The 144,179-nt window shown below is 43.7% G+C and overlaps 1 protein-coding gene across 1 annotated transcript; it reads right to left on the bottom strand.

The window, feature by feature from the left end:
- Window positions 1-51,546: 51,546 nt before the first annotated feature.
- Window positions 51,547-124,592, bottom strand: LOC149274900 (telomerase reverse transcriptase-like). The gene is made up of 10 exons (XM_089505130.1): window positions 124,528-124,592; window positions 116,472-116,598; window positions 116,287-116,348; window positions 83,935-84,059; window positions 61,823-61,960; window positions 59,255-59,259; window positions 57,456-57,530; window positions 53,413-53,500; window positions 52,885-52,889; window positions 51,547-51,669 (listed from the first exon to the last, which is right to left on the bottom strand). The coding sequence occupies exons 1-10, from the start codon at window positions 124,590-124,592 to the stop codon at window positions 51,547-51,549; spliced, it is 813 nt and encodes a 270-aa protein (XP_089361256.1).
- Window positions 124,593-144,179: the final 19,587 nt, after the last annotated feature.

Raw genomic sequence — 144,179 nt, 5'->3', positions numbered from 1 at the left:
GAAGCGAACTGGCATCGAAGAGACACTGGCACCACCACCAGCAGCAGCAGCAGAATTGGGAAAGGCGAATGAGTGGGCAATTGGCGACCCACTCACCTGTTTCACCCCAGGGCAAAGCACCCAAACACTGTCAGTCTTAGACGTTTGGCAGCAGACTTCCAGAGCTCAGACACAAGGCCCTAGCGTAAGCTGGCCACTCCGGCGGAGGTAGCAGGCGTTGCCACACCGCAAACAGAGGCAGCCAGGGGGGAGAAACTGCCCTTACCATTAGGGACATTTGATTCATGACACTAGCCAGGAAGCGAACTGGCATCGAAGAGACACTGGCACCACCACCAGCAGCAGCAGCAGAATTGGGAAAGGCGAATGAGTGGGCAATTGGCGACCCACTCACCTGTTTCACCCCAGGGCAAAGCACCCAAACACTGTCAGTCTTAGACGTTTGGCAGCAGACTTCCAGAGCTCAGACACAAGGCCCTAGCGTAAGCTGGCCACTCCGGCGGAGGTAGCAGGCGTTGCCACACCGCAAACAGACGCAGCCAGAGGGGAGAAACTGCCCTTACCACTAGGGACATTTTGGGCATGACTCTAGCCAGGAAGCGAACTGGCAGAGAAGAGATGCTGGCACCACCACCACCACCAGCAGCAGCATTGAAAAATGGGAAAGGCGAATGAGTGGGCAATTGGCGACCCACTCACCTGTTTCACCCCAGGGCAAAGCACCCAAACACTGTCAGTCTTAGACGTTTGGCAGCAGACTTCCAGAGCTCAGACACTAGGCCCTAGCGTAAGCTGGCCACTCCGGCGGAGGTAGCAGGCGTTGCCACACCGCAGACAGAGGCAGCCAGGGGGGAGAAACTGCCCTTACCATTAGGGACATTTGATTCATGACACTAGCCAGGAAGCGAACTGGCATCGAAGAGACACTGGCACCACCACCAGCAGCAGCAGCAGAATTGGGAAAGGCGAATGAGTGGGCAATTGGCGACCCACTCACCTGTTTCACCCCAGAGCAAAGCATCCAAACACTGTCAGTCCTTGGCGTTTGGGAGCAGACCTACAGAACTCAGACACAAGGCCCTAGCGTAAGCTGGCTACACCGGCGGAGGTAGCAGGCGTTGCCACACCGCAGCAAGTGCAACCAGGGGGGAGAAACTACCCTTACCATCAGGGACATTCGAGGCATGACACTAGCCAGGAAGCGAACTGGCATTGAAGAGAGACACTGGCACCACCACCAGCAGCAGCAGAATTGGGAAAGGCGAATGAGTGGGCAATTGACGACCCGCTCACCTGTTTCACCCCAGGGCAAAGCATCCAAGCACTGTCAGTCCTTGGCGTTTGGGAGCAGACCTACAGAACTCAGACACAAGGCCCTAGCATAAGCTAGCTACACCGGCGGAGGTAGCAGGCGTTGCCACACCGCAGCAAGTGCAACCAGGGGGGAGAAACTACCCTTTCCATTAGGGACATCTGAGGCATGATTTCAGCCAGGAAGCGAACTGGCAAAAGATACTGGCACCACCACCAGCAGCAGCGTTGGAAACGGAAAAAGGTGAATGAGTGGGCAATTGACGACCCACTCACCTGTTTCACCCCAGGGCAAAGCATCCAAAGACTGTCAGTCCTAGGCGTTTGGGAGCGGACTTACAGAGCTCAGACACTAGGCCCTAGCGTAAATTGGCTACACCAGCGGAGGTAGCAGGCATTGCCACACCGCAGCAAGTGCAACCAGGGGGAGAAACTACCTTAAACATTAGAGAGAAAAAATTTAACTTTCCAAGCTAAGAGCTGGGTAACCCAATTTGGGCAGATTGAATTTAAGAAAGGCAATCTGCTCCATCAGATGAGGTGCCATGCGTGAGCGCTGTGGACTCAGTATGTTTCCAGTCATAGAAAACACGCGCTCACTTTGAACAGTGGTTGGCGGACATGATAGAAGCTGCTGCGCAACCCATGAGAGTGCAGGCCACACACTCTTCTTTTCATCCCAGTAGCTAAGAGGATCAACATTAGGAGCAGAAGGAACTTCACAGAGGTAAAGTTTGACCATTTCAGCAGCACTACTCTCCTTTCTGCTGCTAGCTCTGTCAGATGGTCCAACTATACTGCCAAGTGCCTCTTCCCAAAACGCAGCTGCTCCACTCAGCTGTGTTGTGCTGCTTGTGGCACTGCTGCTGATGCTGCTGCTAGGGGTAGCAGACCACATCATCTCTTCCTCCTCCTGCACCTCACCCTCCTCGGACAGCATTCCCATTTTACGCTGCCAGTCACGCACCTTGTTGACCAATTGCTCCCGGTAGCTACTGAGAACATTGAATTTCAAAGCTAGCTTTCCCTTAATTCTTGGATCACAAAGGCACGCTAGCATCATTTCGGGACTCTCTTCCATTCGCTTGCGAAGGTGTACTTTTAGCAGATCCTTCAGCTTCCTGACTATGGCTGCTACGTCAGGATGTAGAGTGCCACCTTGAACAGCCTCACGGTTTCCAAGGAACACATCCATCTTGCTGCCTAGATGGGAGAACACTGGGATTACCTGGGCCAGACTGGCAGTGTTTGAGCTTAAATTTTCTGTGGCATCCCTGAATGGTTTAAGGACTGCCACTAGCTGGGCGATCACTGTCCAATCCTCCCTATTCAATGGAGAGGTAATCCCAATATTGTGCTCTGAGGCAAGATTATGGATTGCCCTCTGCTGCTCCAAAATCCTCTCTAGCATGTCTAACGTGGAGTTCCACCGTGTACTGACATCCTGACGTAGGCAGTGTACGGGAAGACCTGACCTCTCTTGCTCTTCCCTCAAAAGTTGGCTAGCCTTAACACTATGGTGAAAGTGCCCAGCGATCTTTCTGCAGCGGGACAGAACTACTGCTGCCACATTAGTTCCTTCTGACATTGCTGCCTTCACTACAAGATGGATGATGTGGGCTGCACAGCGCACACCAACAATATGACCATCTCGCAGCGCTTTCACCATATTGGCACCTCCGTCAGTTACCACAAAACCAACTTCAACATTGGTGCCCGCCTCTGCTCCCACCCAAAGGCTAAACATTTTCCTAATCGCATGCAGAATATTTTGGGAAGTGTGCTTTTCATCCATCACTTCTGCATGGAGAAGGAATGATCGGTAGCCTGCTGCAGCAACTTCCTTAGACACACCGGGCTGCCACCAGTGTGCTGTCAAAGAAAGAAAGGCATGCTGGCCGCTAGATGCACTCCACAAATCTGTAGTGAAATGAACACACTGACCAGCAGCCTTGGAAAGCTCCTCTTTCACTGCTGCAACACAGGACCGATACAGCGAGGGGACAATGTTCCTGCTGAAAGTGGAACGTGACGGAACTGTGTATTGTGGAGCCACAGCCGCCATCAATTGTTTGAAAGGCTCCCCTTCAATCATGGAGAAGGATGCCCCTCCAACAGCAATGAACTGACCAATAAGTCGCGTTACTTTATTGGCCTGCTGTTTGGGCATCGTTCTCTTGGAGTGGAATGCCCCAAATTCTTCCAGGGTGGGCTGGGCATGCAGTGCTCCAACCTGCCTTGGTCTCTGGCTGCCAGCACTAGTTGCTGCTGCTGCTGCTGCTGCTATTGGCTCAGAAGAAGAAGCTGTTGGGGTTTTTCCACGGCCACCAGCTATGCTGCCTGCACTAAGTTTTACCTCTGCATCTTTCCCCAATAGCACAGCGTTGTGTTGAGTGCTGAGGTGATGCTTCATGCTAGCACTGGTAAAATGGCCAGACACTTTCCCTCTGCTTATTAGCTTCCCACAATGTTTGCACTTTCCATAGCGCCCTTCTTCAACATTTTCAAAGTGCTCCCAAATTGGGGGGCGCATAGCCTTGGAGTGTGCCTTGGGTGCTGCTCTTACTGCTCGGGGTGGATGAACAGAGGCAGAACTAGTGGTGGTGGGACTGGTGGTAACAGTACTGGCCATAGTGGGACTGCTAATTGCTTTAGATTTGCTAGGTTTTGCTGCTGCTGCTGGTGGTGGTGATGGTGATGATCGTAGCGGAGAAGGTGGAGGCTCAGGGGAAAATTGTGCACTAGTCATTTGGACACTGCTCCCTGAGGAATCTGATTCCTGACCACTCATCTCCTCTACTTCCTCTGGCTCATAGTCTAGCTCTTCATTAGCCAGATCGAATGGAATTCCTGCTAGGCTGGAGCTAAGACTGATATCGTCGTGAGACTCGTGACTAGTAGTAGTGCGAGCAGGAAGAATAGACTCTGCACTTGGCCTCTCAGTCTCAGGCTCCTCTGCTACCTCGCTAGGTGGAGTTCCACTATGTGTAGCCCTCTCTCTAACTGTCTTTACAAAAATTTTGTAAGGACTTGGTGGCTTGCTAGAGGTACTAGGAGGACATGGCGTGGCGGTACCAGTGGGAACAGTAGGCGCAGCACTAGTGGTGGTAGAGGCGGGGGTGGTGGTGGTGGTGGTTTTCCCTACAAAGGAATGAGATCGCTTTGGTTTGGGACCCCTCTGAGTCTTGCTGCTAATTTGGCTCTGCTTGGTACCTTGCATGCTGCTGGTGGATGGGGAAGATGCTGCTTGGGGCAAAAGGCACTTCTTTTTAGTCACTGGGCTGGTACTACTTGTGCTACCCTTTAACTTTGAACGTGCTTCTGGTGCTTTAGGCTTTCCGTAAAAAACCATAGAGCTTGTGGGCCTAGCCGCACTACTACTGCCTGCTTTTGGTGCCTTTCCTTTACTTGATGATCCTTCAAGCAATGCTTCCCCAAATGATAAGCGAGAGCTTGGCCTACTTGGCCGACTAGACTGACGCAAAGGCTGCATCTTAGAGCTGGTGGTGGTGCTGGTGGTGGTGCTGGTGGTGGTGGTGGTGGTGGTAGATGGAGCTTGTCCCTCCTTAGTCCCAAAAGGAGGATCCATTTCAAATTTTGTGTTGTGTGTGTAGTGTAGTGTAGTGTAGTGTAGTGTTTAAAAAACTATAAAAAAAAAAATAAAAAAATAAAAATAAAAAAAAGGAAAAACGAATTAAAGACAAAAAAATTAGAGGAAGTTCTCTTCAGTGCTACTGCTTAAAAAGTAAAACTATGCACTACTGCACTGTGCTGTGTGCAATCTGCCAAAATCCTAAAGTTATTGAAATTATTAACTCAAGATTAACTATTTAATAACTAGCAGTATTTTATTTTTAATTTGAATTTACACGGGCCTAAGAGCTTAGCCTACCACTATGCTAGCCTAAAGCTATATTTCCTTACTATAAATCTACCTCTAGGCAGACGCTCTCAAACCCACTAAGCTAAAGTGAGGTTAAATCAGATTCAGTATATGATTTATTAATTAATATTAAGTTATATAATATTAATAGATTAGAACTAATTTACTTATATATTATGTATTATAGATAGAAGAATATAGATTATGAATTAGAATTTAGAATTAGAATTACTTATATTATAGATTATGAATTAGAATATTATTATTTATAATATATTATAGATTAAGATTAAAGAAGATTAGAATTATTTTAGTACTACAGCTAGTAGCTTGAAGCTTTGCTTAGTACAGCTCGTCACAGTCAATTTTTCTTGAAAAGAATTAGAAATAAAATAAAATGTCACAGCAAAACAGTTAGCTTCACTGCTGGCTGCACTCACTAGCCCAACAAGTTCACTTCACTGATGGACTGAGGTGAGCAAAACACTAAGGGTACTTTTAATAAAATTGAAATAAAATGTAAAATAAATGAGAAAATCTTTGCAAAACAGTTAACGTCACTGCTTGCTGATCAAAAAAAAACACAGCACTTATGCGGCTGCACTCACTAGCCCAACAAGTTCACTTCACTGATGGACTGAGGTGAGCAAAACAAATGAAATAAAATGAAAGATTAATTAAGAAAAATTGACTTGGTCTCTTACTGTTGCTAAAACAAAGCACAAACTATAGAGCTGCAGCACCAGTACTAATAAGATTAGCTGAACTATACGCTAGTAGTAATTAATTAATATTATTACTTTTATTTATAGCTAATTTAATTAACTATTAAGATAAGAAAGAATTAGAGAATTATTGATATTACTGATTTTAGATTAGACACTAGTAGATGTTCTGAATGTCTACAGTACACTCTACACTAGTATACTATTACTAACTATAACTGACAAATATATATATAATTTTATAATGAATTCAATTATTAATTATATTAATTAATATTACTGATTTTAAATTAGACACTAGTAGATGAATGTCTACAGTACACTCTACACTAGTATACTATAGTATATATATATATATGACTGACAAATATATATATATATATATAATATTATAATGAACTATTAAATTATAGATTCTATTAAATTGTAATTTATAAATTCTATTTAATTTATTTAAGCAGGACAGGCAATAGGCACTAGTGCCAGCCCAGGGCAAGGGCACCCCAGTGCCACTGAGGCACTGGGTGCACTGTCAACTCAACAGCACTTACACTAAAGTTGATGACAAATTAATTTTAAAAAAATTAAATTAATCAAATTATTATTATTAAATATATTAATTAAGTAGCACTGAAGTGAGGATGAAGTACACAGTGAGAAATGGCAGGCTAAGGCTTACCAGTCTCACACAGAACAGAACAATCTCTCTCTGTAACGCTCGGATGCAGCACAGCAGTGTTGCCAAAGCAGTCACAGCGAAAAATGAATCTCTCAGGCAAGCTCTGGTCTTATAAAGGCGCCTTCAGAATTCAAAAAACAGCAGCACAGGCATTGGACGAGACCCTTAGCGTTACGTCACAAGAGTGAGCTGATTGGACAGACGAGGATCAGCTCACTCCTGTTTGAAATTTTGGCGGTTGCGCGGCAAAAACGAAGACGATCACGAAGAATCTTCGATTCTTCGTGATTGTGAGTCTTCGTCTTCGCCTACGGTTTGCCGGCACTGTATTCTGTTCTACGTTCCTTCGGAACGAACAAAAAAACGGCCTCTTCGTGCTCGTTTTCATGTTCGCCCGAAGACGAATGCACAAGTCTAATGACCAGCAGTTTCGTCAGAAGATGGCAGCGCGGCCGGGTCTCCGATTTGATATGCAGGATGGCAATCTCTGGTTATTGCTTATGACGCCTGCCCGTCTGTTGCCCTTTCGTGGGGCCGCCGCTCCTTCAGGGGCGGCCGCATCCACGAAAAGAGGACTTTGTTGGTTGTATAATGAAAGCCACTGCAGGTGGTATAACTCGTGCAGGTTCCGGCACGAGTGCTCTCATTGTGGGGGATCCCACCCTGGGCTCCGCTGTTTTAAAAAGGCAAGAGGTGCCACTCCAAAGCACGGCCGGGAGGATTCCAGTAAGGGCGAGGACGCCGGTGAGCGTCCAAAAGATGCGCCCGTGGCTCGATCTGTACATTAGGAGACATGATGCCTTGTTGCTTGAGGACAGTTTTACAAGAGGTTTTTGGGTGCCGTTTATCCCTTCTGATTCCCCATCTAGTGCCGCCAATTTAAAGTCTGTGGCCTCCCAGGAAGCGGTAGTTGCAGAAAAAATTCGTAAAGAAATTGAGGCAGGTAGGATAGCAGGCCCCTTCTCTTCTCCCCCCTTTCACAATCTCAGGGTTTCCCCTCTTGGGCTCGTTCCTAAAAAGGACCCTGGTAAATTCCGTCTAATCCATCATCTCTCGTACCCTCCAGGTACATCAGTTAACGACGGGATTGACAAGCATGTAAGTCGTGTTCATTACACTTCTTTTGATAAGGCGCTAGAGTTAGTAAGGGCAGCGGGTCCGGGTTGTTTGTTAGCGAAATCAGACATTGAGTCGGCATTCCGGCTCCTGCCTATTCATCCGGACTGCTTCCATTTATTGGGTATTTTCTTTCAAGGGGATTATTATTACGACATGTGTTTGCCCATGGGCTGCTCCATCTCCTGCTACTACTTCGAGGTTTTCGCTACATTCTTAGAATGGGTTGTTTCCCGTAGGTCCGGTTTTAACTCATTGCTTCACTACCTGGATGATTTTTTATTTGTAGGTTCTGCTGGGAGTTTTGAGTGTCTCCATTTGTTACAGTGTTTTCGTGTCATGGCTCAGGATTTTGGGATACCTCTAGCTGAGGACAAGACGGAGGGTCCCTGTACGGTTTTGTCGTTTTTAGGCATAGAAATAGACACTGTGGCAATGGTTTTCCGTCTTCCTGAGGCAAAGCTTACTGCCCTGGTGCAGCTATTGGACAGGTTTTACAGGGTTAAAAAGGTTCAGTTAAAGCAGGTTCAATCTCTTTTGGGTCATTTGGTGTTTGCATGTCGTGTTATGCCCATGGGTCGGGCTTTTTGCCGCCGCTTATCTCTGAGTTTAGTGGGTGTTAGAAAGCCCACGCATTTTGTTCGGATTACCAAATCAATAAAGGACGACCTGGCGATTTGGCGCACTTTTTTGGAGCAGTATAATGGTCACACTTGCTGGCAGCAGGCTGAGTGTTACAATTCTGAGCTGGAATTGTATACTGATGCATCCGGTGCTATTGGCTTTGGTGCGTATTGTCAGGGTCAGTGGTGTGCACACGCGTGGCCTGGGTCATGGAGTGGGTCCTCTTTGCTGCGCAACCTGACTTTGTTGGAGTTATTTCCCATTGTTGTCGCTGTTGAACTGTGGGGTCCAGATCTTGCTAACCGGCGTATTGTTTTTCGCACTGACAATATGAGTGTTGTTCATGTGGTTAACCGTTCTACTTCTAGCTCCCCACCAGTGTTGTCCTTGCTGAGGCATCTCATTCTACGTTGTTTGCAGTTTAATCTATGGGTTAAGGCTAAACATATTTCTGGTGTGTCTAATGTGATCGCAGATGCCTTATCTCGTTTACAGTTCACGCGATTCCGGGAGGCGGCTCCAGGGGCAGCGGCGGATGGTCTTCCCTGTCCTCCTCACTTTTGGACCCTGGTTTCTCAGGACTCTTCAAGCTGATTGGTCAGGCGTTGGCGCCTCAGTCAGTTAAAGCATACAGCAGGGTGTGGAGATCTTGGTGGTCCTTGGCAGAACAGTCTGCAGCTTTTCGGACGGATGACGGTAGGAGATGGGCCGTTTTGTCTTATTTGGAGGAGTTGCGGCTTTCCGGTTTATCAGGTGTATCGGCAGAGAGGGATTTGTCCGCTTTGTCATTTTTGTTCCAGGCTTTGGGTTGGCACGATGTCACCAAGGAGTTTTTAATTCGTAAGATTATTAAAGGCTGGAAGAAGTCTCGTCGGCCTGATCGCCGGCGGCCGGTCTCCTTGTCGTTATTACGGTTCATTCTTGTCCAGGTACCCGTGGTTTGTTTTTCCAGCTATGAGGTTTGTTTGTTTCGGGCCGCCTTTTCGTTGGCCTTCTTTGGTGCCTTTCGCGTTGGCGAGCTTGTTTCACCTAGTAAGTCTGTTCCTGGTGGTGTTCAGTTATCTGATGTCTCATTTCGTGTTGGTCAGGTTTTTATCAAGATTACGCGATCCAAGACGGATCAGCTAGGTCGCGGTAGTTTAGTATCCCTCAGACCTATGGGTGGTGATTTCTGTCCGGTCTCATTACTGGAGGCCTTTCTTCGTATTCGTGTTTCAGTTAGTGGCCCCCTACTCATTCATTCTGACGGTTCCCCCCTTACGAGATATCAATTTAATTCTGTGTTTAAGCGTTGCTTGTCTCTGTCCGCCATTGATGTTTCCGGATTTTCTTCCCATTCCTTTCGTATTGGGGCGGCGACTGAAGCATATTGTTCTGGTTTGTCTTCTGATGTTATCCGTAAATTGGGTAGGTGGGGGTCCAATCGGTATCGTTTATACGTCCGCCCTCATTTGTTGCCTTAATGTTCCTTTTCTTTTCCTTAGGCCCTCCTGTGTTGGTGTGGATCGTCGGTCACTCCTTTATTCATTGGGCGGCGCGGAGGGCGGAGGCACGAGTCTATGGCCGTAATTTAAGTTTCCCGTATGACCAAGTTCGTATTCGTTGGCGGGGGTTTTGGGGTCTTCGCTGGGATCAGCTGCCTCGTGAGTTACATTTGTTGCGCAGGTTGGTTCCTCCTAATATAGTTTTGGTTATTCACGCCGGTGGTAACGACCTGGGTCGGGTTAGGACAATTGAGTTGATTCATAGAATTAAGAATGATTTGGCCAGGTGTTTTGCCATGTTTTCTGGCGTTTCATTGGTCTGGTCTGAAATTGTGCCTCGGCCTGTTTGGAGTCTCCAGCCCAATGGGAAGGCCTTGGAAAGGTGTCGTAGGAAGGTCAATTATTCAATTTCCAAGTTTGTTCGCAGAATTGGTGGTGTTACTGTTAGGCACAAGGATTTGGAGGGTAATAATTTGGATCTCATGCGTTCTGATGGGGTCCATCTTAATCCTATAGGGCTGGACATCTTTAATATGGGCCTTCAGTCCGGCATTGAGGAAGTGCTGGCGGCGGGGGGGGGCGCGAGCCGGGCCAGAGTAGACTCTGGTCCCGGGTCGCGTTGGCGGTCTGGGTCCCCTGGCCAGCACGGAGTTAAAGTAAGCATGGTATGTTTGCCCATAATGGGCTTGGGGAGGCACGTCCCGTGGGCGGCTTATGGCACCTACGGGGCTAGGACTCTTGGTTCATGTGGATATTATCTGCCTGTTGGGCTTAGTGCTTAACAGCTGGCAGGTCGTTTTAGGTTTGGTTGTGTGTACCGCTGGCCTGGGGAATGTTTATTCAAATGTTAATAAAGCTGTGGCCAAAAGCCCTTTTCCCACCAATGGTGTCTGTGTCTTTATTTGGGGGGATATGTTGGGGTTAGCTGGGTGTTGAGTTTCTTGACCCGGGCTATGGTCTTAAGCAGTCAAGGGGCCCCCTGGACCAGTAGGGAAGGGGGTCATGACTGCTGGCTCATGCTCAGGGCATAAGTCAGGGTCCTTGTCATTGGTGGGTAGCTGCAACATTGTTGCAGCTATTAGGGTTATATTGGGGACAAGAGGTGAATCTTACCTCTTTCTCCTTTGTCACCAGCTACCTTGCAGACGTTCCCCTCCCGCCCGCCCTCATTTTTGTTCTCAATCTGGTGTTTAATTTACGCTCATTCTGGTCTGTCCGGTTATTTATTTGTTACCTTTTTATTTCAACATGTTTTTGTTTATTGTCACAGCTGCGGTCTGGGTCCCCTGGCCAGCACGGAGTTAAAGCAAGCATGGTATGTTTGCCCATAATGGGCTTGGGGAGGCACGTCCCGTGGGCGGCTTATGGCACCTACGGGGCTAGGACTCTTGGTTCATGTGGATATTATCTGCCTGTTGGGCTTAGTGCTTAACAGCTGGCAGGTCGTTTTAGGTTTGGTTGTGTGTACCGCTGGCCTGGGGAATGTTTATTCAAATGTTAATAAAGCTGTGGCCAAAAGCCCTTTTCCCACCAATGGTGTCTGTGTCTTTATTTGGGGGGATATGTTGGGGTTAGCTGGGTGTTGAGTTTCTTGACCCGGGCTATGGGCTTAAGCAGTCAAGTATCTAACATTTGCTTCTAACGGTTTTCTGCCTATTTCCGCATAGTTTCAGGATTAACCAATTAATAAGCTTTACGTAACCTGACGTCCCTCTTTCCGGACACTATATAATCTATAATATAAACAAAATAAAGCAGAGTGATTTTGGACCTGACCCAGAGTGTGTCGTGTGTCTTATTTCTCTCTCCGTGCACATACATTTATATTCACATAATTTGGAGCAGTTCAACAATTGAAGAAAGGCTTTATTGGAAAGCATCCAAAACATGGAGCAGCAAGACAGCAGGACCAGCAGCAAGACAGCAGGACCAATTTGAGAAAACCCCAAGGCGAAGCACGTTATTGGAGGATCACGGGGGGGGGGCTATTTTTCACTTGAGTATTGAAGTTTGCATATTTTGCACATTTGGCATTACTGGCACATACTGCATCCTTTGCACACATTGCTCACTTTTGCACAGTACCATGTACTACTGGATCCATTATTTTTTCCTGCTGCTATCTATATTCACGCTGGTGTTAAATGAGAAGTGCTGTCCTCAGTCAGCACAGCGTAATCCACACCAGAGCCCAGGTGGGGGCTCTGGATTAGATCTTCACCAACAGATGGGTGTGTGATCCCAAATCACACATAGTGATTTCGATTGGAGCCAGTTACCGTATTTGCTTGATTATAAAACGAGGTTTTTTTCAGAGCAAATGCTCTGAAAAATACCCCTCGTCTTATAATCGGGGTCGTCTTATAATCAGACCTCGAATAGGTCTGACTATGAGACGACTAAGATCCAGATCCCCCGCAGCTGCAAGGGACCAGGATCCTCCTGTCTCCCCCCCCACCCCACTTATCGGTGCTTCTGAGTCCCTGGTGTGCAGCCGGGGCAGCTTGTAGATGTCTACGCGATTCGCGTAGACAACTTACGCTGCAGCCGGAAGGAGGTGTGGCTAGTAGCGGGGGTTGTCTGCGTCCATCGCGCAGACCTTCCCCGGCTGTCAGAGATCAGAGTTCTCCGCACCGGTCTGCGCGATGGAGGCAGACAACCCCCGCTACTAGCCACACCTCCTTCCGGCTGCAGCGTAAGTTGTCTTGCTCTACACGCTGCCCCGGCTACATGACAGGGGAGTCAGAAGCACCGGTTAAGTTGGGTGAGGGGGTGGGGGAGTGTTAAATGGGGGGCATAAGGCATTTCTGGAGGCAGAGGGTTCTATGAAATGCCTTTTAACCCCCTTAATGCCACTCTGCCTCCAGAAATGCCTTTTTAACGCTCTATATGCCACTCTGCCTCCTGAAATGCCTTAAACCTCCCTATATGCCACTCTGCCCCATAATATGCCTTTTAACCCCCTTAATGCCAGAGTGGCATATAGGGGTATAAGGCATTTCTGGAGGCAGAGTGGCACATAGGGGGTCAGAAGGCATATCATGGGGCACAGTGGCATATAGGGTTAAAAGGCATTTCTGGGGCAGATGTGCATAACTGGGGGGGCAGGTTGGAAAATAGAAGGAAATAAAAGCAAAATACTTTTCTCAATCATAGCTTTTATTAAAAAAATAGTTTACATGAATTAACATTTACTGGTAAAACTTTTTTCCTATAGGGTCGTCTTATATTCAGGCTTTTTCCTAAATTAATATTCAGATTTGGGGGGTGTCTTATAATCGAGCAAATACGGTATATTGGCTCCACCCATATGAGTGTTCTAGCCCATTACTTTTATTGTATTAATTTGTGTTGCACACAGCTTGCACTATTATTTGTTTCTTTTATCTTTAATGTACATCCTGGATTTTGATAAATTTTAACCCCAAAGGGGTAAGCTATATCTCTTTATTTGCTTATTCGCTCCACTCACTGTGGTGGGTTACACCACCACTATTCTCTTTTGCATTATTTTTTCATCATTATAAAATACACAATCAATTCCTATAATAGTAATTATAATTTTACAGCAAGACAGGAGGCTTCATATTTTGCATTATCCTTCTTTACTGTATAACCTCCAGCAGCAAAGGAGTTAACAATCATAATAAAAAGAACCAATCAACACAGACGGGACCCTATATCAGTCCCAACATCCAGCCACTCCTTCTCTTTCTTTGCTGCTTGACCTCTAGGTGAGCAATTTCCAATTAGTCTTTTATCTTATAATCAGATATTCATTGCTAGTTTATATTATTTCTCTTGGGTTGGCCTAGTTTCCTTTGGATCTTATCTAAACCTCCATTTATTTTCCTTTCACGTTTATCCTATTTATTCTGTCATTTTAGTGCTGGTTTTCGTTGGCTAGGCCTGTTACCCGTATTTCTTATTTTCTTATCGTTACCATTTCTTTATTTATTTATTCGTTTAAACCTACTTTCTATACCTTAGGGCGATTTCGTTTGGCTGTCCCGCGGCTCCGCTTCTCTACTGTGTAGCTCTCTGCAGCGTCTGCAGAGAGCTTCGGCAGTTTGCGCGCTTTTCTTCCTTGCCGCGGACCTCGCGGCTCTACACTTCGACGGTTCACGCGGCGGGTTCCTTCTTGGGAAGCCTGCCGCGTGTCTTTCGTTTCTCTCGCGGTGCACCGCCCGCGAATAGCTCTCGGCTGGGTGACGGCTCGCGGAGAGATCCGTTGGATTTCCCTGTGTCTCCTGCTCACGGAGCGGTGCCGTTCACCGCCCACGTGTAGCGGCCATCTGCTCCGACCTCCGTTTGCTCCCGGCCTCCATTTTGTCTACGGCTGGGCCCCGCTTACACGTTTTGTCACTGTTTGCAGGGTCCGTAGGTCGGATTTACTTGCAATTTGTTGCATTTCTATTGCAATCAACGGTGGTAAATAAGCTTCAAATAAATAAAAAAAAAAATACTTTACAATTCTTGCAGTCCTGCTCCACGAGTCCTGCTTTGAGTCACAGGGTGTATCCCTGCTTTATTTGAGGGTAACCCCCTCTGCATATATATTGAGGGTAGCCCCCTCTACATTGATTGGCCCTACCCGGGCCCCATGGTTGGTGGTTCCTGAGGGATTCCCTCTCCACCTTATAGTGCCTCTGCCTTCGTCTTGGGGTGAACCCCTGAGCTATTACATGGTGTGACTGCCTTGTGGGCGAACCCCACTATTTGTTCTATCACTGCCGCTCTCACTTTGTGTTTTCCAGAAACACAGTCCTGGAAACATGGCGGATGATAGTGAGACACCACTACCGGCTGCCCTTCAAGCCTGGCTTCGCTCAGCCCTGACTGCAGCTCTACCAACTGCCTTGGCAGAGGCACAATCAGCCCGTCAGACACATGCTGTGTCATCTTTACCAAGGGGCGAGGACTCGGACGCTGAGGACTCTCCAGCTCCTCCAGACCAGGAGGTCTCTCGCAAGCGCCCCAGGGGAGAAGCCCCCTTAACATCGGGCAAGGGCAAAGCCCCGCTCAAGAAACCTGGTGTTGCCCCATTATCTATGGGACCCGATCCTGCCGATTCTCCTACTAGGGATCCGGCGGATGATTATGAGGTTCTGGATGAATACCAGGCTGGTTCCTCCAGTTTTGATTCTCCGTTTCTTGACTTTGGGCGGGATTCGTCTCCTGACCATCCTAAGGCTTCTACCTCGGGACCGGACCAACCCTTCGAGGTATCCGACGCGCTCGGTTTCCAGCTCTTCGACCCACGGGCTCTACGTCATCCACGTTCGGCTGAGTGGACTCCATCCACCCATATTGCGGAATTCATGCGTTTCTGGCTTAGACGTCCCCTGGATAAGGAGGTCCGCCAGCGTTTACGGTCGGAGTGCCCAAGACCCACTTTGCCTGAAAAGGTGTCGAACACCCCAGAGTTCGACCAGTCGTTTATTACATTCCTCTCTGGCACCGGACGGGACCCCAGAAAGGGCATCGAGCAAGGCTTGCGGGCGGCGCAGGATAAGTTATTAGACGCTACCGGCCCAATGGCCCAGGTCTTCCAGATGGCCGACGAGGCCTTGACAGCGGGCACTCCACTAGATGCCCACCTGGTCCGTGAATGGATCCAGAGAGCGTTCTGCCTCATCGGTAACGCCAATTGTGCCATCTCTGCAGAACGGCGGAAAGCCGTTCTTTTCAAATTAGATGCAAAACTTGCTGACCTGGCTCCGAAGGAACTGGGCCCCGAAGCCAATGGCCTTCTCTTCGGGGAAAAGTTTATGAAAAATCTCAGTCAACATGTGTCTTCACTTCGCTGAATAAGGCTCGTTCATCCATGAAGCGGGTATTCCGTCAAGGAGAACGTTTTTCCTCCAGAGCTGGTCGGCAGAGGGGTCGTGCCACCAGCAGAGTTGCCTTCGGCTCTAGACCACAGTTTCCTCATGCCTCCACGACCTACCGGTCTCAAGACCGCACCCCATTTTCCCGCGGTTCCTACAGAGGCAGAGGTTCCTCCACCTACCGAGGGAAGACTTCGGCAGGTAAGAGTTTGTATGCCTTTTCCCCTTATTCCGGTAGGGGGCAGACTAGCACACTTTTCCCACGCTTGGGCGGCTCTCACATCCGACCCTTGGGTTCTAGAGACAGTAGCGGGGTTTCACTTAGAGTTTGTTTCTCCTCCTTGTCAGGTCGCCCCTCCCTTTTCCCCGCCCTTGCCGTGCAGCTCCAGAGACCTTATTCATGCGGAGCTGGCCTCCCTGCGCGTGAAGGGAGCCATAGAGCGGGCCCTCCGCCCTCCTTGTTTCATCAGCAATATCTTTCTGGTGACAAAGAAGTCCGGGGAGTTCCGCCCCGTTATCAATCTCCGTTCCCTGAACTCCCTGGTTGTTTACCGTCACTTCAAGATGGAGGGTATCCATCTTTTGCGGGATCTCCTCCACGAGAACGATTGGTTCACGCGGCTGGATTTAAAAGACGCTTATCTCACGATTCCGGTCCACTCAGAACACAGGAAGTATCTCCAGTTTCGTTGGAAGGGTCTTTTATGGCAGTTCACCTGCCTCCCGTTCGGCCTCAGCTCAGCCCCGTGGTGCTTCACAAAGCTTCTGAAGCCGGTCATGGAGTTCCTTCGTGCTCGCGGCGTTCGGTGCATCGTCTATCTGGCTCCCGACAGGGACTCGCTTCTTCGAGACACGGCCTTGGCAGTCTGGCTATTCCAGGACCTCGGTTTTATAATCAATGAGACAAAGTCGGTCCTCGTCCCTACACAGTCCATCCAGTTCCTTGGGTTCACCGTGGACTCTGTTGCGGCGATGCTCCGCTTGCCACGGGACAAGGTTCTGGCTATCAAGAAGGAGAGGAAAAATCAAGAGAAAATTCTTCGATCTCCGTCTGTCTCCCTCAGGTCGCTGGCGCGCGTTATAGGTCTTTTATCGGCCTCCATTCAGGCCATATTTCCCGGCCTTCAGAGGTTGAAGACTCGGCATCTCCGGACTTCGGGTTCTTGCGACCTCTTCGTCCCCCTTTCCGACGAGGCGCGGCTGGAGCTTCACTGGTGGCTCTCCCACATGGACGCCTGGAATGGCCGAGCCATTTTTGGCTCCAGATCTCGTCCTAGAATCGGACGCCAGCCTACTTGGCTGGGGTGCGGCGTGCGGCGACATGGCGACGGGGGGTCTTTGGTCAGACGACGACCGCGGTCTCCACATAAATTGTTTAGAACTCATAGTGGGTTCTTTTGCGTCCGCAGCTTTACCAAGGCCGTCACTCATTGTTCCCTTGTCCTCCGCATGGACAATGTGTCCGCGGTTCGGTACATCAACCGGCTGGGAGGCACGAGGTTGCGACTCCTAACGGAGCTCACCAAAGAGCTCTACCAGTATTGTCTGGACAATCACCTGTCCATTCGGGCGGAGTACCTGCCCGGCAAAGACAATTTAGTGGCGGATTGGTTTTCTCGCCACTGGAGGGATGCCAGCGACTGGCGTCTTCTTAGGGGGGTGTTTCTGTCTGTGGATCACTCCCGGGGTCCTTTTCACCTGGACCTCTTTGCCTCCAGGATGAACCGCCAGACCGAAGACTTCTTCAGCTGGCTTCTGGACCCTCTCTCCCTGGCGGCAGATGCCTTCCTCCAGACCTGGCCCCCTCTGGGCACCTATGCCTTCCCTCCATTCTCCATGATTCTGCGCACGCTCCACTACCTCTCCAGGCAGAAGGTTATGGTTCTCGTGGTCACTCTGCTTTGGAGGACTCAGCCGTGGTTCCCTTTGCTGCTGAAGTTGTCCTGCGAGGACCCTCTTCTCCTCCCCTCCTCTCCTGGACCCGGAGGGGAACCCTCATCCCCTGATTCTTCAGGATCACCTGGCGCTAGTGGCTTGGCTGGTTTCAGGGGATCTTGGAATGTGCCGGGCCTATCGGCAGCGGCTAGGGAATTGCTTTGGGGCTCCTGGGCCCCTGGAACTCGGAAGTCCTATCTCCAGGCCTGGGGTGTGTGGTGTCGCTGGTGTTTGGAACTCCATTTCGATCCCGTTACGGCTCCTATAGTAGCTGTGCTTAACTTTTTTGCGCACCTTTACTCCCAGGGTAAGTCTTACCGGTCCATTAATTTGTTCCGGTCGGCTATCACTGCCGCCCACGTTCCCGTTGCTGGTCTAGGCGTCGGTAAGGACCCCTCGGTGTGTCGCCTCCTCCGGGGGATCCGTATTTCTCGTCCCCCTTCTGCGCGTTATTCCGCTTTTTGGGATGTCTCGCGGGTACTGGACTTTCTTGAGGCATGGCCGGATAATATCCGCCTGTCTTTCCGTCAGCTTTCGGCTAAGACCGCTCTGCTGTTATGTTTGGTTTCCTTTCGTCGGGTTTCGGATGTTCGTGCGTTTGATGTAGATTCTTTTTCCTTTTCGCAGGTCGGGGTTTCCGTCTCTATTTCGCACCGGACTAAGTCCAATTCGGTCTCTGTTTCGTACCCTTACTTCCCTGATAGACCTAGACTTTGCGTACCTCAGTGTGTTAAGTCTTACCTTTACGCGTCTCGCCCCTTTCGTAGTTCCGATGTCCGCCCGTTTCGTCCTGTCTCTGCTCCGACTTTGGCCAGGTGGATTAGATGGATCCTTAGCCTGGCTGGAGTTGAGCCTTCGTTTGGGGCTCACTCAGTTCGGGGTGCTGCTGCCTCGGCAGCTTTGTCTCTCGGGAGTTCCCTGTCAGACGTCCTTTTGGCTGCGGATTGGTCCCGGGAGTCTACTTTTCGCACCTTTTATTTCCGCCCTCAGCCGCATGCTTCCTGCGCTCTGTTGCGGCGTTAAAATTGCAAAATATGAAGCCTCCTGTCTTGCTGTAAAATTAGGGATTAATCTAGCCTTGGTGCAGTATTAATCTAAATTTTAGACAGGAGGCGAGTATTTTCCCTCCCTTCTATTCCCTCCCGATTTGGTTGTGGGGGGATGTCTTGGGTTGTCCTTGTTTCAGTTGTGGTATGAGGTCATGTTTCAGGGATGTCCATTTTGTGTGCCTGGTATTGTCACTTTGCTTCTGTTTTTCAGGCCGTTCTACGACTCTCTGAGTGTTTCCGGATCCAGGGTCCTGTTTTCCTGCGGTTTTCCTGTCTGTTTTGACGGTTCTGTTCCAGTCTTCGGTTACTTGGTGACTTGCCTTTCCTGTTCGGCGTCACCACAAAGAAAGAGGAGGAGTGGCTGGATGTTGGGACTGATATAGGGTCCTGTCTGTGTTGATTGGTTCTTTTTATTATGATTGTTAACTCCTTTGCTGCTGGAGGTTATACAGTAAAGAAGGATAATGCAAAATACTCGCCTCCTGTCTTTAATACAATTTAGATTAATACTGCACCAAGGCTAGATTAATCCCTAATTAGACAGCAACCATTAATCTAGATATACATATATAATTCACCCTTGTAAATTAGAATCAGCCTAGATAAAATAAATGTTTATAAAATAGAGAAAAGTACATTAAAATTCATTAAAATAAATGAATATTAAATATATTTAACCCCTTTGTGACAATGGCTGTTTTAACTACGTTTAGCTGTAGTTTTCTTCTTTCTCATTTACTGAACCCATACAAGTTATATATTGTTTTGTTTTGATTGTATCATATCATTTACCATTAAAAATATATATTTTTCACCATATAAAATATGGTGAAAAATTGGGTTTTACTTAAAAATATTTTACTCATCTATAAAAGTAAAAAAAAAAACCTGCTAAATAGATTCTAATATTTGTCCTGAGTTTAGAAATACCCAATGTTTTTATGTTTTTCTGCACGTTATGGGGCAATAACTACAAGTAGCGTTTTGCTATTTCAAAACCATTTTTTCCAAATCTGGTAATTCTTCCCCCATGTGCCATTTTGGGTATCTTTGAAGCTGGCCAATGCAATTTACCCCATTAAACCATATATTTTTAAAACTAGACACCCCAGGGTATTTCAAATGCTGGTATTTTAACTCTTTCCATGCACTAAATATACCACCAGCCTTTGTCAAAGTTAGCAGTAGTATTTTTTTGTGTGTATTTTTCCCACACACGTTGTACTTTAGGTATGAATTTACAGGTCCTGGTATATGTCCCTGTCACACAACACCCCAATATGTGTTCAGCATGGGTTTGTTGGGTTGTTTGGGAGCTGAAAGCCACATTTGGGACGTGTGCATTTTTCAAATTGGAAATTAGACATATGGTCATCCTTCCTCCGATGTTAATTGGGACATTGTTGAACCCGGCCAATTCAATTTACCCCATCAAATCATACATTTTTTTTTAAAGTAGACACCCCATGGGCATTCAAAATGCCAATATTTTAGCACTTTCCATGCGAGAATCACTCGCAGTGGCAGATGTTGACACCCTGGGGAGGAGCCAGACATGACCCCTGATGCCGATCTCAGTGTTGCGGAATGCCTCGACATGCCCAAAATTGGACAGCATATTCAAGGTCTGGTCTTACCATTGATTTATAAAGAGGCAAAATCATATTCTTATCTCACTAATTGATGCCCACTTTTATACATGACAATAACTTACTGGCCTTAGCAACTGCTGACATTGCACATTGTTACCTAGTTTGTTGTCTATAACAGTTCCGAAATCCATTTAATTTGTTGTTATCCCTAATTCACCCCAAAGTGCATAACTTTGCATTTATCTACATTAAGTTTCATCTGCCATTAATGTGCCCAGTCCCCCAGTCTATCTAAATCCCTCTGCAGCAAAGTAATATCCTGCTCACATTGCATTATTTATTGCAAGGTCATTTATAAATATGTTGAGTAAAATTGGTCCCAGAACAGAATCCTGAGGAACACCACTTACCACTTTTGTCTAGCTTGAAAATGTACCATTTATAACAACTCTCTGTACTCTATCACTAAGCCAATGTTCAACCCAAGAGCAAGAATTTGCTTCTAGACCAACTTCTTTCAGTTTGAATACTAACCTATTGTGTGGAACCATGGCAAACGCCTTGGCAAAATCCAAGCACTAAAATTGTGCTTCAGGTATGGATTCACAGCTCTTGGTATAAGTCATTTTCAAACAAGACCCCAATATGTGTTCAGCAACATCTCCCGAGTACAGTGATATCCCCATGCATGGGTTTGTCTGGTGTTTGAGGTTAAAAGGCCACATTGTGGAAGCCCGGCTACTCCAATTTACCCCATCAAACGATTCATTTTTTTAAATTAGACACCCCTTCTGTATTTGAATTTTTTTTACTTTAACTCTTTCCATGTTAAGATTTTTGGGAAGATACAGCGCTTGCACTTGCTCATAATAATAAACTTTATTTTATTTTATTCTTTTTGGACTTTTTTACATTTTGCTGGAACTGGATGGTTCCTCTGATGCATAATTATTTTTAAATCTTACTACCTTTTTAAATATTTTACTAATCACATTGTGATTAGAAAGATGGGCTCCATGGAGTACCTGCAAGTGGAGCCAGAGTTCTCTAGAGTGTCTGGAGACCCTCTGGCGAACTTTTCTAACTTCGTTATTATGACATCAGGAGGGGGCAGATACTTGCCATTTATCTTAATCCCTTTTAGCTGGGTGAAAATTCCAACGTGTAAAGGCTGGAAAAACTGCCTATGGTCAAAAAAGCAATTTCCACAGAAAGGCTAAAACGCCAGAAAAAACTCCAGAAAAAACGCCAAAACGTTGCCCACATAGAACCTGACCAGCACCCAAATTACACACACATAGGACGTGCCATCTTTGCCCCCAAACAGCCCAGCATGAGTCAGCATTGTTCCCAAACAGCCGAGTGTACGCCATCTTTGTCCCATAAACACGCTACCTGTGCCATCTTTGTCCCATAAACACCCTGCTTATACCATCTTTGCCTTTTTGACAAATCAACTATACACCTATGATTAACACAAACACTTTTACAGTCACTCACTAATTCACACAATAATTTATTCTTTCACACAAATTATTTACACATATTCATTGATGCATTCTCACAAATTCATTAATTATCTCACTCATACACACAATTCATCCACACATTAATCCATTCATTTTTGCTCTTTCATTCTGACTCTTTATTTCAATATTCTTGCTACCCTCCTTTCTCCCTATCTACCCCTTCTCACTCCATTCTCCCTATCTACCCCCTATCCCCCCGTCTCACTCCCTTCTCCCTATCTACCCCCTCCTAACTATCTACCCTCTCCCCCCTTTGAAGTTCACTTACCTTTCAGGAGTCCTGCGGTGGGGGTGCAAGGCCTCTGTCTCCCAGCTCTGCCACTGTATGGAACAGCATAGAGTGATTGGAGTTATGATGTACTTTTGTCATGTCTGCAATACAGCAGAGGATCCTCGCTGCAGAAATTGGGAAGGCGCCTCCTGGCGGAGATGGAGGGCCCAGCAACGAAACACCAAAGTGAATCACGGACACAGGAGCGTAGCGCAGTACAAAATCCAGGAACGAAAATAATAAATAAAAAATAATAAATTCAGGGGTCAGGCAAAAGAGTAGTCGGGGTCACGAGCTGAGGTCAGGGCAGGCAGCAAACAGCAAGGTCAAAAACTAGCCGGAGTCAGAACCAATAAATAACAAAGGAATATGGAACGCTAGTGAAGGCTATTAGGCACTATCACAGGCAAAGGTGAAGTGCCTACTGAGGGTTTAAATATCCCTCTACTCACAGGATCCTCCTACCCACCTAATTAGGGGGAGGAGGAAAAAAGATAAATGTCGCTTTAAGAAGCGACATGAATATTTATGAGTTAGCCGTTCGCGCATGCGCGAACGGCACTCCTGACGTCGAGGCGCGCGCCCCGTCAGGATCCAGTGATCTCTGCGGGGACGCGCGTCTATCCGCCGGACGGACCTGGCGGCGGCTCCCGCCAACGGAACGAGCAGGGGGCTGGACGCGCGGGCTGCGTCTCAGCTCCCCTACCCGCGGGACCACGGAGGAGGTAACAACTTTAGAGCATAATTATAAAATGAAAAAGACATTGGAAATGGTACAGCATAACACCCATCACTCTCACACATTTACCAAAACACACTTACCATTCCTCAGATTCCACACATACCAATACACACTTACCAATCCACACATACCAATCCACAGATTCCACACATACCAATCCACATTTACCAATCCACATTTACCAATCCACAGATTCCACACATACCAATCCACAGATTCCACACATACCAATCCACACATTCCAATCCACACTTACCAATCCACAGATTCCACACACACCAATCCACACATACCGATCCACAGATTCCACACATACCAATCCACACATACCAATCCACTCTCACTGTCACTCTCACTGGATCCGGCTTAAAATCACTCAAGGGAGCCGGAGGTCTGTTAAAGACCTCCGATACAGCTCCCTTGCGAGCCTTCTCCTCCAGCGGCGGACTACGCTGCCTGCCCCGACCTCAGCTTTGTTATTGATTCTGAACCTGCGCTGCCTGCCCCGACCTTGGCTTTGTTATTGATTCTGAACCTGTGCTGCCTGCCCCGACCTTGGATTGTTTTTCTCTTGTGCCTCTGCCTCTGCTCCTGATTCGTCCTGTTACCATCTGCGTGTACAACGCCACTCCTGCTTAGTGGGTCCGTTATCCTGTGGTGCCTAGGCTTGCATAACAATTATATGTATGTGAAATGTGAAAACAACAAATTAAAACATGTTTACACTGTTTACAAATGTTTTTCATTACAACAAATACTGAAAAATAGATATAAGGGGGTGTAATCATGGGGAGGGACTTAATCAGGAGGTTGTGTGGTCAAAATAGGGTGTGGCTAAGGGAGGGGCATCACCACAGGGGCCCCATGGGTTTTTGTTGCCCAGGGCCCTGGATGGTCTCACTCCGTCCCTGCTTCCCAGATGCTTCTTCCAGATTATTATTATTATTATTTCAGCCGTAACCCAACCCAATTCTGGTGCTGTTCAACACAGATTGGAGGGATTCTGTGCACAGGGGAGATACCTAACCCCTAACGAATATATACGTAGGCTAAAAAACGTACTTGCCGGGACTTACGCACCTGTTCATCCTCTATCTGGGGTCTACGTTATATGTCCCGAAGATCTGCATGTTTTTGAGAAAGCGCTACGTGCTAGAGAGAAGAGGTCTCACCGCAGACGGTGAGACCACCACTCCACAACAGTTCTGTGAGCATCCGGAGGCTGCTCCATGCGGTGGGGTATGTAACATTAGACCCTTCGCAGCCTGGAATACACACAACCTTGTGCTGCTCATGTTGTTTCTGCACCACTAGTGGCCGCTGAACCACTCAGACCATCATCATGTACAGCTGCACCAAGTTACCTGATCAAGCAGTGGCGTAACTACCGGGGTCGTTAATCAGGAGGTTGTGTGGTCAAAATAGGGTGTGGCTAAGGGAGGGGCATCACCACAGGGGCCCCATGGGTTTTTGTTGCCCAGGTCCCTGGATGGTCTCACTCCGTCCCTGCTTCCCAGATGCTTCTTCCAGATTATTATTTATTGATTTATATAGCCCCATCAAATTCGGTAGCGCTGTACAATGGGATCCTCCAGCATCCCACTACACACCTCACTCCCAGGCCTCAATCGTTGTTTTACAAGGGTCATTCACCTTCCACATCCAGCACTGTACTCTCTCAAACTTCTAATGGCATAATTTTATAACCTCAGCCATGTGCTTTGCAATTCACCATCTGGTCTCTCCACAAGAACCGCAGGTGAGTCAGCGATGCAGGAGCAAATACTGTAATCCCCAGGGTGGTTATATTTAGATAGTAATTATAGCGTTATTCACATATTTTATTTTAATAACATTATTATTGTACGTTCGTTATATTTGTATGGTTTATGGGGTATTGAAGTGTTTGTACACGGTGCACTGGAAAACTGTTTTGGTGTGATTTGGATACATGGGAGTATTACTGGTTTGTTGTTCCAGCTGCTTGTGTTCTTTGGACACATTTTTTGTCTTTATATTTAGAGCTCATCAGTTTCTTTCTTTCAGCCTTGTTTTACTGTTGTATCAAACAAACCCATTAATGACAAGACAAGAAGTTTTTTACTTGTAGTCAGTGGTGGCTGGTGGGTAATTCCAAGATTCCGTACAGATTAAAATACATTTCCCTAAATTAACCCTAAAGACCCCATCAACTGTAACTGCCCCTCAATTAACCCTAAACACCCCATCAACCATAACGGCCCCTAAAGACCCCATTAACCATATTTGCCCCTAAATTAACCCTAAACACCCCATCAACTATAACTGCCCCTAAATTAACCCTAAAGACCCCATCAACCATAACTGCCCCTAAACTAACCTTAAATACCCCATTAACCATAACCGCCCCTCAGTGGCGACTCTAGAAACAATATACAGGGGGGGGCACATAAGATACCACAGTCAAAGCTGGGGGGGGGGGCTGTCATGAACCGGGTGAACAGGTCTGGTAGGAGCCCAGGTGCAGGGGATACCGTCTGTACCCCGCGATGCATCATGGCTTGGGGTTGTTACAGACAGGCACAAGAAATAAACCACAGGTAGCCCTCTTTGCAGGGCTCAAGGCAGGGACAAGTAAGGATCAGGAACCCAAATAGAAGTCAGGAACAGGTACACAGGGCCAAAGCAAAACGGTTCACTGACATTAATGCAAAGGCCCTGAATGCAGGGCTGGGCAGGCTTAAATAGACAGGCTTGATCACAGGGGCGTAACTAGAAGCCTCAGGGCCCCGGTGCGAGAATATGTTAAGGGGCCCCCCCAACCCAATCTACCCCTCACACCATCTACCCCCCCTTCTCACTATCTACATTTTTGTTTTTTGTTTTTATTTCCTTTTATGCACATCTGCCCCAGGCTTGCCACTCTGCCACTTGGTATGCCTTTTAACCCCCTAAATGCCCCTCTGCCTCCAGAAATGCCTTATACCCCTATACATCTCATGCTGTACATTCTGTGGGTTAGATACTTTGTTACAATAGTGAAATAGCCAGGCTGTGATAGCTTCATCAGACACATATGGATTATAGTGCAAACATATGGATCATACATGTGAACAGTAATAGGGATTTCCTCACCGACATACAGCAACATGAAGCGGAGTCCATTCAATCGAGGGTCATCTTTCTTTCCTCTGAGGCTCTTGTAGATGTTATGACATGCATCTATGTTCAGTAGTGTTACTACATATGTACCTTTCACTTGGTTTTGCAGGCAGTAGATGTCTTTAAGATCCAGCCCAAATGTTTTAATTAGCACCTACTCTACGACATACTTTGTTCCTTTTTCCTCCTTCTCTCTCTCAGGAACTTCAATCTTTATTTCTTAGTCTTCTGTACTTAACAGATGCAAAGTTGATAGTTGCAGGCATTTTCCCTTTCACCAAAGCAATAAATTACTTTGGTGAAAAGTACACAATCAGGGCCCAAACGCACAGTAAAGCAATAGGTTGCTGACACTGTAATGCAAAGGCAGGTACCCAGACAGAGCAAAATGGTCCACAGACTTCAATGCAAAGGCCCTGACTGCAGGGCTGGGCAGGTTTAAATAGGCAGGCTTGATCAGGTAACATGGTGCAGCTGTACATGATGGTCTGTGTGGTTCAGAGTGACAAGGGCGGAGAAACAACATGAGCAGCACAAGGTTGTGTGTATTCCAAGCTGCGAAGGGTGGAATGTTACAGAGGCATTAATAATTTCCACCATTAAATCATACCACTGAAAACAACATACACATATATATATATTCCCAAAACTATTGAATGATACTTTTGTTATTGTTGTAACATAATACTTGGTCATTCAACATTGGAAGCCTTAAGCCACAATTTAGTGGGCCTTGAAAGTTTTGTCCCCTGAAGTCACTACAAATTCAGGAGGGCGTTTTATCTCTGGATAAGTAAAAAAGAAATAGTTCCTACTGTAAATTAAGTGCCAGGAAACAGATGACCAAACACACACCAGGATAGGCTCTGCCACACCAACTACCAAATACACACACCAGGACAGGCTCGGCCACACCAACATCCAGACACACGCACCAGAAAAGGCTCTGCCACACCAACACCCAAACACACACACACACTCCAGGACAGGCTCTGCCACACCAACATCCAGACACACACAGCAGGACAGGCTCAGCCACATCGACACACACATACCAGGACAAGCTCTGCCACACCAACACCTATACACACACCAGGACAGGCTCTGCTGCACTAATAACCAAAATACATAAACAGCAGGACACAATCTATGACACACTGCATTGTTGTTTATACCCCCCTTAGTGTTTTTGCCCCTTGTGTATTGATGCCTCAGCCAGCACCCTTTTAGTATAGATGAATGTGGTGCCCCAAACCCTTGTATGATCGCCCTCCAGCCAGCACTATTTGTATTAATGCCCCCAACGAGCCCTTACCTTTTTATTGATTTATGTGATGGCCCCATCACATATATCCGTTAGACATGCATTTGTAGCTACATAATAAGTACTTATTTTGAAATCATATTTCAATTTCAAGTGATAACAGCTGAACTGGCAGTTTCTTTAATATTAGACCCTGCTGCCGATCAAATAAATACATGGAAACAGCACTGCAGGTAATGATCAACTAAATATGACATACAAACCCTGTATTTGCAGGTATACATAAATAATGTATGGAAACATAGCATAGCAGATATGGATCTACAGAATAACACAAAAACCCAGCTTTGTGGGTATAGCTCAATTGGAATTCACATAAAACACAGCATTAAAGGTATAGATAAAATCCCTAAATCCCTAAATAAAAAATTACAGGCATAGATCACAGGCTGCAAAACCCAAAGCCAACCCATCTTTATTACCCAGATATTACTCATCTTTGTCACTAAACAGCTTCCCGTAGTCATCTTTGTCAGTAAACACTGTGTTACTACCATCACATAGCTGGTGCGCCATCACCCTACCAGTTAGTATTTACAGCTCACACAATAAAACACAACAAAACAATTACACACAAAAAGCTCAGCTGGACATAAGGCAATAGATGGTTTTGTTTTAATAGCTTCATTCTGCATTATTTTATTAATCTAACTAAAAAAGTGTGAAAACCAGTGTGAAAAGGTGTGTCCAAGAGAAAATAATAAAGATATACTTTCTTTATAACCAGATACACAGCCGGATAAACCCGTAATAACACTCTCCAGGTGTTAAAATGATAATTTTTATCCACTAGGGGGCGCTTGTGTTGACCGGTTTTCAATTTGAAATGTGAACAGAAGAAAAACTATAATAGTGTAATATTTCAAACTTGGTTGTCGTATGGAAAATATCTAGATGCACCCACAATTTTAATGAGTTGATCAGGCTCCGTATACAAACCCACCGCGGTCCGTGTGTGGAATATATATGAAAAAGCAACAAACATAAAAAACCAAATGGTGTGGTAACTTAATATGTACACTTATCCGTGGTTGTATATAGTTGTTGTATATATAGACTGATCCACCAAAACACTAATGAATGAATAATAATTTATTCTGGGTACATGCCCAGCTAAATAAAAATGCACTGTGCGTGTAAGTAATTCCTGTACAGGGGTACTACAACACTACAAGTTTAAAAAGTAAACTCAATAAAGTATAGAAGTATAAAAGTTCAAAGTAAAAAAGAGCAGTGTGTCTTTAAACCATCTCTTAAATAAATATCCCCATGACAACCAGTGTGTCTTTAAACCATCACTTAAATAAATAAATAAATATTGCATCTCAAAACTAATAAATGAACATCACATACTGTAATAAATAACACAAAGACACTTATCTCCAAATTAAATAACTATTTATTGTCTCCAGAATGGATATCCACTCCAAAGGAACATATTCTCATTAACATCTACAGTTAGGGACTTATAATTAAAACTTCCCATCTGATCTTAAACTTCTTGATTATATTCGTTTTTATTATATTTCATTTCCTACTTTTTATTTTTTTCTATTATATTGGGTGTATACCCGCAAATACATCTTCTTCTTCACGGTGAATAACGTAGGGTTCTCCTCCGTTGCTTAAAACGTATATATGGTAGAAAACCTACAGATAAATATAAACATATGTTAACCCCTTAAGGACCGGGCTCATTTTTCGTTTTGTACCCTGTGGGACCGAGGCTGTTTTAATACTTTTGTGGTGCTTGTGTTCAGCTGTAATTTTCTCCTCACCCATTTAGTGTACCCACATAAGTTATATATTGTTTTTTTCAGGACAAGATGGGCTTTCTTCAGATACCATTATTTTGATCGTATCATCTTATTTACTATAAAAAAAAATAAAAAAAACATGGTGAAAAATTGAAAAAAAACACATTTTATGACTTTTATTTGAAAAATCTTTTACTCACCTAAAAAAGCAAGTAAAAAAACTAGCTAAATAGATTCTACTACTTGTCCTGAGTTTAGAAATACCCAATGTTTTTATGTTTTTTTGCTGTTTTCTTGTAAGTTATAGGGCAATAAGTACAAGCAGCGTTTTATGATTTCCAAATCTTTTTTTAACAAATCTGGTCATTCTGCCTCCATCTCCTCTTTGGAACATCTTTGAAGCCGGTTAACTCAATTTAACCAATTCAAACCATATATTTTTGAAAACTAGACACCCCAGGGTATTCCAAATGCTGTTATTTTAACCCTTTCCATGCACCAATTATACAACTACACTTTGTCAAACTTTGTAATAGTAATTTTTTTTTATTTTTTTTCACACAAATTGTACTTTAGTTATAGATATACAGGTCCTGGTATATGCCACTGTCAAACAACACCCCAATGTGTGTTCAGGAACATCTCCTGAGTGCAGTGATACCCGACATGCATGGATTTGTCGTGTTGTTTGAGATTTAAAATGCCACATTTGGGAAGTGCGCTTTTTTTGTCCATTTTGGAAAGTCTGTACCTATGCCTTATCTTTGAGCTCAGCCACTCCAATTTACCCCATCAGCCATTTTTTTTTTATATTAGACAGCCCTTGGGTATTTGAAGTGCTTTTATTTTAACTCTTTGTTGAGATTTTTGAGAAATTTTAGCACTTGCTCAAAATAATAAACTTTATTTTTTTATTTTATTTTTTTAATACTTTATTTTTTTTTTTACACATTTTGCTGGTACTGGATGGTTCATCTAGTGACATCACTGCATAATTATTTTTAAATGTTAGCACTTTTCATTTTTTCCATATTTTTTTTTTTTTTTTATATTTTACTAATCACATTGTGATTAGAAAGCTGGGCTCCATTGACTTGCATGGTTGAATGCAGTACCTGTATTCAACCTGCAAGTGGAGCCAGAGTTCTCTAGACCATCTAGCGAACTTTAAAAACTTGTTTGTTTCTTTTACAGGGCGGCCGCCCACCCAGAGGTAAGTGTTTGGTGTCGCTGGATGCCTCCTGATCGAGGCATTCCAGCCTCCTAAACGCCTTTAAAACGGGCGTCCGCCGCCATATAATGTATGGCGGCTGTTGACGCCTCGGAGACATGGCCCCCGATGCCGATCTCGGCCTTGCTGAATGCCTCGACATCGAGGCATTACAGTAACGCCGTTTAAGCGAAGAAAGTGATCGTTGATCACTTTCTAAGCTTATTTTACTTTTTGACGGTTCAGGACCGTCAAAGGTCGCGAAGGGGTTAATCCGCACACTGAAAATGTACCAGCTTTATTACCCGATCGTAACGGTACTTGTTTTCTCATCCACAGAACAGCACTCAACACGACGCTGTTCTATTGTGGAAAGATGCAGAAGTAAAACTTAGTGCAGGCAGCATAGCTATGCTGCCTGCACTAAGTTTTACTTCTGCATCTTTCCACAATAGAACAGCGTTGTGTTGAGTGCTGAGGTGATGCTTCATGCTAGCACTGGTAAAATGGCCAGACATTTTCCCTCTGCTTATTAGCTTCCCACAATGTTTGCACTTTCCATAGCGCCCTTCTTCAACATTTTCAAAGTGCTCCCAAATTGGGGCGCGCATAGCCTTGGAGTGTGCCTTGGGTGCTGCTCGTACTGCTCGGGGTGGATGAACAGAGGCAGAACTAGTGGTGGTGGGACTGGTGGTAACAGTACTGGCCATAGTGGGACTGCTAATTGCTTTAGCTTTAGATTTGCTAGGTTTTGCTGTTGCTGCTGGTGGTGGTGATGGTGATGATCATAGCGGAGAAGGTGGAGGCTCAGGGAAAAATTGTGCACTAGTCAATTTGGACACTGCTCCCTGAGGAATCTGATTCCTGACCACTCATCTCCTCTACTTCCTCTGGCTCATAGTCTAGTTCTTCATTAGCCAGATCAAATGGAATTCCTGCTAGGCTGGAGCTAAGACTGATATCGTCGTGAGACTCATGACTAGTAGTAGTGCGAGCAGGAAGAACAGACTCTGCACTTGGCCTCTCAGTCTCAGGCTCCTCTGCTACCTCGCTAGGTGGAGTTCCACTATGTGTAGCCCTCTCTCTAACTGTCTTTACAAAAATGAAGAAGAGATTACACAAAAGTTTCGAGAAAAAAACTATCCCTCCGAGAGGTTACAAAGCAGCCTTCAGCAGGTACAACAGGTAGACAGAAACCAGTTGTTAGGGGGAAAGAAACAAGATACAATTGTAAAAGATAAGAAAGATTTCAGTTTTTCTTTCTTTACAAAATATAACTCACAAGCACACAAGATAAAAAAGATAATGGGAAGCCATTGGCACATATTGAAAAATGATTGCGTCCTAGGGAAGATACTCCCAGACAAACCACAGGTAATCTACAAAAGAGCGGATACTCTGAAAACCATGTTAGCGCCGAGTATACTCCCTAAGAATATCAAACCACAAAGTAGTGGCAATTTTTTAAACACAAAACCCAAAGGTTTCTTCACATGCGGCCATTGTAAAATGTGCACACACTTACCCAAAAAAACCTACAGCTTCACAGGCAATAACACAGGTAATACATATAACATTAAACATTTCATTAACTGCAATTCCAAAAGTGTTGTATACCTTTTAGAATGCCCTTGTGGGCTACAATACGTTGGAAGGACCATCTGACCGCTAAAGGAACGTATTTTGGAACATATAGGTAATATCAGGAACCAAAACATTAAACACAGTGTACCTAAACACTGTAACTCTTGTCCACGTTTCTCTATAGAGACACTAAAAATTATGGGTATTGATTGGGTGCCTCCCAATTGGAGAGGGGGCAACAATACAGAATATTTATCCAAAAGAGAAACCGAATGGATTTTCAAATTAAAGACCTTTAAAAAGGGTGGTCTGAACTTAGAAATAGACATTTTGTCCTTTCTGTAGTAATATTCATTTTTGCTTTAAAAGACCTCACTTAAACTAAAAAGATCTCACTCACCTTGTACTAGACAGAAATATTAAATAGAAAATAAAATAAAAATAAAAATAAATAAAAATACACAAGAATATAAATATAATAAATTCACTCACCTTCTGTACAGCTCCATAGGTTAATATACAAGAAAATAAAAATAAAAATAAATAAGAATATACAAGAATAAATAATACCCACCTTCTTCTTGATGTAGACATGGAAGATCCCTCTAAAAAACATATTTGCACTTTATGGGTTTATTTGACCCGTATATATACTTCAATAATTGACTATATATTGTTCTATTTATATTTACTCTCTCTCTTTATGGGCTCCTGTCTGTAACACTTTATATATATACGTAGACATCTTTAAATGGAACCATATTCCCATGAATATTCTAATTGTTCACTTTATCCCTTTATTTTATCTTTTTATCCCTTTACTCTATCCCTCCATAAGCCTACCTTTATAAACTATTGATATATAAGGGACCGTACTTGACCCCTTTTAAATCTATAAATCCACGTTTAGTAACGATCTGCCTACATAACATGTTTATATGATTTTTATCAGCCTATTTTGACCCATATACAAATAATCCCCTTGGAATCCGTCCCCCTGAGATTCAAATAAGACAAAACGCCGTAATGTGGACATTTTTTTACTTTTATTCTGTTCCCGGGATACGTGATCCCTCATTTCACGTAGACACAAGAAAAAACACATACCCGACACATTATACGGGTGGGAATGAACGGAACATGAGGGACGACACGGAGATGAAACATACAGCACACACGCACGCGGCAGAATGAAGACGCGATGACGTGACGGCAGTAGATACACAAACAGACGGAACGAAAGAAATGCAGATGACGCATCCAGGGGAGCATAAAAGGATGAACACCATTCGGCCATGATCATACCTCCTGAGGAAGCCTTTTATCGGCGAAACACGTTGAGGATTGTTCATTTTGGACTTCAATTCGTCTTTTTATTCATCTTAGCTATTTTATATATCTGTTTTTAATACAGCTCAAGTATTGCCTTTTTTTATCACGTCCGGACAACTTTGTAAACACCTATATGGTGTAGTTGCCGACGGGTGTTTGGTAAGGGCTTAGTCCCAGATTAAATAATTTATTTATTTTATCCGGTATTTTTTTTGATCTATTTATGGCACATATTATCAGTTCATGAATTAATAAACACACACTATTTATTATACACATAAGCACTTGCACTTTATTCACATTGGAACATTGAAGAAATATTCGTGTGAAATCCAGCAAAGCCACCTCAGGAACTCCATCAAAGGATCGGCTCCACTTCAGGACAACAAACCAGATGAGCTTGATATCTCTCTACTAAATGTGAGTGCATTACTACACAGCACATATATTGATTGCAAAGGTACCACCCTATTGGATATTTCTTGTCTTGCATACACGTGGAGCCTAGGAATCAACACATATACCGAGGAGTGGTTTTGATATACGCACTAAAAGCTTATCCACACTGTAAGTGCATCGATTGAAGCTTTGTGCCGGAGTTACATTGTTTTTACTGTATCACACTATATTTTTTCTTTTTCTTTTTTCTTTTTTCTTTTCATATGAACTATTCGTGATCGCGGGTTTTTAAGCGCCCCTAGACAAAAGTCAAATTTGTATTCCCTTTTTTCAACATTCCGTGGAGAGTGTTCGTAGGGTTGCAGCTATAGACCCGATCTCAAGAAAGGAAAGTATTTCTTTTTCTTTCTCTTTCTTTATTCTCACTTTTTTTGACACTTGGTTTCATTTTTTCACGCTTTACAAAAATGTTGTAAGGACTTGGTGGCTTGCTAGAGGTAATAGGAGGACATGGCGCGGCGGTACCGGTGGGAACAGTAGGCGCAGCACTAGTGGTGGTAGAGGTGGGGGTGGGGGTGGTGGTGGTGGTGGTGGTGGTAATTCCTACAAAGGAATGAGATCGCTTTGGTTTCCTCTGAGTCTTGCTGCTAATTTGGCTCTGCTTGGTACCTTGCATGCTGCTCGTGGATGGGGAAGATGCTGCTTGGGGCAAAAGGCACTTCTTTTTACTCACTGGGGTAGTAGAAGTACTAGTTGTGCTACCCTTTAACTTTGAACGTGCTTCTGGTGCTTTAGGCTTTCCGTAAAAAACCATAGAGCTTGTGGGCCTAGCCGCACTACTACTGCCTGCTTTTGGTGCCTTTCCTTTACTTGATGATCCTTCAAGCAATGCTTCCCCAAATGATAAGCGAGAACTTGGCCTACTTGGCCGACTAGACTGACGCAAAGGCTGCATTTTAGAACTGGTTGTGGTGCTGGTGGTGGTGGTGGTGGTAGATGGAGCTTGTCCCTCCTTAGTCCCAAAAGGAGGATCCATTTCAAATTTTGTGTTGTGTGTGTAGTGTAGTGTTTAAAAAAACTTTAAAAAAAAAAAAAAATTTACACGGGCCTAAGAGCCTATCCTACTACTATGCTAAACCTAAAGCTATATTAGTATTCTAGTCTAACTCTAGGCCCACTAAGCTAAAGTGAGGTTAAGTTATATATAATATTATATTATTAATAGATTAGAATTACTTATATTAGGGATTATAGATAGACTATAGTTTATGAATTAGAAAGAATTACTTATATATATTATAGATTATGAATTAGAATTTATATTATATAATATATTATAGATTAAGAAGATTAAACATTAGAATTATTTTAGTACTACAGCTAGTAGCTTGAAGCTTTGCTTAGTACAGTTTTTGTCGTCATACAGTCAATTTGTCTTGAAAAGAAATTAGAAATAAAATAAAATGTCACAGCAAAACAGTTAGCTTCACTGCTTGCTGAAACACACAGCACTTATGCGGCTGCACTCACTAGCCCAACAAGTTCACTTCACTGATGGACTGAGGTGAGCAAAACACTAAGGGTACTTTTAATAAAATTGAAATAAAATGTAAAATAAATGAGAAAATCTTTGCAAAACAGTTAACGTCACTGCTTGCTGATCAAAAAAGAACACAGCACTTATGCGGCTGCACTCACTAGCCCAACAAGTTCACTTCACTGATGGACTGAGGTGAGCAAAACAAATGAAATAAAATCAAAGATTATTAATTAAGAAAAATTGACTTGGTCTCTTGCTGTTGCTAAAACAAAGCACAAACTATAGAGCTGCAGCACCAGTACTAATAAGATTAGCTGAACTATACGCTAGTAGTAATTAATTAATATTATTACTTTTATTTATAGCTAATTTAATTAACTATTAAGATAAGAATTATAGAATTATTAATATTAATTAATGATTTTAGATTAGACACTACTAGATGTCTTGAGTGTCTACAGTACACTCTACACTAGTATACTATTACTAACTATAGTATATATAACTGACAAATATATATATAATTTTATAATGTATTCAATTATTAATTATTAATATTACTGATTTTAGGTTAGACACTAGTAGATGTCTTGAATGTCTACAGTACACTCTACACTAGTATACTATAGTATATAATATATATATATATGACAAATATGTATATATATATAATATTATAATGTACTATTAAATTATTATATATTCTATTAAATTATTATTTCTAAATTCTATTATTTAATTTATTTAAGCAGGACAGGCAGTAGGCACTAGTGCCAGCCCAGGGCAAGGGCACCCCAGTGCCACTGAGGCACTGGGTGCACTGTCAACTCAACAGCACTATACACTACAGTTGATGACAAATTGAAAAAAAAAATTATTAAATTAATCAAATTATTATTATTAAATATATTAATTAAGTAGAACTGAAGTGAGGATGAAGTACACTGTGAGAAATGGCAGGCTAAGGCTTACCAGTCTCACACAGAACAGAACAATCTCTCACTGTAACGCTCGGATGCAGCACAGCAGTGTTGCCAAAGCAGTCACAGCGAAAAATGAATGGATCTCTCAGGCAAGCTCTGGTCTTATAAATGCGCCTTCAGAATTCAAAAAACAGCAGCACAGGCATTGGGACGAGACCCCTAGCGTGACATCACAAAAGTGAGCTGATTGGACAGACGAGGATCAGCTCACTCCTGTTTGAAATATTTGGCGGCTGCGCGGCAAAAACGAAGACGATCTTCGTCTTCTCCTACGTTTTGCCGGCACTGTATTCTCTTCGGCGTGTCTTCGGAACGAACAAAAAAACGGCCTCTTCGTGGTCGTTTTCATGTTCGCCCCAAAGACGAATGCGCAAGTCTAATAATAACTAATGGGAATGGGGCCTATATTAAGTTCAGATTCCAGCCACTCCTCTTTCTTTGATGCTTAGCCTCCAGGTGAGAACCTTCCAATTATTTTGTCTTAGCCTATGGATTGTTGATTATTATTATCTATTTTGATTATTGTTGATTATCATTGGTTATTTGTAGGGCTGCAACTAACGATTATTTTCATAATCGATTAGTTGGCCGATTATTTTTTCGATTAATCGGGTAAAAAAAATATGCAAATTTTTCGTTTATTTAAAATAAAAACTTATAATTTACAATAGCATTTCACGATTTGCCTTCTTATTTTACTGACATAATAATTCAAGCTATATTTTAACAAGAACCCCAAAAATACCAAAAAAAGCTTTACTAGTAAATATTCATGTAAACTATTTTTGCCCAGTTATGCACATCTCACCCCCAGCTTGCCTCTCTGTCCCAGAAATGGCTTATACCCCCTATATGCTACTATGCCCCTATATATGCCACTATGCCCCTATATATGCCTTATACCCTCCTATATGTCAGAGATGTCACTGTGCCCCCTTATACCTCCTATATGCCACTCTGTCCCCTGATATGCCTTATACTCCTCCTGATATGCCTTATAGCCCCCTATATGCCACTGATATGCCACTCTGTCCCCTAATATGCCTTATACCCCCTATATGCCACTGTGCCCCCTGGTATGTCTTATAGCCCCATACATGCCACAGTGCCCCGATATGCCACTGTGCCCCCTGATATGCCTTTTACCCTTGATATGCCACCATGGCCCCTGATATGCATTTTACCCTTGATATGCCACCATGCCCCCTGATACACCTTTTACCCCTATATGCCACTGAGATGCCACTGTGCCCCCTGATATGCCTTATAGCGCCTTCATGCCACTGTGCCCCCTGATACGCCTTATAGCCCCTTTATGCCACTGTCCCCCCTGATATGCCTTATAGCCCCTTTATGACACTGTGCCCCCTGATACGCCTTATAGCCCCTTTATGCCACTGTGCCCCCTGATACGCCTTATAGCCCCTTCATGCCACTGTCCCCCCTGATACCACTGTGCCCCCTGATATGTCTTATGCCCCCGATATAAGAAAAACTGCTAAACATCGCTAAAATAGTTTTTTTATATTTATATTTATTAAATATAGACAAAAAATAAATAAATACACAATACAAATATAAACACAATATAAATATATATATATATATAAATATATGGACAATATAAACAATAAATCAAATATTACAGACATAAAAAAAACACAAATGTACATAATTAATAGATCCCGCAAAAATTCTACCTGCCCCACCTGGGTTTAATATATCAACAGAAGAAATACAGGGCAAATGAGCATAAAAATAAAGATAATACTTACCCAGTGCTGCTTACTTGTCCTGTTTTTCTTCTGTTGATATATTAACCCCTGTGGGGCAGGTGGAAGTGGCAGCGAGATGAAGTGGCGAGGTTGCGCACATCGCGCACTAAAATCCAAATCCCCTGCAGGCGCTGCACGGGACCTGGATCCTCTCCGGCAGCCGGTAGGGGTCTGTGCGATGTGCGCAGACAGCCGCTTCTCCCCTCTGCTTCCGTTGGGGCTTCCATGATGGAAGCCGCACCGGAAGGTCACGTGACTCCGGGTTCAGTAATAGAACCCCCCGGCGGAAGTGGAGGGGAGAAGCGGAAGGGGAGAAGCGGAGGATGTCTGCGCGTTTTGCACAGACCCTCATCGGGTGGCAGAGAGGATCCAGGTCTCCTCCAGCTTTGCGGGGGGTCTGGATTCTACAGTTATAATCCGATCTCTATTTGAGATCGGATTATAGAAGGGAGTTTTTCAGAGCATCGTTGACAACGATTTTCATAATCTATTATCGATTTTATTGATTCATTGTTGCAGCCCTAGTTATTTGTTTTGACTACATTTGATTATATTGTCTATTTGTTTTGCTTTTATTTCTTGTATATCTCCCTTCTGCTGGTATAATTTTAGCTATGTAACTCGTATTTTGTTTTTTATTTGTTTTCTGGTTTATTCAGAGGTGTATTTCTTGGGTTGTTTTACCTTTTTTAGTTATTGGTGTGCCCCTTCTTTTATTTGTTTCTAGCCCTTTTGGGCTCCTCCAGGACCCCTCCTCTTCCTTAGCGTTGTTTCTTTTACCCTATATCTTCTCTTACCTGGTCTGTGCCTTCTCTTTCAGGCGGCCGTGTGGTGCGGGCCTTCTCCTTCTCTGTCAGTCGCACTGCAGTTCCAACTCCTTTTACCATGAGATGCAACCTTGGTCTGTTCATTCAGCGCTGTCTTTTCTGACCGCGCAATGCAGCTTCTGCTGCTCCCCTCGGCTGACTTCTCCCGCTGTGCGTTTCTTTCCATTATCAGAACCGCGCAGCGGGATTGTTCAGCGTTGGGGTTGTTTGACCGCGCGGTATGTCACGAGGGCAATTTAGAACGTATATAACATTATTTGTATGACAAGTTAGTGCATGTTTAATATTATATCATTGTTTGGTTGTGGATAAAGAAAACTATTTTGTCAGCATGATTCTTTGTTGTTCTGCAGGCTAGACAAAAGTTACATCTTTGAAAGGAATTAAGATCTCTACTAGATATATGTTGTGACCCTTCCTCATCTATTAAATAACTTTTAACTAAGCTATTTTTTAATTTTGAGTCAATTTTCAGTTTATTGAGATATGCACAATGACAATATGTATGAATGATATGACAAAGATGTACAATATGCATAATGTATATATAGCATGTATAATCTGCAGCGTTAAACTACAAAGCGAGCCATGTTATCCATACAAGCGGATTGCAAGTACACAGCATATCAGAGTCACGTGAGCTCCGGCTTAAACAGGACTGCATAGTGCAGTGTCAGGAGAAATTTGCATGGATTGTAAAGTTACAAACAATACATTCTTCAGTACATGAACAACTTAACAAAAAACAAATAAAGGAAGAACTCACTGCATAACAAAGTTACCGTACAGTAATATCATCCCAGTAGAGACAAATGTGTGAAAGTCGAGGAACAGAATGGCGCGCGACCTCTGCAAGAGTTGGAGAGAGCACCAGGAGAACAGGGTTTGTCAATTTCTAGGAGAAGTGAGAAAAGCCCAGGTCTAACAAACAAGGTGAAGTCATAAATTGCACCCACAGAAGCCACTTAAGACCATTCTTATATCCCCTCCCTTGAGATGAGGCCACCAAATCCTTCATTTGGTATATGAAATTTACCCTGGTCAACCAAGCATCGACCGGGGGGCTTGATGTTTTCCAATACCATGGGATAATTGACTTGGCTGCCTGAATTAAGTGTATGGTTAATGACCGTTTGTAGGAACCATAGGAAGCATGTGTATGGTGTAACAACAAGGACGGCGGTGAGGCTACAAACTCGGGGTCCGATACCTCGACAATCACCTTGATTACTGTCTCCCAAAAAGGACGAATAACCTGACAATCCCACCAAAGATGTAGGGAGGAGCCCGCAGCAACACCACATCTCCAGCACAAGGGAGAGATATGGGGTAAATAGTGGTGCAACTCCAGGGGAACCTTGCACCAGCGGGGCAGTAGCTTAAAAGAGCACTCCTGAACCTTGCTAGAAATAATACCTTTGTGGGTGAGTAATAAGATTGACGCAATATAATGTTTTATTTGGTGGTACAGGAAAACCAACTGAAAGGATGGGTCAAATCTTTAAGAAGTTTAAATGTATTCCCCTGAATGAGGTGACATATCCTGACGTGTGGTGAACGACGACACGGGAATAACCCAACAAGCCCCTTGTGCATGTCAGTGGAGAGCACAGGGTTATGTGTAAGAGGAAACAAAGGGTTGGGGAAGACGTCAGAAGTTTTCGTGAGGCAAGTCTCTTTAAAACTCGCAACGAGGCAGAGATCGTTGGGTGGTTATGTACCGTCAGCTGCCTGAGGCAATCCGGCAACCACGGTGTTGCGGAAATATGGTGCACAAAAAATGAGTGTTCCAAGGGTATCCACAATTTCGTATTCCACTATACCACGGAGATGTGATGCAAGCCAATACCATTTTATATTGGGGACCCCCTAACCCCCCATTTTTGATGCCTAACCAGGTGATTCAAAGAAAGTCTCTGAAAGGCTTTGTGACAAGCTTTGAAGTATGATCTAGGAAGGAAGATCGGTAAATATTGCAGCAGGTATAAAAACTAAGGAAGGATTTAGATATTTTTTAATTTTGGTGCACCCCTAAAAATTATTTTGGGTCGTGGGCCAAGGATGTCTTCTAAATACGGATAAGTTTTAAGTAAATGCCAGCATATGAGCATTACTTTCTTTACTTTTGTTCCTACAGTATAATTGAAAACCAGTGTGGTGTCTTTTAATTTAGATTTTTCATACTTATTCTTATTATTATTATTGAGCGCATGGAAGCCTGGAATGGACGCGCCATTTTCGGGTTGGTTCCGGATTATGTTCTGGATTCAGACGCCCGCCTGTATGGCTGGGGAGCGGCTCGTGGGATGTCCACTACAGGGGGTCTGTGGACTCAGGAGGAGCGCAGCCTGCACATCACGTGCCTAGAGTTGATTGCGGGGTCTTTCACAGTGCGCAGCTTTACAAAAAACCTCACGCACTGCTCGTTGGTCCTTCGCATGGACAACGTGTCCGCTGTTCGGTACATCAACCGTTTCGGAGGCTTGCGCATTCTTACTGAGCTTACCAAGGACCTCTACCAGTATTGTCTGGACAATCAATTGTCCATCCGGGCAGAATATCTACCCGGGAAGGAGAATCTGGTGGCGGACTGGTTTTCACACCATTGGAGGGACGCCAGCGTTTCCATTCAAGTGTTTTTCGCGCTATCAATCTCCGTCGGGGTCCGTTTCATCTGGACCTTTTTGCGTCCCAGTCCAACCGTCAGACTCCTGCGTTCTTCAGTCGGCTGCCGGATCCGCTCTCTTTGGCCGTGGACGCGTTTCTTCAGAGATGGCTTGAATGCATCTGCTTTCCCCCGTTCTCCTTAACCCGTCAGGGGGTATTGATCATCCTGGTGACCCCTCCTTGTAGAGCTCAGCCGTGGCTCCCGCTGCTCCTGGAGATGTTGTGTGCGGATCCCCTGGTTCTTCTGGCATCGGGGGACCTTCTGCTGGATCCGGAGGGAAATCCTCACCCCCTTATCCTACAGGATTGTCTCTTGCAGGTGGCCTGGAGTGTTTCTGGGGATCCTAGGACGTGTCGGGACTATTGGCGGTGACTCAAGATTTGCTCTGGAGATCCTGGGCTCCTGGCACCAGGAAATCTTACCTTCAGGCCTGGAAAGTCTGGAGTTGCTGGTGTGTGGAACAGCGTTGTGATCCCTTATCTTATCTTGTGATCTCATAGAACAATTAATGTTTTGGTCCGCTATCTCTGCAGCTCATGTTCCTGTGATGGGCCTTGGGGTCAGTAAGGACCCTTCGGTTTGTCGTCTCTTGCGGGGCATTCGGACTTCCAGACCTCCCTTCTGTGCGGTACACCGCGTTCTGGGACGTCTCCACAGGTCTGGTTTTTCTCAAGCAATGTCCAGACAACGACCGCATATGTCTTTGTCAATTGTATGCTAAGCTTGCTCTGTTCCTATGCTTTCCGACGTGTTTCAGATGTTCGTGCATTTGATGTCGATTCATTCTCTTTTTCCCCCGAGGGTGTTTCTATCTTTCGCGCAGGACCAAGTTTCACTCGGTCTCTGTCTCCTTCACCTATTTCCCTCACAGGCCTAAGTTATGTGTGGCGCGTTGCTTTTAATCTTATCTGACCGATATTGTTCTTCTTCTTCAGGGCCTCTCTTTGTTTCATACCTGCGCCCGTTTTAGCCTGTCTCGGTGCCATGAACCTAGTACTCGCCTCATTCCGCGCTCCCACGCTGAAACGCTGCTTCGTACGGCATCCTCCCGTCCCCTGTGGAAGTGAGCAGTGTTTCTCCAGCAGCACGCCCCCGCAGTTGCCGTCTGAGGTCAGCAGCAGGGAGGGAGCGCTCACTGACTCGTTGTCATGGCAACGCATCCCACTTGCGGACGTAATTTTAGCGCCAGATTTGAACACATTTAAGCGTACAACTCCCATCAACCCTTGCTGAAGTATCAGTTGAAGTTGTCTCCTGTACCCAAGCATTCTCTATTGTTTGACCCTTCGTTTACCAGACCCTGCTCCGTGACTTTGTCTATTGATACTCGCAGCATGCCTTGACCCTTTGCCTCATGACCTGACCTTGCTTCTGGATTTTCCCAATTGTACCTCGCCTGGATTTTTGGTGTGATTTGATTCCTGCTATTAGGAACCTACTCGCTTACCAGCTCACGCTCTAACATTACAGTATACTTCAGCCATACCACGGGTCCTGCAAGTCTTCAAGCCACACTTACGGATATGAACCAAAAGATGGAAAAGCTGGCGGAGATGATGATGGACATGCAAGCCCAGTACGGCAACTTGAGGTAGCAGATTTAAAGAACCAAGCATCTGCTCCAGTCGTTCCTCCCTCACTTCCTGCTCCCGCTGTGGCTGCACTAGAACCGGGTCCTTCATTTGAACCACATGTTCCGCTTCTATCTAAATTCTCTGGAGACCATAAGCCTTTCCGTAAGTTTATCACGAACGGTGAGCTTATGTTTTCCATTAAACCACGCACATATAATTCAGACACGGTCAAGATCCGTTCCATGATCCTTCTGATGGAGGGTGAACCTGCCAATTGGGCACATTATCTATTAGAGATGGATGATCCTACAATTCATAAAGCAAACAGTAGTGATGGTAGTGTAAGGTTTAAAAGATAGCAGCTCAAAAAACACACGTGGAATGACCCCCTATTCCACAAAGTGACAAAGTGCAAACATATATATTCTGGCACTTTCGCACCAGAAAAGTGTGGAGCTCTAAAAAATTTTATTTTTTTTTAAACTCACCCTTTTGCTGGGTGGTAACATGTAACGGAAAAAAACAGAAATACAAAAATAATAGTGCAGTATGTCTGTATATAGTATATATATCCTACAGAGCGCGTATTCACAATTTAAACGGAGCCTTTAATAAAAAGCGCTCCTGAAAATCATACGACTGTGCCCTTAAGGCGGCACTTCACCTAAACGTGAGTGTTGTGGCTTGTGCCTAATATAGGGTAGGCAGACCCTTCTTTGAAGCAGGTAGCAGCTGCAGCACACCAAATGTTTGGAAATCCCAGTATGTAGTAAAATCACATTTATTTTGTAAACTTATGATAAAATGAACCCAACAAAGTATACAAAGAAAAAAATAGTGTGTACTTTAAAAGTCCTGGTAGTCCTCCAAATACGCGTTTCACCTTTATCAATCTGGAATGGTGTGCTTACTTCCTGATTCCTCTTTTATGTCCGTTTGGCCCCTCCTATAAGTGCTTAGTTGTGCTAATAGAGCATTGATTTATGGTGCTTAAATTTAATTCATTAAATTCTAGTTTAGTGCATCAATGTGAAATTACATTTGTAAAGTAATTTTACTTTTACCTGTGCATTAAAGTATTGTACAAATAAAAAATTGCTAATAAGTGTGGGATGACTTTATTATTACTTACTAGTGCATAAATAGTATTTTGTGATATTACAATTTAAAGTGACAGTGCATTTATAAATTACATAATTTTGTGAAAAAATTAGACTACTGTGAAAGTGACATATAATTTCAACAATAAATTACATTTAAAATCAGGCATAATTTTATCAATATAAGACTTTGAAGAGACAGTAATAAGTAGTTATAAAATTATTAAAAATGACAAATCTCAAAATCAACATTTAAGCCAAAGGGCTGCAGAGTATTTAGGTAAAATATAGATTTCATTTCTTCCTGTCCCAACTTTTTAGCCTGATCCTCGCCCCTCCAATTTGATGTTACTTTCTTAATTGCAAAAAATTGCATAGGGGCGGGATTGTGGGCTTGTTTAAAATGAAGGGACACATTATGCTTTTCATATCCATTTTTTATATTACGTATGTGCTCCCTAATCCTCACATTTAATGCCCTTTTGGTACGTCCAAGTAAAATAAATTACATGGACAAATGATAACATAAATTACGTTGGTTGAAAGACAGGTGATAAAATCATCTATATTATGTTCTTTACCAGTTTTATGTGGATCTTGGAATTTTGTTATATGTTTCTTCTTGTTATTTGTACTCTTACACCCGTAAAACCCCCTGTTTTGAGTGATGGTAGTTGATTTCTTCTCTTTATAACAGCTATTAACCAATTGATTTTTTAAATTAGGAACTCCCCTATATATTATCTGGGGGGTTTCTGGGAGAAGTTGGAAAAATTGCGGGTCGTTCCTTAAGATTGGCCAGTGTTTCAAAATAATTATTTTAATTTGTGAGATATTGCTATTAATACCACATATAAAGGGGATTCCACTTCCAAAGGTCTCCTTATTCTTCACTTTATAATTAAGGAGTGTTTTCCGGTCTATATCCTTTACTTCCCTAAGGGTCTCGTTCAGTTCTTTTTCCTTATAACCTTTTCCCATAAAGTTCTTTTTCATATTTAGAACATCTATGTTCTATGGGAATCTACTACTGAGATTTTTAAATCTAAAAAATGTACTTCTAAAGTAATATGGGATGTTTCAAGTTTAACTCCCCAGTTATTTGAATTCAAAAAAAGATAAAAACCCCAAAAGTTCCTGTTCAGCTCCCTTCCAAATAAAGAATAAATCATCAATATATCTCCGATATATGATAATTGTGGTTTTTATAAATAAAATTTTCTTCCCAATGGGACATAAAAAGGTTAGCATATGCCGGGGCAAATTTTCTCCCCATTGCAGTCCCCCTTATTTGTAAGTAAAATTCCTCCTTAAACCAAAAAAAATTATTTAAAATCAGAGAGATACCCTTTAGTATAAAATCAATCTATGTGGCGTTAAAAGCTTTGTGTTTCTTTAAAAAATACTCTGTTGCTTTACATCCTTTATCATGGTCTATAATGGTATAGAGAGAGCTCACATCTGATGTAACTTGAATATAGTTATCTTGCCATTTTATTTCCTGAAGGACCTGTAGGCAGTGGCGTCTCCAGCTTTAATATTTAGGGGGGGCACATGGGGGGGCCAGGGACCAAAGTAGGGGGGGAAATTATAAAGCGGTACATATATATATATATATATATATATATGCGTTAGACATGCATTTTTAACTACATCATATGTACTTATCTCTTTGAAGTGATTGAAATATGATTTTTAAATAACAGCTGAACTGGCAGTTATTTTTCATTCTTTAATATTAGCCCCTGCTGCCAATATATATATATAAATATTAGACCCTGCTGCCGATATATAGAAATATTACACCCTGCTTCTGATATATATTAATATTAGCCCCTGCTGCAGATATATACTTATATTATACCCTGCTGCCGATATATATTAATATTAGACCCTGCTGCCAATATATATATAAATATTAAACCCTGCTGCCAATATATATAAATATTAAACCCTGCTGCCAAAACATATATACATATTTGCCCCTGCTGCCAATAAAAATATAAATATTTGCCCCTGCTGCCAATATATATATATATATATAAATATTAGACCCTGTTGCCAATATATTTTATAGTGAAAAAATTGGACCCTACCCAAGCATTTCCTTGGGCCCTGCTCAATGCTCCCTTGCATGCAATCACGCCCTCCGCTACCACACCAAAAAAATATATTTGCCACACTGACTGCAGATCAGGGGAAGACAGTGAGAGTCAGTCCTTCTGACTGCACCATGACATTGAGAGGTCCTGTCCCCTGTAATAATCCCTTTGTCCCCTCATTCACTAAACCATACCGCTCTTTTACTTACACCCTGTAGTTCAGGTATAGATCAAATAAACAACACAACAGAATAAGAAATACAAACCCTGTATTTGCAGGTATACATAAATAATGTATCGAAGCATAGCATAGCAGATACAGATCAACAGAATGACACACAAACCCAGCTATGCAGGTACAGATCAACTAGAAATCACATAACAACTAAGCATTGACGGTATAGATAAAAACCCTAAATTACAGGCATAGCTCACAGGATGCAGCTCACCAGCCCTGGTGTCCACATTGCCCACATAGAACCCGACCAGCACCAAGATAACATTAACAAATTACAGTCGAGAGTGAGCCAACTTTGTCCCAAAACAGCCCAGCGTGAGCCAATTTTGTCCCCAAACAGCCCGCCCTGACACCAGTACAGGCTCTGCAACACTGACACCCAAACATACACACACCAGGACAGGCTCTGCCACACAGACACCCAAACAGACACACCAGGACAGGCTCTGCCACACAGATACCAGGACAGGCACTGCCACACTGACACCCAGACACACACACCAGGACAGGCTCTGCCACACCGACACCCAAACAGACACACCAGGACAGGCTCTGCCACACAGATACCAGGACAGGCACTGCCACACTGACACCCAGACACACACACCAGGACAGGCTCTGCCACACCGACACCCAAACATACACACACCAGGACAGGCTCTGCCACACCGACACCCAGACACACACACCAGTACAGGCTCTGCCACACTGACACCCAAACACACACACACACACACACACCAGGACAGGCTCTGCCACACAGACAGCCATACACACACCAGAACAGGCCCTGCCAAATCAACACACACACACACACCAGGACAGGCTCTGCCACACAGACAGCCAAACACACACACACAGACACACACACCAGGACAGGCTCTGCCACACAGACAGCCAAACACACACACACCAGGACAGGTTCTGCCACACCGACACCCAGACACACACACCAGTACAGGCTCTGCCACACCGACACCCAAACACACACACACAAACACCAGGACGGGGTCTGCCACACAGACAGCCATACACACACACCAGAACAGGTCCTGCCAAATCAACACCCACACCCACACCCACACACACACACCAGGACAGGCTCTGCCACACAGACAGCCAAACACACACACACCAGGACAGGTTCTGCCACACCTAACCCCAAACACACACACACACACCAGGACAGGTTCTGCCACACTGACACCCAGACACACACACCAGTACAGGCTCTGCCACACCGACACCCAAACACACACACACACACAAACACCAGGACAGGGTCTGCCACACAGACAGCCATACACACACACCAGAACAGGCCCTGCCAAATCAACACCCACACACACACACACACCAGGACAGGCTCTGCCACACCGACACCCAAACACACACACACACACACACACACACCAGGACAGGCTCTGCCACACAGACAGCCAAACAAACACACACCAGGACAGGTTCTTCCACACTGACACCCAAACACACACACACACACACACACACACCAGGACAGGCTCTGCCACACAGACAGCCAAACACACACACACCAGGACAGGCTCTGCCACACCTACCCCCAAACACATCCAAAATGCTTTCCACACTGGTTTGCTGTTTGTTTGTTTTTCCCCCTTGTGTATTGATGCCCCAGCCAGCCCCCCTTTGGTTTTAATGTATTTCCCCCCACACCCTTGTGTATTGCCCCATGTGGATTTGTGTCCCCAGCCAGCCCCCTTTGTACATAATGCCCCTTGTGTATTGCCCCATGTGGATTTGTGCCCCCAGCCAGCCCCCTTTGTACATTATGCCCCAACACCCTTGTGTATTGATTTGTGATGTCCCCAGCCAGCCCCCCTCCCTTGTGTATTGATGCCCCCTTTGCATTAATGACCCATGTATATTGAACCCAGCCACCCACCCCCCACCTTTGTGTATCGATTTATGTGGTGCCCCAACCACCCTGTTGTGTACTTATACCCCCTAGCCACCCCCATTTTGTATTTAATTGTTGTCCCAATGCAGCCCCCCTTTGGATATGGCTCCCCTTCCTCCTATTACCCCAACTTTTTTATTTTTTTTTAATACTTACGTTTTTGCCGCATCCTTCACTGCTGCTGTCCTCCAACGTGCTCTTCTACCTGTCACGAGGAACTGTTCCTTGTGACTCCGCCCCCTTGAGCGGCCCATCACATTGGCGATGTGACGTGACGTGACGCTCAAGGGGGCGGAGTCACACGGAACAGGACACTGGGCGGCACTGTGCAGGCACGCTGGCCGCTTAATGATTTTAAAGCGGCCAGCGTGTCTAACCGCCGCTTTAAGACTCGCAACCACATCGGCTGCAATGGTGTGCCGGCATTAAATGGGCGGCCGCACGGCCGTTTAATGTACTGCCTCTGCGTCTATAAAAAATAAAAAAAAGACGGCGTTTCAATTGGGGGGCACACGGGGGGGGGCACAGCATGCTGTAGGGGGGGCCCCCTCTGGCCCCCCCCGCCGACGCCACTGCCTGTAGGATGTTAGTGGTGTCCTTTAGATGACTAGGGCACTTTACAACTGTAGGTTGGAGGCATTGATCTATATATTCAGAGAGTCTACTTGAAATAGAGTCTATCCCTGAGACTATGGGGCGTCCCGGGGGATTCATAAGAGTTTTATGTATTTTGAGGAGATAATAAAAAAAAAACAGGGATTTTAGGGTTATTAAAATTCAGATATTTAAATTCATTAGTATTTAGAATGTCTAGGGCTAGTCCTTTACGTAAAAATTGTGTAAAGCGCTCTTTTATTTCTGATGTAGGATTCTTATTCAATTTTTTATAAGTGCTTTAATGCTTCATCATTGTACTTATCCATGTCCATAATCACGATTCCTCCTCCTTTATCCGCCGGTTTGACGATAATATTTTTGTTGTCCTGTAACTCTTTAAGTGCCTTTTGTTCCCCTAAGTTAAGATTTTTCTGGTATTTGTTTGGTGGCTTTAATTTATTCACCTCCTGCATAATAATCTTTTCAAATGTTATCCTTTCTTTTGAAATGAAGCTCATGGGAAAAAAACTTTCAGATTAGTATGTGTATAATTATCTGTCTGAGGTAGACTTGTATTAGTTGGTGTATTCAAAAAATGTTTTTTAAGGCTTAGTTTCCTTTTAAATCGATGTAGGTCAACAAACAGAGTGTTTGTGGACCCCATTAGTGGGGGCAAATTTTAAACCCTTATTTAAAAGGTGCTCCTGTGCTTTAGTCCAAACTAATGGACAAACCGAACGGGTGAATCAAAGTCTAGATGTCACGATCCCGGCCAGCGTACATCGTTCGGAGCGCTTCGCCCGAGTACCCGTTGCGACGGTATCTCATACGGAGCGTGTCGCCCGAGTACCCGTGGCGTCACGGTCCCATCCGGGACACGTCGCCCGGGTGCTCGTGGCGTCACGCTCCGGTGAGGAGTGCTTCTCCCTAGTACCCACGAGTAGCGGGTACTCGGTACTTACCCCTCCAAGACCGATGCCGCAACGGTGTGTCTTCATAAGCGGCGGTTCACATGAAAGAACCGCCACACAGTGATAGACACCCACGGCATCATACACCACGCCCCCTTCAGATTCTAGTCTCCAATGGAGGAGACGAAACGTCCATTGGATGTCGTCACTGATGGGTGCGGGACTTAGAAGGGCGGCTAGTTTAAAAACTGAGCACTGATACCTGTTCAGTGCTCAGTTGTTCTTACAACTAAGCTGTATGCTAACCTGTTGCCAAAACCTTCTCTGCCTGATACCCGGTGCCGACCTCTGCTTGCCTTGTGACCTTGTTGACCTCTCTGCTCCTGACCCGGATTGCCTGACCCTTCTCTGCCTGATACCCGGTGCCGATCTTTGCTTGCCTAGTGACCTCGCTCTCCTGCATCCTGGTTTCCTCACCTGTGCAAACGTAATACTAGATCAATACTGTTTTACTTCTTACCTCCAATCAGACTGGTTCTCTTTGCTACCTATGGCTGAATTCGCACATAATAATATAAAAAATGCGTCCAAGAAACCTTGTTCTTTTTGTTATATGGCCACCTGATTTACATAATCACCCACCTGATTTACCCATATCGATACCCTCGGTAATGGTACCCGAAGAAAATAAAAGATTAAGACTAATACAAAGAGCCCTACGAATGGCAAAACATAACCTACCACTTGCTCAACAACGGTACAAGAACCAGGCAGATAAACAAAGACGTAAGAGCCCTGAGTACCAACCAGGTTACAAGGTATGGCTATCCACCCGACATATGAGATTAGCCATTCCCTCTCTAAAATTGGGACCCCGTCTCTCAAAGTGCATCCGGTATTTCATACCTCATTACTCCAGCGATAACTAATCGATTGACAAAACGATCTTCACTACCTCTTCCACCCATCGCTGTCGAGGGACATCCAGAGTATATTGTTCAGGACATCTTGGATTCACGCTTCAGGGGAGGCCGTCTGTACTATTTAATCGATTGGAAAGGTTATGAGCCCACAGATCGTTCCTGGGAACCAGCATCTTCAGTTCACGCACCTACTCTGGTCTGACGGTTTCACAGGAATCACACTTCTAAACCTGGTCATATTGGTTCCCAGAGGGTACTGTTCGAGAGGGGGTACTGTCATGAACCTAGTACTCCACGCTCCCACACTGAAACGCTGCTTTGCAAGGCATCCTCCCGTCCCCTGGTCGCCGATGCGGAAACGAGCAGTGTTTCTCCAGCATCACGCCCCCACAGCTGCCGTCTGAGGTCAGCAGGAGGCGCGTCCCTCTCTCACTGCAGTCAGAGACCAGCTGAACGAACGACGCGTTGTAGCGTTGCCATGGCAACGCGTCCCACTTACTGACATTATTTTGGTGCCAAATTTGAGAACATTTAAGCTTACAACTCTCATAAACCCTTGTTGAAGTATCGGTTGAAGTTGTCTCCTGTACCCAAGCGTTCTCTATTGTTTGACCCTTCGTTTACCAGACCCTGCTCCATGGCTTTGTCTATTGATACTGGCAGCCTGCCTTGACCCTTTGCTGACCTGACCTCACTTCTGGATTTACCCTAATTTACCTCGCCTGGGTTTTTGGTGTGATTTGATTCCTGCTATATGGAACCTACTCGCTTACCAGTGCTCTGACATTTCACTCGGGTCCCACGTTGGCCAGGTGGATTCTTCAGCTGGCAGGCATTTCGGATTCTTTCTGGGCTCACTCGGTTAGGGGTGCGGCGTTCTCTGCGGGCAGTTCTGCTGCTGACATTATGTCGGCAGCAGATTGGTCTCGCGAATCTACGTTTTCGTCCTCATTCGCATGCTTCTCTTGCTCTTCTGGCTAGGCATTAAAATTGCAAAATATGAAGCCTCCTGTCTTGCTATAAAATTAGGGATTAATCTAGCCTTGGTGTAGAATTACCGCATTCGATTATAAGACGACCCTGATTATAAGACCAACCCCCAAAATCTGAATATTCATTTAAGAAAAAAGAAAAAGCCTGAATATAAAGACGACCCTATAGGAAAAACGTTTTACTAGTAAATATTAATTCATGGGGTTTTTTTTAATAAAAGCTATGATTGAGAAAAATATTATTTTGTTTATATTTCCTTTTATTTGCCAACCTGCCCCCCAGTTATGCACATCTGCCCCCAGGCTTGTCAATCTGCCCCCAGAAATGCCTTATACCCCCCTATATGCCACTCTGCCTCCCTCATATGCCTTATACCCTCCTATATGCCACTCTGCCCCATGATATGCCTTTTAACCTCCTAGTTATAAGGGAGATAAAGGCTTCGGAAGAAAATGGAACATAATGGCTTGGAACCAAAATAGGACACTTGGTAGTTTTGTAGCAGTTGTGGCTAACATTTTAGCAGCTCCAAAGCAGCTGCAGTGCCAATCCATAATGATAAAAAAGCTAGCCTTTGGCACTCCAATTGTTGAGTACTCACTTTCTTATTATGCTTAACACACCAGACAGAGCATCTTGGAATATGTAGTGTTACAGCTGGAGTATTAACTAATCCTAGCCATGAAACATGTTTGAAATAAACCACCTCATGTCTGCAGCATGCAAACTGCATCTCTGTGTCTGTGAAAGAGCAGCTGCCAGAGTGGAGGGGTGAGGGCCAGCTAGAGGGAGAGGAATTGAGCAGGCCAAACCACTCTGACAGCAAGGGCTGTACAACATTAAATAAAAGCCTTTTTTTTTTGCTGCACTCCCCTGACTGCCAGTTGTTTTCTGCCTCTATGTCTAGTTAACCTACTCTAAACAACTGACTGATGAATGATATCCACCTTCCTGGAATGAAGCTCAATAGTCAAGTGTATTTTCAACATTTTCTTTTATTGTTGGTGTTATTCTATGATTATTTTGAAACCAAATTAATTCCTCTCAAACACCTTTTTACTAACTTGAAATACAAACCCATTACACTTGATTAATTATAATTAATCTAAAATTGTTTTAAAATCTTTATGCAGAGATTTGCTTGTCACTGCTTTTAGCAGGTCAAGTATTTCTTTAGATAGTCTTCGGGATAACTGTACTTTGCCTGCAACACAAACAAAAGATTTGTGAAATTTAAGGATTTTTTATTTTGTTACTAAAATGTAAAATATTTATTTTATCCTGTCCAGTAATAAAGCCAAACATTGTATAGTCACCAATAATTTTCTCACACGCATTCATCTGAAAATGGTACAGTTACATGGCAGTGAATAATCATTCAGGCTTATCTCACGCACTTTCCATCTCTTTGCGTGCTTTTTTTGTAACACCACAATTTCCTCGTGGGCCAGTTGGTCTGGGGGCTGGTGGAGCAGCACAGGGGCCTGACAGGCACCTAATGTTATTAACAAAGGCAGTGGTATAAAAACCACAGTCGCAGGGTGTCACAACTGCAACCTGGGCCACCACTTGTCCATACGTGTGGGCCCACAGCTTTATCGCCCACCTCTGCTTTCACCGTGGAAGTAAAAGAGAGGTTGCTTACACAGTGTGCAAGTCCCACGGAGAACGATGCATGAATGAATGGAGTTAATTCATTAAGTGTTTTAGCATGTGTCAAGACTTACCTGTCGGCCGGGGAATCCGCTCCTCGCCACTACCACTCCTGCTTGCGGCAAGCAAGCAACTCAGGACTTCCAGGTCCACGCCTCCTGACTATTGGGAGAGAGCATGTGACGCATAGAAGGGGGCGCAGAGACTGACAGGGGTAGCACCTGACTGGTAGACTGGAGGGCGAGGCTGTGGGGGCATGACTTGTTTAAAAGTCTGGAATGGACTTTTTTATTATGACCTCGGCTAGTACGACTACTACCTTTCCGTGTTCAGACATGGCTTTTACGACTACCTTCTACGTGTACAGAATTTGGCTTGCTTTTGACACCTTATTTAGTAGATTCAGCCCTACTACAATTATCTACTGTTTTGCCATTTTTAAGTCAAAGACTGGTCTACTATATTACCTAACTCTGCCTGCCTTATGCCTTTGTCTCTCGTGCCCCATCTGTCCCTTTAGGGTAGGGAGTGAGGGCATAAAATGTTGAATTGCAGCAATGCTTCTTTCATGGTCTAAACATTTATGCCACTATTTGGGTGCTTGAAGCATTTACACAGCAATTAAGTGGAAGCAAATAGATTAATTCCCCACTGTAATTACAAGGAGGACACTGAGTATCATATAAATTAAATAGCATATGATAGCTGTAGTGTTGCTTTAAAAATATTGGACACTGGAAACCCGCAATCGCGTTTTCCTCCACATGAGTGTGGAGACCAGCCCCAACCCTACCTTGCTGCCCAATTGCTCCATTAAGAGCGATTGTGCAGTGTTAATCCCTTCAATGACACGATCGCATCATTAATTAAGTTAATATTTGTCCCCACAAGCTGGAGCATCAGCATTGAACAAGTTAAAAGGGTGCTTCCAGGTCAATTGCTGTTGGTTAAGTACCTGCAGCAGTTCAAAAGTGGGCTGATGATAATCAGATCACTCCTGGCCAATAGGAGTGATCTGATCATTATGGCAGCCCCTGGAAGAGAGAAGTGTCATTTAAGGTAATAATGACCCACACACAAATTATTAATAAAGTTACTGATTATTGATCGGTCTCCCTGATCAATGTCAGTGGCCTAAACTTGTCACTTACAAGTGGTCTGAAATATAATATTAAAATAGTTTAAAAATTGAAATGCGCATGTTCCAGTTTTGACTGAGAAACATGACTTATCCAAGCATGTGGGGTATTGCTGTACTCAGGGGGGGGGGGGTGTTACTGACCACAAATCAAGACCTATTTTGTTCTTTCAAATATACACATAATAAACAAGGTAAAACTGCATGTGAAGTGGATGTGAAAAATGTTTTTTTGTTAAACTTAGTTTTTTGTAAGACTGCTAGGTGCTGGTGTGGAATCGGCTGCATGGGACAGGCCAATATACCCCTAACTAGATTCCCTGAGCTGTCTAGTTTTTGGAAATGTATAGTTTTAGGGGGTTAAAATGAAATATGGGACCTCTACTGTGTCTCAAATGAGACCTGGACTCAACAAACTGATCTGTCAAAATGGTTTTCATGTTTGAAAACTGTAATTACTGTATTGGCTCGAATATAGGCGGCACCCGAATGAAGGCACACCCTTAACGTTTGGTGCTATTTTAAAGAAAAAAATTTATTTAACCCCTTCGTGACAAAGGCTGATTTTCTTTTTTGTACCCTTCGTGACAATGGCCGTTTTAAAATTTCTGCGCTGCTCGTGTTTAGCTGTAATTTTCTTCTTTCCCGTTTACTGAACCCACACAAGTTATATATTGGGTTTTTTTCAGGACAAGAAGGGCTTTCTTTAGATGACATTGTTTTGATTGTATCATATTATTTACTATTAAAAAAAGTATAAAATATGGTGAAAAATTTTGAAAAACTTCTAACTTTTAGTTGAAAAATCTTTTACTCATCTATAAAAGGTAATGAAAAAACCTGCTAAATAGATTCTACTATTTGTCCTGAGTTTAGAAATACCCAATGTTTTTATGTTTTTTGCTTTTTTCTGCACGTTATGGGGCAATAAGTACAGGTAGCGTTTTTCCAAATCTGGTAATTCTTCCCCCATGTGCCATTTCAGGTATCTTTGAAGCCGGCCAATGCAATTTACCCCATCAAATCATATATTTTTGAAACTAGACACCCCAGGGTATTTCAAATGCTAGTATTTTAACTCTTTCCATGCACTAATTCCACCACCAGTCTTTGTCAAACTTTGTGCTAGTCATTTTTTTGCATTTTTTTTCCACACACATTTTACTTCAGGTATGAATTAACAGGTTCTGGTATATGTGACTATCATAAAACCCCCCAATATGTGTTCAGCAACATCTCCTGAGTACAGTGATACCTCACATGAATGATTTTGCCTGGCTGTTTGGTGGCAAAAGGGCCACATTTGGGTCATGCGCATTTTTCAGTGTTGAACTTTGGCATTTGGTGATCCACTGTCCATGCCCTATTTGGTACATCTTTGAGCCCGGCCATTTCAGTGTGCCAAATAAAACCATATATTTTTGAAAACTAGACACCTCAGCGTATTTCAAATGCTAGTATTTTAACTCTTTCCATGCACTAATTCTACCACCAGCATTTTTTCAAAGTTTGCAGTAGTATTTTTGTGTGTATTTTTCCCCACACACCTACTTTATGTATGAATTTACAGCTCCTGGTATATGTGTTCAGCAACATCTCCTGAGTACAGTGATACCCCACATGCATGGGTTTGTCATTTTTTTGGGGAACTAAAAGGCAACATTTGGGACGTGTGCATTTTTCTAATTGGAAATTAGATGTGTGGCCATATCCCCCCCCCCCCCACCCCGTGTTATTTGGGACATTGTTGAACCCAGCCAATTCAATTTACCAATAAGCTAATGTGCTAATGTTAGGACTTGCTCACCAATTTTTTTTTTACATATATATTTAATTTATTTTTGCCTTTTTTAAATTTTTTGGAACTTGAAGGTTCCCCTGATGGTGACATCAGTGGGAAATTATTTTTACATTTTACTGTTTTTCTTTAACTATTTTTTTCTTATTATTTTTTTATTTATTTTTACTAATCACACTGTGATTAGAAAGCTGGGTTCCATTGACTTGTATGGTTGAATGCAGCACCTGTATTCAACCTGCAAGTGGAGCCAGAGTTCTCTAGAGGGTCTGGAGACCATCTAGCGAACTTTTTCAACTTCATTGTTTATTTTACAGGGCGGCCTCCATCTTGCAGTTGGCGAAAATCATTCGCAGTGGTGGTTGTGACCGCTCTCCGGAGTGGTCGCAGCCCGTCCTGGGGAAAGTGTTTGATGTCGCTGAATGCCTCCTGATCGAGGCATTTCAGCAACACCATTGAAGTTTAGGAGGTGATCGTTGATCGCCTCCTAAACACTTTTAAAACGGGCAGTGTATGGCGGACGTTGACGCCCCGGGGAAGGGCCAGACATTATTTATTTTTACTAATCACACTGTGATTAGAAAGCTGGGCTACATTGACTTACAATGTTGATGCTGACGATGTTGACGCCCAGGGGAGGGGCCAGACATGGCCCCTAGTGCCGATTGCGGTGTTGCTGAATGCCTCGAGGTTGAGGCATTACAGCAACACCGTTTGGGTGCAGAAAGCGAACGTAGATCGCTTTCTGCACCCATTTAAAGTCATGACAGTCCCGGACCGTCAATTGTCATTAAGGGGTTAAAGAAAAAATACACATTAGTGGAAGGGTAAGTATTTTGTCTAATGAATGAACAGGAATACATGTATTTTAACATTTTTAGTATCCATCAGTTTGTCAGCATATTTTATATACAGACAGAAAATCAATAGCCATTTTAAGGTCCCCCCCTTAATCCATAATGCACCTTGCAGATATGCCACTGTGACACCTGAGATATGCTTTATGCCCCCTAGACGTGCCACTCTGCCCCCCTGATATCCCACTCTGCTTCCTAGAAGTGGCCCCCAGACTTACCAATGCACCCCCAGACTCCCTGGTGTCTAGTGGGGCCAGACAGTGGACATCTGTGCGATGCACACAAACAACCTCCGCTGCCGGCACTTCAGCGACAGAGACGCACCGGCTGAAGGGCAACATCCTTCTCTCCGGCAGCCGTGGACGTCTGCGTGATGACCTCTGCTGCCGGAATTTCCGCCTATGGTGGAGCACCGGCAGCAGGGATAAATGAAAACGGAACAAAAACACGAACTGCGCATACCTGCACAAAACCACAAATATAGGCCGCACCCCCACTTTAAAGACCTAAAGTGGGGTGAAGAAAGTACGGCCTTTATTCGGGCCAATAAGGTCTTATTATTATCTTTTATTTATATAGCGCCAACAATATACGCAACGCACGTTCAATTGTAATGCGCATTTGCCAATTTTGAAACCGCAGTGCCTAAAAAAACATGTATATGCGGTATTCCTGTACCCGGGAGGGGGGGGTTATTCTGAATACAAATTACAAGTTGTTTCAATAATTTCATGTACCCATGGAAAGAAATGTACTGAAATATCGTGTTTGTATAGAATGGGTTTAACAATGAAAAAAATTGAATTTTACTGAAATGTTTAGTATAGGCTGAAATGGTTAAATCAAAAGTGTTAAAATGCCCCTAGTAAAATACTTTGGGGTGTCAACCTTAAAAAAAAAATATTGAATTTTGTTTAGCCGTTTTTCTTTTTTTGGCTATTGGGGCGCAACTCCCAGCATACCACATTTAAAAAAATCTTGTTTAGAAACAGCGATGTGCATCATTCATATTTAACCCTGTAAGTACAAAAATTAATGAAACTATCAGGCATGTGAGGTGTTTCCAAAAATATGACAAATACCTAAATAGACATTTGAAGGTTTTTTCTATTTAACTGGTTTTATATAGTTTTTATAGGTGAAACTGGAAATATTTTTTTTTCTGAAGACACGATAAGACAGAAGGGGATAGATAGGGCAGAAAGGAGAGAGAGAAGGGGTAGATAGGGCAGAAGGGAGTGAGAAGGGGTAGATAGGGCAGAAGGGAGTGAGAAGGGATAGATAGGGAGAAGGGAGTGAGAAGGGATAGATAGGGAGAAGGGAGGAAGAGGGGGGTAGATAGGGAGAAGGGGGAGGAGGTATATAGGGAGAGGGGGTAGATAGTGAGAAATGAGGGTAGTAAGAATATTGAAATAAAGAGTCAGAATGAGAGAAATGAATGGATTAATGTGTGGATGAATTGTGTGAAATAGTGAGTGACTGTAAAAGTGTTTGTGTAAATCATAGGTGTATAATTGATTTGTCAAAAAGGCAAAGATGGTATAAGCAGGGTGTTTATGGGACAAAAATGTCATAGGCAGGGTGTTTATGGGACAAAGATGGCGTACACTCGGCTGTTTGGGGAGAATGTTGACTCATGCTGGGCTGTTTGGGGGCAAAGATGGCACATCCTATGTGTGTGTAATTTGGGTGCTGGTCAGGTTCTATGTGGGCAATGTGGACGCTGGCTTTGGGGTGTGCAACCTGTGTTTTATCTATAACTTTAATGCTGAGTTTTTATGTGAATTCCAATTGATCTATACCTGCAAAGCTGGGTTTGTGTGTTAATGTGTTGGTCTATATCTGCTATGCTATGTTTCTATACATTATTTATGTTTACCTGCAAATACAGGATTTGTAGTGTTGTTTCCATGTGGTGTTTATTTGATCTATACCTTCAGTGCTGAGTTTACATGTGATTTCCATTTGATCTATACCTGCAATGCTGGGTTTGTGTGTTCTGTTGATTTATACCTGCAATGCTATGTTTCCATACATTATTTATGTATACCTGCAAATACAGGGTTTTTAGGTCTTATTCAGTTGCACGTGCTGTTTCCATGTGTTGTTTATTTGATCTATACCGGAACTACAGAGAAGTAAAAGAGAAGTATGATTTAGTGAATGAGGGGACAAAGGGACTCTGGGGATGATTATGGGGAGAGGACCTCTCAATGTCACGGCACATTGATATGTATTTAGTGGGTCTTTTTTTTTGCGGTTTGACGGCATTTTGAGCTTTCCCCAGACTTCCTTCCCCTTACTACTCCCCCCCTTTTTTATTTTTTTGTTCTTATTTTAATACCTGTTGATATTGGTCTCATGGCTTTTCAGCCTGCAAATCTCACTATACTCTCCCTCAATGCCAAGGGTTTTAGTGTGCGGGAGTTAAGGTGTCAACTCGTATGTGACGGAACCCTCCACCACTGGGGCCACTGGAGAGGCCTGAGAGCCAGCCTCCTCCCTTTTGACTATGGGCCCTGACTTTGTAAAGACTTCTGTGGCTACCCCCAGCAGTATATCATCCCATCACTTGCTGAGGGGATTATCTCCGGCAGACAGCCAGGATCTGCAAGCAGGAAGTGACCGCCATTGTTTTACTTTAATGTTGTATAAGTCAGCCCCCCCTCCCCCAGTACCACCACTACAGACATTTACCCCGGTCAAACCTTGGAACTGATTTGGGCCAGTAATAGACAGTGGAGGTTGGGACCCCTATTGTACTGTTAATCCCTTTACCCTAAACTGCATCTCAGCTAGTGACTGGGAAACAGAGGAAAGAGTGTGTCCCAGGCTAAGGGAGCACAAAAGTCAGCGAAGGTAGTCGGTCGGACTAGCCAGATCCGTGACAACGTATCTGTCACTTTTATTCAAGAAACTCATTTTAGAGGTCAGTCTCATCCCAGTTTGATAAATCGGGACTTTCCCTCTGCTTATTTCAGTAATAATCCACAGTCTAAGTCAAGGGGAGTTGCGGTGTTCTCTAGAAACTTTCCACTCAGTGATGTCACTTAACTAGTTGATCCTGAGGGCAGATTTCTTTTTGTGAAGGGGAAGGTAGCTGGCGGTACATACACGTTTGCCATGTATGGCTGGCAAAAACATTGCGGCAGCACAGTTAGTGGATTGTTGGAGAGCCCTGCAACCTACGGATAGGGATTTTAGTTTTTTCTCCATTCCTCACAAGCGATACTCTTGCATAGATTGCCTTTTTATCCTGCATTATTATTTGTCGTCCTTGGTGGATGCCAAGTATGGACCCATAACGTGGTCTGATTATGCTCCCCTTACATTGTCATTCACATTCCCTCTAACTCGCCCTACTCAAAGTGTGTGGCGGTTAAATGAGCCTCTATTATCGGATACCCTTGTTTTGGATGCAGTGGTGGTTACCCTCCGTGATTATTTTTTGACTAATTTGTCGTCGGATATCCCTATTCCCACGGTTTGAGAGGCCCATAAGTGTGCGGTCTGGGTCAGCTTATTAAATTGGGCGCTAAGAGAAAGAGAGCTTATACCCAAAAACTCAGTAATTTATACACACAAATAGAAAGGAGCGGGTTCATAAGGATACTCTGCAGGATAGCGACTTTATCCGCCTTACTGCGCTTCATGGGGAACTTGCTGCTATCCTAAATGATCAAGCCAAGAGGCACTATGCCAGACTTAAAGCCATTTATCATGAACATGGTAATAAGCTGGGAAAGTACCTAGCTAGGGCCTAGCGCAAGAAACGTCAGCAATTGTATATACCTAAAATACTTTGTTCGGGTGGTATGACACAACATCTTCCTTCGGATATCGCCAGGGAATTTGTCACCTTTTATTCAGATCTCTATAATCGCTCCCCCACTCACGACCTACCTGATACTGCAGGTGATCGCAGGTTAGCTACTCACCGTTATTTGACTTAACATATGACTAGAAAATTGATTCTGAGACATTGGAGGCTCCGATTTCCCAGGCCCTGACAGTTTGTCCCTGGGCTACTATAAAAAGTTTCTCGACATCTTGGGACCTTACCTGACAGATGTATTTAATTCCATTTTGGAGGGGGCTGCCTTCTCGGTGATCTTAGCTGCCACGATCTCGGTGATCCCGAAGGAAGGGAGGGATGTGGAGCTTTGTGGGAACTATAGGCCCATCTCATTATTAAATGTGGATCTGAAATTCTTGCTTTGCGGATGAGTCGGTTCCTTCCTGGCTTGATCCATCCGGATCAGTCAGGATTTGTGCTGGGTTGGGAGTGCAGGGATGGGACCCTTTGTGCAATCAATCTTATCCATCTGATCAAGCTCTCTGGGGCCTTTCAGAACAGGTGTGTATATATATATATATATATATATATATATATATATATATATATATATACTGAGATCATGTGATAGATCGTGTGACACTTACACTTTATTTAACTAAATTATGTGAAGGTAATTGGTTGCACCAGATCTTATTTAGAGGCTTCATAGTAAAGATGGTGAATACATATGAATATACCACTTTTTAGTTTTTTTGTATTTTTTAATAACTACTTGATGAAGATGGAGTTGCTGAAATGATTTAAACATTTTCTCATTGCATTATTTTCTACATAATGTTCTACAATTCTACAATATGTTTCCTCACTATAATCATGATAGAAATGTACTTACATATTTTTAATGGACCAAGTAGACACTTGTACAGAGTTTTATGAGTAGTGAGCTTGGTAGAAAATGCCTGGCAGCTGAGCCACTGTGCAGCTTCAAACGGGAATAAACCACTTATCTCCTGGAGACCAAGGTTTATGTCTGTGGAGATAAAAGCATTTTTTACTAACATAATACATGAATGGGACTCATGCAGAAGCAACAGTCATGCTGCCTTGTGCACCCAACAGCTCCGGCCAAGCTGTTTCTGTTGGAAGTGTCCTCTATGCACACATTACTTAAAGGAATGCCTCTGCAAAATCACACAATGTCCTAGTTAGGACCTCCCCTATAAAATGCAGCCCGACCCTTCCTCTTTGCTCAGTTGGTAATATTGTAACCAGGGGAGGGCTGGCAGCCCACGTCCTGGGGGGCAAGTCTAGTCAACTGGCCCATTGCGCCACCAAAGCGGCTGCGAGCGACATTGAAAGCGGCTGTCGTGCGGCAGTCACTCCACCGGCGCCTAATGAAATCAAAGCGGCCGGCATGCACGTACCACACCGCCCAATGGCTGTGCCTCAGCTCTTCATCCCACCTCTTTTAAGACGTGGGACAAAGAGCTGAGGCACAGCCATTGGGTCTGACTGCCGCATGATGCAGGGGCGTACCAAGAGTATTTGGCACCTGTGGCATATACTGTATGTAGCACCCCCCACACACACTTTAAAACTGCATAGTTTCTATAGTTAGGCAAACATTGACAGGGGTACAGCATTACTATTATATACTGAGGCACACATTGATGTCAATGCGTGCCTATCACTATACATTGAGCCAGACGCTGACAATACTGCACTACAACTCCTATCACTATATACTAAGCCAAACATTGATGTGGTGTAGGCCTACCACGTCAGTGACTGGTTTACTATATAGTAGGGATGCACCGAAATGAAAAGTCTGGACCTAAACTGAAGATTCAGCATTCACTTGGCCAAAACCAAAAAAAACAACAAACAACTTTTAAAATACTTTATTAAAAGTAACTCACCAAAATTAGACTAAAAAAAATCAACAATATTAATTAATTTATATATATGTGTATATATATATATATATATATATATATATATATATATATATATATATATATATATATATATAATTAACAGCAATCACAATCCTATCATGCCCAGGTTCTAGCATGTGCTGGCTGACTTAGCATGATAGGAGTGTGATTGCTGTTTGCAATATATATATATATATATATATATATTTATTCTGTCCAATAAAAGTGTTGTTAACACACCAAAGTTGGACCAAAAAAAAAAATTGATAACAGCAATCACACTCCTATCATGCCTAGGCAGCCAGTATATGCTGAAATCTGGGCATGAAAGGAATGTGATTACAGCCTCCCTATGCCATGCTATCACCCAACACTTACACATCCATGCTATCTGAAACCCTCATTCACAAACATTCAGCATAACACCCATCACTCTCACACACTATCCACTCTCCCTGAATCTTGTCCTACCTTTCTTCTGTCACTGTCACTTTTCCTCCTCCTCTTCGTTCTTCCTCTTCTTCTGTGTCCTGTCCTTCCGGTGAGCGGCAGCCGGGGTGGGCCGCCCCCCCCGCCAGGTACGCTACCGGCACGACGGCCGCATTCAACCCAGCTGCAAACTAAGCGGCTGCGTTGAATATCTGTTTGCCGGCCATCCGGCCGACCCACCGGCCCGGATTCAGGGGGGCCTGGGGGGCAATTGCCCCCCTGCCCAGCCCGCCCCTGATTGTAACATAGTGTATCTGTGACGGAACCCTCCATCACTGGGACCACTGGAGAGGCCTGACTGCCAGCCTCCTCCATATTGACTATGGGCCCTGGGTTTGTAAAGACTTCTGTGGCTACCCCCAGCAGTATATCATGTCATCACTGGCTGAGGGGATTATCTCTGACAGAAAGCCAGGATCTGCAACCAGGGAGTGACTGCCATTGTTTAAATTTAATATCAGACCCCTCCACCCCATGGTGCATAATTATGTTGTACCCTCCCCACCCAGTTCAACTACTACAGACATTTACCCCAGCCATCCCTGGGACCCTATTGTATTGTTAATCCCGTTACTGCCCCTGTTGTCTCTGGGAGGAAGATTAAGGGGGCGGTTTGTATCCCAATATCTTGTTTTTATGTTAATGTGTGTTTTGCTGGATATATCCAGCCCTGTGTGTCTAAAATAACTCAGTCTTCGTGTGGTTTTACTAGACATGGGCACCAGGGGGCTCTTCATGTTCGTCTTCGTACTCATCTTCGGAGAAAAAAAACCCTTCGTATTCCGCAAATATTCGCCCGTTCCTGTCTTCTTTTCGGGCGAATATTTGTGGACATTCTTCGTGCTCGTTTCATCTTCGTTTTCTCCCGGCTGCGTAGCAGGGGTTAATACGGGGTTAAGAACACATCGGAGCAGCAGCAGCAGCAGATGCGTTCGCGCCGTGAAGGTACGTGTGTGTGACTCTATTGGTCGCCGGAAGGGGGCTGGTCTGGCATCAACAAATGAATTGCAGAACTGCAGAATGCACCTCATTCGTTGATGGGAGGCGAGCCCCCTGCCGAAACGACCAATAGAGTTGCACACATGTACCGAGGTGTACTGTACACAATACACAATGCCCAAAACTGAGGGCCAAGTTCCTCCGAGCAGTTGTCTTGTCTGAGACCTAGACAAATGCTCCAAGGAACTTGGCCTCCTTTTTATCATACAGTCACACATCCATAGATGTTTAATAAAAGAATGGGGATTATTTTAAATTTTTAAATCGATTTTGGACCACTTGTAATAACCATGCCTAACATTTGCTACCTACTTATAATGGCATACTTTGCAACAACCCAACTTTTACTGGACAGGACTGGAAAAAAGCAGGACTGTCCACGAAAATGTTGGGTGTGTTGGCAGGTATGTCAATGGAAAAATGTTGGACAAGAACTAAAAAATAGCTTAGGGTTAATGTACGGTTATTTTTAAGATTATTAGCAGTGCACTGTTTTGGTTAAAGATGTATTATTATGTCTAAATATAATTTAATTTAAATTTTAATGGGTTTATTTAATTTTATTTTAAAGTTATATTTATTATTATTTACTTTATTATATTTATTTATAATAAATAAATAGAGGCGGTAGAGGTAGGGGTGGTGGTTTTCCCTACGAAGGAATGAGATCGCTTTGGTTTGGGAAAACCGCTCTGAGTCTTGCTGCTAATTTGGCTCTGCTTGGTACCTTGCATGCTGCTTGTGGATGGGGAAGATGCTGCTTGGGGCAAAAGGCACTTCTTTTTACTCACTGGGCTAGTAAAAGTACTAGTTGTGCTACCCTTTAACTTTGAACATGCTTCTGGTGCTTTAGGCTTTCCGTAAAAAACCATAGAGCTTGTGGGCCTAGCAGCACTACTACTGCCTGCTTTTGGTGCCTTTCCTTTACTTGATGATCCTTCAAGCAATGCTTCCCCAAATGATAAGCGAGAGCTAGGCCTACTTGGCCGACTAGACTGACGCAAAGGCTGCATCTTAGAACTGATGGTGGTGCTGGTGGTGGTGGTGGTAGATGGAGCTTGTCCCTCCTTAGTCCCAAAAGGAGGATCCATTTCAAATTTTGTGTTGTGTGTGTAGTGTAGTGTTTAAAAAAACTTTAAAAAAAAAAAGGGGGATAAAAAAATTAAAGACTTTGAATTTACACGGGCCTAAGAGCCTATCCTACTACTATGCTAAACCTAAAGCTATATTTCTTAGTATTCTAGTCTAACTCTAGGCAGACGCTCTCAAGCCCACTAAGATAAAGTGAGGTTGTTATATATAATATGATATTATTAATAGATTAGAATTACTTATATTATGGATTATAGATAGAATATAGATTATGAATTAGAAAGAATTACTTATATATATTATAGATTATGAATTAGAATTTATTATATTATGTTATTGTAGGGTATGCAGGGTTTGGAGCGTAGCGCAGTGAGACACCAGATATGTGATAGAGTCAAAACAGGCAATATCAGGAATATCAGCAAGTTTATTCCACAGAATAGAAAAAGGCATAAACTGTACCGTGTAGCAGTCCTGAGGTCAAGGGTAGGTGAAGTGTAGCAAAGTCCATTAAGCAAGCCGAGATCAAGGGTAGGAGAGGTATATCAAAGTCCAAAAACAAGCCGAGGTCAAAAGTCCAGTAAATCCAGTAAAGAGGTAACAGCATACAGGTTTCAACACAGGTATCAGCAAAACGGGTAGGTAGAGACTTGAACAATCAAGTAATGAGGCCTAGAAGCCGTGGGTTTAAATAGCCCTCTAGAAATCAGCTCCTCCCCACCAATAACAGAGACCCCTCCCCTCCTCAGTATGTACAATGGAGTAGTGACTGTCCATCACTACTCGTCCCACCCCTGACCAGGAGTAATTCATTATTGGAGGCGCCGGCCATGCCTGCCCGCCATCACTCGACGTGTGGCGTTTCTCCCGTGCGGCAGTAGGCCGCGAGCCACGTACAACGGGTGGAGACCTGTGCTGCCGACGGGGGAGTGAGGTAGGACCCTGACAGGACGCCCCACGTATGCGCGACCTCCGGGGGCGTTCCGGTGATGGTTTGCTAGGGTGTGTCACATGAAACGTGCGCACCTTGGAGGGGGCGTGCACATGTGTAGCAGGTTCCCAAGTACGTTCTTCGGGATTGTATCCTTTCCAGCTCACTAAGTATTCCAGCCTTCCGTACCTTATGCGAGAGTCCAGGATGCTGTCCACCTCGTATTCCTCATACCCCTGCACTGTGATTGGGGGTGGAGGAGTCTGTGGACTTCTATGATAGGGATCAGGAACCCATCGTTTGAGGAGCGACACATGAAAAGTAGGGTGTATGCGCCAAGTAGCGGGGAGTTCCAGACGGACTGCTGTCGAACCATACACCGCCGTAATGGCAAAAGGACCTAAAAATTTAGGGCTGAGTTTCTTTGCGGGACCCGGGAGTTTAATGTGTGAGGATGAAAGCCACACCTTATCACCCACTTGGTATGTTGGTGCTGGTTTTCTCCTTTTATCTGCGTGTCGTTTGTAGTCCTGTTGTGCCTTCCGAAGATGCCGTTGTAAGGTAAGAAATCCCTGCTGAAGAAGTTGGAGGCGATCCGTGACTGGTGGAACGGTAGAGGAACGAGGTAAGTAAACATGAAACAACGGATCGTAGCCATAGTTAGCTTTGAATGGTGACATCCTGATGGAACCGTGTATTTGATTGTTATAGGCGAATTCTGCCAAAGGCAACATAGGATACCAATTGTCTGGGTGATGGGATATGTAACAACGGAGGTATTGTTCTAGAACTCGATTAACCCTTTCGGTCTGTCCGTTGGTTTGTGGGTGGTAGGCTGAGGACAACAATCATTGGAGTTGGAGACCGTGGCAAAAGGCGGACCAAAATCTGGAAGTAAACTGGACCCCTCTATCGGATAAAATGGAACGAGGAACTCCATGCAGACGAAAAATGTGAGTTATAAACAAATCAGCTGTCTCAGCAGCTGTAGGTAAGTGGCGGACAGGAACAAAATGGGCCATCTTCGTGAGACGATCAACTACAACCATGATGGTGTTGTGTTGGTGTGACGAGGGTAGGTCAACTATAAAGTCCACTGTAATGTCTTCCCATGGCCTAGTAGGTATTGCTAAAGGTTGTAGCAAGCCAGCGGGTCTTGTCGTTGGATCTTTTGCCCTGGCACAGGTGTCACAGGAACGAACATAAGTGAGGACATCTTGCTTCATCTTAGGCCACCAGAAGGTTCTGTTAAGCAAAGAAAAGGTCTTTAGTACGCCTCCATGACCGGCCAAAGGATGATCATGAGCTGCCTGTAAAACGTCGGCTCTGACCGGCGGAGGAACAGGAATCCCTTTTCGGAATGCAGAGGGATATTATTAATCACAGGGGGAAGAGAGCTGCTATGTGTTTGCAGGTCTTGGAAGAGAGTTGTCTGTAGGGAAAGAAAATGGCCTGACGAGAGAATGGTGTCTCCTTCACTTTTGGTCATTTCGCGATCCTCGCATAGGCGTGACAAGGCGTCTGCTTTCCCGTTGCGAGTACCAGGACGGTAGGTTATATGCAACTGGAATCGGGTGAAGAAGAGTGCCCACCGAGCCTGTCTGGGACACAGTCTTCGCGCTGTACGGAGGTACTCCAAGTTGCGGTGATCTGTAAAAAGTGTTATAGGGTGTTGGGCTCCTTCCAGCAAGTGGCGCCACTCCTCCAGGGCCATTTTAATGGCAAGTAATTCTCGATCCCCGACCGAATAGTTGCTCTCTGCAGGACTGAGACGTTTAGAGTAGAAGGAGACGGGGTGTAGTGTTTCCTTTTCCCCGTGTCTTTGGGATAGTACCGCACCTACAGCAGTCCCGGAGGCATCTACCTTCAAATAATAAGCTTTCTCCGGATCAGGTAATACAAGGATGGGGGCATTAGTGAATCTTTGTTTTAAGAGTTCGAAAGCATGGTGAGCTTGCGGAGTCCAGTGGAACGGTGTTTGTTTTTTGGTCAGTTGAGTTATGGGTTGAATTATCCGTGAAAAACCGTTGATGAATCATCTGTAAAAGTTGGCAAACCCCACAAACCTTTGGACAGCTTTAACAGAGGTAGGTGTTGGCCATTGTAGAATGGCTTCGATCTTTTTGGGATCCATCTCAATCTGATCAGGGGTGATGATGAATCCAAGATATTCGATCTTGGTCGTCTCGAACGTGCATTTCTCCAGTTTTGCGTAGAGATGGTTCTCTTGTAAACGTGTGAGAACCTGAGCCATATGTTTCCTGTGTTCCAGAAGGGATGATGAATACACGAGTATGTCGTCAAGGTAAATGATAACACATGTATCCAATAAGTCTCTGAATATGTCATGTAGGAAGTGTTGGAACGTGGCTGGGGCGTTACAGAGTCCAAATGGCATGACTCTGTACTCGAAGTGACCGTAACGTGTGCGGAAGGCCGTCTTCCACTCATCACCTTTTCTCATCCGCACAAGGTTATAAGCTCCTAATAAATCAATTATACTATAAATTTTCGCCCCACGAAGTCTGTCCATTAATTCGGGTATCAGAGGAAGCGGATATTTATTTTTGATGGTTATTTTGTTCAGTTCGCGGTAGTCCACACAGGGTCTCACACCACCATCTTTTTTTCCCACGAAAAAGATACCAGCCCCGGCAGGTGAGGTAGAGTGTCTGATAAACCCCTTGCGTAGGTTATCCTCCACATAATCTTTTAACACCTTCAGTTCTGGTTCGGACAAAGGGAATATCCTGCCGAATGGGATTGCCGCATCAGGTCAGGTCATATGACTGCCCCATAGACTTGTTAGTCTATGGGGCAGTCATATGACCTGTGGGGTGGCAGTTGTTCAGCTTCTTTTTTATCGAATACTCTTGTGAAGGACCGATATGGAGCGGGTATTTCTGGGTTATCGGGGTGTGGGTTGGAAACGGCTGAGAAAATGGTGTGGACCGAATCCAAGCGTAAGGAAGGACGGCAATATTTCATACAAAAGTCTGATGAAAAGGACACTGCACCTGTGGCCCAATTGATGTGGGGGTTGTGGGTGCGAAGCCAGGGTAGTCCCAATATGATAGGGAACATGGGTGATTGTACCAGATTGAAACAAAGGTGTTCTTGATGTCCGGTCCCGACCGTGATGGAGATGGGTTGAGTTTCTTTGGTGACCGGTCCTGATTGAATGGGATTCCCATCCACGAGGCGAATGGTTAATGGTTGCTTCTTGGTTTGCGTAGGGATGTGCAAGGCTTGAGTCAGGGAGATATCCAGGAAGCATTCACTTGCTCCGGAGTCTATGAAAGCATTATGGTGAATCCTTTTTCCTCCCCACTGTAATGAAACAGGGAGGGACAAGTGAGTGGTCAGCTTTCCTAGGAACACAGAAGATATACAAAGAGATGGAGGCAGGGTCGGCTTACCTCTGGAGGCTAGCACTGGACAGGTGTAAGCAGTATGACCCGGACCACCGCAATAGAGGCATAAGTTAGCGCTCCTCCTTCTCTCTTTTTCAGCGGATGTTAAGGGACCACGAGCAAGTCCGATCTGCATGGGTTCCACAGTGTTATCAGGAACCGGAGCGTTGGTGGAGGTAACAGATGGAGTATAACGAAGTGAAGGAACTATTGCATTACGAGCGTTCTAGGCGTCGTTCACGGAGTCGCCGGTCCACCTGAGTAACCAGGTGAATCAAGTCTTCCATGGTCTCTGGTACGCCTACTCTTGCTAATTCGTCCTTCAGGTGCTCTGACAGCCCCAGGCGAAACTGGTTAACGAGAGCGGGTTCATTCCACTGAGTCTCTAAGGCTACTCCTCGAAAATCAGATATATAGTCCTCAACTGGCCTCCTTCCTTGTTTTAAGGACCTTAATGTGGTTTCAGCTGTGGAGGTTCTGTGGGGGTCGTCATAGAGTGTATTCAAAGCCTGACGAAAATCATTCCAATCATGAAGAGACGGGTGATTCACCTGGAGGAGATGATGAGCCCAGGTCATAGGGGCTCCCGTGAGTAGGGAGATAACAGTCCTCACTTTAATAAAGTCAGTAGCATATGTTCTTGGTTTGAGAACAAACAGTAACTCACATGAAGTGATGAAGGTTCTATGCTTAGAGCGGTCTCCTGAGAAGCGTTCGGGTAAAGGTACTTGGGGTTCAGGTGCTTGGATGGCCATGGCTTCTACCACAGGAGGGGTGACAGCGGGTAGGGGTGCAGGTGCTTCTGCTGGTGGTCCTGCTTGTAAGGCTCGCACTTCAGCCCTTAATGTCTGTTGGTTCTCTTGCATCCCTTGCACGGTATGAGCCAAGGCAGCTATCTGTTGTGTGAGGGTGAGTATGGCATCAGTGACTCCTGCAGGCTCCATAATGACTTGATTGTTTTGTAGGGTAAGCAGGGTTTGGAGCGTAGCGCAGTGAGACACCAGATATGTGATAGAGTCAAAACAGGTGTCATAAATCAAGAAACCCTGGAGTCATAGGCGTAAGGGGAACATGACCCTGCCAGCACTACAGGACGGTGCACATGGTATTAGGGCAGGAAAGGGTTAACTCAGCAAGGGTTAGCACGAGGTGAGAATGCACAGGGAACGTGGGGGAAGTCACAAGGAACGTGACTGTAGGGGGAAGGGGACAGGGCTATAAAGCCCCTCTAAGCACACGTGCAAGGGGCAATTACTGAACACCACAGGAGCAGTTTCCCGCCCGCCCTCCCTCTTTTTTTGTCTTTTGCTTTGTGTTTTTGTGTTGGCTTTGTGTGTTTTTTCTTTCCCCCTTTCCCTCTTTCTTTTTGCAGGATCCGTTTTCTTTGCTGTGGCGGAGGAGTTCCCTGGAGAAGTTTGAATGATAATGGGAGTGGCAAGTTGATGGTTTTGGTTAGAGGTTAGAGTTAATGCCCTCCCTGTACAGGATTAAACAAAGCGTTAAGGTGGAGCTCCCCTATCCGACCCGCGGTCGCTTGGGTGATTGTGGTATCCGGCGGAAGGGGTAGTGTGAAGCCATTGTTTGGTGTTTAGGTTGGGAACCCTCAGCTGTTTGTACACAGGTGTACAGAAGACTGTATAGTATTTATACAGAAGTTATTATTAAAGTGTTTTATAATAATTTATAAGATGTTAAATAAAGTTATGTCGAGACATTTGTTAAATAAATGTCTCGGCCTTTTCTAAATCCAATCCTGCTGGTGTCTGTCTCTTATTTCGGGTTTGAGAAATGGGGAACCTCCTGGGTATGGGCAGTGCAAGGGTCAAGTACTTACCCCCGCCATCGTTCCCACGCTGACGTCTCTGCTCCTTCCCGGCTTACAGACACAGCAGCAAGCAGGGCCTCTCCAGCTACACTCCCACGCAGCTGCAGCCGGAGGTTAACAGGAGGGAGGGGGCGCTCGCTCCGTTGCCAGGGAGACGCGTCTCTCTCTAGCTGCCGGCAGAATCCAGTGAAACGCAGGACACGCTCCACCGTTGCCATAGCAACACGTTTCAAATACTGACGTCATTTTGGCGCCAAATTTGAACGTATTTAGACGCTTTAGTCCCAGTATCCTTTGCTGAAGTATCAGTTGAAGTTGGATTCCTATACTGAAGCGTTCTCTGTGTTTTGACCCTTTGTGTACCAGACCCTATTCTCGCTTACCGACCATTATCTATTTGCTGCCTGCCTTTGACCCCTTGCTTGTTTTTTGACTCTGCCTCCGCTCATGCCCTATTGTACCTCGCCTGGATTTTTGTCCTGTGTGAATTGGAGTTTTTTGCTATTAGGAACCTTTCGCTTACCAGCTCACTTACGGATCGTGACAGTATACTTCAGCCATTACTATGGTTCCTGCAGGACTCCAAGCCACGCTTTCAGATATGAACGAAAAGATGGAGAAGCTGGCCCAAATGATGATGGACATGCAAGCTCAATGTGGAAATCTTCATAATGAAGTAGCTGACCTCAAAAACCAAGTTGCTGCTCCTATTAACCCTTCTCCACCACCTGCTCCCTCCGTTGCAGCACCAGAGTCAGGACCGTCGTTTGAACCCCAAGTTCCTTTACCAACCAAATTCTCCGGAGACCGAAAGACTTTCCGTGCGTTTATTACTAATTGCGAACTCATTTTTTCTGTTAAACCACGTACTTATAATTCTGACTCAGTGAAGATTCGTTCAATGATTTTGTTAATGGAGGGTGAACCTGCAAGTTGGGCACATCGTTTATTATCTTCAAATGATCCTGTTATTCATAATTACACCTCCTTTATTGCTGCTTTGTCCTCATTATACGATGACCCACACCTCCACTCCTCGGCATGTTCAGCTATCCGTACCTTAACGCAAGGCCGCCGTCCAGTGGAGGAGTACATTACCGAGTTCCGATGCCTCGCTGCGGATACTAAATGGAACGATTACGCCCTTGCTGACCAATTTCGCCTGGGTCTTTCGGATGCTGTTCGTGACGAATTGGCTCATGGCCAAGTTCCCGATTCACTTGAACCTCTCATCGCTTTGGCTCTTTCTATTGATCGGAGATTGCGAGAACGTAGGGCCGAGAAACATCGTCCCTGGACTCCCTCATGGAGAACATCTATGCCTCGTTCACAGGATCCTACTCCTACACCCTCACCTCTATCGGAGGTGGAACCTATGCAGATCGGGCTAGCCAGATCTTCTCTGTCCATTCAAGAAAAGAACAGACGTAGGGACAATAATTTATGTTTATATTGTGGAGCGGATTCCCATCTCCTGTCGGCCTGCCCTATCTGTCCTAAATCACCTAGAGGTGAGTCCAGAAACAGATCCTATTGTATTTCGTCCATACTTCTGGAGACCGCTACTCACCTATCTGTTCCTCTGCGTTTACAGTGGGGATCTCATCAACTTCATCTCCAAGCCATCATCGATTCCGGGGCAAGCAGCAATATAATTGATAAAGAATACCTCGCCAAACAGAAGATCCCTACCTCTTCTAAGAAACATGAGGTATTTATCCAGACCATTGATGGCTCACCCGTGTCTTCCGGACCAGTGCATTTAGAGACTGTCCCACTCACCTGTTCTATAGGGAATAGGCATACAGAGAGAATAACCTTTGATGTCATCAATTCCCCTTTATTTCCATTAATCTTGGGCCTGCCCTGGCTCAAGCAACATGATCCCGTCATTCATTGGACTACAGGACAAGAAACATTTTCCTCTCCGTTCTGCATCCGTCATTGTCTCAGTACTGCACATATTACTCTTCAAACGTCCCCTACTGTATCCAGAACCTCCATCCCGGGTTTGCCTTCATGCTATATGGAATTCCAGGACGTGTTTGATGAGAAGGGAGTTGATTGTCTTCCGCCACACCGTTCATACGACTGTCCTATAGACCTCATACCTGGATCTAAAATTCCTTACGGCCGTATATATCCCTTGTCGGAATCAGAACTGAAAGTACGAGATTACCTCGACTAACACCTAGCCAAGGGTTTTATTCGTCCATCCACCTCTCCAGCCGGGACAGGAATATTCTTTGTAGGAAAAGAAGGATGGGGGTTTACGGCCCTGCGTGGACTACAGAGAACTATAACCATAAAAAATCGATACCCTCTTCCTCTCATCCCGGAATTATTCGAACGTTTAAAGCAAGCCGCTATTTTCACCAAACTAGACCTACGAGGAGCATATAACCTTGTGCGTATTAAAGACGGTCATGAGTGGAAGACTGCATTTCGCACTCGTTATGGACACTTCGAATATTTAGTGATGCCCTATGGACTATGTAATGCTCCAGCTACCTTTCAAAACTTTGTCAACGATATTTTCCGGGATTTATTAGATATGTTCATGGTCGTCTATCTTGATGATATATTGATCTTTTCCGCTACCCTCCAAGAGCACCGCAGCCATGTACACCAGGTTCTTTCATGTCTTCGTGCCCACCGTTTGTTCGCCAAAATAGAAAAATGCAAGTTTGAAACTAATAATATAGACTTCTTGGGATTTCACATTTCATCCAAAGGCATCGAGATGGACAAAACTAAAGTTCAGGCCATTGAACAGTGGCCACAGCCTCAATCACGTAAAGATGTGCAACGATTCCTTGGATTTGCTAATTTCTATAGGCGTTTCATTCATAATTTTTCCAGAGTCGTCCTTCCTCTCACAACCCTAACATCCAAAAATACCAAGTTTTTATGGAGCACAAAAGCCGAGGAGGCTTTCGCCACGCTTAAACAAAGATTTACCTCTGCTCCTATACTGGTACATCCCAATTCTGATCTGCCTTTTATTTTGGAGGTAGACGCCTCTACAGTAGCGGTGGGGGCTATCCTTTCTCAAAGACAAGGACCTAAAAATCTACTTCACCCTATAGCATTTTTCTCTCGCAAACTCTCACCGGCTGAAAAGAATTATGACATAGGCGATCGTGAATTGCTATCAATAAAGTGTGCACTAGAAGAATGGAGACATCATCTCGAGGGGTCTCGACATTGTTATCTTTACCGACCACCGCAATCACGTTTCAAATACTGACGTCATTTTGGCGCCAAATTTGAACGTATTTAGACGCTTTAGTCCCAGTATCCTTTGCTGAAGTATCAGTTGAAGTTGGATTCCTATACTGAAGCGTTCTCTGTGTTTTGACCCTTTGTGTACCAGACCCTATTCTCGCTTACTGACCATTATCTATTTGCTGCCTGCCTTTGACCCCTTGCTTGTTTTTTGACTCTGCCTCCGCTCATGCCCTATTGTACCTCGCCTGGATTTTTGTCCTGTGTGAATTGGAGTTTTTTGCTATTAGGAACCTTTCGCTTACCAGCTCACTTACGGATCGTGACAACAGGCAATATCAGGAATATCAGCAAGTTTATTCCACAGAATAGAAAAAGGCATAAACTGTACCGTGTAGCAGTCCTGAGGTCAAGGGTAGGTGAAGTGTAGCAAAGTCCATTAAGCAAGCCGAGGTCAAAAGTCCAGTAAATCCAGTAAAGAGGTAACAGCATACAGGTTTCAACACAGGTATCAGCAAAACGGGTAGGTAGAGACTTGAACAATCAAGTAATGAGGCCTAGAAGCTGTGGGTTTAAATAGCCCTCTAGAAATCAGCTCCTCCCCACCAATAACAGAGACCCCTCCCCTCCTCAGTATGTACAATGGACAATGGAGTAGTGACTGTCCATCACTACTCGTCCCGCCCCTGACCAGGAGTAATTCATTATTGGAGGCGCCGGCCACGCCTCCCCGCCATCACTCCACGTGTGGCGTTTCTCCCGTGCGGCATTCGCCGCACTGGAGTCCGGGGATGCGGCCTACCGTACAACGGGGCCGCGTGGTGCGCGGACGAAGTCCCGGGCGTCCCGCGACTCCACCATCTGGTGGAGACCTGTGCTGCCGACGGGGGAGTGAGGTAGGAACCTGACAGTTATATAATAATTAATATTAGAAGAATTACTTATATTATGGATTATAGATAGAAGAATATAGATTATGAATTAGAATTTAGAATTACTTATATTATAGATTATGAATTAGAATTTATATTATGTTATATAATATATTATAGATTAAGATTAAAGATTAGAATTATTTTGGTACTACAGCTAGTAGCTTGAAGCTTTGCTTTGTTGTCGTCACACAGTCAATCTTTCTTGAAAAGAAATTAGAAATAAAATAAAATGTCACAGCAAAACAGTTAGCTTCACTGCTTGCTGAAACACACAGCACTTATGCGGCTGCACTCACTAGCCCAACAAGTTCACTTCACTGATGGACTGAGGTGAGCAAAACACTAAGGGTACTTTTAATAAAATTAAAATAAAATGTAAAATAAATGAGAAAATCTTTGCAAAACAGTTAACGTCACTGCTTGCTGATCAAAAAGAACACAGCACTTATGGGGCTGCACTCACTAGCCCAACAAGTTCACTTCACTGACTGAGCAAAACAAATGAAATAAAATATTATTAATTAAGAAAAATTGACTTGGTCTCTTGCTGTTGCTAAAACAAAGCACAAACTAAAGAGCTGCAGCACCAGTACTAATAAGATTAGCTGAACTATAAGCTAGTAGTAATTAATTATTAATTTTATTTATAGCTAATTAACTATTAAGCTAGCTAAAATGAATTATAGAATTATTGATATTACTGAAAGATTTTAGATTAGACACTAGTAGATGTCTTGAATGTCTACAGTACACTCTACACTAGTATACTCTTACTAATTACTATACTAACTATAGTATATATAACTGACAAATATATATATATAATTTTATATGTATTCAATTATTAATAATATATTCTATTAAATTATTTATAAATTCTATTATTTAATTTATTTAAGCAGGACAGGCAGTAGGCACTAGTGCCAGCCCAGGGCAAGGGCACCCCAGTGCCAGTGAGGCACTGGGTGCACTGTCAACTCAACAGCACTACACAGTTGATGACAGACAAATTAAATTAAAAAATGATTAAATTAATACAATTATTAATTCAGTAGAACTGAACACAGTACACTGTGAGAAATGGCAGGCTGAGGCTTACCAGTCTCACACTGTCATAAATCAACTCACCCTCTCCCCGGTTCCAGCGTCGGCAGGTCTCGGAGTCGGGTTTCCTCTCAGCCTCTGCTCGCCGACACAGACACGAGCAGAGGCTGCGTGCAGGCACACCCCCTCCACTGCCGGCAGAGAGCAGCAGGGAGGAGGACGCGGTCCCAGGTTGCTATGGAGACGCGTCCACTCCCTGCTACTGCTGATAGACGCCGGCAACGTAGGAGTTGTGTATGTTGTGTCTCTCAGTATGACGTCATTTTGGCGCCAAATTCAAATTATAAAAGCCCCTTCCACTGAGAGATCATTGCTCAAGTATCAAGCTATTACTGCCTCTGTACCTAAGCGTTCCTGATTGTTTCTACTAGTGTACCGGATCCTTCCTTCTGATTTTTGACCTACGTTCCTTGCTGCCTGCCTCGACCATTGCGTGTGACCTGACCTTGTTTTTGGATTATCGTTTTTGTACCTCACCTCGGACTTTGTGGTTGCCATCTGCTATTAGGAACCATCTACCTTTTCGGCTCACGGGTCAGCCGTGATAGTATACTTGAGCCATGACCATGGTTCCTGCAGGGCTTCAAAATACGCTTTCTGAAATGAATGATAAAATGGAGAGATTGGCCCAGATGATGATGGATATGCAGGCGCAGTACGGCAGTTTACGCAAAGAAGTCTCGGATTTGAGAGATCAAGCAATACCTCCACCTACGCCTCCTGCTCCCCCTGCTCCTGTCGTATCTGGACCTGAACTGTACCATTCATTTGAACCGCAAGTTCCGTTACCAGTTAAGTTCTCTGGGGATCGTAAGACATTCCGCAGGTTTGTCATGAACTGTGAACTTATGTTTTCTGTAAAACCCCGTATGTCACTGTCCCGGCTCCGGACGCAGCCGGGAGTGTCTCCGTCCCGGCTCCGGACGCAGCCGGGAGTGTCTCCGTCACGGCTCCGGATGCCGCCGGGAGGAGGTCTGGCCGCGGGTCCCGTACGCCGGCCGTTCGGGACGGCGGTCGGTCCTCCGCCCGCGGCACTAGTAGCGGGCGAAGGGTTGTCCGCGGGTCCCGGGAAAACATCCTCCCGGACAGCGGACGACCCTCCGCCCGAGGTAGTAGGACACGGGGAGGCTTCGGCCCCGGGAACAGTAGTTCCCGGAGCCAGTATACTTACCCGTCCTCCGGTCGTCGGTCCGCCTCCCGGGCACGCTGCACGTTGCAGGAGGATTGATGGACGGCTGGGGGGCGTGGTTTTGGTCCTGGTCTGGGAGGGGCTTGTGGAATGGCGCCAGTTTTAAAAGCCGGCTGTGCCTTTCACAAGCACCCTGTTGTGGTCTTCAGTTCGTGTATCTAGCTCGTGCATCTTGTTTCCTGTTTTTGACCTTCGGCTTGCCTGACTCTCCCTTGCTCCACGATTCGGTACCTTTGCTTGTTTTCTCTGGTTTTGACCCCTGGCTCGTCCGACTACCTGCTCCGTGTATCAGTCCCCTGGCTCGTCCGACTACCCGCTCCGTGTATCAGACCCCTGGCTCGTCCGACTATCCTGCTTTGTGCTCCTGTCTCGTGCTGTGCCTTGCCGCGGCTGCTGCCGCTCAGAGTCTATCTCCAGCTGGTGGGAGGTTGTCCACTGTTGGGATCATCTAAGTCCTGGACTGCTGCTGCTGGGAATTCCCCTCTCAGTAGCGGTAGTTTGGGCGGAAGAACTTCTGCGGGGACGACCTTCCTTAATAGTCCAGCGAAACAGTGACACCGTACTTACAGCACTGACATGGTGAAGATCCGTTCTATGATCCTTCTACTTGAAGGTGAACCTTCTGATTGGGCTCACAGATTGTTGGAGAACGACGATCCTGTTCTTGACTCTTACTCCTCCTTTGTTACGGCTTTGTCTTCGTTATATGATGATCCTCACCGTCGCTCCACTGCGTGTTCTGTTATAAGAGCCCTAGTCCAGGGCCGTCGTCCAGTAGAGGAATATATTTCCGAATTCAGGTGTCTAGCCACTGATACCAAGTGGAATGAATATGCTCTTGTAGACCAATTCCGTCTAGGACTCTCAGATGCTATCAGGGATGAACTTGCACGTTGTCAGATTCCTGAGTCTCTAGAGTCCCTCATGTCTCTGGCCTTAACTATCGATAGGAGACTTAGAGAACGTAGAGCTGAAAAACAACGTCCCTGGACGCCCAGTTGGAGAGTGCCTCCTAGTCGTCCTCATGAACTACCCTCAAGTCCTCCACCTGTACCGGCAGCTGAACCTATGCAGATTGGATTGACCAGATCCTCGCTATCCTTAGTGGAGAAGAATCGTCGCAGGGATAATAATTTATGCCTGTACTGTGGGGGAGATTCCCATCTTTTGTCATCCTGTCCGATACGGCCTAAACAACCCAGGGGTGAGTTTCGTCACATACGCTCTTGTGTATCCTCTATCATGTCTGAGTCACCTACTCATTTGTCTATTACTCTACGTCTACAGTGGGGAACTTTTCATCTTTATATTCAAGCCATCATTGACTCCGGGGCCAGCAGCAACATTATGGACAAATTATATCTCACTAAGCACAATGTCCCTACTTGTTTCAAGAAACACCCCGCATTTATTCAGACCATCGATGGCTCCCCTGTGTCTTCAGGACCCGTCGAGTCAGAGACAATTCCGCTGTCCTGTTCCATAGGGGGAAGACATACCGAAAAGGTCTCTTTTGATATCATCCACTCTCCGTTATTTCCTGTCATCCTGGGGCTTCCATGGCTGAAAGAACACGATCCAGCCATCCAATGGTCCACAGGACGTATCACGTTTTCGTCTCTGTTCTGCACATCACACTGCTTGGGCACGGCACATACCACGTTTGACACCCCTATCTCAGGGTTACCATCCCACTACACAGAATTTAAAGAGGTTTTTGACGAGAAAGGAATCGAGTCTCTCCCACCACACCGACCCTATGATTGTCCTATAGATCTCCTACCTGGATCCAAAATACCTTACGGCAGGATATACCCCCTTTCGGATACCGAACTCAAGGTCTTGCGAGAATATCTCGATGAACATCTGGCTAAGGGGTTTATCCGCCCTTCGACCTCACCAGCCGGGGCAGGAATCTTCTTTGTGGGCAAAAAGGATGGAGGTTTGCGGCCTTGTGTGGACTACAGAGAGCTTAATGCCGTCACCGTAAAGAATCGGTATCCACTTCCACTTATTTCTGAACTTTTTGAACGTTTAAAACAAGCTACTGTCTTCACTAAACTAGACCTTCGAGGGGCGTATAATCTCGTCCGTATTAGGGAGGGTCATGAATGGAAGACAGCTTTCCGTACCCGGTACGGTCATTTCGAATACTTAGTGATGCCATACGGACTCTGTAACGCTCCAGCTACTTTCCAGAACTTTGTCAATGACATTTTTCGAGATTTATTGGATACATTTATGGTGGTGTATCTAGATGACATCTTGATCTTTTCGTCTACTCTCCAGGAACATCGTGACCATGTTCGTCAGGTCCTTGCCCGTCTTCGCACCCACCATCTATTTGCTAAGTTGGAGAAATGTCAATTTGAGGTTACCCAGATTGAGTTTCTGGGGTTCTGCGTTTCCTCTAAGGGTATTGAAATGGACAAGAACAAGGTACAAGCTATTGAACAATGGCCACAACCACAATCCCGTAAGGAGGTGCAACGTTTTATCGGTTTTGCAAATTTCTATAGACGTTTTATTCGTAATTTCTCCAAGATCGTCCTACCTCTCACGTCCCTTACGTCTAAGACTGTCAAGTTTCTGTGGAATAAGAGTGCTGAGGAGGCTTTTACCACTCTAAAACAAAGATTTGTGTCTGCACCAATCCTCGTTCATCCTGATCCTGACCTACCTTTCGTGGTGGAGGTGGACGCCTCTACGGTGGCTGTAGGCGCTATCCTTTCCCAAAGGCAGGGAAGTAAAGACTTGCTTCATCCTGTGGCTTTCTACTCACGTAAATTAACGTCCCCGGAGAGAAATTATGACGTGGGGGATCGGGAGTTGTTGGCAATAAAGTGTGCATTGGAGGAGTGGAGGCACCATTTGGAGGGGTCACAACACCCATTTCTCATTTTCACCGATCATCGTAATCTAGAATATCTGCAGAGGGCTAAGAGACTGCACCCTCGTCAGGCCAGGTGGTCCCTCTTCTTCACAAGGTTCAATTTTCATATCACATACAGACCAGGAAGTAAGAATGGCAAGGCTGACGCTCTCTCCCGTCAGTTCTCTAATGAACCTGATCATCCTAACCCGACTCAACCAGTGATACCTCCTACACATTTCCTGGTAACGAAAAAAGACTTTCTCAACACCCTTCGGGATTATTTTCAAAGCAGAGAGAATCGTCCAACCCAGCTTCGTACTGTAAAACGAGAGGGCCTTTTCTATTATCAAGAAAAATTGTTGATTCCACCTCCATTTGTGCGTGAAGTACTACAAATGTGTCATGACGCACCTTTGGCGGGACATCCTGGGATAACAGGAACCCTTAATCTGCTCCGTCGCCGCTTTTGGTGGCCCCACATGGTATCTACTGTAAGAGACTATGTAAAGACATGCCAGACCTGTGCCCGCAACAAGTCTTCGCACCAATGCCCTCAAGGGTTGCTACAGCTCATTCCCGTTCCTCGCTCTCCTTGGTCTTCAATCTCAATGGATTTTATTGTGGATCTACCCGTGTCCAATGGGCATACTGTAATCATGGTAGTAGTGGATAGGCTAACAAAGATGGCACATTTTATACCTCTGCAACATCTTCCCTCAGCAGCAGAGACGGCTGAAACATTTATTAAAGAAATTGTTCGGTTCCCGGAGGTTACCGTTAGGGAGGGGGTACTGTCATAAATCAACTCACCCTCTCCCCGGTTCCAGCGTCGGCAGGTCTCGGAGTCGGGTTTCCTCTCAGCCTCTGCTCGCCGACACAGACACGAGCAGAGGCTGCGTGCAGGCACACCCCCTCCACTGCCGGCAGAGAGCAGCAGGGAGGAGGACGCGGTCCCAGGTTGCTATGGAGACGCGTCCACTCCCTGCTACTGCTGATAGACGCTGGCAACGTAGGAGTTGTGTATGTTGTGTCTCTCAGTATGACGTCATTTTGGCGCCAAATTCAAATTATAAAAGCCCCTTCCACTGAGAGATCATTGCTCAAGTATCAAGCTATTACTGCCTCTGTACCTAAGCGTTCCTGATTGTTTCTACTAGTGTACCGGATCCTTCCTTCTGATTTTTGACCTACGTTCCTTGCTGCCTGCCTCGACCATTGCGTGTGACCTGACCTTGTTTTTGGATTATCGTTTTTGTACCTCACCTCGGACTTTGTGGTTGCCATCTGCTATTAGGAACCATCTACCTTTTCGGCTCACGGGTCAGCCGTGATACACACAGAACAGAACAATCTCTCTCTGTAATGCTCGGATGCAGCACAGCAGTTTTGCCAAAGCAGTCACAGCGAAAAATGAATGGATCTCTCAGGCAAGTTCTGGAATTATAAAGGCGGTTTCAGAAATTAAAAAAACAGCAGCACAGGCATTGGACTTAGACCCTTAGCGTGACGTCACAAGAGTGAGCTGATTGGAGAGACGAGGATCAGCTCACACCTGTTTGAAATTTTGGCAGCTGCGCGGCAAAAATGAAGACGAATCTTCGATTCTTCGTGGTTGTGAGTCTTCGTCTTCTCCTACATTTTGCTGGCACTGTATTCTCTTCGGCGTGTCTTCGGAATGAACAAAAAAACAGCCTCTTCGTGCTCGTTTCCATGTTCGCCCGAAGACGAATGCGCAAGTCTAGGTTTTACCCTACACTGAGTCTCGGCTAGTGACTGGGGAACCGGGGTAAGTGTGTTGTCCCAGGCTAAGGGAGCACAAGTCAGCGGAGGTAGTCACTCGGACTAGCCAGCTTCGACTTACACCTTACATCCCATTGCCCTAGCATAACATCTAGCCAGTAACCCTCCTGCCCCCGTTCACAACCCCTAAACCCGTTAAGCCATAGGCATAAAAATTATACAAAAAATTAGGTATTTCTGAAATCAGGACACCTGAATTGATAAACTTGGAGGGTATTTCCCATCACTTTACCTAATTTTGTGAGGATTCAGAGGGAAAATTTTCGCTAGTTTTTACTAAATTTCTCATTCTAAATTTTCAGCTAATCATCCAACTATGGTATCAAAAGAAAGCACAATCTCTCCTTGAAAACACAATATATAGTTTACATGGGTACACTATTCACAGGAAAAGAGAATAATCGCTGAACCGACATAGTGCAAAAATGGCAAAATTGCTCCAGGCTTTGAGGTACCAAAAACCCCTGAGTGCAAAGAGGTTTCATTTTTTTTTTTACAGTTGAACCAGGAAGGCACAGAATTCTTTAGGGGTAAAACTACCTAAACATCAAAATAACCCCTATAAACTATATAGTCCCTGGAAGCAAAAAGCCAGAGAGACAGGAGACTGGGGATTTTTCTTCTATCTTTTCCCATTTCTTGTATGTATAAGAATGAATACCAGGATTTCCTTTTTCTTGTACACATAGCATTAAGTTCCTTCCCTGGGTTTTGGGGCAATTTTTTAAATGTTTTTTTTTGTGTCACACCTTCCCTGCGTTTGGGGCCATTTTTTTTTAATAGTGTCTCTCCTTCCCCTGGATTTCAAATGTACTTTAAATGTCTTAGAAATAACTAGCATGCAAATAACTAACCTGACAGCTTAGTGAATATACCTAGTGGTTAACTTAATGCTTAAGGGTTATTGCATAAAAAGTAGTGGCAGAGTCCTGTTATTGGATTGTAAAAGCTGGATGTTAACGTTAGGGTTGGGTTAACGTTACCATATAATATTAGTGACCAGGATTAAAATCATATAATGTCACTGGCCAGTGACAGATCACTTTACTAGTCTCATGTCTCACTTGAGACACAGTAGAAGTCCCACTTCTCCAGACTACACTGATACCACAGTTGCAAAAAAAAAACCCACACTATATTACACAGACAGAAACACATTCAAACCAGTTTTTGTAATTCCTACATACCTTTGTTACTACTTATAAAAGAGTTGTACAAGCATGGTGCCACATCAGAAATCACTGTGAGAAAGTAAGATGGATTGCTCCTTATACTTTGCTTACATGGAAGTTGTATAACACAAGCATGGAACCTATAAAATGTTAAATATAATTTTATTGATTACAGCAAACACAGAAAACATATCGCAGTGAAGTCATGTAAAACCTAAGATATTTACAGTAGGATAAGAGAGCCAATGTCCAATAACTTAAAACACGCAACCTATAAATTAAGTCGTTAAGATGTATGACACTCCGTTCATAATAATTCAACACTGTTAAAAAACAAAAAATATATTGTAATCTAAAACCACCTTATTTATTTGCTCCTTCACACCTTCATGAAGTTTCATGCTGTCATATGTTAGAAAAGGTGTGTTAAGTCTATCATTCAAAAAGCTCTCAATGAGAGAGACAGGGGAAACAGAAGAGTAGGTACTCACTGGGTACAAATGTATCACCCTCAATCATGAATATGAAGAAAGCTGAAAACTCAGCCAGGATAATAGTCAAAAACAGTTCTCCTCTTTATTTCTGGAAACACCAGGTGGAGTTCACAGAGTGGAGTTCACCATTTATAAGCAGCTCCTTTGATCCTTTGCTATATTAAAAAGTATCATAACAGCATGGAATGTAGCAGTGCAGACAGCTACCTAGCATAGGGGACTGTCATTGACACACCTGGGAACAATCCTGCGGGTTGCGGCCACTTCCCCTTTAAATAGGGGTGTTTCCTGTGATGTCAGCAAGAATGCCCCCGACATCAGTGGGATCAACCACCAACATCAGGGGACCTCCCACCGACGTCAGCGGGCAGTCCTGGCTGCGTTCCCAGGTATAGTCATCGATTGCTTTTACACTACTCACGATGCTCCCTTAAAGGGGAGTGAATGCTGCTGATTGGTCGGAGATTGCTATCATGCAATCAAAATTAAATTAATAAATCAATGTTAAAGATAAGTATGCCAACTGGTTGTCACCCTATAGTTAGATCAGCCAGCTGGTACACTGGAAAAACTTTCTGATCCTTGCTGTCATGCAGTCAGCCACCCACGAGAAAAATAAGGGGGGGAACCTACATTTAACAAACATTAATTTTTTGTCTTTTCAAGTCTGTGGATTACAACTCCCCTTCACCAGATTGGTTATAAGGATGATGGGAGTTGTAGTCTGTAAAGCAGGTGCACCAGAAGCGCAAAAGGCTGGTACACTTGTAAAATGCATGTTGTGCATAGTGATGGGAAGTTCGGATCATTAAAGTGAATCGGATCATTTCGATTCGTTCACTGAAATGATCCGATTCATGATCCGAATCTTCGGATCACTCAGTGTGCCTGCACGGAGTTACTGTTTTCCAGTAACTCCGTGCAGGCACACTAACGATTGGCCCCGCCCCTTTCATTATGAATCCTCCCCCCTGCCTCCAGTGATGTCAATGAAGGCAGAGTCGTTCAAAGATTCGGATCTTACAGGGATCCGAATCTTACAGTGATCCGGATCACTGTAAGATCCGGATCATTGTAAGATCCGGATCATTGTAAGATCCGGATCATTGTAAGATCCGGATCTTTGAACGACTCTCTGCCTTCATTGGCATTCTAATCATTCAGAGAATATCACCATACTGTTATAAATAATACATTAATAATCACTGCCCCCAGGATTTACATTCCCCTTTACCTGCAACCGCACCTTAAGCTAACTTTATTAAATTAATTAAATTAACCCTCACCATTAAATTAACCCTAAACACCCCATCAACCATGACTGCCCCTAAAATTAACCCTTAACACCCCATCAACCATGACTGCCCCTAAAATTAACCCTTAACACCCCATTAACCATAACTGCCCCCAAATTAACCCTAAACACCCCATTAAGCATAACTGCCCCTAAATTATCCCTAAACACCCCATTAAGCATAACTGCCCCTAAATTAACACTAAAGACCCCATCAACCATACCAATTTATTAGGTAATTTATCTGGAGTACATGCAATTAATTTAGGGGTAGTTATGGTTAATGGAGTATTTAGGGTTAATTTCAGGGGCCGTTATGGTTAATGGGATCTTTACGGTTAATTTCAGGGGCAGTTATGGTTGATGGGGTATAAGGGTTAATTTTATGCTGATGACTGAGGGTTAATTTAATAAAGTTAACTGTAGGTGCAGTTATAGGTAAAGGGGGGCCAAGTCAGGGGAATCTAAATCCTGGGGGCAGTGTGAACATTATTAATGTATTTATTTATAAAAGTGTGGTATCAGTAATATTCTCTGAATGATTCGAATCTCTGTAAGATTCGGATCCTTGTAAGATCCGGATCCCTGTAAGATTCGGATCATTCGACTCTTCGGATCATTCGACTCTTTGGATCATTCGACTCTTCGGATCATTCGACTCTTTGAACGACTCTCTGACTCTATGAGTCATCGTTCCTGTGTGAATTAATGAGCTGTAACCTGACCCCAGAGTCTGTGTCTGAGTGCTCTGCAGATGACTCACAGCTCTAGGATCAGGTTACAGCTGCATGATTCACAGACTGAACCACTACAAATGAATCGTTCAGTCTAGTGAACCGATTCATCCGGATCACTAAAAAGAACCGGATCAAATGAACGATTCGTTCATGATCCGGACATCACTAGTTGTGCAGTATAGCCTGTAAATTTTAAAAACCTATGCATTTCAATTAACCTATGCATGTGGGGTATTTCTGTAATTTGGAGATGCGGCTGAAAACCTTTTGGTAGGTTTTTTTTTGTGCACCTCAAGAAAACCTGTGCAAAAAATGCTAACCAATGTGAAAGTATTTAAATATATATATATATATATATATATATATATATATATATATCATGGGTAACTTTGACAAAGATTGGTGGCTAAATGGCTGCGTAAGAAGAGCCTTAATGTCCCCAGTGAAACCTGCACCACGTGGGCTTATTTATTTTATTTTTAATAAGCATTAACAATGCAAAAAGTCACACTATACATAAAATACAGTACATATATATTTAATTTACATTAATATATCTTCCATATCTATATGAAATTGCATTAACAAAACAGAAGAAAAAATGAAAGACACAACAGACAAGTCAGGTCTCATATAGTTATCCATTAGACTCTGAAGGAATTGATTTCATTTTAGTTTGCTCATGGTATCAGTTTCTTTTAACCAATTTATATATTTTATTTATTCAATTGATTATGTTTTAGGTTTAATTAACCCCTCAAGGATCAGGGGTGTTCTTTTGTACCCTTTGTAACCAAGGCTGTTTAAACAATTTGGTGGCGCCTGTGTTTATCTGTAATTTTCTCCTCTCCCATTTAGTGTACCTACACAAGCTATATGTTGGTTTTTCTTCAGGACAAGAAGGGCTTTCTTCGGGTAACCATATAATCTAATTTCCTATAAAAAAATAAAAATAAAAAATTCTCACTTTTATTTGAAAAATCTTTTGCTCATCTAAAAAAAGCTAATAAAAAACCTGCTAAATATAGATTCTACTATTTGTCCTAAGTTTAGAAATACTCAATGTTTTTTTTGTTTTGTTTTTTTTTCTGCAAGTTATAGGGCAATAAAGTAGCATTTTGCTATTTCAAAACTATTTTTTCCAAATATGGTCATTTTGCCCCATGTGCTATTTCAGTTATGCTTGAAGCCGGCCAATGCAATTTACTCCCATCAAAACATATGTATTTGAAAACTAGACGCTCCAAGGTATTTAAAATGCTGGTATTTTAACCCTTTCCATCCACTAACTACAACCCTTTGTCAAACTTTGTGGTATTAATTTATTTTGTGTTTTTTATCACCCAAATTGTTTTTCAGGTTTGGATGTACAGCTCCTGGTATATGTCACTGTCACACAACTACCCAATATGTGTTCAGCAACATCTCTACAGTACAGTGGTACCACCCATGCATAGGTTTATCTATTTGTTTGGAAGCTAAAAGGCTGCATTTAGGAGGTGTTTGTCGGGTTTGTCAGGTTGGTTGGGAGGTAAAACACCACATTTGGGAGGTGCGGACTTTGACATATGGTCCTTCTGCCACCATATCCTATTTGGGACATCTTTGAAGCCGGTCACTCCAATTTACCCCATCAAACCATTATTTTTTTTTTTAAAGTAGACAACCCTTGGGTATTTGCGACGCTAATATTTTTACTCTTTCCAATGCAAGATTTTTGGGAAGATACAATGCTTATTTTTAGCACTTTCTCATAATGATAAACTTTTTGTTTTATTTATTTACTTACTTTTGAAACTGGATGGTTCCCCTGATGGTGACATCACTGCATAATTTTTTTCACCACGTTACCACATTTTTTTTTTGGCTATAATTTATTTTTTTGGATTCCTTAAAATAATTTTTTAAATGAGATGATTAGAAAGCTGGGCTCCTTTGACTGGCATGGTTGAATGGAGTACCTGTATTTTTTAAAGAACACCACCATCTTGCAAGAGGCAAATTGTCCTGAGCAGTCACAGTCAGTGGCATCTCCAGCTTTCATATTTAGGGGGGCACATGGGGGGGACAGGGACCAAAGTAGGGGGGGCAATTATAAAACGATACATATATACCATATATATATACACCGTATTGGCTCGAATATAGGCCGCACTTTTTTCACCCACTTTAAGTCTTTAAAGTGGGGGTGCGGCCTATATTCGGGGTCTAGCGCCCGACGCCCGGGACATGCAGTCCCGGGCACCGGGGTTAGGATACAGATCCCCCGCAGCGGTGCAGGGGACCTGCATCCTACTCCCCGATACGCTGTGACAGCCTCCCCTGCCAGCACTTCCCACGGTGGGGGGGGTGCCGGCACGGGAGGTTGTCTAAGTGCATCGTGCGGACCCGATGCTTCCGGAAGTTGTATACGCGTATTGCGTAGATGTCCCCCGCCGGCCCCGCAAGACACCCGGGAGTCTGCTCCGGTAAGTCGGGGGGGCAGAGGAAGACAGTGGCAGCATATCTCGCGGAGGGAGGACAGTGGTAGCATATCTCGGGGGGGGGGACAGTGGTAGCATATCTCGGGGAGGAAGGACAGTGGCAGCATATCTTGGGGGGGGGAGACAGAGTGGCAGCATGTTTTTTTGGTGCTTTTTTAGGGTGCGGCCTATATACGGGGGCGGCCTATATCCGAGCCAATACGGTATATATATATATATGTATATATTATATATATATATTATATATATATATACACATATATGTATATATTATATATATATATTATATATATATATATATATATATACATATATCTATATATTATATATATATATATATATATATATATATATATATATATATATATATACCGTATTTGCTCGATTATAAGACGACCCTGATTATAAGACGACCCCCCAAAATCTGAATATGAATTTAGGAAAAAAAGAAAAAGCCTGATTATAAGATGACCCTATAAGAAAAAAGTTTTACCAGTAAATAATAATTGATGTAAACTATTTTTTTAGTTTTTATTTCCTTTTATTTACCAACCTGCCCCCAGTTATGCTCATCTGCCGCCAGTTATGCACATCTGCCCCCAGGCATGCCTTATACCCTCCTATATGCCACTCTGCCCCATGTTATGCATTTTAACCCCCTATATGCCACTCTGGCATATAGGGGGTTAAAAGGCATATCATGGGACAGAGTGGCATATAGGGGGACACTTACATAACCAGACACTAATATACCCACCCAGACACTTCCCTACCCACTGAGACACTTACCTACCCACCGAGACACTTACCTACCTACGCAGACACTTACCTACCTACCCAGACACTTACCTACCTACCCAGACACTAATATACCCACTCAGGCACTTCACTCACCGCGATGCCTCAGCAGGCGCTTGCTGCAGCTCCCACAGGATTTCGGCATGATGCTGTGTGACCCCGCTAGGCCCCGCCTCCTCCAGAAAATTGAAGAGGTGTACCGGATATTCTTTGGGACGGCACAGTGCCGATGTACATGATACAATGCTCTGCATGTGACAAAGGGTGCTACATTGGAGAAACTGGGCTTAAGCTGCACCTTAGAATGAACCTGCACCGAAGCTCCATCAAAAACCATGAGGAAGAAAAATATTGCACCCCGGTAGGACATCATTTCACACAGAACAATCACTCTATCCAAAACCTAAAAATTAAAGTACTCAAAGGAAATTTCAGAGACTCTCAGGAAAGAAAAACATTTGAGATGAAAATGATTACACATTTTAACACCATAAAAGAGGGACTTAATGTGGATTCTGGTTTCCTTACACACTACCAGAACTTCATATGAACTTCATCTAGTCATCCAATGTCTAATTGCTGTTATCTTTGATGTTTTACTGTGGTTATTGGTTCCCTAAGTTTATTTGTTCTGTCCCTGGGTTATCTCTCTACCTCTCTGCATTTCTCACCTCCAGACCTATTATTTACGACACCCCACTCAACCCCCCCCCTTATACCATCACTTGTTTTAAGTTGTAACCTCTATCATGTTGATTAGTATTGCTTCAGACCTGATGAAGGGAGGATAACTCTCGAAAGCTTGTCTTTTTAATATTATGTTAGTCCAATAAAAAAGGTATCACCGCATACTCTGCAATACTCTATTTTTTGACATCGTGTCTACTGGACTAATACGGCTTCACCCTTTTACATTATATATATATATATACACACACACACTGTATATGCATTAGACATGCATTTTTAAGTACATAATACAAGACTAAGATCCAGATCCCCTCGCAGCGCTACAGGAGACCTGGATCCTCCTCTCTGGCAGCCGCTGCTGCTGCCGGTACTTCCTCTGGGGGTTTCTATGACGGAGCGCCGGTGTGACATGGCCTTTTGGTGTTCCACCATAGAAGCCCCAGCGGAAGTGCCGTTGTCTGCGTACATCTACTTCTCCCTGGCAGCCGGTGACCGCCTGCGCGATGCACGCAGACAACCTCTGCTGCTGCCGGCACTTCAGTCGGGGCTTTTATGACAGAGCACCGGCACCGTGCTCACTCATAGAAGCCCCGGTGGAACTAATGGTCAGCAGGGGTTGTCTACACGCAGCACAGACGTTCACCGGCTGCCCCCACTAGACATCAGGGAGTCTGAAGTACGGGGGACAAGTCTGGAGAAGCATTGGTAAGTGGGGGGGTGCAGAGTGGCATATAGGGGGTTAAAAGGCACGACTATAGGCAGAGTGGCATATAGGGGGTTAAAAGGCATTTCTGTAGGAAGAGTGGTATATAGAGGGTTAAAAGGCATTTCTGTAGGTAGGGTATCATATAGGGGGTTAAAAGGCATTTTTGTAGGCAGAGTGGCATATAGGGGGTTAAAAGGCATATCAGGGAGGAAGAGTGGCATATAGGGAGCATAAGGCATTTTTGGGGCAGAATGGCATATAAGGAGCTATAAGGCATATCTGGGGGGCAGAGTGGCAAGCCTGGGGGCAGATGGGGGTCAAGTTGGCAAATAAAAGGAAATAAAAACTCAGCATTAAAGGAATAGATAAAACAGGCATAGATCATAGGTTGCACATCCCAAAGCCAGCCCTGGCATCCACACTTCCCACATAGAACCTGACCAGCACCCAAATTACACACATAGGACTTGCCATTTTTATCCCCAAACAGCCCAGCATGAGTCCACTTTGACTCCAAACAGCCCAGCGTACAACATCTTTGTCCCCAAACAGCTCACCCTGTGCCATCTTTGTCCCATAAACACGCTACCTGTGCCATATTTGTCCCATAAACACCCTGCCTGTGCCATCTTGGTCCCCAAAGCTTAAACACCCTGCTTGTGCCATCTTTGCCTTTCCACAAATGAATTATACACCTATGATACACACAATCACTCGCTAATTCACACAATTCATTCACACAATAATTTATGCTCTCACTCTTTCACACAAATTGTTTACACATATGTTTAATGCATTCTTACAAATTAACCCCTTCAATCCCCTATGGACGTACCGGGACGTCCAAAAAATGGCTCTCAAGAATCCCCTATCGTTTCACAGCCTGGACTCCCCACTGACAGCAGAAGGCGGCATCGCCGGCTTTCTTCTGTCCGATCTGATGTAACAGCTGTTACATTTCAAACTGCCCGATCATGCAATCGGGCAGTTTAAAATGCCCGATCATTCCCTTCCGGGTTGAGTCACTACTGAAACAGAGAAGCAGAAAAAAACCAAAACTTTTTTTCATTTAAAAAATAATTAAAAAAATCATTAAAATAATAATATAAATAATACTAAAAAAAATAATAATGTGAGCTAAGTGATGTCATTGTGACATCACTGGCATGTTCAGGAGGTCCCTAAGAGGACCTCTAACCATTTAAAAAAAATATATATATATATATATATATATATATATATATATATATATATATATATAAAAAATACAAAAAAAAAATAAGATAAAAAAATTTAAAAATATTTATAAAAAAGATAATCATAAAAAAATAAAAAAACCTTACATCTCATTGCCCTAGCATAACATCGACCCAGTATAACCCTCCTGCCCCCCGTTCACAACCCCCAAACCCGTTAAGCCATAAGCATAAAAATTCTACAAAAAATTTACACCTTATAGTATGGTCCCTGGTGCTGGGAAAGTATGGAAAATCTATATAAATTAAGTATTTCTGAAATCAGGACACCTGAATTGATAAACTTGGAGGGAATTTTCCATCACTTTAACTAATTTTGTGAGGATTCAGAAGGAAAGTTTTTAAAAAAAATTAGGTGTTTTTTTAAAATTTTCGCTAGTTTTTACTAAATTTCTCATTCTAAATTTTCAGCTAATCATCCAACTATGGTATCAAAAGAAAGCTCTATCTCTCCTTGAAAAAACAATATATAGTTTACGTGGGTACACTATTCACAGGAAAAAGAGAATAATCGCTGAACCGACATAGCACAAAAATGGCAAAATTGCTTTGGGACTTGAGGTACCAAAAACCCCTGGGAGGTTAATTAATTCTCTCACTCATTCGCACAATTCATACACACACACGAATTTGCTTACAACAATCACGTCCACCGGTCCATCGGTATGTCACCTTTTTTCTCCAATTACGGATATCATCCATCCATGCTACCTGGATCCCCAATTTCCAGTACAGTAACTTCAATCTCGGAACATATCACCAACCTTACCCGAACATATTCAGTTCTACGTAATACCTTGAGTCCGGTGCAATGTCGTTATAAGTTCTTCGCAGACCGTCATCGTCGTTCTGCGCCTTTCTTTAAGATGGGCGACAAGGTATGGCTCTCTACCAAACACCTGAGATTATCTTGTCCCTCTAGGAAGCTGGGTCCTAGGTTCATAGGTCCTTTCCGTATTGCTCGTGTGGTTTCCCCATTGGCCGTAGTATTGAAACTACCCAGTTCTATGACGTCCACCCGTTTTTTCATGTATCACTGGTTAAACCATGGAGAGCTAACCCATTCCCGGGCCGTCACCCTGTTCCTCCTCCTCCCATCGTTATTAATGATAACCCCGAATATGAAGTTGAGGATATCTTAGACTGTCGATACTACCGCAAACAATTACAATATCTCATACGGTGGAAAGGTTATGACTCTGACGAAGACTCCTGGGAACCCGCTAACGAGGTTCATGCTTCTGCTCTGGTTTCTGCATTTCATTTGCACCATCCAAATCGCCCAGGTCCTTCAAGAGTCCAGTGGCGTCCCGTTGGGGGGGGAATGTGAGGTTCCCGGGGTAAATCACCTACCGGGACGCCAGCTCGTCCGGTGCGGCAGGTCCCGCGTCGCCTCCTCTAATCGCGGCACCACAGGCAAAACTATGCGTTCCCCGCACGTAGACTCATTCAGTGCTCAGTTATTGTGCTGTGCATTCCTTGCTCCTATTCCTGAGATTGAGCCTTCGTGTACCAGACCCAGCTATTCCTGAGATTGACCCTTCGTGTACCAGACCCGGCTATTCCTGAGATTGACCCTTTGTGTACCAGACCCGGCTATTTCTGAGATTGACCCTTCGTGTACCAGACCTGGCTATTCCTGTGATTTACCCGGGGAGACCAGCGGATCATAGGAATATATTTTCCATTTATTAATTATTTAAATAAAATATATTCCTATGATCCGCTGGTCTCCCCGCTGCAACAGTTAAATGTCCGCACTCACGGACATTAATTCTGTCGAACTTGCAAACTTTTTTTTTCTATTTATTTTGGGGTTTTTTGTATTAAACTGTTAGACGAAAGGATCATGGGAATATTTTTTTTTTTATAAATGCAAATGAGCACACTACCATATATGGCTAATATATCTTCGGGTAGAATGCTGCCATCTATTGGTAAGATACATTGAGTAGCATAAAGTTATTATGCTACTCAATGTATCTTACCAATAGATGGCAGCATTCTGCCCGAAGTTATAAGTAGTTCTTATGCTAAGTTAAATGTCCGTACCAGCGACTTTGTTGGTCTTTTAACTGTTGCAGCAAGGTCCCAGGTTATTTTTTTTTTTTCTGCATAGCAACCAGTGGTAAGGGGCCGTGCAAGTGAGCCTATTGGTCGCTTGCACGGCCCTTTAACCTACGGATTTCTGCTCCCGTTATCCAACGCAGCATCGCAGGGAAAACTGCCAGGTGTGGTCTACCTGGAGTTGAACGCCTCTTCACAGCTTGCTGTATTGTTTATTTGTGTCTGTATTTTATGTACCTTTGCCCTCTTTGCCTTATACATCTGAGGATCTCAGCTCCTCACTCCATCCCCTGTGTTCCTTGCCTTGTTCCCTGTCCTTTGTGGCATCCTGTACCATCTTTGTATTATCTGGCTATGTATATAATCAATGTTCTGTGTATTTATGTTCAGCTGTGTTTTGTTATACTATTACCCTGCCTCCCTCACCTGAAGCCTAGGCAACTCACACCTAATCTAATGAACAGGCTTTATATCCCTGCCTCCCAGTAACAGAGGTGTGAGTTCATTAAGTTATTTGGAGCCACAGTTAATGCCAGACTCTGGATCTGTCTATTGGATTTACCTGCCTGCCTGCCTGCCTGCCTGCTAGCTACCTCTTTGACCCAGACTGCCTTTTGATTTACCCTTTAGCCAGCCTGTTGCCTGTTTGACCTGGACTGCCTACTGGATTTCCCCTTTTTGCTTGCTACCTGTCCCAGACCCTTTTGAATACTTACCTGGACTTCTCTACCGTCATACTCCCCAGCAGTCTGTATACATGATATGCCTCCTACTATGCTGCTTATGGTGAGATGTCTGCTTTGCTTTGTGTAATATACCTATAACCAAACATTCCACTTGTGTCATTTGTGAAGTGTGTTTCTATCACTGTGTTCTTACACTCCTGCGCTCTGGACTCCAACATCCAGTTAAGGGCTGCAATATGATGTGTCAGATATTTTATGCTAGAAAACATGTATTCTATATATTCTGTATTTTACATGAACACAAAATGGAGTCAGAGCCATTTTATTTTATTTAATCATATAACGGTTATTTCTGTGTGTCTTTGTTCCCTCTATAATTGAGAACAAAGAAGTATTCAGTATATATGATCCAATTAATGTTATCTTCCATGAGAAAGTTAAGGAGTAGACACTACATATCCTTAGGAATGTAAACTGGAATGGGGGATACGTCGTAAATCCACCAAAACCTAATTTATTACCTAGGAGGCAACATCTGGAGATATGGGTGACTACAAAGACCTGATTTACTATATAGGAGGTAACATCTAAAGATAAGGGTGACCATGAATGAATTCCTAACACATATGTAATGGTCTTAAGTTATTTCTTAAACCAGAGCGTCTCTCGCAGGTAAATTAAGAAATTACAAGGATGTAAAAATGAGTGGAAGTCCTAATTATGATGGGTAAAACCCACCATTATGATTGGAGAATTCCAATCAAGAGGTGGAGGCTATGATAATAAGCCCTGTCTTTAAAAGCTTAGGTCTTTAATAATTAGGGACGGACCGTAAGGCTCACCTTAAAAAGAGACGGACCGTAAGGCTCACCTTAAAAAGAAACGGACCTGAAACAGACAGACCCTGACGGACTCATTTAAATTTACCCCAGAGAATTGGAATTTTAAGATCCTGGCACCATAATCTTACTCTTAGAATTACTTTGAGTCCCTACCTATATAACTTTTAGTAAGTTATATTTCTTTCCACTTAATTTCTTGCCACTGAACCTGGATTAACTTCTACAAGGACCAGTTGGACAACAGCAACAAGTGGTGGTAAATATAATTGTTTTATTATTCTAACTAGAGGTGAATTTTGTCTTCTTCGTATAGAATTCCCTGTTTCTGGGAAATAGTATATTGCATTATTGTATATGACGGCTTGTGAGACTGCAGCTTATAACCCGTGATAATAACAATAATGAAAAGGTATTTTTACCTGTAGATGAAGTTTGACATTATTTGCATCTATTAGGAATTTCACTAAATACTCTTAGACATTATTAAATTATTTTAAATTGTCATATTAGTTAAACTAATATAATAGAGTTAGTGATCTTTTTATTACCGCCCTGATTATCATTTTTGGTTGCTGAGTGGGATGGAAATTAATGTTGTGTTAGACTCATAAAGTATTAATTCATATTGATAACTTTCGATAATATACCGTATTTGGATATACTGCAATTTGACATGTTTTAAGAACTTTATATTTTGTATTCTGCACTGTGTGACTTATATATAAATTTTATAAATTGCCTTCACAATAAATAAATATTTTTGATTGACTATCGTGGCGATATCTATCTAATTTGAATTATAATTTTCGGCGATCTGAAAGAATTTAGGATCGGAGATAAAATATAGGGTATCTCCTTAAATTCATATTGTGGATGTGGTACTACAATATTTGATAGCGTCGTTATTTTGCGTATGTGATAAAATATTGGTTTTGCCTATTTTGTCTCATTAATATCCCTAACATACTTGGAGGCACTGCTGAGATATTTCACGTAAAAGAATAATTCAAATGATTGATATACGGTAGTTGTTGTCATTTTCGGTTGTTTCACATAGTATATTTTTGGTACTGTATATTGTATACTGATCAGTGCATAAAACATGTCTGTATCTAGAAAATCGAGTGCTGCTTCTGATGAAGATGTTTCGATGTATAAAGCACAAATGCTGGTACATGTTAATAACATTAAACAGGATATTATGAGAGGTTATCATAAAAATATGAAAATCAAAGAGACTTATGGAGAGTGGCTCCAATCCCTTAAGGATGATGCACAAATGACCCTAATAAATGAATGGTCTGAAGGATCACCCTTGGTTGGAAATTTGAATGCTATTGTTCAAACATCTGATTTAAAGGAGAGAGAAGGGTTAATCTTATCATCCTGGCCCTACTTCTTGGTATTGGCTTCTCGGTTGTTGCGAGATCGTGAAACTAGAGAAAAAGAAGTGTCTAGTCTCCAGAAAGAGGTGAATGCTTCTAAAGCAGCCCTGGATCAGTTAAATGATACTCAGGCAGAGTACAAACAGTTGAGACTAAAGTTTGATGATTTAAATGATAAGCATTTGGCACTTCATGGCCAATACCTTGATGCTAAGAGCAGGGTAACTGATTGTCAGTATGATCTTGTTAATTGTCGTGGGGAGATACGAGAACTCCAAGCCAAATTGTCTAACCAGGATAGTGTGCAAATGCCTAAGCTATCTTTGTATGGTGAAGGTGATGAAGGGGTTAAAACCCACACCACCGTAACAGAGTCTGTTGTTCTGAGTTTAAGTAAGCAATTACAAACTCTACAAGAACAGGTTAATCAGATGGCTTCTGTCCAATCACAGTGGAATCATAAGGTTAAATGTTCTGATACACGTGATTCCTCTGACTCTGATGAAAATCAGAGTAGTGATGAAAGTGATAGTGAATCTTCCGTTTATTCAGAAGGTCACGTTTCAGGTGAACCCTCTGTGATGTTACAAGGTGCCAATACGGCCAGAACACACAGATCAGACGGGCGCTCCCATAACTTTAAAGGAGTGAAAAAGGGTACCCGTACCTGTCTATGATGACTGTTGCTGAATTTTCTAAAAAAGGCACAGCTAATATTGCTGATCATTTAGAATCATTTGAAAGGGCAATGCAGTTTTTGGGAATGGATGATGATTCCAACAAGAAACACTATGTGTCGTGGACTTTTTCAAGTCATCACAGACATTACTTTGAAGGTTTACAAAGTATGCGAACCCTATCTTGGTCTAAAATGAAATATGAGATTAAGTTAGAGTTTGGACAGTATAAAACTGTCTCAGCTGCTAAAAAGGCTGTGTATAATCTCAAATGTAGGCCTCACCAAAGTCCTAGAGAGTTTTTAACTGTTCTAAAGAACGCTTATTCTCTTACAGAACGTAAGCCCAGATATGATTCTCGAGAATTCCGTGATCTTTTCTTCTATGCAATGCCTTCTCCAATTCGGACAAATCTTGCTAGAGATTATGATAGCGATTGTTCATTAGACTGGCTTGTTAATGAATGCATGACGCTGTATACAGTATTGCATGCCAATGATGATTTGTCTGATAAAAAGAGTCAGAAATTTCATGGACAAGAGGTGGCAGAAACCCAAGTCCATCTGGGATTAGAATCACAGAAAAAGAGAAGCTATGCTGAGGTGGTTAAATCCCCAAAACCTCAGAAACAGGAATCGGCTACAGCCTCACCTGTTGTCAGGCCTAAAACTCTTAATGTGGAATCCCAGGATAACAAAGGAAAAAGTCCTACTGCCAAAAAGAATCCACAGTGGAGGAAGGGTAATTCCCAGTGGAATAAAAACCCTCGGGCAAGGAGGAAATTTTACAGGACTAATCGGGACAGATCCAGCCAATCTGAGTCTGATAACTCCCAACAGCCTCAGCCAAATAACTCCAAACCTAATAGGCAGTACAGGAATGGGAAAAACAATTTTCGTCATCATGTCAATCAAATGAGTGACCAAATGAAATTGTTAACGGAGCAGATGACTAAATTAAGTCTAACTATGGCTACAGCGACCACCAATCCTTTTTTAGGGGTAGGTCCTGCTACAATGCCAGCTCCCCCGCAATAGATCATAATGAAGTTAAAGCCGATGTGGCAATACAGGGATGGTTATCAGATGATATAATTCCTAACCCTGTTTTACTTCCAGATCCTCATCATCTATCGGATGATTGTGTTATTGATGGTAAAACCTATGTGGTCCCTCCACTTTTGGCTAGGGGGGACGTGTCTATAACTTCTTCTTCTATATTGCAGCAAGACCAAATGAGTCCGCAAGCTAACTTGTCTTTAAAAGCACCTAGTTCGCAGGAACCAGCTCCGAAGGAGTTAACCGATGAGATGCCAACTGCTAGGAAGAGCTTGAATGCTCAAGACATTCCTGAGAAGGAAGAACTAGTGGGTAAGAATGTGCACACATCAGTACAGGTTGGAACTACTACCGTGACAGGTAACGTATGGAAGACGAGTGACATGTTGACACATTCTAAGTTCTTATGTGAACTAGAAGAATATGAAGGAAGATATTATGTCTCTGTAAATGTACAGGATTCATTGCCACAACCCTTCATGGGGTTAATTGACACTGGGTCACAGGCGACTATATTGTCAAATGTGTACTTTCAGAAGGTAATGGACTTAGCAGCAGAAAAGCCGAAGCTCAGAGATTTTCCAAATACTCTACTGAGTGTTGGAGGTAATTCCCTTCATGTCGTAGGTTCTACCTGGTTAAAGTTTACCATAGGTAATAAGACCTTGAGACACCCGGTAATAGTGGTAAATCTTCCCTATGACCGATTGATTTTGGGTATAGATCTACTCAGAAGACTTAATGTAATCATAGATTGTGTGAATAGGATTGTATGGTCACAAACCAAAGTACCCATTCCATATGATAAGTCTCATCAGCAATCCAGGCGTAATTGCCATGTGATTGAGGAAAGGCCGGACTCTATTGAAATTCATTTTAGGAATAGTCAGTCATCTGATGTTACTGTTTTGCAGGTTAATGATTTTATTTCCCCTGCAGATGATCATTCCATAAAAGTTCAACCAGAGAGGATCCGAAATGTCTCTCTGGAAGGCGATGTTTTAACCATTTCTCTTCACAGGAATTACGTGGAATCTGTGGAATCAGCAGGTCATGTGCAATTCCTTGACAAAATTGAAAGGGTTAATAACAATTTATTTTTTCCTGTTCAAGTGAATGATCTAGGGAGAAGTAAGAATGCCAAGCTAAACTTGGAGATCGAAAACAGCTATATCAGCAAAAGTCTGTTAAAACAGATCGCTAATCCTAAAATGATCCGGTATCTTTCTCCCCAAAACAGGTGGATCCATAATCTGGACGGCGAATCGGATAGCCATAATATTATTGCAAAATTTTTGTTATCCATTTCTATCGGAAATAGAAGACTGAACATCTGTGTGGAATCAGAAGATCCAAATCAACAATGTGGTATCGTATACAACTTGAAATGTGTTGTTATGTTACAATTGTGTATATCCATATCATTAATTTCCATACCATCCAGCAACTATATCAATATCGATAGGTAGATTGGATAGCTATGTCTTAATGTCAAGCGATATTACAAGTATGTATTCTCAAACTATTCTTCTTTTTGAAGATTAAGACAAGGATTCGAGTTCTGAAAGATGTCCAAGAAGGATGTGGCGATCGTCTGGATCGTATTACTCCTGTGTCACGAGATGCAGATGGAACCGATCGCAGAGCCTGGACCATCCTCTGGCATCATGATCCAAGAAACTCCTGGATTCATCCTTACAGAAAAGAGGATCCTAACACAACGTGTGTTTGTCAGCTTAGACCCGAAGATCTCCATCGAAAAACAGTACAACGTTTCATCGATGCAGCTACCTGAATTAAAGGCCTGGTACCAGATGCATCTTGAAAGAGCACAAAGACGCGTTCAAGAAATTTTGTAACAAGCCAGGAAGCCGTTTGTATCGAGCTCCATCACAATGAATCATCGAGCTAAAAGATTCCTTGTTGCATTAATTGTCGCCTTGGTATGTACAGCCATAGGTGCAGTCGTTGCAACCGGTATGTCTGCCGCAAACTCTGTTTCTGTTCAAACTTTGGAGAACGAAATTCGAGGCTTAAAAGGAGAAATCAATGCTATTCATCGAGAAATGGAACGACAACGAGAGTACTTAGTCGATTTAATGGTTATGGTAAATGATACCATTGTAACCACGAATATGCATTCCAAATTAATCTCTCACTCTATTAATCTGCACCAAAGTCATGAACAATTCAAACGTGAACTTTTGTTTATGCACGACCCGATATTATTCCACACACTTTCATTTTTGGATGAAGTGCAATCTGGAATGACTGATTTAACCAGAGGACACATTCCTTTATATTTTGTTTCAGAGACATCGTTGGTAAAATGATTACTAAAGTGGATATCGATATAGAAAATTTTCATTAATGACTTCTCTTACAGGAGCAAAAGTGTTCCAATCTGTGCATTATACCCCTGCAAGTCCCATGTCGGACAATATGATTTGAAGTCGTTAATATGCTATCTGACGCTTGTTTAGATCATTCTAAAGCAAATCGGATTTTGCTTTGTCATAATCTAAAGGGGGGATTATGTCAAATATTTTATGCTAGAAAACATGTATTCTATATATTCTGTATTTTACATGAACACAAAATGGAGTCAGAGCCATTTTATTTTATTTAATCATATAACGGTTATTTCTGTGTGTCTTTGTTCCCTCTATAATTGAGAACAAAGAAGTATTCAGTATATATGATCCAATTAATGTTATCTTCCATGAGAAAGTTAAGGAGTAGACACTACATATCCTTAGGAATGTAAATTGGAATGGGGGATACGTCGTAAGTCCACCAAAACCTAATTTATTACCTAGGAGGCAACATCTGGAGATATGGGTGACTACAAAGACCTGATTTACTATATAGGAGGTAACATCTAAAGATAAGGGTGACCATGAATGAATTCCTAACACATATGTAATGGTCTTAAGTTATTTCTTAAACCAGAGCGTCTCTCGCAGGTAAATTAAGAAATTACAAGGATGTAAAAATGAGTGGAAGTCCTAATTATGATGGGTAAAACCCACCATTATGATTGGAGAATTCCAATCAAGAGGTGGAGGCTATGATAATAAGCCCTGTCTTTAAAAGCTTAGGTCTTTAATAATTAGGGACGGACCGTAAGGCTCACCTTAAAAAGAGACGGACCGTAAGGCTCACCTTAAAAAGAAACGGACCTGAAACAGACAGACCCTGACGGACTCATTTAAATTTACCCCAGAGAATTGGAATTTTAAGATCCTGGCACCATAATCTTACTCTTAGAATTACTTTGAGTCCCTACCTATATAACTTTTAGTAAGTTATATTTCTTTCCACTTAATTTCTTGCCACTGAACCTGGATTAACTTCTACAAGGACCAGTTGGACAACAGCAACAAGTGGTGGTAAATATAATTGTTTTATTATTCTAACTAGAGGTGAATTTTGTCTTCTTCGTATAGAATTCCCTGTTTCTGGGAAATAGTATATTGCATTATTGTATATGACGGCTTGTGAGACTGCAGCTTATAACCCGTGATAATAACAATAATGAAAAGGTATTTTTACCTGTAGATGAAGTTTGACATTATTTGCATCTATTAGGAATTTCACTAAATACTCTTAGACATTATTAAATTATTTTAAATTGTCATATTAGTTAAACTAATATAATAGAGTTAGTGATCTTTTTATTACCGCCCTGATTATCATTTTTGGTTGCTGAGTGGGATGGAAATTAATGTTGTGTTAGACTCATAAAGTATTAATTCATATTGATAACTTTCGATAATATACCGTATTTGGATATACTGCAATTTGACATGTTTTAAGAACTTTATATTTTGTATTCTGCACTGTGTGACTTATATATAAATTTTATAAATTGCCTTCACAATAAATAAATATTTTTGATTGACTATCGTGGCGATATCTATCTAATTTGAATTATAATTTTCGGCGATCTGAAAGAATTTAGGATCGGAGATAAAATATAGGGTATCTCCTTAAATTCATATTGTGGATGTGGTACTACAATATTTGATAGCGTCGTTATTTTGCGTATGTGATAAAATATTGGTTTTGCCTATTTTGTCTCATTAATATCCCTAACAGATGAGCCTGACACTATGATTGAAACATGATTTTAAAATTATAGCTGAACTGGCAGTTTCGTTGATATTAGACCCTGCTGCCAATATATATAAATATTAGATCCAGCTGCTGATATATATATAAATATTAGCCCCTGCTGCCCATATATATTATTAGCCCCAGTTGCCAAGATATATTAATATTAGTCCCTGCTGCCGATATATATATATATATATATATATATATATATATATATATATATATATATATAAATATATACCGTATTTGCTTGATTATAAGACAAGTTTATTTCAGAGCAAATGATCTGAAAAATATCCCTCGTTTTATAATCCGGGTCGTTTTATAATCAGACCTCAAATAGAGGTCTGACTATGAGACTAAGATCCAGATCCCCCGCAGCGCTGCTGGGGACCTGGATCCTCCTGTCTGGTAACCTCCCCCCAAACTTACCGGTGCTTCTGACTCCCCGATGTGTTGTCCGGGTAGCAGGTAGACGTCTACGCAATTCGCGTAGGCAACTTCCGCTGTAGCCGAAAGGAGGTGCGGTAAGCAGCGGGGGTTGTCCATCGCACAGACCTTCCCCGACTGTCAGAGAGCAGAGTTCCCGCACCGGTGCGGGGAATTCTCTGGGACAGTCGGAGGGGGCAGATGTGCATAACCGGGGGGCAGGTTGGAAAATAGGAAATAAAAACTAAAATATTTTTCTCAATCACAGCTTTTATTTTAAAAAAATTGTTTACATGTGGGTCGTCTTATATTCAGGCCTTTTCTTTTTTTCTTAAATTAATATTCAGATTTTGGGGGGTCATCTTATAATCGAGCAAATATGGTATATAAATATTAGACACTGTTGCCGATAGCAGGTATAGATCAACACATTAACACACAAACCCAGCTTTGCATGTATAGATCAATGGAAATTCACTTGTGATCTCAGCACTGAAGGTATATATCAAATAAACAGAATCAGGCATACAAATCCTGTATTTGCAGGTATACAATAATAATATTTGAAACGTAGCATTGCAAGTATAGATCAAATAAATACATGGAAACTGCATTGCAGGGATTGATCAAATGAATAAGACATACAAACCCTGTATTTGCAGGTAAACATAAATAACATATGGAAACATGGATATGGATCTACAGAATAACACAAAAACTCAGCTTTGCAGGTATAGATCAATTGGAATTCACATAAGAACACGACATTAAAGGTATATTTAAAAACCCCTAAATTATAGGCATAGATCACAGGTTGCCCACCCCAAAGTCAACCCTGGCATCCACATTGCCCACATAGAACCTGACCAGAACCCAGATAACACACATAAGATTTGCCATCTTTGTCCCTAAATAGCCCAGCACAAGTCAACTTTGTCCTGCCTGTGCCATCTTGGTCCCCAAGGCTCAAACATCCTGCTAGTGCCATCTATGATACACACAAACACTTTTACAGTCACTCACTAATTCACACTTTCATTCAGACAATTCATCCACACTAACTCATGCTGTCCCTCATTCAGTCAATTCATCCACATATTAACTCATGCTCTCCCTCATTCAGACAATTCATCTACATATTTACTCATGCACTCCCTTATTTAGACAATTCATCCACATATTAACTCATGCACTCCCTCATTCAGACAATTCATCCACATAATAACTCATGCTCGCCTTCATTCACACAATGCATACACACATTCACACTCTTTATCCTCTACCCTCTCCCCCCTTTGTAGTTCTCTCACCTTTAGGTCCAGCGACGGGAGGACAAGGCTTCTGTCTTCCTGCTCTGCTGCGGTGCCTGCTGCTTCACTGCTGAGCGCCGGAATATGACGTCATATTCCAGCACTCAGCATGAAATGCCGGCGCCGCGATGGAGGTAGAGGATGGGGGCGGAGGAGAATGAGGGGCGCCGAACGGTTGCTAGATGCCCCTCTCTCCTCTGCATAAAAAAAGACAGTGTTTAAATGCACGGGATTTAAAGTCACATTGCGACTTTATTCCAAATTCGGCGGGGGGGGGCAACGGGGGGGAATTGCAATTGATGCATTGAGGAGGTGTCCACCAACGGTTGATGATCGCTTCCTAAGCTCTGTTGTAGAGGGAAGGCTTTTCCTCCCATGATCCACGGGTAGCCTCTTTTTTGGGGGCTTCTGTGGATGCTGCAAAGCCGGCGATTGCAGGTATTTGAAAGCAGCCTGTACATGTACAGGCTTTGCCACTAATGCATTGCATCATAAGCCTGTACATGTGCGTGATTTGTTGTGAAAGGGTTAATATTCAACTCGATAAAACTAAAAGACATTACACTTTGTTTTAAATAATCCCATTTAACTCAAACACTTTTTCAGGGTCTTTTTTTATCCTTTTTTGTCTAATATCAAGAATAAGTTATTTGTAGATGATCCCCCAGGAATAAGTCCTGTTTGATCTAGAAGTATCAAATCCGGTATTATTAATTTTATACTATCCATTTTTATGGTGGGATACATTTTAATATCTACATTTAAAAGATAAATCAGCCTATAGTTTCCACGTGGTTTTTGGCTCTATAGAATGTTTAAAAGTCTTTGAAAGGGAAATACTAAGCTTATCCGCAAGCAACTATAATTTATTTATTGCTTCTAATACCTCTTTCTCTGTTATAAGGCTATTGTAACGGACTCCTGGTACTCGAGCTGAGCACTTTCATTAATTTTCTGCAAATTATTATAGCCGTCACCCACACCTTTAGTGGAAACCATATGTAGGGGTCCAAAGCAAACAAGCCACTCATGCTTCCAAGCCCCTCAGCCCCATGGTGACCACTCAAAACAGGGCCAAAATGGGCTCAATCTCCTCATCCCGACCAGATAATGCCAAACCCAGCTATCTGTGATCCATGGGGCCCTGAGCAATCACCCTGGAATGAGTTTTCTGCTCGGCGGGTAGTTGTCAGGGTTACTCAGCTAATGCCTAACAAGTAGCTATTCTTCTTCACTGTGTTAGACTTACTTGGCTGATGTTTAACCCCTTAAGCTCCATTCATGGGTCAGGCACGTAATTTCATTAAAACAAGCTTAGAAAGTGATCATAGATCGTTTAAACTGTGTTGCTGTTATGCCTCGATGTTCGATTCCTTCATGAAGCGCCTCCGAAGGCCTCCCATCTGATTGGCTCCAAACTTTTTTCCTCACCTGTACAACCCTTACCTCCCATGCCTACTATTCCCGAGACCACTGGCAATTTGGAACCCATGCAGCTTGGGTTCACTTGTCTTTTGGTTGGGGAAAGGGCCTTTAGGAGGAGGGAGGGTGTGAGGGTTTGGGATGAGGAACCCAGTATCCAGGACATTCCACAGTCAAATACAGCTGGCAGGGGCAGACTCACTTAATGCAGCAATATCCAGGAATTAAGCCACATTAGGGTCACACGAACAAACACAGTCCAGTAAACGAAAGCCAAGGGTCAGGGTGATCAATAGCCAGGGGTCAGCAACGGGAATCAATCAATAAAGCAATAGAGATGCACAGGAAAGCTCTCAATAGGCACAATAACGGAGCACTGAGCTGGTTTTTAAATCTGTCGCCAGAGACGCCCGCCATCTCTACTCAGAATGGTTAAATTGTGGTGGGAGCGCGCGCCCAGACAGGACGGCCGCAGGAGCAACAGTAAGTAACTTAGTCGGGGTCTCGGCTACGGACCCCGACAGAGGGAGTGTGTCTGTATTGTGGCAAAGCTGGGCATCTGTTCACGTCTTGTCACACTGGTCTGGGGAAACTCACGCCAGGACCTTAGGTGGAGTTTCTGCTTCCCCAGTAAACCATAAAAAGCAACCACTGGTCTCTGTTCTGCTCTCTTGGGACAAGACTTCAAGCTGCAACTCGCAACTTCTCTTTTCTCTTTTTAACCCTTTACTGATATAAATAAGAAAGATGATAACCCCACTCTCTGGTCCCCGGAAGCCTCCAAAGCATTTGAGTCCCTCAAGACTGCCTTTGCTGCAGCTCCAAATTTGGCACATCCTAAGCCTGAATTGCCCTTCATTCTCAAGGTCGATGAGTCTGAGTAGGCACCCTCCTCTCTCAATGTCCCACTCCAGAGAGCCAGTTGCACCCATGCAGTTACTATTCTAAAAAGTTGTGCGCAGATGTGTGTAACTATAAGATTGGGGTCTTAGAACTATTGGCTATAATGCTGGCTCTCAAAAAAATTGAGGCATCTGTTAAAGGGTACACCAGTGCCAATTCTACTTCTCATGGACTATAAGAACCAAATCTATCTTTCTGAGGCTAAAAGCCTGACTTCCTATCACATTTTAATTACATGGTCTCCTATAATCCGGGTACTAAAAAGGTCCATGCAGATGCTCTGTCATGACAATTCTCTGCTACCAGAGAAGAGCGTATTCCTAGCCCTGTGATATCTCCGGACAGTAGGAGTATCACTTCTCCTGGGTGTTGTTTTGTACAGGAAAATCTCCATACAAATGTACTCAATAAACATGTCATCAAAGTCCCTGTTGGTGTTGGTGTAAATTCAAAAGATATTCAGCAATAGGATAAATGAATACACTTTTATTCCAAATGTGTTTTTATCAAAACTGTTGGTGTAATGGCCAGGTGTTCCAATACTTTTGCCCATATAGGCACTCGTGGTGATGTATTTCCTTTAAAAAGTTTAATTCATACCCTGTCTGTTTTGCATGTTCAGAGTCGGCCCTATACCAAAAGGCACCCCAGGCAAGAGTACCCTTTAACACCCCCTCCAATAAAAAAAATAAAAATAAAAAAATAAAAATAAAAAAAGCAACATGGTTCACTGTAGCCTACTATGTTGCACTCATGCCTGGTCAGCTTACATACAATGCTGTGAAGTAAGGATGCTTCCAAAAGTAGTCATGTTAATAGTTTATTTTTATCATTTAACAAAATACAAAATGAATGAGCATAAGAAAATCTAAATCAAATCAATATTTAGATGATTATGATTAAACAATTATGGCAAACAGATGCAAATGATCATCAATTTAATATGTAGATTGAAACAACCATTAACAAACAAAAACAGCTGTGCAGGAGGAATAAAACTGGGTGATGAATTCCTATTCAGTTCAGTTCACTAAATCTATCTTTGTCATTGTGTTTACAAATTAAACATATAAGAGAAGCCCATCATATATTCATCAAGATTTGTATGATTTTTCCTCCCTCCTCTACACTGATGTCATTGTTTTAAGGACTAGAAGTTAAATAAAGGCTCCAGGCACTCAAGAGTTCCAGCATCAGGCAGATTTATTGAGATTAAAAAAAAAAGGTATTTTTCAACTTGAAACGTTGCCTGGAGCCTTTATTTACCTTCTGGATTTCCTGGGGAGCTGGCCCTTCCCAGCACAGTTAAGCACCTGGATTCCCTTGGAGTGTGCAGATTCCTCATTCTGGTTATTGTTTTAAGGACTAGCACTCTCGGACATAAAACGTTTGAGAGAAGAGCTCACATTCCTTTATGAATGAACACAGTAGTGCACATGTTAGACCCCATTACTGTGCACTGCTAACCCTTACATGGGTCCCTGTGGCTCCATGGGACCCAGGCGGCACTTTGACAGGGGTGGTAATTTGCCTCCCCAAGGCAAGTTCTCTCTGGTGTTATTAAGGAGGAGGCAGGGTAATGTGGGGTCGCACGGCAACTCATCCTGCAAACTGCCTTAAGAAAAAGCTGAGTCTTCACTGTGGTGACTGTATGCGTGTTTAGGTATGTTAGCGTGGTGACTGTGTGTGTGCTTGGGGATGTTAGTGTGGTGACTGTGTGTGCGCGCCTGGGGATGTTAGTGAGGTGAATGTGTGTGTTTAGGTACGTTTAGTGTGGTGACAACACATAAAACAGCACTTGCATGTATAGATCAACTTAATAAGACATACCAACCTACATAACTACATATATAAATAATGTATGGAAACATAGCATAGCAGGGATAGATCAACACATTAACACAAAAACCTAGGTTTGCATGTATAGATCAACTGAAATTCACATGTGAACTCAGCACTGACGGCATAGAATCAGACAAACATTCTATATTTGCGGGTATATAATAATAATGTATGGAAACATAGCATAGCAGGGATAGATCAACACATTAACACACAAACCTAACACTGCAGGTATAGATCAACTGGAAATCATATGTAAACTCAGCACTGAGGGCATAGAATCAGACAAACATTCTATATTTGCGGGTATATAATAATAATGTATGGAAACATAGCATAGCAGGGATAGATCAACACATTAACACACAAACCTCGCACTGCAGGTATAGATCAACTGGAAATCATATGTAAACTCAGCACTGAGGGTAAATAATCAATTTTATTTGTTTTTATAAGATTTATTTTATAAGATTTATTTATCTATTATCTACCCTTTGTAGTTCACTTACCTTCCAGAAGTCCTGTGGTGGGAGCGCAAAGCCTCCGTCTCCCTGCTCTGCTGCGGTGTGCGCTGCTTCACTGCTGAGCGCCGGAATATGACTTCATATTTCGGCGCTCAGCATGACATGCCGGCACCGCAACTGAACTAGAGGCCTTTCGGAGGAGAGGGAGGGGCGCGGAGCGGTTGCTGAAAACTTCATGAGCAAAAATAACTTGGCACCCCTCTCTCTCCTCCGCGTCAAAAAGATGGCGCTTCAATTCCAGGAATGTGTGAGTTTGTCAACGTATGTTAGTGTGTGTCTGGGTGTTTTAGTTTGCATATTTGTTAGTGTGTGTGTGTCTGTGTATGCTAGTGTGTGTCTGCATGTTAGTGTGTGTGTGTGGAAGTATGATAGTGTTTGTTAGTGTGAGGATCGTCTTACCGGAAGGAATCCAGGATGCAGGAAAGGAACACGCTTGCTCAGTACAGGACACGCACAAGGGGCCTGAGGAGGATAACAGGGCACTTGGCAGTGTAGCTGTAAGCACGGGTGATCTGGACGGAGCCGTTAAGCAGACCGGGGTCAGGATACCGGAGGTTCTCAGAGTCGTTAGGATAGCCGGGGTCAGGATACCGGAGGTTCTCAGAGTCGTTAGGATAGCCGGGGTCAGGATGCCAGAAATATACGATAGCCGTTTAGCAGACCGGGGTCAGGATGCCAGAGGTACTCAGAGTCGTTAGGATAGCCAGGGTCAGGATACCAGAAGTTCACGGTAGCCGTTGAGCAGACCAGGGTCAAGATACCAGAAATAACACGAACAATAATGGAACACAGGAGGGGGCTCAATAAGTACGGAAGCACCAGTACAACTGAGCACCGGTGGATGAGTGAGAGAAGTTTAAATAGCCCGGGGAGGCGTTCCCCGGCGTCTCTGACGTAACCGCGTCCACCGTCGCCATAGCGACGCGGCGGAATCCAGGCGGCGGTCAGCCGCATAAATATTCATGAAGCGGCCGCGCGTGTGAGCGGCTGCTTCATGTAGCAGGGAATGGTGCCGGCGTTTCTGCCGGGAGGACAGAGCGGAACCTCCCCGCATCTGCCAGGTAGGTGCCTTACAGGATCCCCCCGCAAGACGCGACCTCTGGGGGCGTGGAGAACCCGGCTTGAGAGGATGCAACCTGTGGAATCTGCGAACACAGACAGGGGCATGCACCTGATCTGCCGGTTCCTAGGTTCTTTCTTCTGGGCTATACCCCTTCCAGTGTATCAGATATTCCAAGTGCCCACGATGGATCCTGGAATCAACAATCTTTTGTACCACATACTCCTCAACCCCATCGATGACAACGGGAGCAGGCGGAGGAGGTACACGATCAGGAAAAGGGTTGGCTACCCATGGCTTAACTAGAGACACATGGAACATGGGATGGATTCGACAAGAAGCGGGCAGTTTCAGCTGCACTGTCACTGGATTGATGATCCTTGTGATGACATAAGGACCGATAAATTTAGGTCCTAATTTTTTCGATGGCACCTGCAGGCGCAGGTTACTTGTGGACAACCAGACTTTGTCACCGCAGCGGTAGATAGGTGGGCTGGATCTGTGACGATCTGCATATAACTTGTATGTTTCACGGGCGGTGATTCGGTCTGTAATTCCAGGGACCGTAGGTCCGGTGGGTAGGCCCGGAATCATGGTAGGATGGTAGCCGTAGTTTGCAAAAAATGGTGACATTTGTATGGAACGTTGTTTTTGATTGTTGTAGGTAAATTCCACAGAAGGGAGGAACTGGAGCCAATCATTCTGGAGGTGAGTGGTATAACATCTCAAATATTGTTCCAATATTTGGTTTAAACGTTCTGTCTGACCGTTGGTCTGAGGATGAAAGGCCGTGGACAGCGTGGGACGAATGTGCAGATTCCGACAGAAGATCTTCCAGAAGCGTGATGTGAATTGTACCCCCCGGTCCGAAGTGATGGTCTGTGGTAATCCATGAAGCCGAAAAACTGTATTCAGGAACAAGGTTGCCGTGGTTGCTGCTGAGGGAATACCAATGGTGGGAATAAAATGTGCCATTTTAGTAAATCTGTCTACCACCACCATTATTGTGTCGTGTTTCTTTGAGGGTGGTAGATCTACAATAAAGTCCATAGAAATCTTTGACCAAGGAACCGACGGAATAGGTAACGGGCGGAGGAGGCCTGCTGGTTTCCTGTGTGTGGTCTTGGTTCGGGCACAGGTGGTACATGAGCGGACAAACGAGGCAACGTCTCGGTCCAGTGAAGGTCACCAAAAATGACGTCGAACGAGATCTAGGGTCTTCTTAATACCCCCATGTCCAGAAAGGAGGGAGTCATGACAGGTTTGTAGTACCCTTAGACGGGCCGGACGTGGTACAAATATCATTTTACGATAGTAGAGAAGGTCCCTGGTACGACAGATAGGAGGATGTGTTCTTGGGATTGGCACACCACGGGATGAAGTACGGATGTAGTCCATAAGAGGTGGTTGGTGAGTGAGAAATAAGTTAGATGGAAGAATGGTATCAGACTGGCTCTTAGGGTGATCTGATGTAACTGGTATTCGGGACAAGGCATCTGCTTTAATATTTCGGGATACAGGGCGGTAGGTGATGTGTAGATTAAACCTTGTAAAGAAGAGAGCCCACCTTGCCTGTCTCGGGCACAACCTACGTGCAGAACGGAGATACTCGAGGTTCCGGTGGTCGGTATAAACCGTCACGGGGTGTATGGTATCTTCAAGAAGATGACGCCAAGCCTCCAGTGCCTGTTTGATGGCCAACAATTCTCTATCCCCCACACTGTAGTTCATTTCTGAAGGGGTGAGTTTGCGAGAGTAATAGGCTACTGGGTGTAGACTCTGTTTTTCTCCATGTCTCTGGGACAAGATTGCCCCTACAGCTACATCCGAAGCGTCTACCTCCACATAAAAGGGTTCAGCAACGTTGGGTTGGATGAGAATAAGAGCCGTGGTGAAATACTGTTTCAGGATGTCAAAAGCCTTCTGAGCGTCAGATGTCCATGCGAAACGAGAGGACTGGCGAGTAAGTCTCGTGATGGGTGCGATAACATGAGAGAAATTTTGAATGAATTTGCGATAGTAATTCGCGAAGCCGATGAAGCGTTGGATCGCTTTTTTATCAGAGGGTATCGGCCATTCCAGTATTGCTGACACTTTCTTAGGATCCATTTGTAGATTTCCCGGCGTGATAATGAACCCCAGGAACTCTACCCGGGAGGATTCAAATTGGCATTTCTCTAGCTTAGCATAGAGGTGATGTGAGCGTAGGCATTTGAGGACCAGTTTAACCTGGTCCCGGTGTTCAGACAGAGTTGATGAGAAGATGAGGATGTCATCCAAATAGACTACCAGGAAGATGTCAAGATAGTCCCGGAACACGTCATTTAGGAAATATTGAAACGTCGCAGGGACATTGCATAACCCAAAAGGCATTACGAGGTACTCAAAGTGTCCGTAGCGACTTCGAAAAGCGGTCTTCCACTCGTCTCCCTCCCGTATGCGAACGAGATTGTAGGCCCCCCGGAGATCAATTTTAGTGAAGATGCGTGCATCTTTCAGTCGGTCCAGAAGTTCGGGAATAAGAGGCAACGGATATCTGTTCTTTATAGTGATTTTATTTAGTTCACGATAGTCAATGCAAGGGCGTAAGCTGCCATCTTTTTTTTCTACAAAAAAGATTCCAGCACCGGCGGGGGAGGTAGACGGATGAATAAAACCCTTGGCTGAATTTTCTTGGATATAGTCTTTGAGATAACGTAATTCAGGTTCCGACAGCGGAAATATTCTGCCAAAGGGAATTGGAGCTCCTGGGAGAAGATCGATAGGACAATCATAAGTCCTTTGGGGAGGAAGAGAGTCGGCTCCCTTCTTATCAAACACGTCACTGAATTCTGCATATTGCTTGGGGAAACGTAGGACCGGAGAAGAGGATGAATCGCCAGGGAGTAGCAGGAGTGATTGGCGATCGGAGAGACAACGAGTGCGACAAAAAAAAGATTGGAAAGAGAGGGTGCCCGTGGCCCAGTTTATCGTAGGATTATGAAGCCTCAGCCAGGATAGTCCAAGAATAATTGGGAACATGGTGATGGGATCAAGTCAAAGTTCAGATGTTCCATATGATTATTTCCCAGTAGTACCTGGAGTCTTGGTGTTTCTTGGGTGATGGGTCCAGAGGATAGCGGAGCGCCATCTACTACTTGGATATGTATTGGAGCTGCTTTGGTCAATGTTGGTATGTGCAGTTGTTTGGCAAAGTCTTGATCCATAAAGCAGCTACTGGCACCGGAGTCAACGATGGCAGACACTGTAGTAGAATTACTGGTCCACTGCAAAAACAAAGGGATGGATAGGTGAGGGGACCCGCCTTTAGGAAATGAACTCAAGCAAACTTTAGTGTGTGTGGGCTTACCCTTAGGAGGGCGTCGAGGACAGGAGTAGATCAGATGCCCGGGTTGCCCACAGTAGAGGCACAGATTGTTCCTCCTGCAGCGGGCTTTTTCTGTTTCAGACAATGGGCCACGGGCCAATCCGATCTGCATTGGTTCTTCCGCGGGCATGGTTGCTGGAGGTTGGATTGCCGGTACAGCAGAAGGAAAGCGACGCCTCGGGGTAGTAACGGATGAGGCAGCGCGCTCCAGGCGTCTTTCCCGCAATCTGCGATCCAGCTGAATGACCAGATATATTAAGTCCTCTAACGAATCGGGGATGCCCACACGGGCCAGTTCATCCTTTAAGCTCTCCGGGGTCAGGATACCGGAGGTTCTCAGAGTCGTTAGGATAGCCGGGGTCAGGATGCCAGAAGTACACAGGAGCCGTAAGGATAGCCGAGGTCAGGATGCCAGAAATATACGATAGCCGTTTAGCAGACCGGGGTCAGGATGCCAGAGGTACTCAGAGTCGTTAGGATAGCCAGGGTCAGGATACCAGAAGTTCACGATAGCCGTTGAGCAGACCAGGGTCAAGATGCCAGAAATAACACGAATGGAACACAGGAGGGGGCTCAATAAGTACGGAAGCACCAGTACAACTGAGCACCGGTGGATGAGTGAGAGAAGTTTAAATAGCCCGGGGAGGCGTTCCCCGGCGTCTCTGACGTAACCGCGTCCACCGTCGCCATAGCGACGCGGCGGAATCCAGGCGGTGGTCAGCCGCATAAATATTCATGAAGCGGCCACGCGTGTGAGCAGCTGCTTCATGTAGCAGGGAATGGTGCCGGCGTTTGTGCCGGGAGGACAGAGCGGAACCTCCCCGCATCTGCCAGGTAGGTGCCTTACAGTTAGTTTCTGTGTCTTAGTGTCTGGGTGTGTGTCCAGTTGCCTAAGAATTGGTGATTGCGTGTGTGTGTGTCTGCTTATGTGTGGGTACGTTAGTGTGTGTGACTGTGTGTGTTAGCGTGTGCATGCAAGTTAATGTGTTTGTCTGTGTTAGCGTTGGTGAGTGTGTCCCTGGATGAGCATATTAGTATAAATTTCTGTGTGCATTAATGTGGATGTCACATAATGGATGTGGATTAGATATTTCTGCAACTGTGTTTTTACACATAGTCAATGATATTGATAATCTGAGAACTGATTTCTATGTTTATTTTGCTAGCGATTTCCTTTAAGCAGCCTTATTTTCTGAAAGTAAATTTACTTTTTTTGTAAAAAAAATTTCAAGCAGATATTGCATCACACCACAGTCAATATTGACAATAATTTAATTATACATACATAAAACTTACATGCACAAAGTCATAAATGTATTATATATACTGTGTATATACCGTATTGGCTCGGATATAGGCCGCCCCCGTATATAGGCCGCACCCTAAAAGTTTGGTGCTTTTTTAAAGAAAAAGTTTTTTTCTTTAAAAAAGCACCAAAAAAACATGCTGCCACTCTGTCCTCCCTGCCCGAGATATGCTGCCACTGTCCTCCCTCCCCGAGATATGCTGCCACTGTCCTCCCTGCCCGAGATATGCTACCACTGTCCTCCCTGCCCGAGATATGCTGCCACTGTCCTCCCTGCCCGAGATATGCTGCCACTGTCCTCCCTGCCCGATATATTCTGCCACTGTCCTCCATCCCCGAGATATGCTACCACTGTCCTCCTCCCTGCCCGAGATATGCTACCACTGTCCTCCTCACTTACCGGAGCAGACTCCCGGGTGTCTTGCGGGGCCGGCAGGGGACATCTACGCAATACGCGTATACAACTTCCGGTGCCGGCACCGGAAGTTGTATACGCGTATTGCGTAGATGTCCCCCGCCGGCCCCGCAAGACACCCGGGAGTCTGCTCCGGTAAGTCGGGGGGGGGGGGGGCAGAGGTAAAACGCATCGTGCGGACGGTCCGCACGATGCACTTAGACAACCTCCCGTGCCGGCACCCCCCCCGTGGGAAGTGCTGGCAGGGGAGGCTGCCTGAGCGTATTGGGGATTAGGATGCAGGTCCCCTGCACCGCTGCGGGGGATCTGTATCCAAACCCCGCTGCCTGCCCGGCGCCCGGGACTGCATGTCCCGGGCGTCGGGCGCTAGACCCCGAATATAGGCCGCACCCCCACTTTAAAATCTTAAAGTGCGGCCTATATTCGAGCCAATACGGTATATATATATATATATATATATATAATAAATAAAATCTACACAATAATTTGAAATGTACCTGTAAGCCTGGAGTAAAAATATCTTGTAAACATTGATGCACACAGCTCGTAGACAGTTGACCTGGGAATGAAATATAGCCCACAAATATTATACAGTCACATGGGTTGTGCAAATATCCATGAAAATGTATTCTTGACGTATATTTGCACACAAAGCGAAGTAAGTGATATTTTCCTATTCTACCTTGAGGTCAAGGAAAAGTCCATGACATTTCAGCCTGAGGATTTGAACCAGCTTCTCTCTCATGTTTTTTCCTGCTGTCGCACTGTGACAAAATGTCACACTGGATTGAATTGAGGTACAGACGTAGCTGTAAAACATTAAATATAATTGTTAATTTCTTTAGATTGTAAGCTCGTTTGAGCAGGGCCCTCCTCACCTGTTGTCTCTGTAAGGCAAATTGTTATGTTACATACTACTGGTTATGTCATGTCTACCCATTGTACAGTGCTACGGAATTTGATGACGCTATATAAAACAATAATAATAATTATGGTTATTTTAATCATGCAATATATTTGTTAGGAATACCCAGACTGTTCACACATATATTTTAACTATAAACAAAAAATTTGTTAAAGCTGAAATCAAGCGGCCAAAAATGCAAATTCCTTGAATTTAATTTGCTGTCCTTACATGCTTTGGAAGTATTAGACAAGGCACCTAAATGTCATCCCCAATTATCTATTCCTAACAAATTACTTTGATGGCATCACTGCAGGCTGAAGAGGGTGGACACTCGTTGTCTCAGGGTTCAAGCAAAGCAAAGAGGCCCCTGTCCAACAAGCACACTCACTCACGAAGAAGAGAGAATTCCCCAGTTAGTAAAAAAACAAAAAGTTTTTTTAGATACATAAATGAAAAAAGGAAAGTAAAACAAGGATTAGTATGTACTTAATATGTAACAAGGTATGTAGAAGAGGGTAGAGGACTAGCTGACTGCCTCAATTAATATTTCTGTTCAGTTTTTACAATTGAAAATGAAGGAAAGGGAGCTTAGTTAGGAAAAAAGACTAAATAATTTGATATGTGTGAGTTTATCGAGGAAGAGTTTCTACTTCAGCTGCCTAAGGTAAAGACAAATAATGTTAACGGATAGGATTGTTGATCATGTAAAGTCACATGGGTTTCAAGATCAAAAACAACATGAGTTTAAACGTCAGCCTCGAAACCTTAATGAATAGGAGAGGATCTGCGAAGAAGAGTGGGCCAAAATCCCAGAAATGTCTGGCCTCTATGATTACCAATAAGGGTTTTGCCACCAAGTACTAAGTCATGTTTTGCAAAGGGGTCAAATACTTATTTCACTGAGTAAAATGCAAATCAATGTATAACTTATTTGAAATGCGCTATTCTGGATCTTTTTGTTGTTATCCTGTCACTGTTCAAATAAACCTACCATTAAAATTATAGACTGATCATGTCTTTGTCAGTGGGCAAACGTACAAAATCAGCAGGGGATCAAATATTTTTTTCCTTCACTGTAGATGGGATATGGGAAGCTTACCATACTGTCGGCCGTCAATAAAAAGGTTTTTGCTGGCTCTATAATGAGGGCAAATGCAAGTGGGGCACCAGCTGTAAGTTCAAGCATGAGTGCTCGGGCTGTGGGGGGCTCATGGACTTAAAAGGTTTTTCAAAAGTGTAAAGACAGGGGCCGCTGCAGGCGGCGTTGGGTCAACTTCAGCACCTGCTCCCGCTATGGGCGGTCTCCAGTGACATTAGCCACAATGTTACCATGGCTAAGTCATTATGGTAGGCGTGGGGACACAGAATTGTTAAGGGATGGTTTTCAGTTTGGGTTTTTTATTCTGTTTCAGGTTATGGAGTCGGGGTGCATTTGTTGGAATTTGAAGTCCTTTCCGGAGGTGGTTAGGGAGAAGTTGCAGAAGGAGGTGCAGTTGGGTAGGATGGCGGGCCGTTTGAGGTCCTTTCCTATGGCTAACCCGCGCCTTTCGCCTTTGGGGGTGCCCCAAAGAAGAAGACTGGGAAATATTGTTAATACACCATTTGTCTTATCCTAAGGGGTTATCAGTTAATGACGATATTGATAGGGAGTTGTGTTCGGTCTCCTATGCATCATTTAACCAGGCGGTTGAGTTGGTTAGGTGGGTCGAGCCTTTATGGCTAAGGCTGATGTTGAGGCAGCGTTTCAATGTATCATCATTTGTTGGATTGTTCCTATTTTGAGAAATTTAGTTCCTTTTTGGAGTGGATAGTTAATGACTTTTAGTGTCATTATCTGTTGCGGATGCTGGAGTGGGTGGCAGATTCTTTTGGGGATACCTTAAGTGGCTGATAAGACCGAGGACCCCACAAGTGCTAGGAAGGTTACCTTAAGGCAGTTACGGTAGGTTAATTCAGTAGAAGTATGTCCAGGGGGACAGCTGGGGTGAGGTCGGCTCATCATTTTATTAGGGTATCTGTGGCTATGAAGCCGAATTTGGAGGTTTGGGGGCCGTTTTTGGAGCACTTTAACGGTACAGTGTTTTTAGGAAAGCTTCTGCATCGGCTGAGGAGTTGGAGTTTCTAACAGATGCATCAGGCAGTGTAGGTTTTCGGACGTATTTTGGTGGTTGGTGCTGTGCAAAGCCGGGGCCGGTTTTGTGGTCGTAATTTGGCTTTTTTAGAATTATTCCCTTTCGTTGTGTGGTTGGCTTTGTGGGGGGGAGTTTTTGCGGGATAGAAAGGTTATATTCTTTTCTGATAATATGGCGGTGGTTCAGGCAGTAAATCATTTGTCGGCATTGTCGGGTCCAGCGGTGAGGTTATTACGCAGGTTCATGTTGTTATGTATGTCGCTGAATGTTGTTTTTCGTGGCCAGCATGTGCCTGGGTTCCTCTGTCTCATTTCCAGTGGGAGCGGTTTTGGGAGGTGGCGCCAGGAGAACGGGAGGAGGGTCAGGAGTGTCCGGAGGAGATGTGGCTCGGGACCGAATGTTTTTCAAGCTCTGGGCAGCTGGAGGCCTTGCTTTGGTTTATTTTTCGTTTGTTTTCGGCTAGGGTGTCGGCATCAGTCATGGATAAGAATATTGAGGCTTTGGCCTTTTTGTTGAATGGTTGGGTGGATCACACTAAACTTTTTATGGTTTAGCAAGCCTTGAATGGGTTTAGGAAGAATCGTCAAGGGTTGATTCTAGTTGTCAGTTCCAGTTCTAAAAAAGTTGCTGGATGTGTTGCCTGATATTTGTTATTTGGGTTATGAGGCTTAAGGTGGCTTTTGTGTTTGCATTTTTTGGGGCATTTCGGATTGGGAATTACTGAGTGAAAATAAGTAGGAAAAATGGGGGGTGGGAGTTGAGGATGTGGTTGTTAGCTGGGAGCTGGTTTTAATATGGTTGCGTCGCTCCAAGACGGATGTTTTGGGTAAGGGGTGTTCAGGGTTTTTTTATCCGTTTGAGGGGTCACAGTTGTGCTCTGTGCTGTTGAATTTTTGGGTTGTCGGCTGCAGGTGCCTTCTTTGTTCATAAAGATGGGTCAGCTTTATGACGTTTTCAGTTTTTAAGGTTTTTCGTAATGGGTTGTAATGTATGCAGTTGGATCCTATGCATTTTGGCACCCATTCATTTCGGATTAGGGCGGCTACGGAGGCGGCACGGCTGTTTTTTGGAGATGATTTGGTTAAGAGGATCGAGCTTTGGGAGTCGGTTTGTTTTTGCACATATGCGCATCCCGGGACAGTGGTCTGATGGGGGGCCGTCTAGGACGTATTTTGTGGAAAGTTTGTTGTAGGTTTCGTGGCCTGGATTGCGGGTCATTCGTACGTGTTCTGGGCCAAGAGGAGAGCTGCAGTTTGTTATAATGATCACGCTGGCGTGGTTTGGTTTTCAGGGTTTTAGTTGGCTGGATGTGTGTTCTTAAGTGTTGGGAAGGTTGCAAGCAGCAGGATTTGGTGCATGCAGGGGGTAATGAGTTGGGTTTTGTGCCACAGAAGGAATTGGTTCGAAGGATGAAGCAGGATATTGATAGATTGCAGGACTTAGTTCCTGTGGTTATGGTAATTTGGTCCGAAATGGTTCTGCCGTCACTTTATAAATAAATAGTGCCTATTAAAGTAGGTGGGATGTTATATCTTGTGAGAACTGAGGTAAGAAAAGCCAGTGAAGCCTGTCAAAGGCCTTTTCTGCATCGAAAGACGTCAACAAACTTGGTGTTTTAGTTTTATAAGCTGCACAAGTAGGATTAATACATTTCGGTGTATTACCCCCCACCTCTGACAATCCTACTTGGTCTTGATGTAAAAGAGTAGGGAGAGATACACTTAGTCTGTTCTTAGCCTGTATGCATTGATATCCTTGATAGCCTTGATATCATTATAGAAACTGCCAGGGAAATTAACATCAACTAAAATTACCGTATTTGCTCGATTATAAGACGACCCCCCAAATCTGAATATTAATTTAGGAAAAAAAGAAAAAGCCTGAATATAAGATGACCCTATAGGAAAAAGTTTTACCAGTAAATGTTAATTCATCTAAACTTTTTTTTTTTATAAAAGCTATGATTGAGAAAAATATTTTGGTTTTATTTCCTTCTATTTTCCAACCTGCCCCCCAGTTATGCACATCTGCCCCAGAAATGCCTTATACCCCCTATATGCCACTGTGCCCCATCATATGCCTTTTAACCCTCTAAATGCCACTGTGCCCCATGATTTGCCTTTTAACCATTTATGCCACTGTGCCCCATGATATTCCTTTTGACCCCCTATGTGCCACTCTGCCTCCAGAAATGCCTTATACCCCTATATGCCACTCTGGCATTTAGAGGGTTAAAAGGCATATTATGGGGAAGAGTGGCATATAGGGAGGTTTAAGGCATTCAGGAGGCAGAGTGGCGTATAGAGGGTTAAAAAGGCATTTCTGGAGGCAGAGTGGCATTAAGGGGGTTAAAAGGCATTTCACAGAGCACTCTGCCTCCAGAAATGCCTTATGCCCCCCATTTAACACTCCTCCGCACCCCCCAACTTACCGGTGCTTCTGACTTCCCTGTCATGTAGCCGGGGCAGCGTGTAGATCCCACGCACTTACGCTGCAGCCGGAAGGAGGCGTGGCTAGCAGCGGGGGTTGTCTGCGTCCATCACGCAGACTTTCCCCGACTGTCAGAGATCAGAGTTCCCGGCACCGGTGCGGGGAACTCTGATCTCTGACAGCCGGGGAAGGTCTGCACGATGGATGCAGACAACCCCTGCTACTGGCCACACCTTGTTCCCGCTGCAGCGGAAGTTGTCTATGCGAATCGCGTAGACATCTACACGCTGCCCCAGCTACACACGGGGGACTCAGAAGTACTGGTAAGTGGGGCGGGGGGCGGGGAGACAGGAGGATCCAGGTCCCCTGCAGCTGCGGGGGATCTGGATCTTAGTCGTCTCATAGTCAGACCTATTTGAGGTCTGATTATAAGACGACCCCGATTATAAGACGAGGGGTATTTTTCAGAGCATTTGCTCTGAAAAAAACCTCGTCTTATAATCGAGCAAATACGGTATATAGAATGGTGCCTTTTCTATGTACGGTATGTTAGCATAGTTGGTGGTCGGTGAAAGAGACTGTAACCCATAATGGGAAGCAGGATATATAAAAAAAAATAAAAAATCATCACCCATGCTCTATAAATAACAAACACAGTATAGTCGGAAGACATATGAGTATGTGTCCAGGTCTATGTAGATGTGGTGAAAATGAGCAATTAAAAGTAAGGACACGAGTTGGAAGTAAGTCCTGAGAGCATAACTGATGCAAAAATGTATGAATGAAGGGCAATCCTTCAAAGTATTGCAAATGTTCAAGATATGTGGTATATAACAAATTAGCTACCAATAGAGGTGCATAGAGGAGAGATGACTGAGCCCATTTTCGTGAATATAACTAATCTCTAATATGAAGGAATGACGTGGATGGAAAAGAAAAAACAACTGGAGTATTGATCTCAATGATATGTGCATAAAAATGTACCTTGTATGTCCCCATGAGCTATTGCCTGTGAGATCTCAAGATTCACAATGCATTTAAATTGTGAGCTGCTGTCTAGCCTGGAAATGGAAAGAGCAGGAGGCCCTAGCTTGGCCATGTATAATAAATCAAATTGTCCATCAATAAGTAATGGGGAAATATTTCCCTCTCCCTATAGAGACAAATGTATATTATAGGAAACTAAGGAAGGTTCGCCTCTGAACTATTCTGGGAGGGATGATGGGACCGACGCAATGCTCTCCCAAAAATTGGTAGAATGAGTGAGTGATAATGAGTATAAATGTATGGAATGCAACACCTTAATGGTTTAATTTTTATGTTATTCATGACACCATTAGGCTACGAATGATATTTCTTTCTATTCTTTTTTCATATTTCTATTTGCCTTCTACGGGGAACTTATATATTAGAATTATATTATATCTTTCCCTCCATTTATTTAAAACTGAATGTAAACACAGATTAGGAAGAAAGAAATATGAAAAGAAAGAAATTGGTTTTGTTATGAATATTTATTGTACATTGTATATATATTTTTAAACACTTGAATAAAGAAATCAAGTACCGCCCCCCCCCCCAAAAAAAACCAATAAACTGTGAGCTGGACGAGATTAGTAGGAGTTGGAGCATTCTCCCGTCTTAACAGAGCAATGGCAAAGAAAAAGGTAATTCTAGCCAACAGTAAATATCGCATACCCTAAATCAATAGTGTTGTTCCATAATTTGGTCTCGAAGACGAGAGCCCTTATTTCAAAGAAAGTTCATCTTATGCAGTAATCCTGTTGTGAAAGTCATGTAAGGAAGGCTGTCTTCACGGAGCTTGGGCAGTTGATTTCTTGAATTTCAGTGTTGACCATTCCTGGGTGAGTCTTTTAGTAGTTACATTTGGGGAAATCGCTGTAGTCTTCGGCGGTGTGGTCTGATCCGCCAATGATGATGATGAAGTAATGTAATAGTGGTAGAAATTCCATTCCTTGAGATAAGAATCTTTGTTGGGAAGCTCCATCTATAGGGTATGCAATAAGAGTGGAGAATGGAAGTAAAGGCTTAGAACCACTGACGTTGCTGCAGAGTATAAGTAGATAGGTCTGGTAGAAAAGAAAGTTGTTGGTATGAAGCAGGAGTGTTTTGAGCTTGTCCCACCTTCATAATTTGATATTTGACATCAAAGAAGTGTATACGTAAAATTACAACCCGTGGAGTGTCTTGAGATGCAGATTTAGATTGTGGAAGCCTGTGGATTCGATCAATGCATGTTTCTTCAGTTTCAGGTAGGTTTAGAAGTTTGTGGAACAGCAATTAAACATATGGCAATAATTTATCAGACAAAACATCTTCAAGGATCCTGCAGATTCTAATATTATTACGAAGAGCTTGGTCTTCCAGGTCTTCTACTTTCAAATGAAGAGAGTCTAACTCGTAATTCGCTTGTAATTCGGAGCAGGTATCCACAATTGAGTTGTGTTCCATTTTATGTTCTAAATGTACTGTTGTTGATTTTCCAATTCCATTACATTTTCAGGTTAGTCTATCAATGGTGACAGTGGGTGAGATTGCTGGATGAAGTCTATTCCTTGGGAATTGTCTGAATTGTCATCGGCATCATGAGCAGGCAGGAAGGTCCGAACGGTCTATTGTTTCTGGGTTTTAGCCTCAAAAAATGTGGGAGCCCTGGTAGAAGAAGACCTCGATTTTTTAGTTGCCATGTTTTTTAGTTGCCATGTTCTGTCTCTAAGAGGCTCATAATTTCTTATGCAGTGAAGGTGTTTAAGCAAGCATGTGATACGGCTAAGCTAGATATAAGATAAGGCCATGGACTAAGGAAAGTATTCAGAGGTTTGGCAGACTACATTTTATAGCAAGACAGGAGGCTTCATAATTTGCATAGCATCTTTACTCTACCACCAATAGCAGCAAAGATACAAACATGAAAATAAAAATATATAACCAATCAACATAATACAGGGACTACAGAGCCTGAAGACCACTCCTCCTCCTCCTCTTCTTTGCTGCTACCAGGCCACATCAGCTATCCATTCTATTTTTCTATATTGATTGTTTCTATTATCGATTTTCATTATTATCTTTATTTTGCTGATATTATTATTGCAATTACATCACCTCTATTCGTTCCCTATTCTTCCCTATCTCTGCTCCGTGCAGAGACTTTGCTTTTAGGGTCCTCTCTTTAGGCCCTAAACCCTCTTCTTGTGCGTCTCCGGCTTCATTTTCCCTTTTATTTTTCTCTCTAACAGGTTTTCCCTTACCTGTCTGTAGCAATGAGCTGCTTCCCTTGCTCTCCGCATTCCTCTTCTCTGCCCTCCTCCCTCATGGTGCTGGCTCCCCATTAGGTTCCTTCTCTCTCTTAAGCAATTGCGTTTTTACTTTCACTTTCGTTTTCTATTGCTGTTCAGTTTTTGCTTTTTTGCAGTTGTTTCTAGGTGGTCTCTCTATGCCTAATTCTTGTTTTAAGGAATCTTGCCTTTTTTTCAGTTTTTATATTATTTATTTATTTAAACAATATTACCTTATTTGCTCGATTATAAGACGACCCTATAGGAAAAAAGTTTTACCAGTAAATGTTAATTCATGTAAACTATGTAAACTATTTTTTTAAATAAAAGCTATGATTGAGAATTTTTTTTTGTTTTTATTTCCTTTTATTTTCCAACCTGCCCCCCCAGTTATGCACATTTGTCCCCAGGCTTGCCACTCTGCCCCAGAAATGCCTTTTAACCCTCTAAAGGCCACTGTGCCCCATGATATGCCTTTTAACGCTCTAAATGCCACTGTGCCCCATGATATGCCATTTGACCCCCTATGTACTAGACTTGGGCACCAGGGGGCTCTTCGTGTTCGTCTTCGTGCTTGTCTTCGGGGGAAAAAAAACCTTCGTATTCCGCGAATATTCGCCCGTTCCTGTCTTCTCTTCGGGCGAATATACGCGGACATTCTTCGTGCTCGTTTAATCTTCGTTTCCTTCCCGGTTGCCTAGCAGGGGTTAATACGGGGTTAACAACACATCGGAGCAGCAGCAGCTGCCGTGAAGGAACGTGTGTGCAACTCTATTGGTCGTTTCGGCAGGGGGCTGGTCTGGCATCAACGAGTGAATTGCAGAACGCACTTCATTCGTTGATGGCAGGCCAGCCCCCTGCCGAAACGACCAATAGAGTTGCACACACGTACTGAGGTGTACTGTACACAAAATGACCTAGAGACAAATGCTCCAAGGAACTTGGCCTCCGTTTATCATACACAATCACACATCCATAGATGTTTAATAAAAGAATAGGGATTATTTTACATTTTTAAATTGATTTTGGACCACTTGTAATACATGCCTAACATTTGCTACCTATTCACAATGGCATACTTTGCAACAACCCAACTTTTACTGGACAGGACTGGAAAAAAGCAGGACTGTCCACCAAAATCTTGGGTGTGTTGGCAGGTATGCGGATGGAAAAATGTTGGACAAGAACTAAAAAATAGCTTAGGGTTAATGTAGGGTTATGTTTAAGATTAGTAGCAGTGCACTGGTTTGGTTAAAGATGTATTATGTCTAAATAATAATTTAATTTTAATTTTAATGGGTTTTAAAAAAAAAATTAGGGGTTTATTTAAATGTATTTTAAAGTTAGATTTATTATTTAGTACTTTATTATATTTATTTAATGTTTATACTAGTGCTACCTACCGAGCTATAACTACCAACGTGTATTTGCATACCTAGATAGCTAAATTAGATGGGACAGGACTGGAAAAAAGCAGGACTGTCCCTGAAAAAGTTGGGTCTGTTGGCAGGTATGTGGATGGAAAAATGTTATAGTATGAAGTGTGAGTTATAGCGTTAATGCTAGTGAGTGTAGAAGTGAAGGCCAGGACAAATAACAAGAGGAAAGGTCCTTGTGATTTGTGCATTGTACGTGTATGTGTTATGTGTGTTATGTGTGTTGTCACTGTGTGTTATATGTGTTGTGTGTTATGTGTTATGTCACTGTGTTATTTGTGTTTTTGTGTGTGTTATGTTTGGTTGGTTGGTTGTGTATCAGAAGGAAAATAATGAAATGGAAATGGAAAAGGCGAATGAGTGGGCAATTGGCGACCCACTCACCTGTTTCACCCCAGAGCAAAGCATCCAAACACTGTCAGTCCTAGACGTTTGGCAGCGGACTTCCAGAGCTCAGACACAAGGCCCTAGCGTAAGCTGGCCACTCCGGCGGAGGTAGCAGGCGTTGCCACACCGCAAACAGACGCAGCCAGGGGGGAGAAACTGCCCTTACCATTAGGGACATTTTGGGCATGACTCTAGCCAGGAAGCGAGCTGGCACAGAAGAGATGCTGGCACCACCACCACAACCACCACCACCACCAGCAGCAGCAGCATTGAAAAATGGGAAAGGCGAATGAGTGGGCAATTGGCGACCCACTCACCTGTTTCACCCCAGGGCAAAGCACCCAAACACTGTCAGTCTTAGACGTTTGGCAGCAGACTTCCAGAGCTCAGACACAAGGCCCTAGCGTAAGCTGGCTACATTGGCGGAGGTAGCAGGCGTTGCCACACCGCAGCAAGTGCAACCAGGGGGGAGAAACTGCCCTTACCATTAGGGACATTTGAGGCATGACACTAGCCAGGAAGCGAACTGGCAGAGAAGAGACGCTGGCACCACCACCACCAGCAGCAGCAGCATTGGAAAAGGCGAATGAGTGGGCAATTGACGACCCGCTCACCTGTTTCACCCCAGGGCAAAGCATCCAAACACTGTCAGTCCTTGGCGTTTGGGAGCGGACTTCCAGAACTCAGACACAAGGCCCTAGCGTAAGCTGGCTACATTGTCGGAGGTAGCAGGCGTTGCCACACCGCAGCAAGTGCAACCAGGGGGGAGAAACTGCCCTTACCATTAGGGACATTTGAGGCATGACACTAGCCAGGAAGCGAACTGGCAGAGAAGAGACGCTGGCACCACCACCACCAGCAGCAGCAGCATTGGAAAAGGCGAATGAGTGGGCAATTGACGACCCGCTCACCTGTTTCACCCCAGGGCAAAGCATCCAAACACTGTCAGTCCTTGGCGTTTGGGAGCGGACTTCCAGAACTCAGACACAAGGCCCTAGCGTAAGCTGGCTACATTGGCGGAGGTAGCAGGCGTTGCCACACCGCAGCAAGTGCAACCAGGGGGGAGAAACTGCCCTTACCATTAGGGACATTTGAGGCATGACACTAGCCAGGAAGCAAACTGGCATTGAAGAGACGCTGGCACCACCAGCAGCAGCAGCAGCAGAATTGGGAAAGGTGAATGAGTGGGCAATTGATGACCCGCTCACCTGTTTCACCCCAGGGCAAAGCATCCAAACACTGTCAGTCCTTGGCGTTTGGGAGCGGACTTCCAGAACTCAGACACAAGGCCCTAGCGTAAGCTGGCTACACCGGCGGAGGTAGCAGGCGTTGCCACACCGCAAACAGACGCAGCCAGGGGGGAGAAACTACCCTCTCCATTAGGGACATTTAAGGCATGACACTAGCCAGGAAGCGAACTGGCATTGAAGAGACGCTGGCACCACTAGCAGCAGCAGCAGAATTGGGAAAGGCGAATGAGTGGGCAATTGGCGACCCACTCACCTGTTTCACCCCAGGGCAAAGCACCCAAACACTGTCAGTCTTAGACGTTTGGCAGCAGACTTCCAGAGCTCAGACACAAGGCCCTAGCATAAGCTGGCTACACTGGCGGAGGTAGCAGGCGTTGCCACACCGCAGCAAGTGCAACCAGGGGGGAGAAACTGCCCTTACCATTAGGGACATTTGAGGCATGACACTAGCCAGGAAGCGAACTGGCATTGAAGAGACGCTGGCACCACCAGCAGCAGCAGCAGCAGAATTGGGAGAGGCGAATGAGTGGGCAATTGGCGACCCACTCACCTGTTTCACCCCAGGGCAAAGCACCCAAACACTGTCAGTCTTAGACGTTTGGCAGCAGACTTCCAGAGCTCAGACACAAGGCCCTAGCGTAAGCTGGCTACATTGGCGGAGGTAGCAGGCGTTGCCACACCGCAAACAGACGCAGCCAGGGGGGAGAAACTACCCTCTCCATTAGGGACATTTAAGGCATGACACTAGCCAAGAAGCGAACTGGCAGAGAAGAGACGCTGGCACCACCAGCAGCAGCAGCAGCATTGGAAAAGGCGAATGAGTGGGCAATTGACGACCCGCTCACCTGTTTCACCCCAGGGCAAAGCATCCAAACACTGTCAGTCCTTGGCGTTTGGGAGCAGACTTCCAGAACTCAGATACTAGGCCCTAGCGTAAATTGGCTACACCGGCGGAGGTAGCAGGCATTGCCACACCGCAGCAACTGCAACCAGGGGGAGAAACTACCCTCTCCATTAGGGACATTTGAGGCATGATTTCAGCCAGGAAGCGAACTGGCAAAAGACCCTGGCACCAGCAGCAGCGTTGGAAAAGGAAAAAGGTGAATGAGTGGGCAATTGACGACCCGCTCACCTGTTTCACCCCAGGGCAAAGCATGAAAGTCTGTCAGTCCATGGCGTTTGGGAGCGGACTTCCAGAACTCAGACACTAGGCCCTAGCGTAAATTGGCTACACCGGCGGAGGTAGCAGACGTTGCCACACCACAAACACGTGCAACCAGGGGGAGAAACTACCTTAAACATTACAGAGAAAAAAAATTAACTTTCCAAGCTAAGAGCTGGGTAACCCAACTTGGGCAGATTGAATTTAAGAAAGGCAATCTGCTCCATCAGATGAGGTGCCATGCGTGAGCGCTGTGGACTCAGTATGTGTCCAGTCATAGAAAACACGCGCTCACTTTGAACAGTGGTTGGCGGACATGATAGTAGCTGCTGCGCAACCCATGAGAGTGCAGGCTACACACTCTTCTTTTCATCCCAGTAGCTAAGAGGATCAACATTAGGCGCAGAAGGAACTTCACAGAGGTAAAGTTTGACCATTTCAGCAGCACTACTCTCCTTTCTGCTGCTAGCTCTGTCAGATGGTCCAACTATACTCCCAAGTGCCTCTTCCCAAAACGCAGCTGCTCCACTCAGCTGTGTTGTGCTGCTTGTGGCACTGCTGCTGATGCTGCTGCTAGGACTAGCAGACCACATCATCTCTTCTTCCTCCTGCACCTCTCCCTCCTCGGACAGCATTCCCATTTTACGCTGCCAGTCACGCACCTTGTTGACCAATTGCTCCCGATAGCTACTGAGAACATTAAATTTCAAAGCTAGCTTTCCCTTAATTCTTGGATCGCAAAGGCACGCTAGCATCATTTCGGGACTCTCTTCCATTCGTTTGCGCAGGTGTACTTTTAGCAGATCCTTCAGCTTCCTGACTATGGCTGCTACGTCAGGATGTAGAGTGCCACCTTGAACAGCCTCACGGTTTCCAAGGAACACATCCATCTTGCTGCCTAGATGGGAGAACACTGGGATTACCTGGGCCAGACTGGCAGTGTTTGAGCTTAAATTTTCTGTGGCATCCCTGAATGGTTTAAGGACTGCCACTAGCTGGGCGATCACTGTCCAATCCTCCCTATTCAATGGAGAGGTAATCCCAATATTGTGCTCTGAGGCAAGATTATGGATTGCCCTCTGCTGCTCCAAAATCCTCTCCAGCATGTCTAACGTGGAGTTCCACCGTGTACTGACATCCTGACGTAGGCAGTGTACGGGAAGACCTGACCTCTCTTGCTCTTCCCTCAAAAGTTGGCTAGCCTTAACACTATGGTGAAAGTGCCCAGCGATCTTTCTGCAGCGGGACAGAACTACTGCTGCCACATTAGTTCCTTCTGACATTGCTGCCTTCACTACAAGATGGATGATGTGGGCTGTACAGCGCACACCAACAATATGACCATCTCGCAGCGCTTTCACCATATTGGCACCTCCGTCAGTTACCACAAAACCAACTTCAACATTGGTGCCCGCCTCTGCTCCCACCCAAAGGCTAAACATTTTCCTCATTGCATGCAGAATATTTTGGGAAGTGTGCTTTTCATCCATCACTTCTGCATGGAGAAGGAAAGATCGGTAGCCTGCTGCAGCAGCTTCCTTAGACACACCGGGCTGCCACCAGTGTGCTGTCAAAGAAAGAAAGGCATGCTGGCCGCTAGGTGCACTCCACAAATCTGTAGTGAAATGAACAGACTGACCAGCAGCCTTGGAAAGCTCCTCTTTCACTGCTGCAACACAGGACCGATACAATGGGGGGACAATGTTCCTGCTGAAAGTGGAACGTGACGGAACTGTATATTGTGGAGTCACAGCCGCCATCAATTGTTTGAAAGGCTCCCCTTCGATCATAGAGAAGGATGCCCCTCCAACAGCAATGAACTGACCAATCAGTCGCGTTACTTTATTGGCCTGCTGTTTGGGCATTGACCTTTTGGATTGGAATGCCACAAATTGTTCCAGGGTGGGCTGGACATGCAGTGCTCCAACCTGCCTTGGTCTCTGGCTGCCAGCACTAGCTGCTGCTGCTGCTGCTGCTATTGGCTCAGAAGAAGAAGCTGTTGGGGTTTTTCCACGGCCACCAGCTATGCTGCCTGCACTAAGTTTTACTTCTGCATCTTTCCCCAATAGCACAGCGTTGTGTTGAGTGCTGAGGTGATGCTTCATGCTAGCACTGGTAAAATGGCCAGACACTTTCCCTCTGCTTATTAGCTTCCCACAATGTTTGCACTTTCCATAGCGCATAGCCTTGGAGTGTGCCTTGGGTGCTGCTCCTACTGCTCGGGGTGGATGAACAGAGGCAGAACTAGTGGTGGTGGGACTGGTGGTAACAGTACTGGCCATAGTGGGACTGCTAATTGCTTTAGATTTGCTAGGTTTTGCTGCTGCTGCTGGTGGTGATGGTGATGATCATAGTGGAGAAGGTGGAGGCTCAGGGGAAAATTGTGCACTAGTCATTTGGACACTGCTCCCTGCGGAATCCGATTCCTGACCACTCATCTCCTCTACTTCCTCTGGCTCATAGTCTAGCTCTTCATTAGCCAGATCGAATGGAATTCCTGCTAGGCTGGAGCTAAGACTGATATCGTCGTGAGACTCGTGACTAGTAGTAGTGGGAGCAGGAAGAATAGACTCTGCACTTGGCCTCTCAGTCTCAGGCTCCTCTGCTACCTCGCTAGGTGGAGTTCCACTATGTGTAGCCCTCTCTCTAACTGTCTTTACAAAAATTTTGTAAGGACTTGGTGGCTTGCTAGAGGTACTAGGAGGACATGGCGTGGCGGTACCAGTGGGAACAGTAGGCGCAGTACTAGTGGTGGTAGAGGCGGTGGGGGTGGTGGTGGTTTTCCCTACAAAGGAATGAGATCGCTTTGGTTTGGGACCCCTCTGAGTCTTGCTGCTAATTTGGCTCTGCTTGGTACCTTGCATGCTGCTAGAGCTTGCCTGAGAGATCCATTCATTTTTCGCTGTGACTGCTTTGGCAACACTTCTGTGCTGTATCCGAGCGTTACAGAGAGATTGTTCTGTTCTGTGTGAGACTGGTAAGCCTTAGCCTGCCAGTTTTATAAAGGCGCCTTCAGAATTCAAAAAACAGCAGCACAGGCATTGGACGAGACCCTTAGCATGATGTCACAAGAGTGAGCTGATTGGACAGACGAGATCAGCTCACTCTTGTTTGAAATTTTGGCGGCTGCGCGGCAAAAACGAAGACGATCACGAAGAATCGAAGATTCTTCGTGGTTGTGAGTCTTCGTCTTCACCTACGTTTTGCCGGCACTGTATTCTCTTCGGCGTGTCTTCGGAACGAACAAAAAAACGGCCTCTTCGTGCTCGTTTTCATGTTCGCCCGAAGACGAATGCGCAAGTCTACTATGTACCACTCTGCTTCCAGAAATGCCACTCTGGCATTTAGGGGGTTAAAAGGCATATAATGGGGCAGAGTGGCATATAAGGAGGTAACATAGTAACATAGTTCATAAGGTTGAAAAAAGACCAAAGTCCATCAAGTTCAACCTATATACATATTGTGTCCCTACTGTGTTGATCCAGCGGAAGGCAAAAAACCCTTATGAAGCAGATGCCAATTGCCCCATACCAGGGGGAAAATTCCTTCCCGACTCCAAATATGGCAATCAGAATAAATCCCTGGATCAACGTTCTGTCCCTATTAATCTAATATCCATAACTTGTAATATTATTGCTTTCAAGAAACACGTCCAGGCTCCTTTTGAACTCTTTTATTGAGTTTACCATCACCACTTCCTCTGGCAGAGAGTTCCATAATCTCACCGCTCTTACTGTAAAGAACCCCCGTCTGTGCTGGTGTAGAAACCTTCTTTCCTCCAGCCGTAGAGGATGTCCCCTTGTTATAGATACAGTCCTGGGTATAAATAGGTCCTGGGAGTGATCTCTGTACTGCCCCCTTATATATTTATACATAGTTATTAAGTCCCCCCTAAGCCGTCTTTTTTCCAAACTAAATAACCCCAATTCTGATAATCTTTCTGGGTACTGTAATCCTCCCATTCCCCTTATTACTCTGGTTGCCCGTCTTTGAACCCTCTCCAGCTCCACTATATCTTTCTTGTACACTGGTGCCCAGTACTGTACACAGTATTCCATGTGTGGTCTGACTAGTGACTTGTACAGTGGTAGAATTATTTCCTTGTCGTGGGCATCTATGCCCCTTTTGATGCACCCCATGATTTTATTTGCCTTAGCAGCAGCTGCCTGACACTGGTCGCTACAGGTAAATTTACTGTTAACTAAAACTCCTAAGTCCTTTTCCATGTCAGTCGTCCCCAGTGTTTTCCCGTTTAATACATATTCCCAGCCTGGATTTTTCTTCCCCATGTGCATAACCTTACATTTATCTGTGTTGAACCTCATCTGCCACATCCCAGCCCAAGCCTCCAACCTATGCAGATCCATTTGTAATCGTGCGCTGTCCTCTATTGTGTTAACCACGTTACAGAGCTTAGTATCGTCTGCAAAGATTGATACTTTACTATAATACTATAATGCATTTCAGTAGGCAGAGTGGCTTATAGAGGGTTAAAATGCATTTCTGGAGGACCCTGGCCATCCCTGGAACTGGTTTTGGCCAGCAATAGATAGTGGAGGACCCTTTTGTATTGTTAATCCCTTTACTGCCCCTGTTGTCTCTGGGAGGCAGATTAAGGGAGTGGTTTGTGTTCCAATATCTTGGTTTATGTTAATGTGTGTTTTGCTGGATATATCCAGCCCTATGTGTCAAAAATAAATCAGTCTTTGTTTTGGTTTTACCCTACACTGAGTCTCGGCTAGTGACTGGGGAACCGGGGAATTGTGGTGGCCCAAGCTAAGGGAGCACAAGTCAGCGGAGGCAGTCGGTCGGATTAGCCAGCTCCGTGACAGGAACTTTTACGGGATGACCTTTTTAATATTTTTCCAGAAGCTTCCAGAAGCATTATTACGCTCATTTTTAAGAAGGGTGATAGATCAAAATTGGAGAACTAGAGTCCTATCACCCTTTTGAATGGAGACTATAAAATGATGGCCAAGATTTTAGCTAATAGAACAAAAGCTGTCATAGATAAGGTTATTCACCCAAATCAGATCTGTGGTATCCCAGGATGTGCTATCTGGGAACACCTAAATGTAATACGTGATCAATCAGTTGATTGTTTCACTATTGGATGGAAGTCAGACACCCAGTATTAAAATTCTGGGAGTGGTTTTTTATTACGCATATAATGGCAAGAGATCATAGGATCTTGTTTTGGAAAAATGAAAACGCAAAATAGAATTATGGCAAACCCTAAAGCTGACAATGGAAGGGAGAATTTTAATCATCAAGGCAATACTCTTGCCAATAATTATGTATTTAGGAGTGGTATTTCTGACTTGTATGCAGAGAAACTTATGCGTGTTTGTTTTTCTGGAACTCCAGAAGTGAGGAACTTAAAAGAGAGAAAGCGTGCAAAAACGTGAATGATGGTAAGGGGATGCCTCATGTGAAGCATATTTTATATATAAAGTTTTTTTTTAACTATGTGTTTTAAAAACTTTTACAAAGAATGTACTTTTGCTTATTTTTTACGCTACGTGGCTGGTCATATTTTTAGGAAATATAGCTTTTACTCGCTGTCTCTTAACTTTCCTATACTTTTAAATCTGTCAAAGCTGTATGTCTTTTTAAAGGAAACAATACAATTGTATCACCTCCAATATTTTAGCCTGGATATTTTAGCAAATCCAAAGAAGTTGACTGCTGCTATATTATCAAAGGAAGAAACTGAGCAAGTGGCACAATACTCCAGAAGAGTTTGGCAGAATGTATGTTGCCACTTTCTTGCCAACTGTGAGAGAGATCTTGCATGGCAGGTAGTGCACGAATGTTTGCCTACTAGGCAATTTCAGCACAGGAGAGGTTTTGGTGCCACTGCTAAGTGCCCCAGAGATCCGTGTACCCAAGATGAGACAGTGATGCATATATTTTGGAACTGCTTTTATGCGCAGGACATATGGGAAAAGGCAAGCCCACTTTTAAAATTGATTTGTGGCCTCTGGTTTTTTAAGCTATACAGTTGTTTTATATGGTCTTTTTACCAGACCAGGATTATTTTACTGTTTCATAAAGAATATATAGATCCTTCCATTTGTCTTAAGATGGCTTTAAGTGTTATGTACACACATTTTTTAAAGGATTGCAAAGGCATGGGTTCAATGAACGCAAAGAGACTTTGGTGCCTTAATAGGTGGAACATTTTACTTGCATGAACGCCCCAAAGACTGGTTTTATGTATTTATTCTAATCTTATGTAAAATGTTTTAATTCACTTTATCATTTTAAATGTTCCATTATGTCCTTTAACCTTTTTTAAAGTATTTATTGTACTGTAGCATATAGCTAATAAAAATCCCTGTACCTGACCCTTTATTGTTCCTGCCGTGTGCCCCTCCAGAGGGCTTCCGGCCATGCACCCCTCCAGAGGGCTTCCTGCCAAGAGACTTATTACCTGTACGTATTTGTCCTGTCAGTTTCCTCAGTAAAGACTATATCCTAGTATTCTGCCTGTGGTGTACTTCTTTGCACCTGTCTGTATCATCCCACAGTTATTATGCATCATGGGGTACAGACAGAACCCCAAGTATCCCCTGCGACTGGGCTCCTACTGGACAGGATGAATACCTTACCCCTGACAAATTCACAAGTAGGTCAAGAAAAGCACTAGCCGGTACTTACACACCTGTTTATCCAGTATCCAGGGTCTATAAAGCCCAGCCCAGCACAACAGAGACTCTGCCACCAGATCTTGTAGTGGCTTCCAACAGGCCTGTTATATGTCGAGAGGATCTGCATGTGTTTGAGAAAACTTTGCTATGCTCAGGTTGTTCTACAACCACTAGTGGCCACCCTTCTCTCTCTGGAGCACCCAGACCTCATTATCACTAGCAGCTGGGCCTTGTTACCTGGATTACCCTGCCTATATAAACCTTCAGTCAGGGCCTTTGCATTAATGTGTTTGGACCGCTTTTCTATGGCACTGTATGGGCCCCGCCAGAGGGCTTTCTGTCGCTGGGCCCCGCCAGAGTGCTTCCTGCCGCTGGGCCCCGCCAGAGGGCTTCCTGCCAAGAGACTTATTACCTGTACTTATTTGTCCTGCCAGTTTCCTCAATACAGACTATATCCTAGTATTCTGCCTGTAGTGTACTTCTTTGCGCCTGGGCTCCTATCCGACCTGCTTACCCGGTTTGTGACATAGAGTAAAGATGTTATGCAAATTATTTTCCTCCTGTCTTTATTAAAATTTTGATTATATTTTTTTCATTGAGAAAAAACAGAGAAAAAAAAGTCAAACATTTTCACATACATATACATCTGTATATACATACATATACATACAATACATCTTGACAAAACATAAGGAGAGAGAAAAAAAACCAAAAAACAAAAAAAACACTTAGCTAAAAGCTGCATTATGGATTCGTGGAGACTAGTGGTCCCGAAATGTTTCAATATTCAATAGTCAATTCATCTTATCAAGAGTGAGAATAAACAGTCAACAGACCCAAGCATTATCTCGTAGATTCCTCCAACCTAACCAGCCAAAAATCCCATACCCTAGATTTTTTTTCCGAAACAAAGTAAGATTTATATAACTGTCTTTCCATTTTTATTTGGAATTTCAGCTGGGAGATTACCATATTCCATGGCATTGAGAGATTTTGTTTCCACAGACGAGCAATCATAATTTTCACTGCAATAAAACAGTGAATAATAAACAGTTTTTCCTTGATACTGCAATTTGGCCACTCTAGGTGTAGTAAAGCAGTTATGGGAGATCGGTTAATAGTCTTTGCTGTTAAAGCAAAGATTAAATCATATATTTTAGACCATAGGTTTTTAACGCCCACACAATTCCACCAAATATAGACAAAATTCCCCTTCTCTACTTTGCATCTCCAGCAAATGTCTGAGCAATTTGTATACATCTTGTGCAGTCTCGTGGGGACCAGGTACCATCTATTCAGTATTTTGAACTGAGTTTCAGCTAACGACAATGAATGGATGGATACCGTAACATCATATAGAGATCTATACCAGTTATCCTGATCAATCTTTATATTTAATTCTTGTTCCCATATATTGATAGCTGGAGAAATATACTCAAGCATGACAAAACTAATTAAGTCTAAACATTTTGATAACACTTTGTCTACATCATTTCCTATGAATATTTTCTTAGTTCGGATAAAGAGCTCCTGGCTAGGTTTCCATAGGTCTTTTAACAAAAAATTTTTTATTCTCAAGTATTTAAATATATCAACACTAGATAAATCATATTCTTGCATTAATTGAGAAAAAGGTTTGGGTCCTGTGGTGGTCATAAGTTGATCAAGAGTCAATATTCCTTTAATTCTCCAGTCATCAAAATTTATGCCTGGAATAAAGAATTCTACAGATTTAAGTTTAGAAAAGGACGGAGTGCCTCTGTTACGATTTAGATTTTTCTTAATATACTCCCAAATTGGAAGGATCTGTCCTAAAATTAAATTGGAACTTTTTATATTTGAAATATGTTTTAAAGTTAGAGAATACCATATGATATCAGCCAGATTATTAAAACCACATGTCTCCAGCTCAATTGCATACCACCCTCCATTGAATGAATTTTCTAATTGCAATCTATATATATGGACTATTGTATTCGCCAAATATATATTTTTCAAAATGGGAAAACCCAAGCCGCCACATTTCGGTTTCCATGCCATAATTTAACAGATTTCAATCTAGGTTTTTTAGCTTTCCATACAAAACATTCAAAACTCACCTGTACCATTCTTATCCAGGGATCAGGCACACTTAACGGCAACATTTAAAACATATATGACCATTTTGGAACTATATATTCTTTGTTTCTCCAATCTTTTAACCAAGTATTGGTTAATTTCAATAATCGGATAAAGTTGGTCTCTAGTAGTGAAGACATAGATTTTGTTATGTATATACCTAGATAGATAAAATCATATTCTCTTTTGATCCGTTCAATTGAAGAGCTATCTAAATTAATCTCTAGTAATGTTGTTTTGTTTACATTCATTTTATAGTTCGAGACCTTACTATAATATTTAAATTCTGCCATAAAATAAATTAAGGAGGCCTGTGGATTAATGATAGAAATTAATATGTCATCTGCGTACAGATTAATTTTTAAATCTAGATCTCTAATAGGAAAGCCTTGAATATTACAATTATTTCTAATGCAAATGGCTAGAGGCTTCACAGACATTATATATATAGCAATGGGGACAAAGGGCAGCCTTGTCTTGTCCCGTTTTTTAAGGCAAACCAATCAGAACATATATTTGGTCCTACTGTCCTAGCAGATGGATTAGAATAAAATTCTGATTATAAAAATTTTGATTATATATGCACCAAGGCTATTATAATCTCTAATTATTCTTATCTGCCATCACTTTTTATGTTTCTATATCCGCATACCTTGCATGGAGATTTTTAGCCCTTGGGCACAAGCTGCATCTAGTGTAGTGTCACGTAACCACACAGAAATAGCTGTGCCAATTGAATGTTTTAAAAAGTGAGCTTGGCCCAAAAGGCAATTTACATTACATTATATTTATAAAGCGCCGGCAGATTCCGCAGCGCTGTTACAGTCAGTAGAACAATTTAGAAACACATACAATACCAAAATGGTGCAAAGGATAAGAGGGCCCTGCCCTTGTGAGCCTACAATCTAGTCAGTGCTTGAGGGGGAAGTGAGACATTAGGAGAGGACTGCTTGGATGGGGATGAGTTGATCTGGTTCCGATGATGTGTTGAAGCTCTTGATTGTTCAGAAGGCTTGATTATGATGATGGTTGGGAGTAATGGGAAGGAATGTTGTATGCTTCCCTGAACAGGTGGGTTTCCAGACGGGATATCACAAGGAGTGGATAAGTAACTTGGTGGTTTCTTGTGTGAGGAAAGGGTGGATTCAGGAGATTATTTCAGGTGGAGGCGGCAGGATTTGGTGAGGGACAGTATGTGAGGGATGAAGGAGAGAGCAGAGTCAAGGGTTACACCAAGGCAGAGCAGATGGCGGGATTACCATGAGTTCGGTCTTAGAAAAGTTGAGCTTTAGGTAACGGGACGCTATCCATGATGCAATTCCTGATAGACAGTCAGTGAGGCGAGTCAGCAACAGCAGGGAACACTAGGTAGCGTAGCACCGCACAGCACAGTAGATCTAAAGAATCAAAACAACTGAGCAATGAGCAAAGGCTTAATGCTGGCTTTTAAATCTGCGGTCCGTTAAACCACACACCCTTTAAACCACGCCCTTTGTTTTGTCAAACTGAGGCGCACGCCGTTGCATCCACTGGGGATGCAATAAAAGTGACTGGGATAGCGTGCGCGCACATTTAGATGTGGGCAAACAGAGTGGCGATACAGCAGAGGTGGTTCGAGCAGCTGGCAGTGAACATGGCCGGTTACCTGCTAGAAATGGGTACTCTGGTGAAGAGGAGCGTTTGTGACACATGGAGGTAGATTTGAGTTAGGGAGGGGATACTAATGGATTCCTGGGTAGACACCTTGCCTGCCTGCCCAGCCTCCTCATTGGGGAGCTCAGGGTGGACAAGAAACCCCATCTGGTCTGCCCTATCCAGACTCCCATAAACATGCCGGCTATTGGAGCTCTGCATGGCCGGAAATGCTCCATATGCCCGACCGGGACCTAGCCACAAATCCATGGAACACTAATCCTATCATGTTTGGTGTATAAATGTCTGTTCTGTCTTCAATAAAGTCTTGTTTTCACCTCAACATTAGTACTGTTAGTACTGTCTGACGCTTGGGGTGGGCTTTATGATACTTTATAATAGTCACACTGGATAGCTAAGCTTCAGCTTCCCACAGTACAAATGCAGATCCGGTGAAGCGCTATCCCCCCTTCTCTCTACAACGTTTGTCCTGTCTAGCACTGAAGGGGTTAACTTCTGGTGTCCAGGCAGGCGGAAGCAACGTTTGACGGGAGTACCCAGTCGGGGTACAAGGCGTCCTGTCACAGCCCGAAACCCTGCTGTCCTAGCTCCATGGGGCCCTGAGCAATGACCCTGAAAAAGAGTTATCTGATTGGCAGGAAGATCAAATACAACTCACAATACACACTTTATAATGACATAACAAATGCCCTATAAAACCTCCACCAAAACAATAGGAACTCCTGCCCTGCAACCCTGTGACAGCATCCATGCATATTTAACATAAAGGCATCTGTTATGTATTGGGGTATTATGCAGTCTGTTTTGCCAGTAAATGGCAGCATAATGGAAATGTGCACTTGTTCTGTTGTGTTAGGTCTCTTGTGTATATATCTTAATCTGTTGCATGTTGTTACTGGAGTAAAGAAGTCATGTTCCACTGCTTCTCTGTGTTTGTGAGCAACATCTACATAACATTCAAATACACAAAACTGGCATCGAGGATGGGATCTCATTAAATGGACACTGCAGAAAAAATATAAAAAAGGAGTGAGGAAGTTGAACTTTTTTTTGTTGGATTTACACATATACAAATATATCCAGCATGGCTTCTCTGGGGCACATGGAGGAATTTGATCTGGCTAATCCATCTTCATGGGACTCATATGCTGAGAGGTTAGTGTTTTTCCTGGAGGCTAATAAGGTGGTTGATGCTATTCAGAAAAGAGCTGTGTTACTGAGTGTTATTGGATCTAAGACTTTCAATACTGTCCGCTCATTGATATTTCCTGCTACACCAAAAGACTGCTCATTTGAAGAAATACTGGCACTGTTAAAAAAAATCATTTTGCACCCACCTCATCTGAAACAGTGAGGTGTTTCCATTTCAGCATAAGAAATCATCAACCAGGGGAAAGTATTGCAGCTGTCTGAAAATTGCAATTTTGGTGCCAGTTTAGAATCCTTGCTTAGGGTCAGGCTGGTGTGTGGAGTGCATGATGAAGCATTACAGAGGAGACTTCTTACTGCACAAGAAGAAGCGCTTGCATATGAGGCTGCATATTTACACTCCAAAGAGATACAATCCTCCAGCAAAGATAACCCACCTGAATTAAATCTAGTGAGGAAAATGGATGTTAAATCAAAGGATTTTTCACCACCCACTAATGTCACTGATCCATTTAAAGGGACTTGTTATAGCTGCGGCGGAAAGAACAGACGTAATACATGTAATTTCCGAAACGCAGTTTGCCACATATGTAAACGTACAGGTCACATACAGAGAGTTTGCCAAAGTAAAGCCAGTGGAACACAAAACCAATATAAAAATGCAAGTACAATGCCAACCGCAGCGCACTCTGTTAATATTCCACATGCTGTTTGGGGTAGTGAAATGACTACAGGTTTACTCAAATGACTATGTAAATAAAGTGGAAAATTCGCCATCAGGGCTTAAGATTTACACTGAGATTGTGCTCCAAGATGTTCCTTGCAAAATGAAAGTAGATTCCGGGTGCGCATATTCTTTGATTTCATTTGCCTTGTTATGGCCTCATAATGGCCCTTCAATAGTACCTTCTGATATTCATCTGGTAGATTACAACAGACAAGTTGTGGATGTCAAGGGTGCTTGCTTTATACCAGTCAAATATGGTAAATTCAGAGGACAGTTACGTTTATTAATTACTAAGGGACAAAGTGCAAGCTTGCTGGGTAGAGAGTGGTTTGAACCCCTAGGAATCACATTAACTGGAGTTCATAATGTATCCACAAATACACTACAGAATGTGGTTGAGGACTTTAGTGCAGTTTTCGAGGAAGGTCTTGGCAAGTATAAAGTTCCTCCTGTTTCTTTTGTATTGGATCCTACAGTACCGCCAGTTTGTATGAAGCCTCGCAAAGTTCCATTAGCTCTCAGACCAAAAATAGATGCTGAGATTACATGTCTTGTAGAACAAGGTATACTTGAACCTGTGACACATCATAAGTGGTGTACACCCATAGTTCCAGTGATGAAACCAAATGGTGATGTCAGAATCTGTGTGGATTACAAATGTACAATCAACAAAGCATTGCAAGAGCATCCTTATCAAATTCCAGCTGTTAATCAAATTCTTACTACTTTGGCAAAAGGGAAGGTATTTGCCAAATTAGATATGGCTCAAGCCTACCAGCAGTTACCTGTGGATGATGAGGCTGCTGATGCACAAACAGTCATAACACACAAAGGAGCTTTCCGAGCAAAACTTTTGCAGTTTGGAGTTTCCATTGCTCCTGGCATATTTCAGAAACTAATGGAGGACCTCTTATCTGGACTTCCGGGTGTAATTCCTTATTTTGCTGACGTTCTTATTGGAGCAGATTGTCTACAGTCATTGACTGCACAGCTACAACTTGTTTTGAAACGTTTCCTTGATGCTGGTCTAAAACTTAAAAAAGAAAAGTGTGTTTTTGGTGTAAGCAGTGTGGATTTCCTTGGTTACAGAATTGATGCACATGGCATTCATCCAACTGATTCTAAGGTTGAAGCTATCCATAGAGCTCCAGTTCTAACCAACAAACAAGAACTGCAAGCATTCCTAAGGTTGCTTAATTTTTACCATTCTTTCCTGCCTGACAAAGCCACTGTTGCTGAACCTCTGCATAGTTTACTGGATAAAGACACTCCATGGAGGTGGACTGACGTTCATACTATAGCGTTCAATGCTGCAAAGAAGCTATTGTCTTCTGACAGTGTCCTTGTACACTATGATTTAGAGAAACCGCTCAACCTTACCTGCAATGCGTCTCCTTACGGCATTGGAGCTGTTTTGAGTCACACTTTGAGAAATGGTGTTGAGGCTCCTATTGCATTTTATTCACGGACCTTATCTACAAAAGAGAGGAATTATGCCCAAATTGACAGGAGGCGTTAGCTATTGTGTCCGGGGTAATAAGGTTTCATGACTATTTGTATGGGCGGAGGTTTACTATTGTGACAGATCATAAACCCCACGCATGCTCAGCATGTTGAATGCTTATGATTGTGAGTTCAAGTATCGTCCTGGTAAGGATATCATACATGCTGATGGGTTAAACCGGTTACCTTTGCCTTCTCCTGATTTCCTTGTTCCTCCTATGTCCGAGGTTCTCATGTTGGAATCTGTTTCAAACCTTCCTTTACATGCAAATGATATTGCTCGTATGTCGGCCAAGGATCCATTGCTCTCCCGTGTGCTCAACTGGGTTTGGAGGGGGTGGCCAAAAGCAAAAGTTGAAAACAAGTTCAAGCCATTTGTAGTGTGCCAACATGAACTATCTGCCTATAAAGGTTGTCTTTTATGGGGGAACAGAGTGGTAATTCCAAATGTAGGACAAGCTCAAGTTTTACATGCCCTCCATGAGGGACATCCTGGAATAGTTCGCAATGAAAGCTTTAGCCAGAAGTTATGTTTGGTGGCCTAAAATGGATGAAGTTATTGAGAAGTGGGTAAAGAACTGTGCACCATGTCAATCCACACGTCAAAGCCTCGGTACACCCATGGGAAGTGACTAGGTCACCTTGGTCCCGTTTACATATAGATTTTGCTGGCCCTTTTCATGGACAAATGTTTTTTTTAGTTGTTGACTCCTTTTACAAATGGTTAGAAGTTGTTCCAGTTACATCTACTACCTCGGTCACTGTCATAAAGATTCTAAGGAGTCTGTTTGCTACACATGGGTTGCCGGATACAATTGTATCTGATAATGGCACACAGTTTACCTCATCAGAATTCAAAATCTTTATGGAAAGTAATCTTATTCGACATGTTACAATTGCACCATTTCATCCATCCTCAAATGGTCAAGATGAGCGTATGGTTCAGACCACAAAACACTCACTCAAGAGAATTATTGAGGGAGACTGGAATCGTAGGCTTGCAAATTTCCTTCTACAACATGTGATACCATGCTCAAGCACCGGTAGGAGTCAAGCAGAGCTCTTCATGAACCACTGTCTAAAAACTTGTCTGGATCGTTTACATCCTGATTTGACGTCTGAGCTGCAAGAGAAGCAAGAATTGCAATTCAATAAGCGCTATGTTTCTACTGTGAGGGTATTTGTACCTCACAGTGCTGTTTATGTGAGGAATTATGCTTCTGGGCCTAGATGGATACCTGCACAAGTACTTGTGACTACAGGACCTTTGTCATACAAAGTACAGACTGCTGATGGTAGAATATTACCAAGGCACGTAGATCAGATCTGGGAGTAATGAGTAATGAGATTGTGCCTGCTGTGGGTTCCAGTCATACTGGGTCTCCTGTGATGCCAGATGTTGGTGAACCACTAGATGATACAGGTGTCAGTTCTCCAGGAGTAGTTGTTGTTGCAGAGCCAGTTCCTTGTAGTCCACAGGACAGAGCACAGGACGATGGCCAAGCTGATGGTCCAGGCGAACCGCTCCAACCTTGGGGCGGCCAAGAAGAAAAATTCACCCTCCCAATTATCTGAAAGACTTTGAGG

The sequence above is a fragment of the Sceloporus occidentalis genome, unplaced genomic scaffold, assembly GCF_023333645.1.
Source record: "Sceloporus occidentalis isolate IW3139 unplaced genomic scaffold, rSceOcc1.0.p SCAF_312, whole genome shotgun sequence".
Classification (NCBI taxonomy): domain Eukaryota; kingdom Metazoa; phylum Chordata; class Lepidosauria; order Squamata; family Phrynosomatidae; genus Sceloporus; species Sceloporus occidentalis.
The sequence above is the reverse complement of the archived record's forward strand: the minus strand, read 5'-3'. Positions and strand labels throughout refer to the sequence as shown.

Bases quoted from the DNA above. Each gene is read 5' to 3' on its own strand.
- LOC149274900 (XM_089505130.1), bottom strand. From the start codon at position 124,592: ATGAGGGAGGAGGGCAGAGAAGAGGAATGCGGAGAGCAAGGGAAGCAG. The intron at 116,349-116,471 runs GTAGAATAGGAA...TTTCATTCCCAG, and splicing joins GACTTTTCCTTGACCTCAAG to GTCAACTGTCTACGAGCTGT. The intron at 84,060-116,286 runs GTACATTTCAAA...AACATTTTATAG, and splicing joins TTTTTACTCCAGGCTTACAG to GTTCCATGCTTGTGTTATAC.